Below are 126,851 nucleotides of genomic sequence, written 5' to 3'. Positions count from 1 at the left end.
GTGTGGCCTAAGACAATTATTCTTCCACTGTGGCCCAGGGAAGCCAAAAGGTTGGACACCCATGCTAGAGTAACCTTCACACATTTTTTGATGTCTTAAGAAATGGACACTTGAAAAATCCGGTTAGTTTACAAAAGTCCATTTGTCTGATTGTTCCTCATGAGGATAGATTCAGGATAAACATCTTGGTGGAAGACTACAGAGATGGCAGTTGTATGCCCCAATTCATTGTACAACATGAGGCACATAATGTCACCTTATTGCTGATGCAACGTTTGATCACTTGGTGTTTGTCAGACCTTTTCGCTGTAAAAATACCTTTTTTCCTAAACAAGTAATCTGGGAGATTAATATTTGCTTATTTGCTTGATGCTACCAGACAGATGTAAAATTGTTTCAAAATTACTACACCAAAATCACTGCTAACAGTAAAGTACACAATTTCTTTGTGATTCTTTTTTTTCTCAGAACATATTGAAGTAATTTAGATCTTATTGTATTCTGAATTTCATAAACCATGGGCTACTTTTTAACAATGAATGCAGTGAATCTCTGGGGCAAAAAATACAGTAGAGGTGGGGAGGATATATTAGTGGTCTGGAAGTTAGAAATACTGGAACTGTTTGAGACAGTGTAGTAAGATTCTGTCTACATCTGATGGCGTTTAACTTTTACCAAGCTCTCTAGCTACAAGAGGAGCAAATTATACCACTTGTAAATTATACCACACTTGCGGCAGTGTGGCTCATTTTCCAACTCCTTTATATTAGAACATAACATCTAGACATTCATGTTTTAGGAACAAACTCTTTCCCTTTCATAACATAGGCTGCATTAGGCTAAAACCTATAAAAGTTATGTTTTGTTCTATTTTAAAAATGGACACCTAAGGAAAGGTTAGCTTAGCACAGAGTCTGTGGAAACTCTCTGGCCCTCTTGTGGCAGCCTTCTCTTGTCTTCCTTTTGGTGCTAAGTAGGAAAAAGAGAAAAATAGTTTGCATTTATTTGGGTGTTTTGCAAGATGAAGCAGGAATAAGGTGGCCCTGGCTACGTGTTATCTGCTGCTTTTCATTTTGGGTACTGTGGGTGAGCAACAATAGAACTGTCTGTGTATGGCGATTCTGGTTAATTTTGAAAAAAGGTCGACACTGGTATTTTACTAGAATACTCCAAAAAGTTAATATATGGAGCACTCAAGAAGGACCTCCTATAAAAATTTTCACTTATCACTATTGTACTGTTAGTCGTTCACCGTATTTCAATAGTTTTTTGTTGTTGTTCCCCAGGCTGGAGGCAGTGGCATGATCATGGCTAACTGCAGCCTTGACCTCCAGGGCTCAAGCAGTCCTCCCACCTCAGCTTGTCAAGTAACTAGGACTACAAGCATGTTCCCACACACCTGATGATTATTATTATTCTATAGAGACAGGGTCTCACTGTGTTGCCCAGGCTGGTCTTAAACTTCTGGCCTCAAGTGATCCTCCCACGTCAGCCTCCCAAAGTGCTTGAATTACAGGTGTGAGCCACCATACCCAGCCAATTTTTATAATTTTTAAATTGATTCTGTGGCTAGGAGAACAAATCACCACATTTCTCTGTGGCAGTCTCCTATTTGTGCAGTGATATGACAACTACCAACTGTTTTATTCTTTATAGAATGTGACTGGCTATCAAGCAAATTTGCTTTTTTTCAGTAGTTGGGTCAGGGATCACAAGACAATTCAGGGTAGAATTTTTAAAACTTAAATCTGAGTTTGAGCCCTGGATGATTCTGAGGAAACAATGCCAAGGATAAGAACGTTTGGTATTAACATGTAGATTAGAGAAAGAGATCAACATATTTTAAAGCATGTTCTGCTGTTTTATCTTGCTTAACACATCTCAAGATATGTTAAGTCAAGGGTACATGTTTAAACTGGAGGTAATTTTTGGCAGTCAAGAGTACATGTTTAAACTGGAGGTAATTCAATGGTGGGTTATCAGTCCTTTCTTGAAAGAAGCATTTGCATATTTCTCTTACACATAAGGAACTCTGATATGATGTCCAGTTTGATAAAAATCAATCTGCTTAAGAGCCCATTATGCTGCTTTGTCACCGTAACGTTCCACCAAAGGAAATCTTGTATAATAGAGGACTTTGCACATCCTTGTTCACTTGGTAGTTGTTCCTTAAAGACACAATTACCTTGGTATAGTTCTATGCAATTATTATCTAAATAGCTGTTTATACAGTAGTACTTAATAAAATGTTTTCCAAATGTGTTTGTAGTATACTTTTTCTAAAAGGTATTTGCTGACAAAGAAATTGATCTTGTGTGTGAACTGAAAAGAATGGGCTGAAACCAGTTAGTCAACAGAGTGTCCCTGTAGGCCCAAAGAACTAACTGTACTTTAGGACTTTGATCATCAGCCTACTTGGCAGATTGGTAGCTGAGCAGAAAAGTTCTGAAGCATTTTGTGCATGTAAAATGTTTCCCCTTCCCCGAGTCAACAAAACATTTTGAGAATTACCAGCTAAGTAAAATCTTCCATTCAGATGGGATGAACAGAAATAGTGCTATGTATACTTTTTGGAGCCATTTTTGTTAGGTGTTAAGTTGTACACATGTTGACTGGCTCCACTGTAGTAAAGTTTTGGACATAATGCAGTTTTTTCCATACCTCCATCCCAAACGACCTCATCATCCCATACATTCTACTCTATATGTTAGTTGTGTGAATAAAGAACTTGTTCCATGTCAGACATGCCTTTAGATGGACTGTCTCTAGCGAATATCACTAGGTAGGTTAAATAGCAGAATAGTCAAACATGCTAAAAATGGCAATGCAGGAAATACTTGAAGAGAAATTTTTATATTGGGAATATAAAAATTTTCCAATTAAACATAATAAAGATGCTTAAGTTCCTTATATGGCAAAATTTTAGATCTTTTAACTAACGAAATTTTACCAGCTTTAATGAAATATACAGTGGAAGTTAATATCCATCTGTATTGCAATTATATACCTCTTGTCCAAAAAAGCAGCTTAAAGGTAACTTTCAAAGTTTTCCAACAATTAATAATTTATTGTATATTTCAAAACAGCTAAAAGAGCAGCTTTGGAATGTTCTTTTAGAAATTATTGTTTGAGGTGACGGATATTCCAGTTACTCTAATGTGATCATTTACATTGTATGCACATATCAATATTACATGCCCCATAAGTATGTACAGCTGTTGTGTATCAATTTAAAAAATTTCTAACAATACTTCCAAAGGGTCAATGAATCCCAATTTTGGACAACCAGGGTAGATTTGCTAACATGCACATAGTGAATGGTTATTTTTTTTGAGACTGAGTCTCTGTCGATCAGGCTGTACTGCAGTGGTGCGATCTCAGCTCACTGCAACCTCCGCTTCCCGGGTTTCAAGCGATTCTCCTGCCTCAGCCTGCAGAGTAGCTGGGATTACAGGTGGTGTGCGCCACCACACCCAGCTAATTTTTGTATTTTTAGTGGAAACAGGGTTTCACCATGTTGGCCAGGCTGGTCTCAAACTTCTGACCTCAAGTGATCCACCTGCCTCGGCCTCCCAACGTGCTGGGATTACAGTGTGAGCCACCACGCCCAGCAGTTTTTGGCATATATAACATATATGTTTATATATGTTTAGCAATTCCTCAATTCCATTTAAGACAATGTATTAAAATGACCTTAAAAGGAAAGACTTGGCCAGGAGCGGTGGCTCACACCTGTAATCCCAGCACTTTAGGAGGCTGAGGTGGGCGGATCACCTGAGGTCAGGAGTTCAAGACCAACCTGGCCAACATGGTGAAACCCCGTCTCTACAAAAAATACAAAAATTAACCGGGTGTGGTGGCGGGCACCTGTAATCCCAGCTACTTGGGAAGCGAGGAAGAATCGTTCGAACCTGGGAGGTGGAGATTGCAGTGAGCTGAGATCATGCCATCGCACTCCAATCTGGGCAGCAGAGTGAGACTGTCTCCAAAAAAAAAAAAAAAAAAAAGCAACTGTAGTCGAGTCTCATGATCCAGGAATTCTAATTGCAAAATTATTTTTATTGTTTTTGTGACAGGGTTTCACTCTGCCACCCAGGCTGGAGTGCAGTAGTGTGATCAAAGCTCACTGCAACCTCGACCTGGGCTCAAGCACAGATTTTGTACAACTGATTTTTCAGAGATAGTTGTGCTTTCAGCCAGGAAATGCTAATACTAAACTTAATCAGCTGGCTCAAGAGTATGTACTTTACCAGAAATGAAAAGTAAATTCAATAATTGGCTAGCTGTAAGAATTGGAGTAGTATTTTAATTTTTTTTTTTTTTTTTTTAAAAGATAGGGTCTCACTCTGTTGCCCAGGCTGTGCAGTGTTGTGATTATGGCTCACTGCAGTCTCAACCTCCTGGGCTCAAGCCATCTTTCTAACTCGGCCTCCTTAGTAGCTAGGGCCACAGGCACATGCCACCCTGCCCGGCCAATTAAAAAAACTTTTTTCTAGAGATGAGGTCTGTGTTGCCCAGGTTGGTCTTAAACTCCTGAGGCCAAGTGATCCTCCTACCTTGGGCTCTCAAAGTGCTGGGATTACAATTGTGGGCCACTGCACTTGGCCTATTTTAGTATCTTAAAACTGCTTTACATTTTCATATTGGCAAACCTAAAAATGTTTGCCATTGCAATTCATGTATATCTCATGTTTAAGAAGAAAAGTCAAAGGACAAGACCTTTAGGAGTTACTGGCTTTCCTCCATACTCTCCATAACTGTTTTGTTATTGCAGTTGCCAACTTAGGTTACTTTTGTTCCTAGAAGGCTGGGCTACACCAAAGCTTAGAAACACATTTCTTACAAGTGGAGTAGAAGCTAGTTTTAATTTCTCCTTCCTTTCAGTTCACTTAAGATAATACTTGGGGCCCGTTTAGGTCCCCATATCTCCAGCCCTCTAGGTAAAACAGGAGGGAAGCTGGACTACAATGTCAGGCACTTCAAATGCACCAAAGTTCTGAAAAGGGGAAGTCCTGACCCTAACTACCAGTTTCCCACTTTTCAATCAATGACATGTTGCTCTCTCACACATAATTCTGTGGGAGCCTTTAAACCATATCAATAAATTGAAAAAGTACATAGCATCAATCCAACCAAAAGATATTTGCATGGTAAATGTGATGCGCTGATATAGACTCTAAAATAACGCTAACATGTGGAGAAAAAAGGGCACAGAATAGTGTTGATAGTATTCCTTTTGTGTAATTTTAAAGGATATGTATGCTATTGTGCGCATAGAAACTCCTGAGAAGATACATAGGAAACTTAACAGTAATCACCCATTTTTTGCAGGTTAGTGTATAGCTTTTCTTTCTTATTATATAATTTCCTGACAATTTGTATTTTCTAACCCTTAGGTATATTGCATTCATTCATTTATTTTTATGTCAAGGATTATCAGGATGGTAAGATCCTGGACCATTTGTGTTTGCTTCTTTATACTTCTCAGGATAAAACAACCTAAATGTTACTTACCACTACCAGGAAGATTTATGTGACTACATTAAAACTTTATTCAACAAAATGCCATAAAGTAAAAAGAAAAGTCACAAGACAGACTAGAAGATATTTGCAACATATAAAACTGACAAATGATTGATGTCTAGAATAAAGAACTCCTAAAAATTATTCAGAGAAAGAGAAATAATTCAGTAGAAAGTTGGGCACAGGATATATAGGAACAGGTTCTTCACAGTAAAATAAAATGTCCATTAGAATGAAGGATTTAACGAGTGAGGAAAATGCAAACTAAAGTCATAATAAAACACCATTCCACACTCATGTAATTCACAACAATTCACATCTACTTTGAAGAGCAATTTGGCAATGTCTAGTAAGGCTAAATGTGTTTATTCTGTGATACACGTCTTAAGTAACTAATGCAGTGAGCCCAATACAGAAGAATGTTCTACTACAATGTTGTAATACAGAAACTGGCAGCAACTTCATGCCTTCAATTGGAGAACAGATAAATTACGGTAGTTCCCATAATTGAATACTGCTACATAGTACTAAGATTAATGAATGAGAGCTTCACATATAATATAGATTGAGTGAAAAAAGAAAAGCTGTAGAATGAGCCAGTATAAGGCTTAAAAACATACAAAACAGTACTAAAGAGTAGATGGTTTAGGTTATATACAGGGAAAGTACAACAACATATACAGGAATGATAAGCATTAAGTTTTGGATAATTGTTACCTCTGGAGGGGAGGAACGGCAATGTGATCTGGAAGTGGCAAAATGTTAAGATTTGACAAAAGTAGGTGCTGAGAACTTTGATATTCAGTATGTAATTCACTGTACTAGAAATAGTACAGCCACAACCAACACACACATACACCTATTTAAGCCCAGAATGCTGTTTCAATAATACACTTTAGTGCCCTGTGAGGGGCAGATGCCATACTAGGAATTTGGGGTACAGGTATGAACAAGGCACAGTACCTGCCTTCAAGATAGTATCACAGAAGCAGACGTGGGTCCTGATTAACTCTGTCACTGATGGCTAGGATCTGTTCTTTAATCAACAAGCCTGAGACCCTTCAAAGTTCAACGAATGTTTGAGGTTTCAGACACCCACCACTGCCCTGCTTCCTTTATCTTTCCTTTACAGAATGAAGATAATGGGCAAACCACGACAATGATTACAGCATAAAACAAAGAAGACAACTTCCACACAAACGCAGAAATTACTTTTATTATGTTAAAATATTCCTTAATGAGCTAACAATTATTTATGTGGAGGAGAGTCCGGAAAACAGGTTCATGACTGAATTATCCTTGTCCTTGATTATATTCATGAATTACAAATATCACACTATTCTCTGGAGTAGCTGTGAAGCTCTACGAGGCTGTGAGGTTAGAGGCGCTTCTCCCTGCCTGTTAAGCTGCTCCCATCGCATCACAACAGGATGGACATTATTTTTCTCTTTTGAATTAAATCTTTACAACAGTTCGAATGCTGTAAAAGGAAGCAACACACTAAGTTTTAAAAGACACCTTTAAGACCACTAAAATTGTTTTTCGACTCTCCATTGCCTCAAACTCTGTGTCATTATTACATTCTATGATACACAGTTAAAGAGAAAGCTTACCTCTTTCCAGAATGCATCAGTTCAAAGGCTTTGTTAATTTCATCAAAAGACAGATTGTGAGTCACAAATTCATCAACTTTTATCTTTTTGGACATATATTCAGACACCAACTTTGGGACACTTTCAACACTCTTCCATCCTAAAAGAAATCACACATTAATTTATTCAACAAATTCCTGCAATATGCTTGTTACTTAGTGGAGGACACAAACGCATTTAAAAGAATGAATTTTGCCGGGCGCGGTGGCTCAAGCCTGTAATCCCAGCACTTTGGGAGGCCGAGACGGGCGGATCACGAGGTCAGGAGATCGAGACCATCCTGGCTAACCCGGTGAAACCCCGTCTCTACTACAAAATACAAAAAACTAGCCGGGCGAGGTGGCGGGCGCCTGTAGTCCCAGCTACTCGGGAGGCTGAGGCAGGAGAATGGTGTAAACCCGGGAGGCGGAGCTTGCAGTGAGCTGAGATCCGGCCACTGCACTCCAGCCTGGGCGACAGAGCGAGACTCCGTCTCAAAAAAAAAAAAAAAATGAATTTTTTGATGAGCTAAAGGGTAATGAAAAATCCAAAATAGCATGGAAATGATTTGACAAACACCTTTCAGTTAAGAAGTAAATACTTGAAGATGGCCGAATAGGAACAGCTCCAGTCTACAGCTCCAAGCGTGAGTGACGCAGAAGACGGGTGATTTCTGCATTTCCAACAGAGGTACCGGGTTCATCTCACTGGGGCTTGTTGGACAGTGGGTGCAGCCCACGGAGTGTAAGCCAAAGCAGGGCAGGGCATCATTTCACCCGGGAAGCGCAAGTGTTGGGGAATTCCCTTTCCTAGCCAAAGGAAGCCGTGACAGACTGTACCTGGAAAATTGGGACACTCTCACCCTAATACTGCACTTTACCAACGGTCTTAGCAAACAGCACACCAGGAGATTATATCCCGCTCCTAGCTTGGAGGTTCCCATACCCACGGAGCCTCGCTCACTGCTAGCATAACAGTCTGAGATTGAGCTGCAAGGTGGCAACAAGGCTGGGTGAGGGGCGTCCACCATTGCTGAGGCTTCAGTAGGTAAACAAAGCGGCCCAGGAAGCTCAAACTGGATGGAGCCCACTGCAGCTCAAGGAGGCCTGCCTGCATCTGTAGACTCCACCTCTGGGGACAGGGCATAGCTGAACAAAAGGCAGTAGAAACTTCTACAGACTTAAAAGTCCCTGTCTGACAGCTTTGAAGAGAGTAGTAGTACTCACAGCACGGAGTTTGAGATCTGAGAACGGACAGACTGCCTCCTCAAGTGGGTCCCTGACCCCCAAGTAGCCTAACTGGGAGGCACCTCCCAGTAGGGCCTACTGGCACGTCATACAGCCAGATGCCCCTCTGAGACGAAGCTTCCAGAGGAAGGATCAGGCAGCAGCATTTCCCGTTCTGCATTATTTGCTGTTCTGCAGCCTCCACTGGTGATACCCAGGCAAACAGTGTCTGGAGTGGACCTCCAGCAAACTCCAACAGACCTGCAGCTGAGGGTCCTGACTCTTAGAAGGAAAACTAACAAAGGACATCCACACCAAAACCGTATCTGTACGTCACCATCATCAAAGACCAAAGGTAGATAAAACCACAAAGATGGGGAGAAACCAGAGCAGAAAAGCTGAAAATTCTAAAAATCAGAGTGCCTCTTCTCCTCCAAAAGAACGCAGCTCTTCGCCAGCAACAGAACAAAGCTGGACGGAGAATGACTTTGATGAGCTGAGAGAAGGCGGCTTCAGACGATCAGTAGTAACAAACTTCTCCAAGCTAAAGGAGGATGTTCGAACACACTGCCAAGAAGCTAAAAACCTTGAAAAAAGATTAGACGAATGGCTAACTAGAACAAACAGTGTAGAGAAGACCTCACCTGATGTAGCTGAAAACCATGGCACGAGAACTACATGACACATGCCCAAGCTTCAGTAGCCTATTCGATCAACTGGAAGAAAGGGTATCAGTGATTGAATATCAAATGAATGAAATGAAGTGAGAAGAGAAGTTTAGAGAAAAAAAGAGTAAAAATAAACGAACAAAGCCTCTAAGAAATATGGGACCATGTGAAAAGACCAAATCTATGTCTGATTAGTGTACCTGAAAGTGACGGGGAGAATGGAACCAAGTTGGAAAACACTCTGCAGGATATTATCCAGGAGAACTTCCCCAACCTAGCAAGGCAGGCCAACATTCAAATTCAGGAAATATGGAGAACGCCACAAAAATACTCCTTGAGAGGAGCAACTCCAAGACACATAATTGTCAGATTCACCAAAGTTGAAGGAAAAAATGCGAAGGGCAGCCAGAGAGAAAGGTTGGGTTACCCACAAAGGGAAGCCCATCAGACTAACAGTGGATCTCTCAGCAGAAACTCTAAAAGCCAGAAGAGAGTGGAGGCCAATATTCAACATTCTTAAAGAATTTTCAACCCAGAATTTCATATCCAGCCATAAGTGAAGGAGAAATAAAATCCTTTACAGACAAACAAACGCTGAGAGATTTTGTCACCACTAGGCCTGCCTTACAAGAGCTCCTGAAGGAAGCACTAAGCATGGAAAGGAACAACTGGTACCAGCCACTGCAAAAACACGCCAAATTGTAAAGACCATTGATGCTAGGAAGAAACTGCATCAATTAATGAGCAAAATAACCAGCTAACATCATAATGACAGGATCAAATTCACACATAACAATTTTAACCTTAAATGTAAATAGGCTAAATGCTCCAATTAAAAGACACAGACTTGCAAATTGAATAAAGAGTCAAGACCCATCAGTGTGCTATATTCAGGAGAACCATCTCATGTGCAGAGACACAAAAAGGCTCAAAATAAAGGGATGGAGGAAGATCTGCCAAGCAAATGGAAAGCCAAAAAAAGCAGGGGTTGCAATCCTAGTCTCTGATAAAACAGACTTTAAACCAGCAAAGATCAAAAGAGACAAAGAAGGCCATTACATAATGGTAAAAGGATCAATTCAACAAGAAGAGCTATCCTAAATATATATGCACCCAATAAGGAGCACACAGATTCATAAAGCAAGTCCTTAGAGACCTACAAAGAGACTTAGACTCCCACACAATAATAATAGAAGTCTTTAACACCCTACTGCCAACATTAGACAGATCCACAAGACAGAAAGTTAACAAGGATATCCAGGAATTGAACTCAGCTCTGCACCAAGTGGACCTAATAGTTATCTACAGAACTGTCCACCCAAAATCAACAGATTATACATTTTTCTCAGCATCACATCACACTTACTCCAAAATTGACCACATAGTTGGAAGTAGAGCACTCTTCAGCAAATGTAAAGGAACAGAAATTATAACAAACTCTCTCAGAACACAGTTCAATCAAACTAGAACTCAGGATTAAGAAACTCACTCAAAACCACCTAACTACATGGAAACTGAACAACCTGCTCCTGAATGACTACTGGGTACATAACGAAATGAAGGCAGAAATAAAGATGTTCTTTGAAACCAATGAGAACAAAGACACAACATACCAGAATCTCCGGGACACATTTAAAGCAGTGTGTAGAGGGAAATTTATAGCACTAAATGCCCACAAGAGAAAGCAGGAAAGATCTAAAATTGACACCCTAACATCACAATTAAAAGAACTAGAGAAGCAAGAGCAAACACATTCAAAAGCTAGCAGAAGGCAAGAAATAACTAAGATCAGAGCAGAACTGAAGGAGATAGAGAAGCAAAAATCCCTTCAAAAAAATCAATGAATCCAGAAGCTGGTTTTTTGAAAAGATCAACAAAATTGACAGACCACTAGGAAGACTAATAAAGAAGAAAAGAGAGAAGAATCAAATAGATGAATAAAAAATGATAAAGGGCATATCACCACCGACCCCACAGAAATACAAACTACCATGAGAGAATACTATAAACACCTCTACACAAATGAACTAGAAAATCTAGAAGAAATGGATAAATTCCTGGAATGCACCCTCTGAAGACTAAACGAGGAAGAAGGTGAATCCCTGAATACACCAATAACAGGTTCTGAAATTGAGGCAATAATTAATAGTCTACCAATCAACCAAAAAAAGTCCAGGGCCAGACGGATTCACAGTCGAATTATACCAGAGGTACAAAGAGGAGCCAGTACTATTCCTTCTGAAACTATTCCAATCAATAGAAAAAGAGGAAATCCTCCCTAACTCATTTTATGAGGCCAGCGTCATCCTGATACCAAAGCCTGGCAGAGACACAACAAAAAAAGAGAATTTTAGACCAATATCACTGATGAACATCAGTGCAAAAATCCTCAATAAAATACTGGCAAACTGAATCCAGCAGCACATCAAAAAGCTTATCCACCATGATCAAGTTGGCTTCATCCCTGGGACACAAGGCTGGTTCAACATATGCAAATCAATAAACGTAATCCATCATATAAACAGAACCAAAGACAAAAACCACATGATTATCTCAATAGATGCAGAAAAGGCCTTTGACAAAATTCAACCGCGCTTCATGCTAAAAACTCTCAATAAACTAGGTATTGATGGGATGTATCTCAAAATAATAAGAGCTATTTATGACAAACCCATAGCCAATCTCATACTGAATGGGCAAAAACTGGAAGCATTCCCTTTGAAAACTGGCACAAGGCAGGGATGCCCTCTCTCACCACTCCTATTCAACATAGTGTTGGAAGTTCTGGCCAGGGCAATCAGGCAGGAGAAAGAAATAAAGGGTATCCAGTTAGGAAAACAGGAAGTCGAATTGTCCCTGTTTGCAGATGACATCACTGTATATTTAGAATACCCCATAGTTTCAGCCCTAAATCTCCTTAAGCTGATAAGCAACTTCAGCAAAGTCTCAGGATACAAAATCAATGTGCAAATATCACAAGCATTCCTATACACCAGTAACAGACAAACAGAGAGCCAAATCATGAGTGAATTCCCATTCACAATTGCTACAAAGAGAATAAAATGCGTAGGAATACAACTTACAAGGGATGTGAAGGACCGCTTCAAGAACTACAAATCACTGCTCAACAAAACAAAAGAGGACACAAACAAATGGAAGAACATTCTATATTCATGGATTGGAAGACTCAATATGGTGAAAATGGCCATACTGCCCAAGGTAAGTTACAGATTCAATGCCATCCCCATCAAGCTACCAATGACTTTCTTCACAGAATTGGAAAAAAACTGAAGTTCATATGAAACCAAAAAACAGCCTGCACTGCCAAGAAAATCCTAAGCAAAAAGAACAAAGCTGGAGGCGTCACACTACCTGACTATACTACAAGGCGACAGTAACCAAAACAGCATGGTACTGGTACCAAAACAGATACATAGACCAATGGAACAGAATAGAGCCCTCGGAAATAACACCACACATCTACAACCATCTGATCTTTGACAAATCTGACAAAAACAATAAATGGGGAAAGGATTCCCTATTTAATAAATGGTGCTGGGAAAACTGGCTAGCCGCAAGTAGAAAGCTCAAACTGGATCCCTTCTTTACATGTTATACAAAAATTAATTCAAGAGGGATTAAAGACTTAAATGTTAGACCTAAAACTATAAAAACCCTAGAAGAAAACCTAGGCAATACCATTCAGGACATAGGCATGGGCAAGGACTTCATGACTGAAACACCAAAAGCAATGGCAACAAAAGCCAAAATTGACAAATGGGATCTAATTAAACTAAAGAGCTTCTGCACAGCAATAGAAACTACCATCAGAGTGAACAGGCAACCTACAGAATGGGAGAAAATTTTTACAATCTACCCATCTGACAAAGGACTAATATCCAGAATCTACAAAGAACTTAAACAAATTTACAGGAAAAAATCAAACAACCCCATCAAAAAGTGGGCAAAGGACATGAACAGACACTTGTCAAAAGAAGACATTTATGCAGCCAACAGATACACAAAAAAATGCTCATCATCACTGGTCATCAGATAAATGCAAATCCAAACCACAATGAGATACCATCTCACACCAGTTAGAATGTCAATTATTAAAAATTCAGGAAACAACAGGTGCTGGAGAGAATGTGGAGAAATAGGAACACTTTTACACTGTTGGTGGGACTGTAAACTAGTTCAACCATTGTGGAAGACAGTGTGGCGATTCCTCAAGGATCTAGAAGTAGAAATACCATTTGACCCAGCAATTCCATTACTGGGTATATACCCAAAGGATTATAAATCATGCTACTATGAAGACACATGCACATGTATGCTGATTGTGGCACTATTCACAATAGCAAAGACTTGGAACCAACCCAAATGTCCATTAATATTAGACTGGATTAAGAAAATGTGGCACATATACATCATGGAATACTATGCAGCCATACAAAAAGGTGAGCTCATGTCCTTTGTAGGGACATGGATGAAGCTGGAAACCATCATTCTGAGCAAACTATTGCCTAGGACAGAAAACTAAACACCACATGTTCTCACTCATAGGTGGGAATTGAACAATGAGAACACTTGGACACAGGGTGGGGAACATCACACAACGGGGCCTGTCATGGGGTGGGGGAGGTGGCAGGGATAATATTAGGGTATATACCTAATGTAAATGATGAGTTAATGGGTGCAGCACACCAACATGGCACATGTATACATATGTAACAAATGTGCACCTTGTGCACATGTACCCTGGAACTTAAAGTATAATTTAAAAAAACCAATAAAACTATGGATATAAAAATAGCTATGGATATAAAAAAAAAGAAGTAAATACTTTTGAGAATTTTCCTTTCTCTGTATTAAGATTTACTAAAACCTCATTAAAGTTTTGGCCTATTGAGACTTTTAAAACTGCCCACGACAGAACTCTGGAAGTCTCAACAACAAGCTTATTTAGGTCCACATCAGCAAAGATTTCTATAATCATGATATTCAAGGAAGGAAAAGAAACTCATATAATACAGGACTTTATTTCCTTGGTTTTAAATTTAACAATGAAATAGGGATAGCATCTCAGAACAGAAAACTATGAAACTAAAAAATGAAATAGAACTCTTAGCTAAATGGTAAGATTTTAAAGAAAATCAGGTGCTTCAATTTCTCACTGTATCTAAAGCAGCAATACAATCAACAAGAAGCCTTCTACCTTCTAAGGATGCTTTCAACCATATTTCAAACCTCTTTTGAGCCTTTTCCAAACCTCCTCCCTTATATTCTCCACTAATTATTCTTTCCCCACAAATTGTGGGGATTTTTTCTTAAACCTGGTAACTGAGATGACCACAGCCACTCCTGTTCTCTAGACAAAAACTTCTATTATCTTTGGATCATATTTTAGCAATGCAAGGGGCCTCAATGATACAGTGAATTACCCAACCAGCATGTGCCAGAATGAGGCTTCAGTTAGAGGTTACTACCAAGACCCCCTGGATCAGCCAGGCTTGGAATGCCCTTTCAAATACAGCCATGGACAAAGTGATGCCCCCAAATAGCATACACAGCTTACAAAGTTTCTTCTATGATACTCTGCTGTGGCATATATCTAGAGCTTTGAAGAGGAGGGCAAGTCAGATTGACATTTTCTAAGGCAAATTCTGTAGTTATAAAGAAGGAAGACTTTGGCCAAACCCCCCATTTTAGCATACTTTCCAAATCTTTTCTTCTGGCCTTCAAAAAAGCTGGCATAATATGAGGTAGAGGACCTTAAAAGACAACTCGTTAAACACAGATCATTCAAAACACACGCAATGTGATTTTTTTTCTTTAGGAGGATGAAGAAATATAAATATATATTTTTAAAACCCTTTAAAAACTTTAGACTCAATGCAAATAACAAAAGAGAAAATGCAGTAATCTCATCCATTGAATTACCTCCAAAGGCAGTGCCTTTCCATGTGCGACCTGTTACCAGCTGGAATGGACGAGTGGCAATTTCTTCACCTGAAGCAGCTACTCCAACCACCACGCTGACGCCCCAGCCCTTGTGACACGCCTCAAGTGCTGCTCTCTGCAGGCACAGATATGACCAAATCACAGAAGTCAGTGCATTTTCCTGAGAATAACTGCTTCCCAGAAACTTCTAGAGATGCCATTGTTTTTAAAGAAAATGGCAACAAAAGGCCAAACTTAACATTTAGTGAGCTCAATTTCATTGAACAATTTATATTTTCATTTACTTTTTTTGTTTTTTTTTGAGATAGTCTCCCTCTGGCACCCAGGCTGGAGTGCAGTGGCATGATCTCGGCTCATGGCAACCTCTGCCTCCCGGGTCCAAGCGATTCTCGTGCCTCAGCCTCCCTAGTAGCTGGGATTACAGGCATGCACCATTGACACCCAGCTAATTTTTGTATTTCTAGTAGAGATGGGGTTTCGTCATGTTGTCCTGGCTGGTCTCGAACTCCTGGCCTCAAGTGATCCACCCACCTTGGCCTCTCAAAGTGTTGGGATTACGGGCGTAAGCCACCATGCCCGGCCTGAACAATTTATTTTAACAAATTAACCTGGTTAAATATTAACATAAATTAAAATAAAGTGTTTATTTGCTTTCTATTTTAAAAAGTAAACTGTAGTTAAACTCTAAAGGATTTAATTTTAAAAAGCAGGCAGCAGAATTAATAGTAATACTTTTACTGAGTGTCTATGTACGTTTCAGTAGATATTGTTACTACAGGTTGATTATCTTTTATCTGAGATACTTGGGACCAGAGCGTTTTGAATTTTGGATTTTTTCGGATTTGGAATATTTGCATCGTATTTATTGGCTGAGCATTCCTAATCTGAAAAGCTCCAATGAGCATTTCCTTTGAGCATCATGTTGGTGCTCAAAGTTTCAGATTTTGGAGCATTTTGGATTTTTGGATTAGGGATAGATGTTCAACCTGTACCTGCATTTTATAGATGAGGAAACTGAGGTTGAGAGAAGCTGTTTGTTCAGGGTCACTGGGTTAGTAAGTGGATGTGTATTTGATTCCAAAGCCCATGCTCTGCACAACTGCTTTATTCTGTCTTTTCATTTCATGAGACATGCACTTAGCAGGCATTGAAAGGCAAAGAAACATCTCTTCTCATCCTTCCCTGAGCTGTTCTTGTATCATTTCCCACTGTAGTTCAAATAGATATTTTCCCCTTCTTTCACTAGAATAATTCTTATCAAGAAACTTTCCTTTGCCAAAACAATTTTTAATCTAAAACTGCATTTCAAAAAAAGCAGTTCCATAAATTAAAAAGGAATGAAGCTCATACTCACCATGACCTTCACATTACCAATACATTCAAAGGAATAGTCCACTCCTCCATCAGTCATCTCAATGAGCACTTCCTGGATGGGTTTACTAAAATCCTGAGGGTTAATACATTCAGTGGCTCCAAACTCTTTGGCCCTTGCAAATTTATCTTTATTGATGTCCACGCCAATGATCCGGGATGCACCAGCCACTTTACAGCCCATGATAACTGCCAATCCAACCCCTCCCAGGCCAAAGACCGCACAAACAGAGCCAGGCTCCACCTAGGAGTAAAGACAGTTTATAAAGTATGCATTCTACCAGAGTCAAGAGAATCGCTGGGTTTCATACAGATGGGCCAATTTCACTATTCTAGGACAGTTTCACTGAATTAAATTAGAAGGCAGAAGCAAAATCCCAAGTCAGTCTCTTACCTTGGCAGTGTTCACAGCAGCACCATAACCAGTTGAAATGCCACAACCTAGAAGGCAGACTTTATCCAAAGGTGCTAAAGGATCTATTTTAGCAACAGAGATATCAGCCACAACTGTGTATTCAGAAAATGTGCTGGTTCCCATGTAATGCAAAATTGTCTTTCCTTTGCAAGTAAATCTGCTGGTACCATCTGGCATTAATCCTTTCCCTTGAGTGACTCTAAAGAAAATAAAGAAAAAGGCAAGTTGGAATTAGGTTTCTAAAAACCCACAAGAAAAAGAAATCAGTTTTAAAAATAATGACAAGTAAATATTCAGAAAGTGTTGTAAACTAAAATTTTGAATGTATTATTAATTTAGCACCTTGCAGCAATGCCTGATAAACGAAATTTATAAGAGATTTATAATCTTATCCATCTTTTCCAATATTCACTAGCCTTCTAGATCATACTGTTAGAATATTGAACTCATTTTAAGAGGTACAACTTATGGATCAGTTGGAATTATTTTAAAATCCCATCATTAAAACGGTCGGCCGGGTGCAGTGGCTCACTCCTATAATCCCAGTACTTTGGGAAGTTCAGACAGGAGGACAACTTGAATCCAGGAGTTCGAGAGTAGCCTGGGCAACATAGCAACACCCTATCTCTACAAAAAATAAAATTAGCCAAGTGTAGTGGGGCATGTGCCTGCAGGAGGTTCACTTCAGTCCAGGAGTTTGAGGCTGCAGTGAGCCGTGACTGTGCCACTACATTCCAGCCTGGGTGACAGAATGAGACCCTGTCTCAAAAATAAAAAAAATGAAAAAACCTCTGTGAGCAAATATAACTTCTTAAAGGATAAAGCCAAAACCAGTACCTATGCAAGCAGAAATTACAAAACATTAACCAGATCAGCTGACAAAAACAGATGGCCAAACTGGCTAATTTATATCTTTCAGGAAGCATTTTTCTGAAATGTAACTAACAGTCCTCAATAATGCAAGTTAAATTACCTCTTCACTTTGTTTTGCCTGTGACTTGGTTATACCAATAGGAAAGAAAACCCAAAAAGCTTACAAAGGCCATTGATGCAATAAATGGTAACAAAAATTACTTTTGCTATTCTAAACAGAGTGATATAACATCTTGCTTAGGAGTACCCACCCTAACGTCAGAGTACTTGGGTTCAAATCCTGTGTCATCTGAGCAAGTTAATCTTTATGCCTTCATTTTCTCACTAGAAAATGCTGAGAAACATAGGTAACTTCCTTTACAGATTGCTATAAAAATCTAATGAGATGTTATATGAGGCTTCAGCATTGTATCTGGCACAGAATTGATGTTTAGTAATTATGTTATTTTAAATAAAATAAATACTAAAATTGCTTTTTTTTTTTTTGAGACAGCACAGGCTGGAATGCATAGCTCACCACAGCCTTGAACACTGAGGCAGGAGGATCGCCTGAGCTCAAGTGATCCTCCTGCATCTGAGTACCAAGTAGCTGGTACTACAGGGGCATAGAGACGGGGTCTTGCTATGTTGCCCAGGCTGAACACTATAATTTGATGTATACTCTTAGCTAAACTCTTTGGAACATACATATGAATAAATACACAGATGAGAAAATAGACTGCCTCTAGATTCAAGAGCAAATACATTTCCTTTGAGAAAAAAACAAATATGACCAGAAACAAAGAACAGGTGACAAAGCTCCATCAAAAAAATTTTTTTTTTGAGAAAGGTTTTTACTCTGTCATCCAGGTTGGAATGCAGTGGCACATCACTGCTCACTGGAACCTCAACCTCCAGGGCTCGTGATCCTCCCACTACAGCCACTGAGCAGCTGGGACCACAGGCACGTGCTACCAAGTTCGGCTAATTTTTAGAATTTTTTATAGAGAGGGGATTTCACCAAGGTGTGCACGTTGTTCTCTAACTGCTGGACTCAAGTGAACCACCTGCCTCAGCCTCCCAAAGGGTTGGGATTATGGGTGTGATCCACTGCACCCGACTAAAAATAACTATTATATCTTAATGAGAACAATTTAAGTTTGGTTAGCCCTCCTTCATGTGAGAAGTCATGGTATTCTAGAGGAGTTTCTTGAACAAAAGGTGATGTGGAATACATTTTATGCTTTGAAAGAATTTCTCAAAATGGTAACAAACACAAAGAACCCATCACCATTACTGTATTTCATGTGTTGCAAAATTTTTCAGACTGTGTTTAAAATTCCCTTTCAAAGTGATTAGTTTTTTTTTTTTTTTTTGGTTCTGGTTTTACCAAAGTAACAGGATTTGCTTTATAAAATAAATGCAATTTTGTTTTCCAAAAATATAAACTAATTTTGTCAATAACAAACAAATGGATCTCCCATACAATGCTGGTGCAAGTGTAAACTCGTACAAGTATACCAGAGAGCTATAGATGCATATCCTATGACTCAGCAATTATAATCTCAAGAAAATGCTCAAGAGAAAGCAATGCTTATATCCATCAAAAGACATGTATAAGTAAGAATGTTCCTAGCAGCATTAACTGTAACCACCCAAAACTGGAGTAACCTAAAAATGTCCATCAACACGAGAACAGAGCAATACTGGTATTTTGAATGCAATAAGACAGAGCAACAAAAAAGAACAACTGACGCATATGCAGCTTGATATATCTCACAGACATTATGAAAGAAAGAAACCTGACAAAACAGCATGCACTGCATGACTCTATTTATACAAAGGTCACAGTGAAAGGAATCAGGACCGTGGTAACCTAGGAGGGAGGTAGGTTCTGACTTGGAAGGGACATGAGGGGCCTTGTCAGGTGCTGGCAGGGTTCTCTATCTTGATCTGGGTGATGGTCAAACCAACAGGTGTTTACATACATAATTATTCATTGAGCTGTACACTTAAGATCTATACACCTTAAGTGCTTAATAATATGCATGCTCTACCTCAATTTAAAAGAAAATGGAACACACACAAGGGGATCTTAAATTTCCTCAAAGAGGTAGTTCTTTCAGTGTTGTTACCTACTACAATAAAAACAACTACCTTTTCTGTGTCAAGGAGTTAGGTTATCTCCTGCAGTCTTCCTAATAGCCTTAGTGGGTAAGTTTTATTACTCTCACTCACTGGACAGTAAAATGGTTCATAAAAATGATTTTGTTTAATCTCGCAAGCATGTTTTTCCTTACTACATAGTTTGGCAAATTTAGCCTACTGTTGTGAAGAGAATGGGTACCGAAAATTCTGTTTTATATCTTAATGGCTGGTGATACTGGACAAACCCCTTAGTTTCTCTCTCTTTTTTTCTGTAAGAAAAGTCAGTATATTTATGGTTTTATAAAAGTTACTATAATACAATGGTACATAGTATTGAATTCACAAAAATATGAACAAATTTTTATAGCAAGACACACTCACAATGAAAACACTGCTTCAAAGCAAGTTACATCCAGATGACAGTGTCTATACACACAAACATCCCTAAAATTTGATGGTTCTTTTCTTTGCAGCAGGAGGGAGGGAGAGAAAAGAAAAAAGATAGCAGATACCCTCAACTCTTCAAAAGCAGAGATTTGTTCAATGAAAAATAAAGGAGTTGAAAGAAAAATGAGCCAACAAATTTCCAGATTATGACAAACCATTCCAGGGCAGGGTTGGCGGTGGTGGTGGGGGGGCGGGGTGGCACGGTAGGGGATCCTGGGGAGAGGGAGGGCCCAGCTGCCTTTGTGAAGACCAGCCAAGGTTAACATGCGGCACCATAGCTGGCAAGGTGAGGCCAGGGTGAGGCATAAGGTGGAGTCACTCCCCTGGTCTCTTCACATCCCCACTACTTCTTTCTTTCATGGGGCAGAGAGGAAACAGAATGCAGACACCCCTTGGGGGCTGTACAAGTTACTTAAATCAGCCACCTCTATAAGCTACACATTTCCTCATGTGAAAAATAAATGTTTCTTCAGTTGCACAATTAGGCAGAAAACTACAAATGGTAGAGAAGGTTGCTGCTGTGCCCACGTACCCTCTCTGTGTCAAAACTTCTTAATTTCTGAGTCTTCTCTCATCTGTGAAAACGGGGATAGTAGTGAGGTTGCTATAAAGATGGAATGAAACCACTGATACACAATGCACTATATAAACTGCCACATAATTATTTATTCTTATCAATGTTAATATGACCTTGTGGAACAGGAATTAAAAGAAATTAAAGAATGTGTAAGCAAAAACTCAGTTATATGTAAGAAAACCCAATTTCCCCTGAGGCAGAGAAAGAACTGGAGTCCTTTAAAATCAACTGCCTGTTTTTCTATGGCTAGTGAGCCTTCTCTCTCCCTTTCCCAGGCACTGTGAAGACTCTGTTTCTCTAGCTGTGCAGCTGCAAGGTCACAGACAAATAATCTCAAGTCGTAAAGCATGTTGTTCCTTGAAAAGTAAGAAATGATGTAATGCATGTCTCAACTGAATAACTGTCTTTGTTTCTCGCTTCTGTAATATGCTCCCCCCTGCAGAGATCTCTCTCCGCCCCACGAAATGCTTAAAAGGTGTCTTGACTCTTTGTTTGGGGCTCAGTCCTTTGGATGTTCATCCAACTGGGTTGGCGCACCTAAATAATTAAATAATTCCTCCTCAACCCCTCAGTCTCTCTGATTCCTTAATTATCCCGTAGCACTTGTGTTTTAAGAAGAATATAAAAAGATACTAACCTTATCTTCTGGCAAAGGTTAGTTTTAGGATTTAGACAAAATTTGCATTCTCCACACTGTGGGATGTAAAGTGGGATGACAGTGTCACCTGGAAACAAATGCAAAGACATCCTGAACAGGTAGTATCTATTTCTAAATGAAAACATCAGCCTTTGCAAATTCCTGTCAACTGATGTGGCTTTGCAAAGTTAACAACTTCAAGTCTTAGAACTTTACCTAGGTAACATCATTCAGATACCGTCTGACCATGCAAAGAGTATGTTTCAATATTTTTATCTAAATGAAACTCTTTAAACAATAACTGAAGAACAATGAAGTTATACGCTTCAAAATCCTGCTTCATTGATGCATCTCTAAAAATTCTTCCAAAATTGGTTTTGGAAATGTACTTAAAAAGTTTCACACAAATGGTAGTCTGCAAAATCAGAGAGAAAAAAATATCCAAATATTTGTGCTTCCCAGATGAGGAATAAACTCTCTTGACAATCTACTTAGATGATACCTGTTAATATGTAGTGGGTAGTTTTATCAGAAAAACAATTTCCCCATAGGAATAAGCCAAAATCATCAAACAAGTGGTTCAAATATCTCCTTACCCGCCTTCAGTTTAGTAACCCCCTCGCCAACACTTTCCACAATTCCAGCACCTTCATGTCCCAAGATCACTGGAAAACAACCCTCAGGATCAGCTCCACTCAGGGTATAGGCATCGGTGTGGCAAACTGCAGTGGCAATGATCTATTAGGACATTAAAACAATGAATGTTTAAGTGTGTGTGCATGCAATTCAGAGGTACAGATACAAGAAAAGTCATTTTATTATAATACTGTATTTCACTGACTCTAAGACACATTTCTTTCATATTTTAACCTCTCTGAATTCAGCATGTGCTTACAATCCATGGCATCTTAACAATTAGAGTTGGCAGCAATTTTTTAGTGGTACTTAAAAGCAATGGTGCATTTGTATGCAATGAAATAGGGAACATCCAGTCCCCCTTTCAGTGCATGTTAGCAAGGAAGGTGAACAAGGTCATTTTATGGGCACCATGCCTTCAAGCATGGAGAGAAACATCACCTGTGTGCAAAACAGGTGGACTCCATCTCACTGCTAGTTTTCTCATGACAGCTGGGAAATATGATTTTTAAAGAGGTAATGACTACTTCAGAAATATGCCAGTCTGTTTGAGTCTGGGCCAAAATTCAGAACTTTGAGAGGAACCAACTCTCTTTTTACAAACCAGACACAAGTTCTATTTAAATGAGCCTGTTATCTCTCTCTTTCTGGCTATATTATATAATAATAATAATAACTTATTATTATTTTTATTATTATTTGAGACAGAGTCTCGCTCTGTCACCCAGGCTGGAGTGCAGTGGCATGATCTTGGCTCACCGCAACCTCCGCCTCCTGGGTTCAAGTGATTCTCCTGCCTCAGCCTCCTGAGTAGCTGGGATTGCAGGCACGTACCACCAGGCCCGGCTAATTTTTTGTATTTTTAGTAGAGATGGGGTTTCACCATGCTGGCCAGGCTGGTCTTGAACTCCTGACCTCGTGATCTGCCCACCTTGGCCTCCCAAAGTGCTGGCATTATAGGCGTGAGCCACCATGCCCGGCTGTAACTTATCTTTTAAAGCCACCAAAAGCACAGAAAGGCAAAATCTTGGAGTAGTTCTATTTATGTGTCTCTGCTCCTGGCTTATATATCCACTTACAAGGTAACAATCTTTGCTACCTGTCTGCAGTTTTGCAGGGAAGATGACTGTACTCATTGTGTCCATACTGCTCAATGAGCACAATGAATACCCACTGAGCTGTATGGGCCCTTAATATATCCAGGACAAACATCTCCTTCAGTGGCAAAATCACAATCAGCTTAATTTCTGAATTTGAAGAAAAAACACAATTATTAAAAGATTTCAAATTCCTGGGTATGGGTTGGAAAGGACCTTAAGATGTTATTTGGGCCAGTTGCCGTGGCTCACACCTGTAATCCCGGCACTTTGGGAGGCCGAGGTGTGTGGATCACTTGAGGTCAGGAGTTGGAGATCAGCCTGACCAACAGGGTGAAACTCCGTCTCTACTAACAATACAAAAATTAGCCAGGCGTGGTGGTGCATGTCTGTAATCTGAGCTACTAGGGAGGCTGAGGCAGGAGAATTGCTTGAACCTGGGAGGCAAGGGTTGCAGTGAGCCAAGATCGCACCACTGCCCTCCAGCCTGGGCAACAGAGTGAAACTCTGTCTCAAAAAAAAAAAAAAAAAAAAAAGAAAAAAGATGTTATTTGGTCCTGGTCTGCTCCACCTGGTATGTGGGATCTTTGGGGGCATGAGCCAGTATGTGTGATGTGTTTTCATAGTGAGATGGTGGGGGAAGTATATTCCAAGTCACAGCTCTTTTTTGCTATGACTCTTTTTCTAGAATGTAAATGATCACTACTCTAAAGCACTAATTTTATATCAAAACAAGTAGAGAGTAGTAGAATGCTAAATACATGAAGTTTTCTACATGCCAAGGTTTCAAAGATCTCTCCAACTGGCTGCTTTGTACAATATGCCTCTCTGCAGGGGTAACATCATCTCTCTGCCACCAGAGGTTGAGAAGCACCAGAATAATGAATTCCCTGAATCCTACCCTTGTCCGCCAGGGTGAGTGCATTTTAAAGCTCTCTAAGCAAGCTGACTTCACTTGCTTGTTGCTTTATTCAATCAGGAGCCTCTTCTCAAATCTTGTTTAGTCGCTGTAGCAAAACTGAAGACCATTTCTGTCAGAGGCATTTTAACCAGAGCGACACCATCTTGAATAGGCACTGGGGAAAATAAGGCTGAGACCTACTGGGCTGCATTCCCTGGATGCTAGGCATTCTTAATCACAGCATTCTTAATCACAGAATGAAATAGGAGGTTGGCACAAGATACATGTCAGAAAGACCCTGCTGATAAGACAGGCTGGGGTAGAGAAGCCGGCAAAAACCCATCAAAACCAAGACAGCAATGAAAGTGACCTCTGGTCATCCTCAAGGCTCATTATAGGCTAATTATAGTGCATCTGTATACCAAAAGGGAGTCTCACCAGTGCCATGAGTTTACAAATGCCACGGCAATGTCATGAAGTTACCCTATATGGTCTAAAAGGGGGAGGAATCCTTAGTTCTGGGAATTGCCCACCCCTTTCTTGGAAAACTCATGAATAACTCTTTGTTTAGCATATAATCAAGAAATAACTATAGGTATACTCGGTTGAACAGCCCATATTGCTGCTCGGTCTATGGAGTAGCTATTCTTTTATTTCTTTGCTTCTCTAATAAACTTGCTTTCACTTTATGAACTCACTCCAAATTCTTTCTTGCGTGAGGTATAAGAACCCACTCTGGGTGTCAGAATAAGGAACCCTTTCTGGTAACGTTTCTTCTTTTGTTTCTAACGTGTCAGCATATATTTAAAGTTATGTAATCAGCAGAAAAATGAGTATCCTACAGAGTTACCTTAAACCCAAACTGCAGAAGATAAATTGCAATAATCCAATGACCCATGGGGATAGCTGTTCAGCCCAAGATCAAAGCTAAAAAAGATGGAGAAGCATGCTGCAAAGGTGAGTGATTAAGAGAAGGATGTTATGATTGTAAGGCTGGATGACTTTTCAATATCTTTCCTTTGACACTGTCCTTTGGGATTTATCCTCTGCAGATCTCAGATCTACTCATTTATCCAGAGACCTCCTTGTGTCTTTTTTTTTTTTTTCCCCAGTGCCTTAAATATATCATTACCTTGATTCGAACTTCATGAGCCTTTGGGGGTGCCACCTCTATCTCCTCTATGGAGAGAGGCTTTCCAGCCTCCCAAGCAACTGCAGCCTTGCACTTGATAACCTGAAGTGGGAAAAAAGGGAGTAAGCTGTTTATCCCTCTAAACAAATAACTACTTAATAGCCAATTTAGATACAGATTAATGCTAACCTTAAAAAGTATATCACAGATTCACAAAGAAACATATGTTTCCAAGTGACATGTTTTTAGATTTCATACAAATAGTATACATCAAAAATGATTTAATTGAGATGATTACCTGGTCAGACAGAAAAGCATCTTTTGGTTAAAAAGTTGTACTCAAATATTTAATGGCCCTCTACAATGCATAAGCAAGAGCAGGTTAAGAACACAAGTTCCAAGAGAATCTGATTCAGCAGGTCTGGCATGGTGTCCGAGAAATCTGCATGCTTAACATGTGCCGGAAGAAATTCTTTTGATCAGGCTGTTCTGAATACCACTGGTTTGGTGCAAAATTGCAGGGTGGGAAGGAGGATTAGGAATGTAACAATGAGGAGCTATATCCCTTGTAACCGCACCGGCCAATACAGCAGCCACTTGCACTTAGAAAATGACCACAGGCCGGGCATGGTAGCTCACGCCTGTAATCTCAGCACTGTGGGAGGCTGAGGCAGGCAGATCATGAGGTCAGGAGTTCAAGACCAACCTGGCCAGCATGGTGAAACCTTGTCTCTACAAAAATACAAAAATTAGCTGGGCATGGTGGTGCACATCTGTGTGGTCCTAGCTACTCAGGAGGCTGAGGCAGGAGAACGGCTTGAACCTGGGAGGTGGAGACTGCAGTGAGCCAAGATTGTCCCACTGCACTCCAGCCTGGGCAACAGAGCGAGACATCATCTCAAACAAAACAAACAAACAAAAAAACAAACAAAAAAAGAAAACAGAGATATGCTATAAATATAGCTGGACTTTGAACACTTAGTTCAAAGAAAAGTAAAAATACTCATTAACAGTATTTTTAAAAATACTGCTTACATGTTGAAATGGTATTTTGATTATGTTAAGTAACATTATTTATGTTATAAATAAACTATTAAAACTTCACTTTTTCCTTTTTAATGTGGCTACTGAAAAATTTTAAATTACACAAGTGACTAATGTATCTATATCACACAGAGCTGCTTTAGAGATTATAGTCAGTATACCCTCCACAACCAGAGAACCACACGTAATGAGAAGGGTCCTGATTAGTTCACATTACACTTGAGAAATGCGTTGACAGACTAAAGGTTGTAAACCACTGGGTTTACAGGAGACAGATTTTAAAGTTAATAATTACAAAGAGTGTGATTTAAAGAGACAGGCACAAAGTAATACAGAAAGCAAAAAAAGTAGATTAAGAGCGTAACTTTGCTTGGTTTGGGAGAGCTTCACTTCTAACCCAGATACTGAAGGATGAGGAAAAAGTAATTATAAATGGTGATAAAACACCTATATATAGGGTGATTGTGAGGACTGAGTAAGAATGAATATGAAGTCCCTGGCCAGGCGTGGTGGCTGAAGTCGCCTGTAATCCCAGTACTTTGGGAGGCTGAGGTGGGTGGATCATGAGGTCAGGAGATCGAGACCATCCTGGCTAGGGGAAACCCAGTCTCTACTAACAATACAAAAAATTAGCCGGGCGAGGTGGCGGGTGCCTGTAGTCCCAGCTACTGGGGAGGCTGAGGCCTAGATTGCACCACTGCACTCCAGCCTGGGCGACAGAGCTCAAAAAAAAAAAAAAAAAAAAAAAGAATATGAATATGAAGTCCCTAACACAATTCTTGGAGCAGCACAGCTTTGCAAAGTAAGTTAGTAGTTATTGGCAGCAATAGAACAAACGGTTGAGGAAAAGGAGAGGTGAACTAGATAGAGATAAAAAGAATGGCCTCCGTAGGCCGGGCGCGGTGGCTCACACCTGTAATCCCAACACTTTGGGAGGCCGAGATGGGCGGATCACCTGAGGTGAGGAGTTTGAGACCAGCCTGGCCAACACGGCGAAACTCCCGTCTCTACTAAAAACACAAAACTTAGCCGGGCATGGTGGCGGGCGCCTGTAATCCCAGCTACTCGGGAAGCTAAGACAGGAGAATTGCTTGAACCCGGGAGGCGGAGGTTGCAGTGAGCCAAGATCGAGCCACTGCACTCCAGCCTGGACAACAAAGAGTGAAACTCCATCTGAACTGGAAAAAAAAAAAAAAAAAAAAAAAAAAAGAATGGCCTCTGTAAATTGGTGAGGCTGGAAATGATCGTTTTTTAAAAGTAAATTGCAGATATTAAATCTTATAGCACAAAGAATCAGACAATGCATTAGGATCTTTTTCACTTCAATGTGCCATAAATTTCAACTCCACAAGTCAGATTCAGAATACTAACAATTAAGTTATCCAACCTAAAAATCCAAAGAGACAAGAATACTAAATTTGATGGCCTGCTCCCCTTTAAAAAATGTCTTACAGGAGCCTAACTTTTCCTTTTTACTGACAATTCTAAGCAAAACAAAGTCCCACTCTAAATCCGCGGGAAATGGCACTACTTCAACATTTGAACTATAGTAACAATTACAATCTTTCACATTCTGTGAACAAAGACACTCAGCAATAAGGAAAAGCAACTACCAGTTTAAGTCTGAAAGACTGTTTAGAGTTTCTTTCAAACTCCAATATGTTAAGGCCATATGTCTTACTAGAAAATGTCCAAATTTGCAAAGCATTAAAATAATCAGCAACTTTAGACTATTTATGTTATTCGTAATTTCTGCCTTTCTTTACTGTCTAATGTGTATTTTATGAACTTGTCAGAGAGGAGCAGACCTGGGTCAGAATCCCAGTCCGCCATCACAACCGACCTCAAATCACAGTTTTTGATAAGACGTCCCCATCTCGCGGAAGTGTTTGTTATGTGAGGACTAGAGGGAAGATAAATCTCTTGGCGTTCAAGCGCTCGAAAACGTTTCTGAAAGGGACGTAGGGGTCTTTCCAAAATACACTCCTTGGAGGCACAATAATTAAGGCGTAGGCTCAATTATGAAACACAAGCAACCTAGGAGTTAGGAGCACGGGCTCTGGCTGCAGCTCTGCCAAGTATGCAAGCTGCAAGAATGACCCAGAGTGAGTTACTTAACTTCGTGTAAGAAGCAATGCGTGGCCGCTCCTAAGCCATTTCCACTGGGATACCGTCCTGACCAGCCCCTGCCCCCCACTCTCCGGCTCTCCCACCCCCACCCCGTTCCGGTTGTCCCAGAAGCAGCAAAGAAAGCTGCTTCCCAACTGAAGAGCCGAGACAAAGCTTCCTTCTCTTTCTGCCCTGCTGAGCCGCTCGCCGGGGCCCAGTTTCAGAACCAGGAGTCAGATCCCGTCCTGGGCCGAGCCTCGCGCGCCCCCGAGGACAGCAGCCTGGTCCCATGCCATGCAGTCCCTCCCTAGTACTCAGGGCCCTCCGCTCAGCCGGCGCTACCTGGTTCGCCATGTCCACGGGTTTTGGTCAGCACGGGGTGCGGATATTCCCACTGAGCTGCGCGGCTACGGCGGCGTGGGCGAGGCGAGCGCCTAGCGAGGGGGCGGAGCGTGGGGGCGGGCTTGCAATGGCGTCGACCGGAAGGGCGGTGGTCGAGCTGTGGTGTGTGCCCCTAGGTTGTAGGTTCCCGGGTGCACTCGCTGGCGAGGCTGCGCGGTGCCGGTTTCGTGGCTAAAATCCGACAGCCTTATTGCAGAATTCGTTTCTTTGTCCGGAAAGGGCTCCCCTGTGTAACTTTACACCAGTTATCGTAGATGAGGCTTGCAAATTACAGATATGGACGGTGAGGGAACGGGAATTTCACTGATAGCGCCTGAGAACCAGTAAGAGACCTGCAACAGCTTTGTGCTCCACTGGCAAATGCTTCCTCCTCTAATACGCATTATGTGTGCTTGCAGACACAAGGAGTAAGATAGAGCCCCTCAAGGGACTCGCCATAGGGAGAGGACACAGAGCTGTGGGAATAAAGGGGCCACAAAGAAAGACAGAGGCGTTTGCTGAAAACTTCCCATGCTCCCATTCCAGCAGTTCCTGAAGGGTAGGTAGGATTTTGGGGAGACAGCAGAACGTGGGCAGAGTTGGAAGGAGGAGATGAGGGGAACAAAACGTCTCCTGATCCTGGACAGTTTGATGTGTTAAGAGTGGGCCAGAGTGTAGAGAGAGAGAATGGAGTATTTTTGCCGGTTTACACTTTGTTTGTTTGAGACAGAGTCTCGCTCTGTCGCCCAGGCCGGAGTGCAGTGGTGCGATCTCGGGTCACTGCAACCTCCGCCTCCTAGGTTCAAGCGATTCTCGTGCCTCAGCCACCTGAGTAGCTGGGATCACAGGCAGACGCCACCACGCTGGCTCAATTTTGTATTTTTAGTAGAAATGGGGAGTGGGGTCCGGGGGGCGGGGGGTGGTCTCACCATGTTGGCCAGGCTGATCTCGAACTGCTAACCTCAAGTAATTCGCCCACCTCAGCCTCCCAAAGTGCTGGTATTACAGGCATGAGCCACTGCACCTGGCCTGCCGGTTTACTCTTAAACTCTGTTGTAAATGCTGGATTTTGTTAAAATAGCTCTATCAGACACACTGCTCTTCTCTGTCTGTTTTTCAGTCTTTTTCATGGCTTTTTTCCTGGGTACATATGGTAAGATTATGTCCAAAGTCTTTCCATCCCTTCACTCCACTCTCTCACTCACACTATGGCTTTTAACTTCTATTTATGGAAAGATGACTACCAGATTATTATCTCCAACCAGGATGGCGCCCCTAAACTCCAGACTTGGACTGGATTTCTGTCTGCATTAGGATATCTCACAATCGAATGCAACTCCTAAAACTCGTATTAATATTTTCTCCTTAAAGGGACTCTTCCCTCTGTGTGTTGACACTCTTCACGTACTTGCCCCAGCCAGAAACATGAGAGTCAACTTCTCCCTCTCCCTCAGTCCCTGCATTCAGTTTGTCACCAAACCCTAAATATCTATCTGGTCTTGTGCCCCTCTCTCCCCACTGCTGCTGCGTTAGTTCAGGCTTTCATAATTTCTTACAGGATTACTGAAAGATCCTCCCATCTGATTTCTTTGATGCCAGGCCCTTGAATCTGATACTTAAAAAGGAAAGCCCTGTTAGTGGCGTAACACTAATCAAAACGTAACATCAATCAATGCCATTTCCTAATTTCCTTCAATAATTTTTGAATGATGTAGGCTATAAACAAATACCATTCTTCTATTTAAAAATATTCAAGGGAGAACAAATGGATAAAATCCAAAGTCTTTAGGCCAGTCAGGCCCTGAATTACTTCATTCTGTATATGTCTCTATCCTTATTTCCTGCTCTTCTGCCAAATTTCACACCAACCTTTAAGGAACATTTGTAGTTCCTTAAAAGGACTATGCTTTTTCTTGATTCCAGGCCTTTGTGTATGCCAATACTTCCGCTTGGAATGCAGCAAGCAGTTTCTAGTGAGGAAAAAAAGAGTTTTGGCAGAGAGTTAGTTTTCTTTTCCCTATTGCAGATATACTGTCTATTTTCTGGAAAGAGACACTTGCATTTTTGTAGTACCTTGTTTAACAATAATAGACAAGACTTCAGGTTTCTGGTCTGACATGTAAATAATTTAGAAGTCATCACTCCATCCTAACAAGAACTAAAAAGCGAAACAAAATGAGAAATTAACAACTCTTCTTAGAACTGTAGGAGAAGTGGGGTCACAGGGAAAACAGCTTCCCCAAAATTAGAGACGCAGATGGGTGGATTCAAAGAATCACAACTTACCATAGAAATGCACCTTTGCAGGAAGCATTACTGGAGTAGGAAAGTCTGGGCTCTAATTAATGAATTGCCGGAGGCTCGTTATGGATTAGTTTGAGAGTTAAAGATTCTGGGGGGCTTTCACACTTTTGTGAGTTTTACCTCCATGAATTCTCAGAGAAGATCAGAGAAAAATCTCCAATTGCTTCCTGCATGAGGAGTGTAAAAGGAACTATTTTGAAAAATTCTAGAGCATTTTTTTCTTAACAAGACTTGCCATCAAAAGAAACTATTTTACTAGAGCCTAGTGTACTGGGATTTTTACATGTGGTTAACTGCCCTGGGGGAAAGGAAATACCCAACTCCAGCTCCCTCTAGACATTCTGTACCACCTAAGGGGGTGGCAAAACAAACTGAGAACTGAAGTTTACAGCCTAGGGACCCAGGCTTACTAAAAGAATGAGATAAAATGGTAGAACTATAGGACACTTCCCCTTCCTGTATATCTTACCACTACATTACTAAAGGGCTGTTTACTGCAATTCCTTTGACCCAGTATATTTTATCTGCCTTTCAATACAAAATTACAAGGCACATTAAAAGGCAACATAGTTTGAATGGACAGAAGCAGCAGCGGAACCAAACCCAGAGAATGACAGAGATGTTGGTATTATCAGACCATGAATTTAAAACAACTATGATTAATATTGTTTGAAATGCTCGTTCCCTGGTACCGTAAAGAAATAGTACTTGAACATAAATTTAATTTAGTAAGGCCATTTTTACTTCTGCAGGAAGGGTACACTTGCCAGCAGTTTTGCCCGAGAATACACCAAACAAAGGAGACAGGGTCATTTATAACCTGATGCGTCCACCCTACTGCTGTGTCCGGTTTCCATTGGCTGGAATGGGACCTCACATTCTGTATTTGTCGTGACTGACTAGCAACTTAGAACTTTTTAAAAGAGGCAAAGGTAGAGGAGAACAAAGGAAGGAGGAGGTAACTTGTGGAATGCTGAGAAAGGTAAAAACACTTTTAAATAAGGAAGAGGAACAGGCCATGACCAATCCTTGCTTGGACTAATATCAGCATGCCAGGGCAAATATTTAGGAGCACAGGTCTTTGAATAAATTTTGCTTCTAAGAGAAGTTACTCTTTATTCCTAATTAAATGGGGAGGAAAGTCTTTGAAGAGGAACCTCTACTTTAATTTTTACAGTATGCTAAGGGCTTTAATGGGAAAAGTAGACAACATGCAAGAACAATGGATAATGTAAGCAGAGAGATGGAAATTCTAAGAAAGAACTGAAAATAAATGACAGAAAAAATACTGTAACAATGTGACTAAGGAAAGAATCTTTGAGCTTGAGGGTATGTTAATAGAAACTGTTAAAACAAGAAAGCAAAGAGAAGAAACGAATAAATGGAACAGGATATCATATACCTGTATGGGAGTACCAGAAAGAGAAGAAAGCAAAAGGAGCAGAAGCAATATTCAAAGCAACTATGAGAATTTCCCCAAATTAATGTCAGGAAACAAACCACAGATCCAGAAAGCTTAAACACCAAACAAATGTTCCTTCCAAAACAGAAAGCACAAAGCCCACATGGGTTCACTGATGAATTCTTCCAAACATTTAAGCAAGAAATTATACCAATTTTCTACAATCTTTTTCAGAAGATGGAAGCAGAGAGAATACTTCCTAACTCATTTTATGAGGCCAGCGTTGCTGTAATACCAAAGCCACAGACATTACAAGAAAAGAAAACTACAGACCAATATCCCTTATGAACCTAGATACAAATATCCCCAACAAAGTATTAGCAAATTGAATCCAACAATGTTTAAGAATAATTACATGCCACAACCATGTGGAATTTATCCCAGGTATACAAGGCTGGTTCAACATTAGAAAAATAATGTAATCCATCACATCAATGGGCTAAAGAAGAAGAAAATCCCATAGCAATAGGTGGAGTAAAAAACATTTCACAGAATTCAACACCTATCCATGATGAAAACTTTCAGCAAATGAGTATTAGAAGGAAACTCTCTCAATGTGATAAAGAACATCTACAAGAAGCCTGCAGCTAACATCAAACTTAACGGTGAGAAACTAGAAGATTTCGTGCTAAGACTAGGAACAAGAAAAAGGTGTCCCGTCTCACCATTCCTTTTCAACATCTTGCTGAAAATCCTACCTAATAGAATAACACAAGGAGAGGAAATAAAATGTATATCGATTAGAAAGGAGGAAATAAAACAGTCTGCTTACAGATAACATTTATCTATTTACAAAATCTGAAAAAATTGACAGAAGTCTCCTGGAACTAATAAGTGATTATAGCAGGGTTGCAGGATACAAGTTTAATACACACATTTCAGTCATTTTCCTATATGCCAGCCATGAACAAGTGGAATCTGAAATTAAAAATCCAATACCATTTACATTAGCATCCCCAGAAATGAAATGCTTATGTAGAAATATAACAAAATGTGTACAAGATCTATGAGGTAAATTACAAAACTCTGATAAAAAAAATTAAATAAATGGAGAAATGTCTCATGTATGTGGATATTCTGCATCAACATTGTCAAATTGTCATTTATTCCCACTTGCTCTATAGATTTAACTAAATCCCAATAAAAAAAAAATCCCAGCAGATTATTTTGTGGATATTGAGAAACTGATTTCAAAGTTTATGTGGAGAAGCAAAAGACCCAGATTGGTCAACTGAATATTGAAAGAGGAGAATAAAGTTGGAGGACTGATACTACCTGACTTCAAGTCTTACTGTAAAGCTGCAGTGGTCAAGACAGTGTGTTATTAATGAAAGACAAAGGAACAGAAGAGAGAACTCACAAATAGACCCACATAAATATAGTTGGTTGATCTTGGACCAAGGGGCAGAGGTAATACAATGGAGAAAAGATAGTCTTTTCAATAAATGATGATGGGCCAATTGGACATTCACATGGAAAAAAACAGAATCTGGACACAGACATTATACCCTTCACAAAAATTAAGTCAAGATGGATCACAGACCTACGTGTAAATTATAAAACTATAAAATTCATAAAAGATAACATAGGAGAAAACCTAGATGATGACCTTGGGTATGGTGATGACTTTTAAATTACAACATGAAAGGCATGTATGAAAGAAATAATTGATAAGCGGGACTTTATTAAAATATTTTATGAAAGACAGTGTCATGAGAAAAGACAAGCCACAGACTGATAGAAAATATTCACAGAATATTTATTTGATGAAAGACTGTTGTCCAAAAAACACAAAGAACCCTTAAAATTCAACAATAATAAAACTAACAACCTGATTTAAAAATGGGCAAAAGACATGAACAGACTTCGAACCAAAGAAAATTTACAGATGGTAAATAAACATATGAAAAGGTGTTCATCATCATATGTCATTAGTCAATTGTAAATTAAAACAATGATGAGATGTTACTACATTAGAATGGCCAAAATTCCAAACACCGACACTAGCAAATACTAGTGAGGATGTGGAGCATGAGGAACTCTCATTCATTGCTGATAGGAATGCAGAAATGGTACAGCCACTTTTAAAGATAGTTTGGTACTTTCTTACAAAATTAACCATACTAATCAAATGATTTAGCAGTTGTGCTCCCTAGTATTTACCTAAATGAGCTGTGAACTTACTTCCACACAATAACGTGTACACTGTTGTTTATAGCAGCTTTATTCTTAATTGCCAAAACTTGGATGTCCTTTAGTAGGTGAGTGGATAAACTGTGGTACACTCAGACAATGACATATTACTAAGCACTATAAAGAAATAAGCTATCATGCCATGAAAAGACATAGAGGAATTTTACATGCGTATTGTTAAGTGAAAGAAGCCAATCTGAAAAGGCTATACATACTGTAAGATTCCAACTATATGACATTTTGGAAAGGCAAAACTAGGAAGACAGTAAAAAGGTCAGTGGTTTTCTTGGTTTTGAGGGGAGGGAGGGATGAATAGTTAGAGCACAGAAAATTTTTAGGACAGTGACACTATTTTGTATACTTAAAATGGTGGATACATGTTACTATGTATTTGTCAAAACCCATAGAATGTACAGCACCAAAAATGTTCAAAGAGCAGGAAGAGAATTACAGCTTGGTTTAGAAATGCTCTGCACAATATCCTGGTAGTTGGTAGTGGCAGACTTGGAAAAATCTTGCTGCGGTATAGAACTTCAAGTATTATATTTCTGTGAACCCTCTTGGACAGGAATGAAATCGCCTGAGGTAAAGATCTACATTGGCTTATGGGTAGTAATTAATGATTTGGTCAGATGATCAGGGACTTTGAAAGAATATGATTGTAAGATTGGTAACGAGGAAATCTGGAGTAGAAGTGTGATGGACCTTTCGTAATGGTCACTGAGTGAGGAAAATTATTTTCCATGTGCTTCTCACCAAAAGGTCTGATTTTGAAGGACATTGTCAATAATTAGGTGAACAAGATGATCCACCTTGGGGATGTTGTTCAGAAGGGTATCCAAGTGCTTGCTCCATGGGCTTGTAAATGTAGTGGCCATGGATATAAGCGTGGGCCCAACGTCATAGGTATTTTCTTACCAAGGTTATTCTGACTCTGACATTGCTGAATACCAGATTGAGAAGTAGCACCACCAACCCTGAGTCCCCAATATGGTATAGTAACTCAAGGGGACTAGACAGTTTCTATGGGACAGGTTGCTTACATTTGATCTCTTTCATCATGGAGGAGGCAGAAATTTGTTCTCACTGGGACCAACACTTACTCTGGATATAGAATTGTTTTCTGGCTCTGTCATGCTTCTACTTCTACCATCATCCATGAATTTATTAATATAAATTAAACATAGACTGAGACTCTGAGATTTAAAAAATTAAGGCATAAGCTTTAAATTATTCTGTTATACATGTAGGCGGAAAGGAAAATGCTAATGGTTTTCTTTTAACTTAGCAGAAAAACTAAAATACTGCTTAGAAATACAGAGATGTATTCTTACAACATTTTTCCCAGGTCAAAACCTTGTCAGTAAGACAATCAGAATTACAGATTCCTTTTGGAGGTTATTTTCACAGGACAAAGCAACACTTTGTAACACTTTGGAGTCTTATAAGACATTTTGGTTCAAATAACATTTATATTACAGAGAATGGATTTCTTTTTAGCAAGGAACAGAAGAGGTTCTAGTAACAATTATGAATATTCACACAGCTCCATATTGCTGAGGATAACAAGTGGATATTTTTTGGAACATTCTTAATTTAATATCTTATCAAATCAGATTTTTTGAAATACTTCATGATGCAGAATTATGTTTCTCTTTTCATAGCTGCAAGGAGAAGGGATATCTTTTTCTCAGATTTCTTTGGTTAATTATAAAGACTTTCATTTTTAAGGTCAGCTTCTGAAATTTTATTAGCTATATTATAAGCAGGCCTATAGAAGATAATTTTATTGGCAGAAATGGAGAAAGTGATAAAAAGTTATTTAATACCAAATCATAGGATGGTATTGTTTTTCTTCTATATTATTAAGTACCTTGTTTACCTATGATTTCTTTCAAAAAGACCTTGAAACTTCAGGGAAGATAAATGGTCTATCCTTGTTTTTTTGTTTGTTTGTTTTGGTTTTTTTTTGTTTTTTTTTGTTTTTTTGAGATGGAGTCTCGCTGTGTCGCCCACTCTGGAGTGCAGGGCCGCGATCTGGGTTCACTGCAAGCTCTGCCTCCCGGGTTCTCGCCATTCTTCTGCCTCCGCCTCACCAGTTCTCATCATTCTCCTGCCTCAGCCTCCCGAGCAGCTGGGACTACAAGCGCCTGCCACCATGCCCGGCTAATTTTTTTTGTAGTTTTAGTAGAAATGGGGTTTCACTGTGTTAACCAGGATGGTCTTGATCTCCTGACCTCGTGATCTGCCCCCCTCGGCCTCCCAAAGTGCTAGGGATTACAGGTGTGAGCCACCATGCCTGGCCTATCCTTGGGTTTAAAGTTATAGAATAATAGTGCCTAAGAGATATGAAAGAAAAAAATTAAAAAATAAAGTTTCTAGAAAAGAGCAGTCTGGTTTAGTAGCATTTTAGAGTGGATATATTTCGGAATTTTATAAAACTCAGTATTTGTCAACAATAGGAGATGGCTGGCAAGAGAATACATAGAGATGGCATTTACTGGCCTATATTTCCAAATAAGAATGTTATTCAGACTGTATATAGAACATTGAGTTTAAGTTATACTTAGAGCCATTTAATTAGGAATAAAGAGGACTTGGTGGTAGTGGGAAGAGTAGGGGAGAGGCATGCCAATAGTCTTTAGCTCTCTGGGTGACTGGACATACTCTGTGATACTCCAGAGAGCAGAATGAGGAAGGCAGAGCTTAGCTTTAGCCATAAGGAAGAAATTGGTCTGTGTGTATGTTAAGCCGAAGGACGGCTGACCTACCAGACATGTTTTAAAAAGTGATTCCCTTATTGAATTTGGAGTTGGAAACCATCCATGTTTCTTCACCCAACTTTTTACTTTGAAAAGTTTCAAGATTTCAAAATTTGAAAAATGGACAATAAACATCTCTATGTCCTTCACCTAAGTGTACCAATATTTTTTGCCACACTTACTTTCTCTCTCTCTCTCTCCCTCTCTCTCTCTCTCTTTCTCTCTCTCTCTCTCTCACACACACACACACTTTTTTTGATGAAATATTTGAAAGGAAGTTTCAAAACTCATGAAATTCACCCTTATCTTCTTCAGCAAGTATCCCCTAAGAACAAAGACACTTTCCTACTGTTCCCATTCATCCTTAAGACAATGTTCAGCTTGCAGGTGCTATGATTCTCATAAACCAGTAAGAAAAATAGTGCCTGTTTTCTCTGTAATACAGGATTCATTCAGTAAAGTTCTTGCCTGCTTCACAAGGTGCATTGCTGGAGGCCTCCTCTCTGCAAGCCTCTCAAAGAATATGAAAATAGTCCTGCCCTCAAGAAGCTCATCAGATGAAATAATACATATGAAAATACTTAAAATGTTAACTATGATATAAGTGAAAGATGCTATTATCATCTCTTTGCAAATTCTTTTTCTCAAAGAAAATAGGGTTTAGCAGATGGAAAAACAAAACAAAACAAAAAAGTACCACCAGAGGGCACTATAGTAGCATTTGTAGTAGCATTTGAAAAGCAGTGTTTGAAGGCATTGTGAATATATCTTAAAACTTCATTATTTTTTCTTCTCAGAGTAATATACTGTGATATTGCCTTCTAAAGTCAACTCTTGTGCACCCTATTAACTGGTGTTCTTAAATATTTGTAATAATTTCAGACCAAAAAATAAGTTTTTTTACATAGACCCATGTATCTTCTTATACTGAACAATATAATTTTTTTCCTGAAAATTTAATAATCTTTGACATACTGAAGGTCCATGGCTTATGTACCTTGGACAGATTTCCAATGTTTGGTCCAGAAGATCGGGTTAGGGGGAGCGGTAATTCTGATGAAATGTTTAGAACAAGGGAAGGTAGATCATCCATCAAACCTTTAAAATACCGCTTTTTGTTTTTTCCTTTGGAGGGGTCAAGTTCCATTCCAGTTTTGTTTCACTGGCTTGACTCCTTTGAAATATTTTAATTTGTGTTGCCCCTACTCTTTCAAAAAGCAATATTCTTTAAATGAAGAATGAATATGAGAATACTCAGGAGAAGTGGACAACTGTCAGTAGTTTACAGACTTTTAAAAATGCCTTTGAAGCGTAGTTCTTAATTGGAGGTTTTCTACATATTGCCAATGGCAACACTGATGTGTAATTTTTGTTTTCTCTGGAGTATCATATAGAGATTCAGCATTCATTCTTCAGTTTGAAAGAGATATATTTGAGCAACTTAGGCATTTGGGGTGCATTTTGAAAAATTGCACCCCAAATAGGCCAGGTGCAGTGGCTCATGCCTGTACTCCCAGCATTTTGGGAGGCTGAGGTGGGCAGATCACCTGAGACCAGGAGTTCGAGACCCACCTGGGCAACATGGCAAAAACCCATCTTTGCTAAAAATACCAAAATTCGCTGGGGGTGGTGGCACATGGCCTGTAATTCCAGCTACTTGGGAACCTGAGGCAGGAGAATCACTTGAGCCTGGGAGGTGGAGATTGCAGTGAGCAGAGATCGTGCCACTGCCCTCCAGCCTGGGTGATAGAGACTCTGTCTTAAACAATAACAACAACAAACAAAACAAAACAAAACAAAAATTATACTGTAAATTACTAGGAATTTCAACTGGGTGCATGGAGGAGAAAAAAACCCTCTGTTGCTGAAAGAATGATGGAAGTGAAGCCTTAAACTCCATACATCTCACTCTGGGATTTCTCAGTTTTATTTTTGCTTCCAAGTCAGGGTCTTGCTCTGTCGCCCAGGCTGGAGTGCAGTGGTGCAATCACAGCTCACAGCAGCCTCAATCTGGGCTCAAGTGATCCTCTTTCCACCTCAGCCTCCCAAATGGCTAGGACTACAAGCACATGCTGACATGCTCAGCTATTTTTTATTTTTACTTTTAATTTTAGTAGAGACAAAGTCTTGCTATGTTCCCCAGGCTGGTCTCAAACACCTGAGCTTATGCCATTGTCCTGCCTCAGCCTCCCAAAGTGCTGGGATTACAGATATAAGCCACCTTGCTCAGCCTCACTGATTTTATGAATAATTCTAACAGCTCTGCCAAGGATAATCAGAATTTTTTTTGAATTACAAAACTAGATATGAAAATTAGAAGACTCATAGAGACAGGGACATTTACTGCAGCAGTGATTGCTCAGAGAAAGAGAGAGGAAGGGAGGAGAGAGAGACTGAGACTACTGAATCACAATTTAGCATAAAAATTAGTGATCATAATATGGACAAGAGACAGGGAAATACTGGATAGAAGAGGGTGGTTCCCCAGCAAAAGCCCCACCCTGAAGCCTGGAGACCCTTGGCCCTAAGTGGGAACGGGCATTTCTATTTTTGTGCCCTGAAAGTTGCCTTTTGACCTGCTATGCCCCCCATTTGGTACCCATATAACCCTGAACTTTAGGCTCCAGAAGCAGACGAGCAGATGAGATGAGGAGACAAGCAGATGAATGGCAGAATGAAGTGGCAGAGAAAGAGAGAAGAGGAGGAACATCTGAACGCCAAGAGGAGTTAGACTGGGGGTGGTGGGAGAGGAGTTTAGCCTCTGGATGGCCAAACTCCAGGGGAAGATAATCTTCCCACTGCATCCCCACTTTCAGCTCCCTATCCATCCTGCTGAGAGCCACCTTTACCACTCATTAAAACCCTGCATTCATCCTTCAAGTCTGTGTGCAACCTAATTCTTCCTGGATGCTGGGCAAGAGCTTGGGATACAGAAAGCTCTCACACTGGCCCTCTGCCCTTGCAAAAAGACAGAGAGTCCATTGAGCTGGTTAACAGTTATGCTGTCTGTGGACGGCAATGCTAAAAGAGCCTTGTAACACTGGGGCTGCAGGCACCCACCCCTAGACACCACTGCGGGGCTGGAGCCCAAAGCACTTGCCCTGACTCCTGCACCTTACAGTCTGCATGCTCCCCTTCTTGTCAGGGGTTTGAGCAACGGTGACTGAACAGGCGAGTCACACCCGCGTTGCACATCCTTTGAGGGGGATCAGGAACTCTCCCATTTCAATAATTACTATTCTGTGTTGTTAAGATTATATTTGGGATTGTCTATTTAGAAAAAAAGGAAATATAGAAAATGTTTTGGAAATATTCCATTCAAAAGGGTGAATATAAAGTATTCAGACATGAGGATAGACTTTTGTTATCAAGCAACATATATTTATCGAGCATCTCTGATAGAGGGATGGATTCAAAGATTGTTCTGCCTTCAGGGAGTTTACAAACATGTACTTGAAAAACTAGCAATGGAAACGGTGTGTGATAGGATTTTGATGAAAACACTAAGCATCAAAGGAGATCAGGGAATGAGAACAGCTTTGTGGCTGCAAAGATCTGAAAAAGAGCTGGGTCTGAAATGGAATCTAGGAAGGATTCACTGAGGCAAAGGAAAGGGGGAAAGGGGTGAGGAGAGAGAAAAGAATTAATATAGGGAATTGTATGAGAAAGGCCAACAACGTGTGGAGTGCATTTTAGTCCCACAATGCCAACAAAGAAAGCATTTATAGATAAAGTGTCTGGCTTCCATTTTTAACGAGAGAGAATTTTAAATAAGCAAGAATATAAGTTTCTACTTTGAGGTATTAATTACTATCATTTCAGCAAAAGGTTTATCTTCTCTCAGAATTCAATACATGGTAAATCATTTTTAAAGAAAACTGAGGTTTCAGAAATTACTCCAAGGTGAAAGCTAGTCTTTATTACTCTGATCTAAATTATTATGTATCTTGTCTGTTTTTTTTTTTCTTCAACTTTTATTTTAAGTTCTGGTCCAAGGTGAAAGCTGGTCTTTATTACACTGATCTAAATTATTATCTATCTGATCCTTTTTTTTTTTTAAATTTATTTATTATTATTATGCTTTAACTTGTAGGGTACATGTGCATAACGTGCAGGTTTGTTACATATGTATACTTGTGCCATGTTGCTGTGCTGCACCCATCAACTCGTCATTTACATCAGGTATAACTCCCAATGCAATCCCTCCCCCCTCCCCCCTCCCCATGATAGGCCCCGGTGTGTGATGTTCCCCTTCCTGAGTCCAAGTGATCTCATTGTTCAGTTCCCACCTATGAGTGAGAACATGCGGTGTTTGGTTTTCTGTTCTTGTGATAGTTTGCTAAGAATGATGGTTTCCAGCTGCATCCATGTCCCTACAAAGGACACAAACTCATCCTTTTTTATGGCTGCATAGTATTCCATGGTGTATATGTGCCACATTTTCTTAATCCAATCTGTCACTGATGGACATTTGGGTTGATTCCAAGTCTTTGCTATTGTGAATAGTGCCGCAATAAACATACGTGTGCATGTGTCTTTATAGCAGCATGATTTATAATCCTTTGGGTATATACCCAGTAATGGGATGGCTGGGTCATATGGTACATCTAGTTCTAGATCCTTGAGGAATCGCCATACTGTTTTCCATAATGATTGAACTAGTTTACAATCCCACCAACAGTTTTTTTTCCTTCAACTTTTAAGTTCTGGGGTATGTGCGCAGGATGTGCAGGTTTGTTACATAGGTAAACGTGTGCCATGATGGTTTGCTGCATGGATCAACCCATCACTTAGGTATTAAGGCCAGCATCCATTAGCTATTCTTCCTGATGCTGTCCCTCCTGTCCCCTGGACAGGCCCCAGTGTGTGTTGTTCCCCATGATGTGTCCATGTATTCTCATAGTTCAGCTCCCACTTATAAGTGAGAACATGTGATGTTTGTTTTTCTGTTCCTGCGTTATTTGCTGAGGTTAATGGCTTCCAGCTCCATCCGTGTCCCTGCAAAGGACATGATCTCATTCCTTTTGATGGGTGCATAGTATCCCATAGTGTATATGTACCACATTTTCTTAATCCAGTCTATCACTGATGGGCATTTGAGTTCTATCTTGTCCTTTTAAACTGTTCATTGTAACATCTTGAGTATAATAATTTGAAACCTTCCATTTTGCTATTTTTATATAAATCTTTTCATCTGTTAAATCTTATAACTATGAATGTTTACTTACATTATTTTATAAGTACATCAATTTTTGTAACTTTTAATTGACTATTGAAAATAGCATTAATTAGTACCAATTACAGATCATTAAGCTCAACATTATATGTTGTAAAAATTATCAAAGATCACTGATCATTAGAGAAATGCAAATCCAAACCACAATGAGATACCATCTTATGCCATTCAGAATGGTGATTATTAAAAAGTGAAGGAACAACAGATGCTGGTGAGGTTGCAGAGAAAAACGAATGCTTTTACACTGTTGGTGGGAACGTAAATTAGTTCAACCATTGTGAAAGACAGGGTGGTGATTTCTCAAAGATCTAGAAGCAAAAATGCCATTTGACTCAGCAATCCCATTAAAAAGTATATCTCCAAAGGAATATAAAATATTCTGTTATAAAGCTACATGCACTTGTATATTCATTGCAGCACTATTCACAATAGCAAATCAAACCAAATGCCCATCAATGATAGACTGGATAAAGAAAATGTGGTACATATACACTATGGGATACTATGCAGCCATGAAAAGGAATGAGGTCATGTCCTTTGCAGGGACATGGATGGAACTGTAAGCCCTTATCCTCAGCAAACTAATGCAGGAACAGAAAAACAAATACTGTGTGTTCTCATTTATAAGTGGGAGCTGAACAATGAGAATACATGGACACATCATGGGAAACAACACACTGGGGCCTGTTGAGGGGGTTTGGGGGAGGGAGAGCATCAGGAAGAATAGCTAATGGATGCTGGGCTTCATACCTAAATGATGGGTTGATCTGTGCAGGAAACCACCATGGCACACATTTACCTATGTAACAAACCTGCACATCCTGCACACGTATCCCAGAACTTAAAAGCTGAAGGAAAAAAATTATCAAAGATGAAAGGGCAGTTATTTTATAGAGATAGAAACTTGAGAGAGTAGATACGCTTTTATTCTTTTTAAAATATTCACATAAATAGATTCTGATATTTCCTTACATGTGATTGCAGTTAATGATAGAGTGGGGCTAAGAGAAAAGAAATTAACAGATGTTAAAAAGAAAATTATTTAGCAACTTATTTTTAAAAAGTAGCTTGTGGCTTATTGGAACACAAATTATATAATAGTGTTTTATGTATGTATATGTGTGTATATATTAATATATATAGACATGATCACAATTACTATATATTTCATATATATATTTCATATATATAATGTGTGTATATATAGTGTATACATGTACACATATATGTGAAATATAGTGATTTTTTCAAGTAAAAATCTTTTTATTGTGGAAAATCTTTTTTTTATTTTTATTTTAAAATTTTTTATTTTAATTTTTGAGGGTATTAGATGTATATATTTATGGGGTACATGAGATATTGTGATACAGGCTGCAATGTGTAATAATCACATCATGTAATATGGGGTGTCCATCCCCTCAAGCATTTGTTTGTGTTACAAACAATCCATCATACTCTTTTAGTCATATTAAAATGTACAATTAAATTACTGTTGACTGTAGTCTCCCTGTTGTGCTATCAAATACCAGGTCTTATTCATTCTTTTAAAAAATTTCCAACTTTTATTAAGTTCCAGGGTACATGTGCAAGATGTGCAGGTTTGTTACACAGGTAAACATGTAGCATGGTGCTTTGCCACACAGATCATCTCATCACCCAGGTACGAAGCCCAGCATGCATTAGCTATTCTTCCTGATGCTGTCTCTCTGCTGACTCCCTGCCTTCAACAGGCCCCAGTGTGTGTTGTTCCCCTTCATGTGTCCATGTGTTCTCATCATTTAGCTCTCAGAAAGTTTTCAACATAGACAAAAGTGGAGAGAAAAGTATAATGAAACTCCATGTATTCATTACCCAATCTAAAAAAATTATAAACATAAAGCCAATCTAGTTTTATTTATTATCTCTTAATTCCCCACTTTCACCTTCCCAGAACTAATTTTAAACAATTTCTAAAGATCATATGATTCTGTTCATAAACACTAGTTGTTATTATTATTATTTAACATAGGGAATATTCATATATGTAACAGGTACAAAGGCTGTAATATTTAAAGCTCTTTTATGTTCCCGTATTAAATGTAAATATTTGTTTAAACTCATGGCTTTCCTTGGTTCATCAAATCAGGTAATAAATTAACCAGACAGGTTCACATTCAATCAGATAGCATTCCAAATTGCTCCTGGCATCTTCAAAAGATCAGGATTGTTCGGATGCTGTTAATAACAATAAAACATTAATAAGTATAATTTTCATGATAAATTTAACCAAAGCTCACAAATAAGTTTTGCCTTTTCATTTCAGGATCTGGTCTTCCTTTTTAGACATCCACTTTATTAAGCCTAATTTCTTTTATCCCATCATCCTCTTCCGTTCATAGTGTTAATAATATTTTATACATGTGCTAGTAAACTGGGGGGGAATTCAGGACCCTCACTCACCTTAGGCAGCGTCCTTGTTACTCAGTGGTGCTGTTGAGGAGAATTAGAATGTACCAAGGAGGGAGTCAGGTTTTAGTCTTGGAATAGTCACTGTTCTCAGATCTCCTATAGCTGAGGGCAAAGTTGAGCATCGAAGGAGGGAGTGGGCATCAAAGTTGGTGTGTTGGGATTCTACTTTTTGAGAACCCAGATGTTCTTATTCCTGGATAACTCCAACATGTAGACACCAAGCGGGGGATAAGCCTCAAGGACAGAGCAGTCCTTATCTCAGACATTACTGCTGGAGCTGTGGAACCCCTACTATCAGCAGCTTGCTATGCATAAATGTTTTCTTCACCCAGGACTGGAAGACACCCCTACCTGTGGAAGGAGAATCTCTGTGTCCTTTCCTCACTCTGGGGCAGGGTCACTGCACCTCAACGGGCTAATCGGTCATTGTATCCCCATCCCCTTCCTTCCGCTTCCTTGCTTCTTTGCAGCTGGGTGGTAGGAGGGCCTGCCTTCTCTTGTGCTTCCTATGCCCATACGGTGGACACACCTGATGAGGCCCAACTTCTGCCTTCCCTATTGCCACCTTTCCATCTGTGTGGGCAGTCTGACGGTATTCTCAGTGGGCTAGAGAAGGAGCAGGAAGCCTCACTCTGGCTGATTACCAGGGAAGCCTCCTTGGAGAATGTGGGAGACTTGCCCATAAAGCAATGCAGCATTTTCCACCTGGCTGCCACTTAGCATTCCTTATGGGTGTGTTCCATAATTGAGAATTCTGGGAGAAAAAGTTTGTGTTAGAGGATATGAGTACAAGGGTGTGAGGCTCAAACCCCACTCCAACCTCTAACTCCTAACTTGAGGAGTATTCCTTATGGGGATATTGAGATTGTATAAAATATTGCAGGGCTTATATACTAAGTTTACATGGTGTAGCTTAAAAAATAATGCTTGTATTTTCTTTTTATTGAACTTCCTTTTGATATGTTGTCACTGACACGTTTGCAAATTGGGGAGTTCATGTCAGTGGGGATATTTCCTCAGGTTTCTTCCCCAAGAAGTAGTCTGGGTCCTCACACCATGAAACTATCTTCTTCTTCTGCAACATTTATTCCCTGCTTCAAATCCCAGTTAATTTTACTTTAGCCTTTTCCTCCTCTCTTTTGTTGTGTCTTCTCTTTTCATTTCTTCTTTGTCCTGCATCTCCTCTATGTAACATTGTTCCTAATGTTTTTGACCTTTGTTTCTATTGATCAAGGCTGTGCTTGAATATTTTACCTAGAATCATTTATCCTAGTCTTACTAATCCCCCAAACCCTAAGAATCTTCCAGGTGGAGCATTTCTATACATCAGTTCCTGGAATCCCTGACGTGGGAGACTATATAACTATAATAGTGGATCAGAAGGTATCTTATAGGAACTCCATGGCAAAGCAAGGGAATGAGACAGTTGGGGCATCCTTTACATGTCTGATCCCTGCCACTCTCTGTTCACATAGCCATGGTTTTCACCCCATTCTGATTGTGAAGGGTCTTGGGTAGGCACTCTGTGTCAAACTGCAGAACACCACGGTGCCAAACTCAGGGGTACACTGTACTAGAGGGATCTAACATTATACTATGCAGAAACCTCTCTTTCTAGGGAGCAGCCCCAACTGAGTTAATGGTTTTTGAAATGGAAATTGTATGAATTTATACCACCATTCTATATTGTAACAGTGTACAGATGTGCATTATTGAAATGGAAGCCTTTTCCCTCTGAAATAGCCACTATTCAATCTTTTAAGCACATCTAATACCTGGGATGTGCAAAATGTCAGAAAAAACAAGTTGGTTAGTTCTTAACATAAAAAAAAAAAGAATCATTGTAAATGTTTTTTAAATCATTCAATCATCTATTAGTAATGTACCTTTTTCCTTGGTTCATTAGGTCGAATGCCTCACTGAGTTTGTCAAAAGGCAGGGTATGGGTCACCAATGCATCCAGATTGAATTTCTTATTCTTATAGTCAGTGACCAGCTTTGGGATAGAATCTACACTTTTCCAACCTGTAATGTGGACAAAATGCAAAATAAAGACATGCACTTGACACAAAGTAGTTTAATCAGCATTTGCTGAATGAATGAAATTATTAGGTCAGATTTGGTTTGTTTCAAATAGATTAAACTCCTTCCATCTTTAATTTTCTGCACTTATATCTACTTTAAAAATTTTCTTTATAAGAAAAATTTAAGATTTTTTCCGCTCTATATAACAAATTATCTCAATTAGGTCAATGTTTATTTTTTGTTCCTCCATGTTGGTTCATTCAAATGCAAATTAAATTTCAATTTGCAAATTATAATTACCTTTTTATATAAATTACTTATAAGTAATTAATAGTTTTTATGTAGTGTTTGGATATGCTCTAAGGATTCAATGTTTGAGTAAATTATTTTTATTTCCTTTCAATAATCTTCACTCTAAGAATTTCAGAACTACTAGGAAAAATATTTAAAGCTATGAAGAAAAAAAAAACTGACCCCCAAAGAATGTTCCATTTATAGTACGGCCGATTATTAGCTCCTCTGGAAAAATAGTCAATCCTTTGCTACCAGCAGCTACTCCAATGAAAGTACATGTTCCCCAGCCTGCGGTTGTACAGTCCAGGGCTGCTTTCTGTAAGATCGAACACAAAAGACTACTTGAGTCAGTGGAAAAGTAGAATATGAACTCCACTGTGGGAATGTACAATGCTTTAGAAAAAAATTAATGCAACTCTGCCTGTAAGATAATGGGATTCAAGCTAATGACATCATAGTATCATTGTAGATTGAGCCTTGAGGGCCAAGTGTTCCATTACAGATAGAATGTTCAGTACAGTCTGGGTGTAGGTGACTCATACCTGTAATCTTAGAACTTTGGGAGGCCAAGGTGGGTGGATCACTTGAGGCCAGGAACTCAAGACCAGCCTGGCCAACATGGCAAAACCCCGTCTCTACTAAAAATACAAAAATTAGCTGGGTGTGGTGTTGCCTGCCTGTAGTCCCGGCTACTTGGGAAGCTAAGGCTGGATAATTGCCTGAATTCGGGAGGAGGAGGTTGCAGTGAGCCGAGACTGCACCACTGCACTCCAGCCTGGGTGACAGAGTGAGACTCTGTCTCAAAAAAAAGAAAAAAAATTAGTAAAATGAAGATAAAGATGTCTAAAAAATCAGCATACATTTGTGTGTAAGTAAATAAGTTTTATATTTGCCTCTGATAAATGTTTAAAGTGTCAGAGTTTGGCACAAAGGTTGTGAAACTATAAACCCAGCCGAATCTATCTTTGTGTGACTTTTTTTTGACAAATAAGACTAGTTTAAAATTGTTAGGTCAATAACAGCAACTGAACCACCTAATTTATCAGCAAAATCCCTATGTGTTTAACTTTAAGTTTCTTACTTAGGTTTTCACCTAATGTTCAGATTTTAAAAATAGTTAACATGGTGGCTCATGCCTGTAATACCAGCACTTCGGGAGGCCAAGGCAGGTGGATCACTTCAGGTCAGGAGTTCAAGACCAGCCTGGCCAACATGGAGAAACCCTGTCTCTACTAAAAATACAAAAAAGTAGCCAGGCACGGTGGCGTGTGCCTGTAGTCCCAGCTACTCAGAAGTCTGAGGAAGGACAATTGCTTGAGCCCGGGAGGTGGAGGTTGCAGTGAGCCAAAATCGTGCCTGAACTCCACCGGGCGACAGAGTGAGACTCCATGTCAAAAAAAAAAGTTAACAAGGAAATAACCTTAAATAATGACTAATTCTGCATAATATCTCAGTTATCAAAAGTTATCTAGATACCTGTTAAAAATGAAAAAGTATATGTAAATGAAATAAATGCTTATAAGTGGACTTTGTGTAATATAAAATCTGAAAATTATTTTAAATTAAATAATAAATGCTGGATGTGTGAGTCATTTCCAGTTAAAAAATTGTGATATAGGAAAACATGTTTCTAAAATTGTGAGATGATTTCATCTATAAAATGCTTACATCTAACAGTTCAGGATTTCTTGCTTTCTAAGTTTTCATGAAAATTTAAGGTTATTAGGAATAAGAATTCTAATTCATATATAAATATATAATTGTATTCTCTTTTTTTTTGAGGCAGTCTCACTCTGTTGCCCAGGCTACAGTGCAGTGGCGTGATCATAGCTCACTGCAGCCTCAACTTCCTGCAGTTTCTCACCTCACCCTCCCAAGTAGCTGGTACTACAGGTGTGTGCCACTACACCTGATTAATTTTTGTATTTTTAGTAGAGATGGGTTTTTGCCATGTTGCCCAGACTGCTCTTGAACTCCTGGGCTCAAGCAATCTGCCCACCTCAGCCTCCCAAAGTGTTGGAATTATAGGCGTGAGCCACTGTGCCTGGCCTGTATTCTTATTAAAAAATAATTTTATATAATTTGGAGATTATTTTAAAGTTATTTATTAAAAAAGATGAAAAAAGTAAGTAGGGGAGAGAAATATACAGTTATAAATATAAAAATGTATTTTTAATAAAATAATTTAATAATATTTATTTTAATAAAATATGAATTATTCATATATTTCATATAAAATTTGATATAAAATTTCATATAAAAATTTCATATAAATAATTTCATATAAAAAAGAATCTTATGGTAAAATCTTGTCCTAAAATAAAATGACTGATTATTTAAAAAGAAAAAAATTAGGATAAGTCAAAAGTCCAGGCATATCATAGACCATCTGTGTAAGTCATAATAAGGTTCATGGAGAGGAATTTATAAAAAAATTTTGTATGGGATTAAATTTGCTATAATTAAAAGAGGATTATTTAGAATAGTCTTTCTAAGATTATTCCCCTATGTTAAAACAAAGTTTCTTTACAGTATTGATTTGCTCTTAATAAAATTAAAAGAAATTTAACTTTTAATTTTATAATTTGTTTCTTTTGAAAACTTCTCAAAATCATATGTCAGAAGTTCAACTTTTGCTATCTCCCTGCTTTCAGCTTTGTCTCCCCTTGGACTGATATAACTCTCTTCTTTAGCCTTTTCATCAGTTATTATTAGTTTTTTCCTCCAGTTCTAACTATTCTTACGGCCTGATACTAAAATGTTTTATCTTAAAGGTCTAGGAGTGAATGTTTTCCTCCAGTACAACTTGATTCTGTACTCTTGGCTTTTCTTGATATGTTTAAATTTTTCAATGTAATGAGAAAATTTCTCATGCAGCTACTAAGAATTATGTATTTTCCTGCTGTACTCATAATCCTGAACACACTTTTCCCGTGTCTGATTAAATTCAAGCACTTTTCCCATCAGGTTTATTGAAATGGGCCTCTTTCCCTTTCTGGTAACTGACTTAAGAAACAACATTATACATTTTATCAAAATAATTCCCATGTTGTCTATATTAGGTTTTTAATTGCTTTAAAAAACAGGGTTAAGGTTTTTACATCCATATATCTTTATGTATTGCCTTTAAAGTCTTTTGATGATATATTTGGCTCAATAACTATTGCTTTACAGTGACCTATGGTTCTGTTTTAATCAAATGTTTTGAGGCCTTTAACATTTTTGACAAACACTTGCAAAATTAAATTCTAAATTAAGTCTCTGACTTATTGCTGGGGCTTATCAAAGCTATAAAAAATTAATCACTGAAAAGTTATAAAATCTTTCTGTATCCAGTATCACTACCTTCAGCTCCTTAAAAGGGTCCTTAGCAGGTGTTAGTAAATAATCCTTGTGCTGGTAAGTTACAGGGTGTTGACCCTTGGTTTAGAGGGTTAGAGGTCATTGAAACCTAGAAACATAGCTTTTCCTAGTTATAGAAACTTTTGGTAGGAGAGTAGATAACTCATCTTTTGATGATTAAGTAAATCCTTCTCTTTCCAAGGATTTATTTGGATTTTCTAATGTAATTCTGTTCCATAACTGAAAATGACTTTCATGATATACTAAAGTCAGTTTAATGATAGAAGATGCTAACTTTTAGGTCAGTGGTTCTCAGCTTGAGAAATTAATTTTTAAAATGTTGTCAGTGGGCCCCCAGCACACAAGAATATCCTGGGTATGGCGCATTCATTGGTATTAAAAAAGCAACAAAACAACAATGAAAAACCCTTGAGGAAATTCTAACATATAGCTAGTGTTGAGAATCTCTGTACAAGAAAAATAAGGTGAATAGGCTAAATTTTAGTGTTTGTAAATAAATGAGCCATGGGAAGCGGGGTGATGGATGTGGCATGCTGCACACTGCAGGTACTAACATCAATTCAAAAGCAGGGCCTGAAGCCTTCAACACAGGTGAGCAGTGCCAGATATGGAGCCCTTGATGCATGCATTTTCAATAATAGCTAATGTTTATTGTGTGCTTAGTACCTGCCAGATACTGTTTTCAGCAGTTTGCATATATTATAATGAAACTGTTCAGAGAAGAATGACTGAGGAACAGCAGCCTGTGGCTGTCATCACAAGTCTTCCTGGGTCTCATTCTCTTCTGGGGAATACACCAGTTGTGTAAGAACCAAGGGGGAAGAACCAGCACAAAACTTGCTTCTGGGAAGTATAGAATTTTATGCTTTATATCTTGCCTAGAGGATGGCTTGGGAGCTAGGCTGAGTGAAGGTGTAAGTAAAAGGAATAACATCACAACTACTTCATGGCTCTCACTAATGAAATAAGAAAAATCCATAGGCAGATAATTCAGTTGATGAATTCTTTGGTCATTTCATTAAAAACAAAAACAAACAAACAAACAACACAAAACAAAACTCCCTAAATCTGCTTAGTGTCTTTGAGTAAATACACATTAGGTGATTATTTGCTGACTCTCTGGAGAATTAGGCTGGGCACTCCAGCAAGGTAACTTTTCAGTATATTGCCTGTAGTTGTAGTTGGTTCTTCATTCCACTTTTTGGAGTAGAATAGACAGGCCGGCTTCATAAGTGTGCAACCAGTGCAGTCACTGAGGGCACTGTAGCCTGTCCTGAGTCGGGAAGAAATCAGAATGATACAACATTGCAGTGTTCAGGAAAAAAAGGTGATTTAAATTTTGTGGTATGGTTTTTTTGAAATATAGAAAATTTCAAATGTGTAATTTGGACCTAATTTTGCAACCTATTTATTGAGATCTGATGGACAGAGCTGGGCTGTGTGCAGGTTGCTAGCCTCTCCCTGTTCTACTTTAATATGGGAGCGAATGTGTTGTAGCTATTAGGAAACACCAGTCACCCTCTCTTATTTCCTCCTCTAGATCTGCCTTCTGTTTATTTTTTTGTGGGGGGAGGGCTCACTTCTCATAAAACACAATTCTTTTAAAATGTTCATTTCTAAGTTTTCTCTTTATTTTTTGCTGCGTTTCATATAGAAGAATGAACAAATATTAGTAACATTAATATTAAGGACTAATAGAAATAGTTATTTACACATTAAACATTACTTACAATAGATTATTATATAATGTATAGTATCTAAGTGTTAACAAATAGTATTTATTATCTGTAAACATGTTAAATATATCAATACATGCACATATTGTTTATTAATTTTAAATATTATATACTGTTATAGAAAAGATATTCTACATTATTAACAAATATTAATATTAATGACATGTATATAATGTATAAGATAGCTAAGCCAAAGAGGTGTTTTTCCTATTTATTCATTGCAGTTAGTTAATTCATCCCTTTATATCTTTTGCTAAAGAATGCTGTCACTTAATGCACTTGTCATTTTATTTGATTTCATAGTCAAAAGGAACATTTCTCTAATTAATTAAAAATGAAGAAACCCCTAAAATTGTCTCCAAGGAATAGGAATTGGAATTATCATAGAAAACAAAATTAGAAAATATTGTCTCCAGACAAATAATATTGAGCTTTTTAAAGGGATCTCAAAAGAAAAATCAGCATCTACACATAATGCTGGCATGGCTTCTTATCACAAGAGAAGATTGAACTCACCAAGATAGTACTGGCATTTGGGGGGACACATGCATGGGCATTGAAAGAAATGGAGTATAGCTGAGGAAATGGGAAATGATTTGTGGCTTATACTTCTACTCCACTGTCATCCATTTGAAAGTACTAAGAAGGAATGGTTATAGTTGCCATAATAAACATAACCCACTTTCCCCTATTATTTAACAGCCAAAGAATAAATTGAAAACATAAACCAAGAAAAAAATATACATACCATGGTTTCAGATCCACCTGCACAGTCAAGAGCAAAATCCACACCTCCCTTGGTCAATTCAATGATAACCTCCTGGATGGGTTTATGTAGGTCTCTAGGATTGAGGCAATCAGTGGCTCCCAGGGCTTTAGCCTTTGCAAACTTCTCGCTGTTGATGTCAATACCTATGATTCTGGAAGCTCCTGCCGCTTTACAACCCATTACAGCAGAAAGACCCACACCTCCTAGGCCAAAGACAGCACAAGTCGAGCCAGGGGTGACCTGCAAGCAGAAAAATTGTAAAATAACTTTTAAAGTAGCTAGTCCCACTTTTTTCGTTTTAAGGGGCAGGAGGAAGTGGGGGCATGAACATATGAATTAAGGACAGCCTGCTATTAAACTCTATGATATAGCCAATGGAGGAAATCTGCCAATGTGAAAATGGATGCATTACTACCTAAATTTGGAGAATTATTTAATGTTCATTAAGATTATAAGAAACAAACCCAAGTAAAAATAATTCCCTTGTTTTACTTTTTCCCTTCAGTGTTAGAACAAAATTTGAAAACCCACACATTCTGAAGGGTTTATTGCTTTCCTTTTAAAATTGGATCACTAGTAATTTGACATCTATATTTCTAATAGGCCTCATTTGGTTGTATTAATATTACAGTGATTTACTTGATCACTCCAAATCACCAGTTTGGAATGAAGTCCAATTTGTTTTACATGGCATGAAAGGATTTTTATTGTCTGACCTCTGTCTACCTTCCAACTTCATCACCATGATATTCCCAGTACAAGAACTGCGAACAGATTGTTGCACTTCTCCTCATGCTGTAGTTGACGCTGTTCCCTCAGACTGATGTACTTTTCATCTTATTTTCTTTAATTAAAGTATAACCTATACTCCTAGGCCTGACTTCAAGGACATTCTCTCTATGAAACTTTTCTTGATTCTTTAATCAGAAATCAATGCTTATCATTTTGTTTTTCTTGTATCATATAATTTATAACCTACCTTGATTGTGTGTGTATGTGTGTTTCTTTAAAAGACTACATTTTATGAAGGCAGAAACTTTTTAAATTCCTGTTCTACTTTAATATGGGAGCTAATGTGTTGTAGCTCCCATTATGGAGCTACATGAAAGGGTCTTCTGTAGAGTCTTTAATAAATGTTTGTTTCATTGCATTAAATGGAAGTAATAGATAAGATGGTAAGAAAAGATGCTATAACTGGAATATGTTATTCTACAGACTAGTATAGTGATAGAAAAATACTACATAGAGAGATACTTAATATTTCCTAATGAGGATGCAAAGCTGTTAGTATTAAAACATAAACAAAAGGAAAAGAGAAAATCTGCTCAAGGTAAGTATTAATACATTCTAAATTGGAAACAAAATTACTGAGCAACAGGTAAACTGCAATATTTTCATTATTTATCTATATTAGGTATGCACACCTCTGGCTTTTGCTACTCAGGGGAAATAATATATATGTGTATATATATTGCAAATAGTAAGAATATTGTTCTTATGATGGCTTCTTTACTATAATGTTGTGGCATGTGTTCAGTATGTTTCTTAATATATTTCTCCAGAGTCTCAGTTAAAAAGAGCCTGTGAGTCTCTTAGGAAGTGGAAATGCATTTTTCCCATTGCAGCAGTGTAACTACTAGTTGGATTCTCAGGCTAACTCACGACAGTGTGTAAATAGAATATGCTGCATTACTTGTATTATGCAACTAGGCCCCTGTGTATAAAAGTGCATTTGCTCGCAGAACTTTGGTGGGGTCACTATAAATTGCCCCCACAATTTGCAAGTAGGTCTACACACAGTGGATGATTATCTGTCTGCAAGTACCACTGTTAGAGGATATTTCCACTCTTCCAAAGGTCTCTGTGTAATGTTGTTTAATTGGCAGATACAAGCACATCAAAAAGAAATAGGGGTTCTGGTGATGCTAGTATGTTCTCAATAATTATACAGAGAGGTTGCTTCACTTTTCTTCCCAGAAGTAAGTTAAATTTTATCAAAGCTCTTGCCTTTTGAATAGAATTACTGATACTTCACTTTCCTTAATTTCTTCCTATCAGATTCATTTCTCTCTGAGCATCCCATGAGGTGGCTTAGCAGCTAGAATCTCCTCCTTTACAGTGGGAAGAATAGCTCCTGGAAATTTAGGTCGACTTTGACTGGATTTAAAAGAAAGCTGTACAATTCCACTTCTGGATATATAACCAGAGGAAACGAGCTGTGCATACCCATGTTCAATGAAGCATTATTCACAATAGCCAATATGTAGAACCAATCCTTAAACAAAAGGAAGAGAGAAAATCTGCTCAGGGTAAGTATTAATACATTCTAAATTGGAAACAAAATTACTAAGCAACAGGTAAACTGCAATACTTTCCTTATTTATCTATAATATTAGGTATGCACACCCCTGGCTTTTGCTCCACAAATAGATGAATAGATAAGAAAAATGTGGTATGTGTATACACAATGGAGTACTACTTAGACTTTAAAAAAGGAGAAAATCCTGTCATAGTGAAAACATGGATGAACCTGGAGGATATTATGTTAGGTGAAATAAGCCAGGCACAGAAAGACAGATACTGCATGATCTCACTTGTATGTGGAATCTAAAAAAGACAAACTCATAGAAGGAGCGACTAGGCTGGTGGTTACCAGAGTCTGGGGGAATAAATGAGGAGTGGGATGATGTTGGTCAAAGGATACAAAGTTTCGGTTAGAGAGGAGGAATAATTTCTGGAATTTCATTGTACCCTATGGTGACTATAATTAATAATAATGTATTGTTTATCTGAAAATTGCTACGATAGTAGATTTTTAATGTTCTCACCACAAAAATATTAGTATATGAAGTGATAGGTACATTATTAGCTTGATTTAATTATTCTACAATGTATACATATATCAAAACATTACATTATACTTCATAAATATATAAAAAATTTTTTCAATTAAAAATAAGTAATTAAGAAAGAAAGCTGTAGCTGAATCTCTAGAGCTAATGGCCCTTAAAAGGACTAGCGTAGTAGAAGAGGATGGACTGCATGGAGCCCAGCAGAGGAAGACTTGAAGAGTGATACTTCTTCCCTGAATCTCTAGCACCATACAGCAGAAAACAGGCTTTGACTGCCATGTGCACATCTGCTGTCAGCTCCACCCAGCTACTAGTATCCTTCTCTGATTGTAGATTGGTTTCTAATACAATTTTTAAATTTGTGTATTAATGAGTAATTGTGCGGATGAATACATTTTTAAAGGGAGATAACATGCTGATAGCAAAGAGTAGCATTTTTGTCTATGTAGCAGATAAAATTCTCAATGAAGAGTCATACTTTGGTATCTTGGCTACTAGATCAACCTCTTACTGTGGTGAGGCTGACTTTGTTTCCTTGACACTGAACAACTCTAGGTAACCTGATAAAAAGGACTTTCTGGTTTACAAAGCCGAGGACCAGGCCTCACCAGGATGTTTTAAGGGTTTCACATGCACCTGGTTTTATTTGTTCATTCATTGAAAAATTATCAAGCTCCTATTATGTGCCAGGGACAATTCCAGCCTCCAGAGCTATCACAATGAATAACAGAGAGTTCTTGCCCTCAAGGAACAAATAGTACAATAGGACAGAAAAATACATGGGAGATTTCTCTATAGTGTGATAAGAATGAAGACAGAGGCTGGCGGTGGCTCACGTCTGTAATCCTAGCATTTTGGGAGGTAAAAGTGGGAGAACTGCTTGAGCCTAGGAGTTCAAGACCAGCGTGGGCAACATAGGGAGACCCTGTCTCTATAAAAAATTAAAAAAATAGCCAGGCATGGTAGTGCATGCCTGTAATCCCAGCTACTTGGAGGACTGAAGTGGGAAGTTCGCTTGAGCCCAGGAGGTCAAGGCTGCAGTGAATCATGATCATGCCACTGCATTCCAGCATGGGCAACAGAGTGAGACCCTGTCTCAAAAAAGAAAAAAAATTTGGGGTGAAAACTGGGAGGGACACCCAAAGCATACCTGAGAACCTGAAGTAGATCTCTGAGAGGAAGTGATAAGTGGAGTCAGCCTGAAGGAGGCAGGGTGGTCTTCTCTGCACTGTTGCTGGAAGCCAAGTGTGGAAAGCCCAGAGACCACAGTGACTGAAGCCTGGAGACTCAGAGTGGAGCCAAGGGAACAGTGCACAGCGGAAAGGGAGAAGTAGGAAGTCACTGTAGCCTACTGAGGAATTTGACCTCACCCTGAGGGAAAAATGAAATAATGCAGGAAAAATAAAATCTTCAGACTTGTTGTTTGAAAGACCACTCTGGCTGCATTTTGCAGTTTTGAGTCAGGAATAAAGGTTGATGTCAGGGAGGTTCAAATAAGGAGGTTATTTGAGATGTCCAACTGTGAGATCCGTCTTTGATATCTCTCTAGTTCTAGATCAGATGCTTTGTAAGAGTCTCTAAATTCTAACTTGGGATTCTAGGGACACATCTGGTCAACATCAGGGCTGCTACCAGAGACCCTCCTTTGAAGCTACAAAGGAACAGGATGAGAAGCAGAAATGAACTACTACTGATTGAAGGAGAGAAATCTGTAGCATCAGGGAGAAGACAGGGGTGGTTGTGTGAAGATGGAAGTGAGTTTCTGTCATTTTTATTGCCCTTTGATGGAGTCACCTGTCCTAGGATGAGCATTCATCCTTAGGAGACATATTTAAACAGGCTGTATTTGAATCAGGGATGATCTATAATCTAACATGTTAGTATAGTATAAGAACATATGCTGGGCGCCAATTATATGTAGGCTACTGGGCCAGATGTTTTACATATATGATGTGATTCAATTATCCCCATGAGTATTTTTAGTAGATATTATTCTAGAAGGGTTAAATAACTTGCCTAAAATCACAGAGGTAATAAATGACACAGCCAAAGTTTAGAGATAACAGGTTCATCTGTATCACACTGCCTCCCAGTAACTTCTGTTTTACACAAACTGGTGTTTAACCATTTACCTTGGCATTGTTGATTGCAGCCCCATAGCCAGTTGAAAACCCACATCCAAGCAGACAAACTCTCTCTAAATTTGCATCATCATCTATTTTGGCAAGATTAGTATCTGACACTACAGTGTACTGAGAGAATGTACTGGTTCCCAAGAAATGGTAAACTGGTTTTCCTTTGCAGGTAAACCTGCTGGTTTTGTCTTCCATTAGTTGTTGATCACTAGCAGGACTTTTAAGATTACTAGAAAATTAAAAAAGAGAGAGAGAGAGATACAAATAAAGAGGAGTTACAATAAATGGAAGACTGATCATTTTCCTACAAAATATATTGAGCATTATACATCTTTCATGACAATTTACACGACAGAAAAATTAGGGAAACAACAAGACTTTTCACAAAATATAGTTTGTTGAAAGCATTTTAAAGATAACAACAACAATTTTTTTAAAGTGACAGGGTCTCGTTTTGTCACTCAGGCTGGAGTGCAGGGAATAAACTTTTTTTTTTTTTTTTAGACGAAGTTTTGCTCTTGTTGCCCAGACTAGAGTGCAGTGGCACAATCTCAGCTCACTGCAACCTCCGCCTCCTGGGTTCAAGCAATTTTCCTGCCTCAGCCTTCCGAGTAGCTGGGATTATAGGTATGCATCACCATGCCCGGCTAATTTTGTATTTTTAGTAGAGACAGGGTTTCTCCATGTTGGTCAGGCTGTTCTCAAACTCCCGACCTCGGGTGATCCTCCAGCTTCGGCCTCCCAATGTGCTGGGATTACAGGCATAAGCCACCGCACCGGCCAGGGAACAAACTTTTTTTGAATGCTTTTGTGTACCAGAAATGCTTTTAAGGGCTTTACATGTATTAACTCTTAAAAATTTTTATTATGGAAAATTTGAACATGTTTAAAGTAGAAGGAATAGTATAATGAACCCTTATGTGTCTGTGTCCCAGCTCCAGTAACCATCAACTCATGGCCAATCAAGTTTCACCTATTATTCCTTCACAATACCTGCTCCCTCCCCTACACTGGAATATTTTGCAGCAAATCCCAGATATCACTATTTCATCTGTAAATACATTAACATGTGTCTCTAAAGGATTCTTTTAGGTCCACATATTTGTCGTCTCTTAATTATCTTAAATTATAGATCCCTTCTCTCTCTCTCTCTCCTTGCAATTTGTTTGTTGAAGAAATTGAATCATTTGTCTTGTAGAGTTTTCCTCACTCTGGATTTTGCTCATAACATTCCTGTAATATGGTTAAACATATTTCTGTATCCCTGTATCCCCTCATAAATTAGTATTTTTGATGTAAACACTTGATCTGATTCAGATTTTATATTTTTGTGGTAATACTTTATAGGTGGTATTGTATATTTTATTTGGAATATATAATTATCTCTCTTTTTATAACATTAGAAAGAATTTATTGGCATTGTCTAAATCCATTATTTCATTAAAACTTTGCAAAAAATATTAGTTCTTTGAATGTCTAGAACAAATCTATGAAGCAGGCATTATTTTGATCCTCATTTTTTAGATGAAAAAATTGAGGCACAGTAATAGATGTAAGAGTAGTACAGTTTTAGCTTCTTAAATAACTGCTTTCAACTAGTGTTAAGGAAGAAAGGATCCGTCTGTAGTCTCAGTAAAGCAAAAACAAGATGATTAAGATTGTGGACTCCGGAGCCATACTGCCTGGGTTAAAAACCTGGCTCTAAGACTTATAACTATGTTGCCCTGGGGTAAATCACTTTACTGTGCCTTATTGTTTCCCTCTCTCATCCCTGTAGAAGTATTTATTATTCTGAATTTGGCATTTATTATTTCAGTGATTTATTTATGCTTTTACTACATATACAAATAACCATTAGAAAGTATAGTATTGTTTTTGTATATGACACCTTACTAAATATTCCTTCAGCAATTTGCTTATTTCCCTTAACATTATGTGTGTGAGATTATTTTATGTTAATACATGCAGCTCAAGTTTAGCCATTTTCATTGTTGTGTAGTAGTCCATTGTGCTACTACGTAGCAATTTTAAAATTCATTCTCTTTCTGATGGACATTTGTGCTGTTTTAAATTGCTTACTATAATAAACAGTGTTGCAATGAACATTCCAGCACATGTTTCTTTGTGTGCACTTGCAATAGTATCTTGTACACACCTAGGATTAGAATTAGTACGTGGAAGGTTTGCACCTCTTCAAGGCCATTTAGGTAATGTCAATGTGCTTTCCAAAATATTCATTCAAATTTATACTAACAGTGTAGAGTGCTTACCTGATTTTTCCACAAAAATTTGTGAGTGGACTCAGACAAAACTTGCATTTTCTACATAGAGGTGCATAAAGTGGAATTACTTTGTCACCTAGAAAGAAAGGCCATATGTTGGATGGTGCCTAAGATGTTACTTATAGTTCCTACCAGATAAACCAGTGGAAAACACCTTTTCTTTATAGTACACATTTTATATTCAGTGGAAAGTATAGGTGGCTACAATATTTCATTACCTTACAAGACTGCAGATTCCCCCAAGTATTGCCTATATTGTATTTTTTAAAAAATTACTCTGCTAGGCAGTCAAGCAACAAATCTGTGTTGATATCATCAGACACAGAACTCTGGGACTTTGCTGTCATTGTGACTCTCTGCATCATGACTATTGTTTATTACATTTCCAAACACCATGTATGAAACATAACATCCTTATATAATAGGAGAGGTAAACAATTATAGGCTAGGTATAAACTTTATATCATTGCCATGTTTCACCTTTAGATTCACTTTCAAATTCCACATTTTTCCACTTTTTAATACATTCCAATTTAATCGTGACTTCTGTGCTTCAATGCCTGAGGTCTAATGATGATAATTCACATTTGTTCAACATTTAATACATGCCATGCATGCATTTAATACATACCACGCATGCATTTAATACATAACTATTTACATGTATTATTTCAGAACTTAATTCTCAGAACAACTCTTTTAGATGAGCCCTATTTTTATTCACACTATATAAAACAGAAATCTGAGCTGAATCACAGAAAAGTGGCATAACTGGTCAAGATTACATAGCCAGTAAGTGGCAGAGCTGGGGCTAAAGGGATGATATTGGCCAGACTCCTTCATTGACACAAAATGTTGGGAAGCAATTTGTTTGTACAGTCTTTTTTGGAATGGAAAGGTACTAATGTACCTCTAACTTTGGAGCATTCTCATTCAAAGAGAAAAGAGTGGCATGGTTCATCCAGCCTGCCAAATGAGGATTACATAGCCCATATTCCAGTATCTGGAGGATCTGTTGTAAAATGTGGAGTAAATAATTTCAGCTATTGGTGTGTGCTTCATTTAGGTATTATGTTTATTTTACAAACTTCCAAAAAGACACTTCGGCTAACACTGACATATGTATATTTCTCACTAAAGCTACCTCTAAGTCCTAATTCTTTACATAGTTTGCTGTTAATATTAAAATAGTTTGCATTTTTATATAGAAGTTGTTTTAACATGTCATTAACAAAACCTTTTATTTTACACCAGATGCAGTGGCTCACATGTGTAATCTCAGTGCTTTGGGAGGCTGAGGCAGGCAGATCGCATGAGGTTGGGAATTCAAGACCAGCCTTGCCAACATGGTGAAACCCTGTCTCTACTAAAAATACAAAAATTAGCCAGGTATGGTGGATCATGTCTGTAATCCCAGCTACTCTGGAGGCTGAGGCACAAAAATTATGTGAACTCGGGAGGTGGAGATTGCAGTAAGCCAAGATCGTGCCACAGTCCTCCAGCCTGGGCAACAGAGTAAGACTCTGTTAAAAAAAAAAAAATGTCTGGGCACAATGGCTCATGCCTGTAATCCCGGCACTTTGGGAGGCCAAGGTGGGTGGATCACCTGAGGTTAGGAGTTTGAGACCAGCCTGGCCAACATGGTGAAACCCTGTCTCTACTAAAAATAGAAAATTAGCCAGGTGTGGTGGCACATGCCTGTAATCCCAGCTGCTCGGGAGGCTGAGGCAGGAGAATCGCTTGAACCCAGGAGGTGGAGGTTGCAGTGAGCTGAGATTGCGCCACTGCACTCCAGCCTGGGTGACAGAGCAAGACTCCGTCGCAGAAAAGAAAAGGAAAAACAACACTTTTAATTTTAGATTTAGGGGTACATGTGCAGGTTTGCTATATAGGTAAACTCGTGTCATGGAAGTTTGGTGTACAGATAATTTTGTCACCCGGGTACTAAGCATAGTACCCGACAGTTATTTTTCTGAGCCTCTCCTGCCTCCATCCTTCATCCTTAAGTAGGTCCCAGTGTGCCTGTCATTGCCCCATTTGTGTCCATATGTTCTCATTATTTAGCTCCTACTTATAAGTGAGAACACTCAGTATTTGGTTCTCTGTTCCTGCAATAGTTTGCTAAGAATAATGACTGACAGCTTCCATATTCCTGCAAAGGACATGATCTTGTTCTTTTGTAAGGTGTCATTTGTTAAACATGGAAATTTCAGTTTAAGCTAACCTTGTAACTTTGCTTCATAGGACAGTTTCTCAGTGCTTTATGTAAATAAAATGACCACATTTCCCAGATTTTATTAGACAGTTCTGATTTCAAATATTCTGTCCCATTGCTAGACTGTGATAGATTGTGTGACTCAGTTTTACTTTGGAAAAGATGGTCCCCCTTTGTAAATAGAGATCAATTATAGCATGCCAAGCCAGGACTCTCTCAAGAATTATCTCTGAAATATTGTGACATTTCCATTTTATCTGAATAAAATAAAATACCTGGTTTGAAGTTGGTCACTCCTGGCCCAATACTTTCCACAATCCCTGCAGCCTCATGGCCAACGATCACTGGGAAAGCTAAGCCCTCAAATTTAGAATCGATAACAGTGGCATCAGTATGGCACAGGGAAGTAGCAATGATCTACAAGGCAATTACAGACTTGAATTGTATTTCTGCAACTATATTATTGAACTGGATGTTACATATAATATTAGGCCTGATCTCATTTTGAAACTTTATAAGACTTCTAGAACTCAATAAAAGAATCACCTTTTGAAAAAAAGAACCAATAAAAATGTACTAGGTTAAATTTGTTTTATAATGCATCTTTGTTTTCTACCTTTTGCTGTTGTCAGAAAATCAAAAAAGAGATAGGATTGGCAATTATTGCCTCCAGGAGAGGAAAAATGAAACGTAATAGGGCTTATATTATAGGGTTATTATATTATAGGCTTATTATAGGGTAAATTTACTGAAATAAAGTTAAGGTAATATACCTTTTACAGTTACGAGAACGATATCAAATTAAGGATTGTCTACATTAATTACCAATGCATATCTATATTCTTCTTCAAGGTTCTGTCAATGAGGATGTCCCATTCACTCTCATGTACAGACTCTTAATGTGGGGGTCCTCAGGGAAAATATAAGTCTGGTCAGCTTGGGAAAAATGAGGAAAGTCCAAACTTGCCATCGGTGATCTCACTCCATTCCACGTACTCTCTTCTCCCTGTGACCTACTCCTGTCTCTTCCTCTGGATACCCAGGACCCTTCGGCTGCCCAGAGCAGCATATCAGGTTTTTCTTCTTTGTTGTTTTGGATCAAATTCTCTATCTTCCTTTTAATAACACTTTCAAATAATTAGCAATTGGAAAACAAAAAGAAAACCTAACTAATTCAAATTCAAAGTGAATTCCTTTGTCTGATTCTTAGGGTAAATGATTAATGTTAAGACCAATTAAATTTTAAACCCATTATTCAAAAATTACTAAAATAATGGATAATTTATTCCTTTTTGGGATAATGCCTATTTTTGACTGAACCTAAAAATACAACTTGCCTGTACTAGAAACTCCAAGGCCTCTGAATCATAGCACATAGGATTGACTTGACAGAAGCCATGTCTCCACTTGGGGCCCTGTCTGCTCCCACCCAAGGAAAGTCTCCACTTACCTGAATGCGAACTTCATGAGCCTTGGGGGGAGCTACTTCAACCTCTTCAATGCAAAGGGGCTTGCCTGCTTCCCAGGCGATGGCTGCTTTGCATCTAATAACCTGAAAGAGAGAAAGAAAAGGAAGAAGGAGATAGAGATTTTGACAGGGTTGGGGGTGGGAGAGAGGATATCATGAGAAAAAATTAGAATATATTAATACTATAATTTCATGACAAAGACTTGAAGAGTTTGTGGCTGGATCTTACAGATATTATTTTAAAGACAAGGGATCTTAATGAAAAATAAGAAGTTAAATTCTACATTATAGTCATTACATTTTTTATTTCTTGAAAAATAATAACAGGTGTATTGAAGTTTACCTTAATATAATGCCTCAAGTTTTTCCCTCTATAACAGAGAGGATAGATTTATAGAGTTGGAAAAGGTAGATGGCCTATAAAAATCTATTGAGTGAACTGTTTGAAATCAGCTCTGAATTACCTGAGTCAGATAATTGCTGGAGAATAGATGTGTTTTACATCTTTGCAACTCGAAGTGTGGTCCTCAGACAAGCATTTATTCACATGACTTGGGAATTTGTTAGAGATGAAAGCCCTGCCTCAAATCCACTAACTCAAAATCTGCATTTGAGCAGTGTCCCCAGATAATTCATTAAAAGTCTGAGAAATGAGGCTTACATCATTATCAAATTTATCTGTAGGATATAAATTAAATAAAAATTTGGTCTAATTGTAAGAATTTGGGTAAAGATGAATGAACAGAATTTAAGTTATTGGGATTCTATAATCCCAATTCTTTTCTAGCCTCAAATTATATTTTTAATTTCAAATATAAGCAACATTGAAAGAAAGCAGAAAGAAACAAACCTATAATCTTCAGTTCTAACACTACTATGCTTACATTTGGTATACTTTTCCCAAAGTCTTTGACCACATGAATATCTATTTTTCAATAGTTAAGTAATTTTGAATTATGTTTTTGAATATTATTTATTTTGTTTCAAAGGAAATATATATTAATTATAGGAAGTTTCAAAGTGCCAAGGCATACCTGTTTTTAAAGACAAAAAATAAAATGAAATTCATCTGTAAGCTCATTACCCACTTTATGCTTTTGATGCAAATTCTTTGAATATCCCCAAATAAGATACATTGTCCATAGTATTTTGTAATCTGCTTTTTCTACTTATTAATATACTGTGAATGTTTTCCCATATTCTCCTGCAACGTTATTTGTAACTTATGCATATTCTATTTTAGGGTTACAGCCTAGTTACTTAAATCTCTCTTCTTTTGGCCATTTGAATAATATTAATATTAACTCAACACCCTTGTAATAAACATTTTGGCAATCCACAGTTAATTTCCCTGGAATAAATTCCTGGCATAGGGGCCACTCATATCCTTTTGATCAACTGTAAGTCACTGCTTCCTGAGTTCCTGAAGGAAGCTTCTTTTAGCCAAACATACAAAGACACAGAAAAGCACAAACTGAACAAAGATACAGCTTATTTGCTTACTTTGCCCTTGGTGCCCATTTTTCTTTGGGAAACTGTGTTGGGAGTTTCTTTCTGAGTTAAGAAGGCTTCCACTGCTCCCCAGAGAGTTCTGTGTCCTATAATGAGCCGTCTTTGCATAAATACCATTCATGTTGCATAATTCTCCAATCACTTTCTTTCCTTCTTTGTTGCTGTAATTCACAGCTCTGCCGGCCTCTTACCACGTCATTTGTACTATTGGACTTCAGCTGCAAAGCCCACTACTCTCAGTGAGCTCCAAGATTTTTAAAATTCTTTTTTCCTTAATTGAAAAATATAAAATAATAGAGAAAAGCCCATTAAACGTATAAAGAGGAATTACCAAATAATTATGAAGTAAAGGAAATTTCTACTCCTCAGAATTGCCCATTTAACTTACTTATTCTCCTCCTTCACAACTCTCATAATCATTTCTGCATATTTAGTGGTTTACTACCTATTTATGCTTCTCTATCCAATAGTTTAATCTGGTAAAGCCTTTTTATGAATGGAATCATAGTGTATGTATTGTTTCATGTCTTTTTTCTCCCCTCTACTCTAGTGAGAATCATTCACATTGCCTGTGACTGTAGCTTATTTTCATTACTCTAGAATATTCCACTGTATGAATTGAACATAATTTATTCATCCATTTCCCTTTTTGCTGTTTTTTTTCCTCTTTGCTTGTGATGAATTAGTGGTTACATACACATTCTTTTCATGTACATAGTTGCACATATGCTTGAGTTGCCTTAAAGAAAATTCAGAACTGATATTCAGCCAGTACCCACTATGAAGTCCATGCCAATTATCAAAATTTGGAAATATTTTTATTCAGCTTGGTAAAAAGTCACTATCCCAAGTCCCCAAGTTCCCCTTCAATTCTGTTGCAACCCTGGGGGCCCCTATTTAGTCACTGCTAAGGAGCTACTCTTTTTGTCCCGCCTGATGTGTGAGTCCATCAACCAGCCCTGATGGTTCTGGGTCTCTAGCTGTCCCCCCAAAACACAGTAGTCCCTGGAACCCCAGTAGAGAAATACCTAGTGTCCATCTGACCTCCTGGGGCTGTGGCCACCAGTACTGTGGGTCAGAACTCCCCTGGAGTCACATGTGTATTTCCATTTGTGAGAAATGGAGTTTCCTATCTGTACTGGTTGTTAAATATTTTTTGACTAGTAGTGGAATTAAAGTCTTCAACTTTAATAGGAAGGCCAAGGAATTGTACAGAATGGCTTCACCTACCATCAGCAGTGCATGAGGGTCCTTGTTGCACCACATCCTCACGCATGCTTGGAATTGGCAGACTTTAAAAACTTTCTTAATCTAGTGGTGCGTAAAGATATCTAATTGTGTTTTTTTAATTTGTATTGATCCAATTATTAATAAGGATAAGCACCAGTCCCGTACTGGAGTCAGCTCATACTGATTTTGTTGTGCTTATTCTATTAACTAGTGAGAGATGTTTAGAAATCATTATGATTACTCTGATTTGATCATTACACATTGTATGTGTGTACTGAGGTATCATAGGTACTTCACACAATATGTACAATTCTTTCTGTACATATTAAAATTAAAAATAAAAATGAATAAATAATAAAATTATTTAAAATAACTAAAAATAAAAAGAAACAAAAAATACATCATTATTATGAATTTGGTAATTTTTGATAGTGCTTTTTTTTATTTTACATATCTTGAAGCTTGATATTACGTGCATGTAAGTATTCTGTGTTCCGTGTGTTTTAGGAAATTTAACAACATATTTTTACTATCTTTCCCTGGCAGTGTGTTTTCATTATCTACATTATTTCTTTTAATAGTCCCCTAGTATTCCGCCATCTCTTAAATATTTCAGTTCTATTAAACTTTTTGAAAGCATAATTTATACTCTTTGTTTCTACTTTTTCACTAACTATGTTTCACTCAGCTCATTTGATTTCCATCTCTTTGTTCTATTGAAACTGTTTTCCCCAATGCAATGCCTTTTTTTCAGTTTACTCTGATTGGAGCATCTACTGTGGCCAACTAACCCCTTATATTTCCTTAAGGTGTGTCTCCTGGTTACTATCTTGCATTCCCACTCTTTCTATTTGGATATGGTCTTTTTCGTTTTTGAATCTCTGTAGCACTCGTGTTTGCATAACTCTTCAGGCTTACACATAAATAGGCAAATGAAGCAAAGTAAGTTTTGCTTATTTTGTCTCATGTTCTGTTACTTGTGTCTTTTCTGACAACCTGTTTCCTACCTGTAGCCTCCTTAACTGTGGAGATTGTATTTTATTTACATTTCGTATCCTGAAGAGTATACTTCAGAGCCCCCCAAAAATACTAGGTGATTACTAAATGCTGGTCAAATTGAATAATGACCTTGGAAACACAATCAGTACTAACCCTCTTTTCTGAATGCTTGGTATCTGTCTTTTTTTGGTCTTTGCTTCTGTGCTGCACTTTGATAAACTTTTTGAAGTTAAGGATGGTCTTTTCCTTTCTATAAATATCAAAGGACCTGCTGAGAATTGTTTTCAGAGGAGAAGGGAGAAGAGGTATCAGAATAGTAAATCCTGGGCATTTGAATGTGAGGGCTTCTTCTAAAGGTTAAAAAAAAATCATGGATTCTTCTTATGAGAATGGTTTTACCTTTTGTGACTTTTCATTTGTGGGCTTCTAGATGTTTTCAAAATTCCCAGTGTTATATATACCTTTAGAAATATAATTTCTCTCCCATTATATTAGAATAAATAATATTTTATAATATTCCATCATTCTCAACTTGAATACCCAAATAGCACATTTGAAGCCCAAGATGTTTCAAATTGAACTCATTGGGTTTCTGCACCAACCATTCCTTTTTTTTTTTTTGAGACAGAGTCTCGCTCTGTCACCCAGGCTGGAGTGCAGTGGCGTGATCTCAGCTCACTGCAAGCTCCACCTCCCAGGTTCACGCCATTCTCCTGCCTCAGCTTCCCGAGTAGCTGGGACTACAGGGGCCCGCCACCAAGCCTGGCTAATTTTTTTTTTTTTTTTTTTTTTTGTATTTTTAGTAGAGACAGGGTTTCACCGTGTGTTAGCCAGGACGGTCTTGAACTCCTGACCTCGTGATCTGCCCGCCTTGGCCTCCCAAAGTGCTGGGATTACAGGCGTGAGTCACTGCACCCGGCCTCCTTTCTCCTTATTTTTAAAATAATTGTTTATTTTCTACATCTAAGGACATCTCTCCTAGATTCTGAAACACTTTCCTTTTCATGTTAAAATCTCTGTAATCAGTTGCTTCTTACTATCAATGGCATGTCATAGTTTAATTGGAAGCATTTTTCTTTCACAATGGTTCATAAAATTATGGTGTACCTGACAATTGATGTCTTAGGCCTGATAAGGTAGAGTAGTTGTAAAAATGTATAGATTGCAATTCCTCAGCATTTCACCCATTTGTCTTTTTTTTGAGACAGAGTCTTGCTCTGTCTCTCAGGCTGGGGCGCAATGGTGCTATCTCGGCTTACTGCAACCTCCACTTCCAGGGTTCAAGCGATTCTCCTGCCTCAGCCTCCTAGTAGCTGGGATTACAGGTGTCCACCACCACGCCCAGCTAATTTTTGTATTTTTAGTAGAGATGGGGTTTCACCATGTTGGCCAGACAGGTCTCGAACTCTTGACCTCAGGTAATCTGCCCACCTCGGCCTCCCAAAGTGCTGGGATTACAGGCGAGTCACCATGCCTGGCCCATTTGTCTTTTTCTGCCTACACTTCTACATTATGGTTCATTTCCTCACTATTTCTTCCTGTTTTGAAACAATTGAGATAACATTTACTTAACATAAAATTTACCATTTTAACCATTTCAAGGTATACAACTTAATGTTTTCAAAATATATTCACAATGTTATGCAACTATCACCACTACTAGTTCTAGAACATTTCTTTTTTTTTCTTTTTTTTTTTTTGAGATGGAGTCTCGCTTTGTCACTGGGGCTGGAGTGCAGTGGTGTGATCTCGGCTCACTGCAGCCTCTGCCTCCTGCGTTCAAGTGATTCTCGTGCTTCAGTCTCCCGAGCAGCTGAGACTACAGGCACCCGCCACCACACCTGGGTAACTTCTGTATTTTTAGTAGAGACGGGGTTTCGTCATGTTGGGGTTTCGTCATGGCTGGCCTTGATCTCCTGACCTCAGGTGATCTACTCGCCTCGGCCTTCCAAAGTGCTGGGATTACAGGCATGAGCTACCACGCCTGGCCAGAACATTTCAGTCACCCAAAAGAGGCCACATATGTGCTAATTTCTCCTTCCATTTAGCTTCTGGCAACCACTAATCTATTTTCTGTTTCTATTGATTTGCCTATTCTGGACATTCCTTGAAAGGGAGTAATAATGCTGGAGAGTGCTGAAAATGCTGAAATGCTAAAAAGTGGTGGACATGTTAGGGCAGCAGGAGCCTAGGAGAGCCAGAGTAACAACATTTTCAAACAAGTTCTATCTTAAAACTAGCAAGGCATATTCCTTGCCAGTCATGACCTATGGTCCTAAGATGTTTACCACTAAGGAAGCGCTTGGTAATGCCTGCAAGGACAAACTCCTACAACAGAAAAGTCCAGATGTCACAGCACCCATAACAATATATGCTTTCAAGATAAAGTTATGCTTCGATGGACTTACACACTAAGATATCAAGGATAGTTTTCTTTAAATCAATAGAATAATACATTTAGTCATGCTGTCAGCCCACCTGCACATAGGCACAGCCAGTTTAATCTTTACGTAGGCAAGACCTTTTATAAGAAAAACTTAAAGACAGTACATTCCTCTGCTTGCATTTTGAGGATGCTCTACTGGGTCACAGAGTGGCTTTCAGTAAACTATCTCTTCTCACAGAACTCTGAGACTCACCTTGAATTCCTTCCTGTGTGAGATCCAAGAACCTTTTCTTGGGGTGTGGATCTTGAAAAGACCCCTTTCTAGCATCATCTTCTGGGGACACCATAAAGGGACCTTAAGATGAGAGGAAATTCAGTCTGCACAGCACTCATTGTCCCCTCTGGTTAGTTGGGTCCATCTTGGTGTCCTCTATTAGGTTTAGGCAAAGCCGATATTCAGGTTAGAGTCTGAGCCCATGAGGTTAGAGTCCCTGGGGTATAATAAAAATGGAAGTAGCCTTGCAAGATCTTTGCCACTATGTGCTTTGTATTAATCCACCTGGTCCCCTTTGCCAGGTGTGGAAAAGCTATAGTTCTCATGATTTTCCAGCTTGATGCCTTTGCTTTACTGCAGCTCTATGCTGGCCTTGTATGGCTGGCCCTGTATGGCTGGCCCAGAGGTTCACTACTTTTACTTTTCATGCTTGCCATCTGATTACCACATCTGAAGTTCTCTGTTTCTCTCTTTTCTTTCTTCCTGCTTTGAATCTGCTGTTATTAGGCTAGTGGTGCTGAGATAAAACTTATTGTTCAAAGTTACTTGGAGATTTTTTTTTCTTGTACAGTTCAACCAGTTCTGGCTAAAATGTAAACATTAGAAACTCATTTGAAACTGAAGAAAAAAAAAAGGTGAAAAAGCCCTTTTTAAAAAAACCAAACCCCTGCCAAAGACCTCTTTACCCAAAGTTTTGGTTTACATCTTTCCTTGGATTACTTGTTGGATGTCTGGGTGATTTCCAATTAAGAAAGTTTATGATATGGGAAAACAGGTTTCTAAAATTGTGGAATGATTTTATTTATAAAATGCTAACATCGGACAAATAGTTCAGGATTTCCTGCTTCCTAAGTTTCTGGATTCATGGATGAGTGGTGCCCTTTGTTGTCCCTTCTCTTCCCTTTCTTGTCCCTTTTCCTTTTTGCACTCTGCTTAGCCTTCTGAACCCAAGGAGACACAGAGATACCCATGTTCCTTTTATTCCCCAGGGATTGGGGGTTAGGGGTCCCTGGTTGTTGGATCCTTTGGGCCATGTCTGCTGAGGAGCCTGGAGTTATGGGATCCTCCAGGTTGGCTGCCACCCTGTTGGACAGGGTTTTTCAACCTTTAGGGGTCTAGGATTGCAATGTCTCCCTGACGGATAAAGTGTTTGAGGTACGAGAGATATTTGTCAGCACCTACTGCTTCTTGGTCCCCCTTGTCCCCTTTTTCTGTTGAATACTTGCTGTCTGTGCCTCACTAGTGATGGATGTCGACTTATGTTTGCATGCCTTGAAGTTAATAGCTATTGTTTTCTTTCTGGTCTTAATGATTTTTGTTCTTTGGGCTATTTAATTTGGCATCTCTCTGGATAGCATTGGAGAGGAGAGCCTCCTGGGATCTAGTCTTATTGAGAAAAATAATCATTTTGTCAAATTCAGAAGTTATCTAAAGGTCAACTCAAATTATGAACTTAAAAACGATTACTTATGAAACAAAGTGAAAAAGAACCAGTAAGTAGGAGAGAGAGAGAAACATAAAGTTATGAAGATGTATTTTTTGGTGTCAGGTTATTAAAAAAAGAGAATATTTTGCATGAAAAAGGATCTTGTATGGTAAATTTCTGTCCTAAAATAAAATGACTGATTAAGAAAAAGGGAAGTTTAGGACAAGTCAGAAAGTCCAAGCTTGTTGTAGGTGGTCTGTATAAGTTGTGATAAGCTTTGTGAAGGGGAATTTTTGAAAGGAATTTTGTATGTGATTAAGTTGGTTATAATTAAAAGGAAATAATTTATAATAGTCTTTCTAGGATTAGACCCCTGTGTTAAAACAAGATTTTCTTAAGGTGTTGATTTGCTCTTAATGAAATTGCAAGAAATTTTTACTTTTAATTTTATAATCTATTTCTTTAAAAAATCTCTCAATCATATCTCAGTTCAACTTTTCTGTGTCCTGCTGCTTTCAGCTTTTTCTCCCCTTGAGAAAGCCTGAGATAATAACTCTCTCCTTCAGCGTTTTTGTTAGCTCCTGTAACTTTTTTCTTCCAGTTCCAACTGTTGTTGTGGCCTAATGCTAAAATGTTTTATGTTGCAAGTTTAGAGAAGCAATGCTTTCCTCCAGTATAATTTTATTTTGTACTGTTGGCTTTTCTTGATATGTCTAAATTTTCAATGTAATCAGAAAACTCATGCTCTTTCCAAGAAGCATTTCCCCACTCTACTGATAACCTTGAACACACCTGTGTCTTTCTTAAATTCAAGCAGTTTTTTTTCCCATCAAGTTTGACTTCCAGACTATCTAAGTGGGCTTCTCACAAGGAGAAGCAGTCATATTGCAGAAGTTTTTTTCGATGTTTTGGTAACTGACTTAAGAAACAGGATATTCCTGTGTCTTTATTAGGTTTTCAACTGCTTTTTTAAAACTTGGATTTAAAAGGGCTAAAGTTTTTACATCCATATGGCTTTCTGTGTTCTCTTTAAAGTCTTTTAATTACTACTTTGGTTAAATGAGTAACTATTATTTTACAGTGACCTGTGCATCTGTTTTTATCAAATGTTTTAAGCCTTCATCATTTTTAACAAACATCTGTAAAATTAAACCCTAAATGAAGTCCGACTAATTGCTGGGGATTATTAAAGCTATAAAAATTAATCACACAAAGTTATAAAATCTTTTTACAGCTTCCCGTCATGTCATGGACTTCATTATCACCATCTCTAGCTCCCTTGTAAAAGGTTCTTATCAGGTACTATTAATCAATCCTGTGCTATTAAGTTACAGGGCTTTGACTCCTGAGTACACATATGTTATCTAAAGAAGGCCCTGACTCATGCAAGTATGTGACATCAAACTCAAGTTAACCAAAGCCTTGTCTCTGGACCTGGCAAAGGCAACCATCAGAGTAAACAGCTTTCATGAAACACAGGGACAGGCCTGTGTTAACAACCATTAAGATTTAGTTAATAATTTTGTCTTTACCTGAAATCATCCTTATGTTTTGTTTTACCTCCAGAACTTAAAACTATTAAATCCCACCAGGCCCAGAGACTATCACATGAGATTGTAAAGGCTGGTTTTGAGGAGTAAAATTAATTCAGACCCTCCAAATCAAGGATGGTACACAGATTCCTAAATAGCTGAACAAAATGCTATGATTTGTATAGCTAATTGCTAAAAGCCAAGATTGCAGTAGGTTGATGCATAGAATTTATAGATAAGTCAATTTTTGTAACCTTACTTTTTGGCTTTTGGTTTTTGGGATTTATTTTGCTTAAAAGAGGTTTTAAGGTTAATGAGTGTCTACCCACTTCCATTCCCATCTGGCCTAGTGCATTTAGTTGGCTATCAGTCTTTTGACTCTAAGTCCCCTAGCCATAGAGTTTCCACCAAGGGCCATGATGGATCTGGGACAGATAACACACCTTTGGGACATGATAACACACATGCAGCATCAATATGGGACAAAATAAAAGCTTGGGATACCTTGACAAAAAGGATGGAATATAAATGTAAAAAAATAAAATAAAATTCTAAGAACCCCAACAGAATGGACTCCTCTCTTGACAAAAAGAAATAATAATAATAATTTAAAAAACATTTAAAGTATAGTTTAGGCCATGAAGGGAAGCTGGGGGTCACATATGTCTCACTATACATCTCCCCCAGCCCTCTCCCGGAATTCAGGCACAACCAACCAGCATTAACATTAAAATTGTGATCATAAGATTGACAGAACAGACTCTTCCTTTTAAAATAGTGATCATAAGATTGACTGAACAGAGTCTTCCTTTTAAAATAGTGATCATAAGATTGACAGAACAGACTTTTTTAGGTTTTTATTTATTTTTAAAATTTGGATAGTTTTTGGGGAAGTGGTGGTTTTTGGTTCCATGGATAAGTTCTTTAGTGACAATTTCTGAGTTTTGGTGTACCCATCACCCAAGCAGTATAGAGTGTACCCATATGTAGTCTTTGATCCCTCAACCCCCTTTCACCCTTCCTCCCAAATCCCCAAAGTCTTTCTAATGCCTTTGAGTCCTCATAGCTTAGCTCCCACTTATCAGTGAGGACACACAATATTTGGTTTTCCATTCCTGAGTTACTTCATTTAGAATAATGGCCTCCAACTCCATCCAAGTTGTTGCAAGGGTCATTATTTCATTTTGTTTTATGGCTGAGTAGTATTCCATGGTGTATATGTGCTACATTTTCTTTACCCACTTGTTGGCTGATGGGCACTTAGGTTGGTTCCATATCTTTGCAATTGTGAATTGTGCTGCTATAAACATGTGTGTGCATATGTCTTTCTCACTACTGACTTTTTTCCCTTTGGGTACTGGGATTGCTGGATTGAATGGTAGTTCTACTTTTAGTTCTTTAAGGAATCTGTACACTGTTTTATATAGTGGTGGTAGTAGTTTATATTCCCGCCAACAGTGTAAAAGTGTTCCCTTTTCACCACATCCACACCAACATTTATTACTTTTTGATTTTTAAATTATGGCCATTCTTACAGGAGTAAGGTGGTATCTCATTGTGTTTTTAAAAATTTTTATTTATTATTATTATTGTTATTATTCTTATTCTTATTATTATTTTTGAGACGGAGTCTCACTCTGTCACCCAGGCTGGAGTGCTGTGGCGTGATCTCAGCTTACTGCAACCTCCACCTCCTGCGTTCAAGCGATTCTCCTGCCTCAGCCTCTCGAGTAGCTGGGACTACAGGTGTGTGCCACCACACTCAGCTGATTTTTGTATTTTTAGTAGAGATGGGATTTCAGCATGTTGGCCAGGCTGGTCTTGAACTCCTGACCTCAGGTGATCCACCTGCCGTGGCCTCCCAAACTGCTGGGATTACAGGTGTGAGCCACTGTGCCTGACCGGAAAACATTCTTTATGGCAATAAGATGTCAAATTATGAACAGGATCTAAGACCATGCCAGGTAAGGGTTAAGTCTCCATCCCAAGGTAAACAATGTTATACGTTACATGCACGTTCGTTCAATATACATGCATTAGGACCACGTCCATAGATATTCATAGCTGCCCTGTTCAATGAGGGGACTTAGTCTTATTACAAACTTGGAAAGAGGAAATTCCTCAAAGATTAATTACAACCCAAATGGAAGGGCCCCTATCAGGTTATTTTTAAGCACCCCCACTGCTGTTAAACTTCAGCTGAACGACTAGCTGTCTACACATGTCCAAAATTAAACCTGTTTCTTATGATTCCCTGCAGGCACCTGAGAAAATCACCACAACCCACACTTGTGAACCCCTAGAAGACCTAAAGCTGTGGTTTTACAAATAAACAGATAAGTAACATTCCTATTCTTTCCTATAGGTACTCAATCTTCTTAACAACTCCCATCCCACACAGGTTTGCATCCCCAACAGATACCTATGGCTATGTGGTCACCCATTCGATCAACCTATAAAAGACTTGTCTCTCATTTGAGATTGTGAAACCCATGGTTATCAGTGTATATGAAAATGTTTGGTTCAGGGGTCAATGTACAATATGACAAGCAAAGTCCTCTAATATACAGTTACATAACATCACTCACCTGAGAGCTAAGTGGTCAATTGGCCTTATATTGGCTGGAGTTGGAGCCCCAGAGGGAAAATTTGCTTATTATTAGGCAACTCTTCGAAACTTTACTTCTTCATTTCTAAACACTGTCTCATAAAATGGGGGATGCTTTAGATGAATTAAGATTAGCACTAGATTACTTATTGGTTGAAAAGTAGCACTAGATTACTTATTGGTTGAACAAGGAGGAGTGTGCACCAAAATCAATATAACCTGCTGCAGTTATATAAACACCTCAGCTCACATGGAAGAAGATATATAGAAAATACATGAATAAGCTGTGTGGTTGCATAAATATAACCAAGGCACCAATCCCAACTGTATCTGGTCAGCCATTAGAAGCACCCTCCTGAGTCTCACTTGGTTGTTGCCCTTCCTAGGGCCTTTGATAGTTATCTTATTATTAATCTTTGGCCCTTGGTTGTTTAAATTCTTGGTAAAGTTTGTGTGTTTTAGATTACAACAATTCCACATAAAGATGATACTGACACAAAGCTTCCAATCCATCCCATCTTCTGACCCGGGAAATAAAGACACCCCGCCTTTAGGCCTCAGAGATCAGGCATCTAGAGATTTTTACTCCTCCAATACTTGGCAGGGTCTATGTCCGTAGACTCATCAGGATACCATGTAAATGAGGACCTCCCTTGGTACCCCAGAGACCAACTGTAGACCCTTATGAGAAAATCCTGTCCCAAAAATGAACATCCACTGTCAGCAGGAAGAAGTTACAGAAGACCAGCCTTTGCCCTTCATCTCCCCTTACGATTAAGGGTCCTCTTGTAAGCAGAGTGGGGAATGTTAGGAAAGCAGGCGCCTAGGTGATCCAGAGTGTCACCATTTTAAAACAAACTCCCCCTGAAAACTAGCAAGGCATCTGTACACATCCGTTTAGCAAGTATATCCTTATGTAACTGGAAGAAAGAGTGTTATTTTAGAATATGCCTATAATTTGTAATAATTGGCCAAGGGAAAAAAAGCTCACATTGGTGTAGGAAAAGTGCCCTAATGGTCATGGCTAATAATGTGGGACAGTGGTTCTGGTCAGTGATTTGAGGGAAGGGATGTAGATAATATATTGTTGTAAGTAATAAAAACAAAAAAAAAATTGTTGTAAGTAATACAAATAAAATAATATTGTTGTAAGTAATAAAGTAGGAGAAATATTTGGTCTTTTGCTTTTGGGTTGGTGCAACAGTAGTACCATTACTCGGAGGAGAACATAGAGAAGGACAAGAATAGGCTTGAATAAGATGAGTGAGAAGAGAGAAATATTCCATAAGTGGAGACGGCCAGGGAACACCAGGGCAGCAGAATCTAACTCTGAATTTAATGCTGTTGTCTGTTCATATTGCACTACACTGTAATCTCCCTATCTTTCCTAAACCATTGGCAAAGTCTGCTATCCACGAGGGCCTTGGGTCGGTAGCGCTTTGGGAAATACCAGAAGAGGGAAAGTACGGCAAATGTGCAGTGTCACAGATGACAGGAGGAAAGCTGGCCAGTGGGATGGATGATTAAAAAAAAATTTCATTGGGAGTCGGAATTCAGACCATGTAAATGGTCTGAATTAAGAAAATTTCAAGAGATAAAAAATGTTTCTAGTGAGCCAAAGTGAAAGCTCTTCATGAAGATTTCTTTATAGAGGCTCTCTAGTGCTTGTCCTCATTTCCTGAAATCTCATGTGTATCTGACTCTCCTGGTGCCTGCCTCAAACATTCACTGTGGCAATTATATGAGCAGCCTGGAGAATCCTAGTCCCAGTGGTCTCACTCCCTGGATCTACTTTCTCTTAAAAATCATTCCCCTACGTTTCTGTCACTTGGTGGAAGCTTAGTAGATAGCTCCACATCTCCAGCCAGAACAGCACTAGAATTTCAGGACTAGGGCCATAGAGTCTGATATTAAATTCTATCTATCTATCTATCTATCTATCTATCTATCTATCTATCTATATCTATCTAATCTTCTACAGAACAATTTGTGGGATAGTAGCTTTGGGGTCCCAGATCTGGGATGGGCCTGGTCCTCCATACTAGTTCTCCTGGGTGATATTTCTGTTAGTTTGAATAGTAATCACACTTTTATTACTGTTTCATCCTTTTTTTCACTCTTAGACTGATTTTTTCATGTGTATAAACCATACACACACCTACATTTCAAGGATAAACATTAATCCTCGAAAAATATGTGGTCTAAAACTATATTGAGGAGAGAAAGAGAGGACACTTTAATTGCCACATGATTAACACGAGGTCACCACACAGCTTTCACAAATCTACAACTCATTCTATTTAGGCTGAGCCAAGTTCTCCTTTAGGTCAGCCAGAGCACAAATAATGGAGCAATTTGACTCTTCAATGACAGATCTCTGATTTCCAGAAAAGAGACTTTGAAGTACCCAATTCTAGTAAACATGCAATTAAATTTCCAGCTAAATGACCTTTGCTCCTGTAGTCTTCATCTTGGGGAAGGGAAAGAAGAAGGCTTATTCTGTTTAGTTTGATTTTTATAATAAGGTTTGTCTCTGTTATAATTCTTGTTCGATATTTAAAATGTTAGCTAAGAGAAAACTTCTGTTTGGTTTTATTTAGTGGGAAGAAACGAATCCTCACTGAGTGCTTATTTAGTTAACATCAGGCACGTTATACACATAGTCAATTTAATCCTGACCACAACCCTGTGAGGTGAGTATTATGTACCATATTAACAAACAAGACAACATGCTTACCCTGTTTGATCCTTTCAGTGTTTGTCAGGGAAGCAGAGGTTTGATTTGAAGTCCGTTTGATTACGAAGTCCATGTTTGCTGTCAAGTTGCTGATCTTGAAAGTTTTAGGCTGTTTGATGAAATTTGGGCTTTGTAGTCTCCGCTCTCTTGCTGTTATCTATAAATAGAACTTGGAGAAATTGTTCAGTTTTATGTTTGAGAGATTGTTTACATTTGAGATTTTGTACTTTTTATTGTTGTAAAGTTAATGTTACTCTATGGGATTACTACTCTAGGTCATAGTTAGAATGCAGGAAAAATATTTTTTCATCGTTGGATGAGTATCTGTAAGTCAACAATTCACACTAATATAATTATTTTAGTATTGAGATACCAGACAAATATAACTTTTCTGTGTTATTCAGATTTTATCTTTAACATTACCTCTTCAAGGTCGGCCTCCCTAAATCTCTCAGACTAGGTCAGGGACCCTCTGTTACAAGCCACCTATACTTTTCATTCATAGTACTTTAAACTTTTATTAATACTTTCAAAATTTGGTGGGCTCTCTTTTATCTCAGTTTCATCTTGTGATTTCTCTAGGATGAATATAGCATGCAAGACTGAAGTGCACTTGCAGAATAGCAGGGAAGCATTCACAGAATGGACCTGAGCTGCCCTGAGGCAGGGTCAGCATAATGGGTTATTCCTCAAGAAAATGAAGGTCAGAGACTGGAAGATAATGCAGAAAGAGACACTGAGTTGTCAAACATCGCATATGTTTTATTGAATATTCATGAAATACAAAATGAGTGATTATATGTCAAGCACCTTCACATTCTGCTAATGGTAGAAACAAAGCACAGTCATCAAATCAAATAATAAAAACCTAAAAGCCAGAGAACACAGCTCTAAAGACAATGAATGCCATATTTTCTAAAAGGCTGAGTATAAATATAAAAATATGTAAGTATTTTATACACACACATTGCTATTTTAGTATTTACAGTTTACCTTAGGACTATACTTTCAGAGTTCATTTCTATAGTTTGTTACAGCTTACCTCAATAACTAAAATCTGCTTTCCAATCTAAAATAAGTCTACCTTTTCATTCTGGCTTGGAACAGCCCATAATCTTGTTCTTAATCGATTTGTAATAATCTATTATTTGTGTGTTTATGTGTTTAATGTCGATTCCCCTTATGAGACTGTAAGCTCTGTGAAGGTAAGGACCCTGTCTGTTCTGTTCAAATCATGTACACAGTGCCTGCCTACCAATAATGCCTGAACTACGGTCATTTTATAGACTACTTGTTTACTGAATGTTGAGTGACTAGGGCCAGGAATGTCTGCACACTGAGCCAGCTTGAAATAATGACAGGATAAATTTGGCCTCTGTAGCATGAATGTAAATGTTGCTTAAAAACCTTTCTTGTTGGCCGGGCGCAGTGGCTCATGCCTGTAATCCCAGCACTTTGGGAGGCCGACACGGGCGGATCAGGAGATCAGGAGAATGAGACCATCCTGGCTAACACGGTGAAACCCTGTCTCTACTAAAAATACAAAACATTAGCCGGCCTGGTGGCGGGTGCCTGTAGTCCCAGCTAGTCGGAAGGCTGAGGCAGGAGAATGGCTTGAACCCGGGAGACAGAGCTTTCAGTGAGCCGAGATTGCACCACTGCACTCCAGCCTGGGCGACAGAGCGAGACTCTGTCTCCAACAACAACAACAATAACAACTACAACGACAAACAATAACCCCTTGTTAAAAATCCTTTCCTTTAATCTTAGATCTGCATCTAGTCATTGTACGTTTTACAGATCCATGGATGATTCTGGGTTTAGTTCTTTGTGAGACTGTCAGAAACTCCAGAGGCTGGGTCAGTGCATAAAGAGAGGCCATTGGAGAGAACGTCTGCTGGATTGCTGAAGACAATTGCTACTGAGAATAGATCGTAACTTAGGAAGAAACAATTCAGTACCAAAAGAATAATTGGAGCCCTTCTGGAAAAACCTAATAAGGTACCTCAAAACTTGTAGATGCTAGATAAAAATAGCATGAGCATGCTGTTGGAGAGTTTTAAAGGCCTAATTTTTTAGTTAATTGTTTTTTAATATTACATAAATAACATTTGTTATAGATGTAAGTTAGGGTGGTTTTAATCCATCTTTCCCCAGGTAAATAACTGTGTATAATTATCTTTTGATAATGGCCAGCACGTCTTTACATTCCTCAGGTTTTCTCTTCCAGATATATGTGCTATCTCTTGGTCTACAGATGGCATTCTATCTATCAGGATACCATGAAAAAAAAAATCTGGGATATTGGAAAGGGCACATTTTTTTTTGAGGTCATCAGGGTGCTCTATGCAAACCATGGTTGAATACTTGAAGATGTCGAGTAGCTGCTTGAAGATTTCCTGATAAAGAGCTACCCAGCACCATGTTCTGCCAGCAGTAATAGGTACTTGGATTTTCACTCTTCAGATTTAGCTCCTTCTTCTTTTGTCAAACTGCCTGGACAGAGATGCAATTGCTTCCTGGTCCTAGAGTCTCTCCACTGGCCTCAACTTTCTAATTGTTATCTCCCCAGAGATAATATGGGTTATAATCTTCCCAAAGATGTTAGATGTCTAGAATCATTTCCAGAATGCTCCCCAGACCATCATAAAAATAAAGCACCTGCTGATTCCCCCCAGGACTCAAGTCATGCCTGTTTATGTATCTTCCATTCAATTTGCAGCATATGTGTGGTTTAGGACAGTCTTTCTTGAGTGATCCATAGTGAAGGATGAATTTTTGTTTGTTTTATTTTCAGTGTATTGTGGACTGGTACTTTGTATAAAATATAGTTGGTTGTTAGAAATGTAAAATCGTAAATAAAAACAGACATACAAAATACAAACAACGTTTTTTATTAGTAGATTCAAAAGACAAAATTACTCTGCCAATGTGCTAGTTTCTTTTTTGACATTTAAAATTCAGATTAGACTTTATTTAAGCCAGGCGTGGTGGCTCATGCCTGTAATCCCAGCCCTTTGGGAGGCCGAGACGGGCAGATCACGAGGTCAGGAGATCGAGACCATCCTGGCTAACACGGTGAAACCCCGTCTCTACTAAAAATACAAAAAATTAGCTGGGCGTGGTGGTGGGCGCCTGTAGTCCCAGCTACTCGGGAGGCTGAGGCAGGAGAATGGTGTGAACCTGGGAGGCGGAGCTTGCAGTGAGCCGAGATCATGCCACTGCACTCCAGCCTGGGTGACAGAGCGAGACTCCGTCTCAAAACAAAACAAAAGAAAAAAACCCACAAAAAACCCCCAAAACTTTATTTAAATCAGAAACACAATTCTTAAAATTGCATTTAGAGTCAAGATCCCTTTTATAACCCTCTTGTTATAAAAATCAGAAGGAATATTTGTAAGTAAAGCAGATATCTCTCTAGGTTAATGAGACCAGATTTGACTTTGGATTTTTTACTTTAAACAGATTCTAGAAGATAGAGGAAAAAATATGTTATATACAGAAAACAGTATCTACCTGTGTATTCAGAGGCATAAATTTATTGATAGAAATGATTTCAGTACACGCTGGAATCTCAGAAGCAATTTTCAGAGCTTAGTTTTATTTTCTTGGATTTTAAGAATTTCTAAAATCCTTTTTCATCGTCAATTTTGGGAGCCAAATAATACTTTAAATGTTCCATATCCAGCAGTTTTATACTCTACAGCAAGGGGTGCATCTGCAGACATACTAAGTGTTACTGGGAAGAGAGAGTGGAGTGCCTGTTATAAAGAAATTTAAGTACCTTAGTGCAAAAGTTAGCTGAACTGGCCCATTCATCATTATGGCAACAGCCTCCTCTTCTTTATTGTGATTACTTGTTTGTGACAATGTTTCCATTTCCAAGTCCTCCATTTGCAGAAAATTTCACTCCATCTTTTGCACAGGAAATTATAACAGACTCTCTAATATGACTGAGATCTTGGCATATATGCACAAATTCACTAGAATGCATCTTTACTACACAGCTGTACTCTTGTTCTGAAATTTCAAGTTGCTCAGTATCTAAAATCATTAACTTCAATTCATAGTCTAAAAGTTCTCTTGATTTAGTGCTTCAAATTCTAACACCAAGAGGTCCATGGTACCTTCAGTCCTCCATGTAATGATGTCTTCACTGCCATTGTCATATTTTAGCATTTTGGACGTGTTGGTGAGGCTCATGGTTATGACTAGGTTGTGGTCACAGTGGTATGTGTTGAAGCCCTGGGCATGCAGGGTGAACTGCACCAAGGAAATGTGTGATACTTTCACGCTGTGTAGGTTCACCTGCTTGAACTATTGTCCCAGCAGGCCTATCTCTCACATTGAATAGGGCTGACTGTGCAACTAATAAGATGTTGTGGAGATGACAGTGTGTGACATCTGAGGCTAGGTCATAAAATACATTGTGACTTCTCACTGTTTCTGGAAGAAGTCAGCTTTCATATCACGAAGACACTCAAGCAGCACTTTGAAGAGGTCCAGGTGGTGAAACTGAAGACCTTCACAAACAGCCAGCACTAATTTGCCAACCAAATGATGGTCTTTGGAAAACAGATCCTCTGGCCTCAGGCAAGCCTTCAAAGACTACAGTCCCAGTCAGCCTTTTCACTGTAACCTCATGGTAAACCCTGCACTAGTACCGTCGAGCTGCTCCTGAATTCCTGACTCACAGAAACTGCAAGAGAATAAATGTGGTTGTTCTGGGACACTAGGTTTTGAGGTAATCTGCTACACAGCAATAGATGCAATAGATAACAAAGAGAAACCACTACATAAATCAATACATAACTTTCATCTGCGTGATAGGTGTTATGATAGCAGTAGAATACAAGGTGTGGTACAGGCAGAGCGGATCTGAAGTAGTAGCCTGTTGTCTTAGTCTGTTTTGTGCTGCTGTGAAGGAATTTCACAGACTGGGTAATTTATAAAGAACAGAAATTTATTCTCTCACAGTTCTAGTGGCTGGCAGGTCTAAAATCAAGGAATGGTCAGGTTAGGGCTCAGTCTCTCTGCTTTCAAGATGATGCCTTGAACACTGCAACCTCCAGCGAGGAGAAACATTGTGTCCCCACATGGCACAAGAGCCGGAGAGGAAAGGAGACAAATGAGAATTGGGCTCACACTTTTATAATAGCATTAATTAATTCGTGAAAGTGGAGCCCTCATGAGCTAAACACCTCCTTCTAGGTTCTGTCTTCCAACACTGTTGCTTTGGAGATTAGACTTTCAACAAGTTAGCTGAACTGGCTCATTCATCTGTATGGCAACAGCCCCTTCTTTATTGTCATTACTTGTTTGTAACAATGTTGCCACATCCAAGTTCTCCACTTGCAGAAAATTTTACTCCGTCTTTTGCACAGGAAATTATAATTTTGGGGACATATTCAAACTATAGCATCTACCAAATTAGTAACTCTACCAAGGCAATGCTACAATTCAAGTTTTCACATTTTCCCCAAGCCTGCTATAAATTATTACTTGTTGATTACAAAATAATCAGCAAAATACAAGTATTTATTCCTTTGTACATGGAAGCAACCAAACAGTTTTTTTTTTTTTGGTATGAAGGTCTACAAGTGATAATCTGTATTTATCTTCCTAGTTAAGTACGACTATAATCAGGGGCTCGACTCTTGAATTCATGTTTCTCTTTATTTTTTCAATGTTGAGAAAGTAACCAACAATATATGTGGCCAAATAAAAAGCTTTCACATATAACATTTCAAAAATTTTTAATTCATTGATCCTCTCCTTCCCTCACCTCCAGTAAATTTTTTAGTAAATTGGGATGCCTCCTCATTCACAGAATGGAGGACCTATGCTAGCATTTGGGTTACTTTGGTGTCAGTGTCAGCTCAGACTCTGCATCTGAGAGTTCTTTAAAGATATGGGTATTTCTGGCCAGGCGTGCTAGCACAGGCCTGTAATCCCAACACTTTGGGAGGCCAATTTGGGAGAATTGCTTAAGACTAGGGGTTCAAGACCAGCCTGGGCAAAATAGCAAGTTCCTGCCTCTACAGAAAAAAAAAAAAAAAATAGCCAGTCTTTGTAGCAAGTGCCTGTGGTCCCAGCTACTTGGGAAGCTGAGGTAGAAGGACTGCTTGAGCCTGGGAGTTTGAGGTTGCAGTGAACTATGAATGTGCCACTGCACTCTAGCCTGGGTGACAGAGTGAGACCCTATCTCAAAAATAAATAAATAAATAAATAAAAGTATTTCCCCTTTCCCCATATATAGTAATACTGGTTTATCAGTCTAGGGAAGGTCTGAGGGAATTGATAGTGTGTACAATTACTGTGTGTTGGGTTCTTTCTGCAGAGGACCTAGCTTTGCTTCCATTGATGGCTCTGGATTTGAGAACTGGCTTAGGTTTGGAAACTGGATAGAGAGATTATAATTTTCTATTGTGGCAGCTGACATCAACCTTTGACTCACCCATTATTGGTCTTCTTTTGGGTGTGGGTGAGGCAGTACCCTTATCCATCTTAGCTCTAGGCACACCATGATTTATTAACCATCACTACAGATCTCTGTATGTCACAGCCCGCTGGTTTCCATTCAACCTTTGTTATCTATTTGGATAATTACATCGATCTTGCTCTTGATGGCTAAGTGGTGCCTTCTGGCCTCTGCTGTTTCATAATCCTATCATCCCTGAATCCTAGGGGCTTCCCTACTATTACCCCTAGTGTACAAAGCATAGACACTGCCAAGCCTCTCAGTGAGGCCAGTGCCCTTCATCCCCAGCCCTTGCACCACTTTGCGTTTCTTATTGCTTTAGTAAAAGGAGAGTCCCCTTTTGATTCTCTTGAGAAACAGAGTCATCTTCTGGATTTTCAGGTCTTATATGACAAGTCCAGTTGAACATTCCCACCTCTCTGAGCCTCTTGACTCCTTCCTTAGCACTCTTCCAAAGCAGTTCTGGAATCTTCACCTGATTTGTTGTAGGCCATAATTTCCCGCCTCCGCCCCCCCCCCCCCCCCCAATTTTAAAGGAGCTATCCGAGTAGCACAGAACTGATTCCAGATGTCTTTCTTGGGGTACTACTTCTTCAGTTGCAGGAGATTGCCCTGATTTCAACAACCTCTCCTTTATATTCTGCTCCCCTGGCCGAGCATGCTCATGATTGATATCTAATAAGCTTTTTCTATTCCCACAGGTACATATGAGTTGGGTCCTATAGTGATTTTTTGGTGAACTGTTTCCCTAGTCAAGCTGAGATTTGATTGTTGACCATATTTATTGGCCTAGAAACCATTTGGGGACACGAGGACATACCTTGAGGGGGATAACATCATCTTTTATTTTAAAAAACATTTTTTTATTTTTAATTTTTTATGAGTGCATATTAGGTATACATATTTACGGGGTACCTGAGATATTTTGATACAGTCATACAATGTGTAATAGTCACCTCAAGGTAAATAGGGTATCTATCACCTCAGGCGTTTGTCATTTCTTTGTGTTAGGAACATTCAAATTCCACTCTTTTGGTTATTTAAAAATATACAATAAGTTATTGTTGACTCTCCTGTTGTAGTTTCAAATATTAGATCTTATTCATTTTATCTAATTATATTTTTGAGCCTATTAACCATCTTGACATCCTCTGCTACCCTTTCCCACTACCCTTTCTAGCCACTGGCAACCATCATTCTACCCTCTATTTCCATGAGTTCAACTGATTTGGTTTTTACCTGCCATGAATCAGTGAGAACATGTGAAATTTGTTTGTTTTGGTCCTGGCTTATTTCACTGAACGTAATGTCTTCCAGTTTCATCTATGTTGTGGCAAATGACAAGACTTAATTCTTTTTTATGGCTGAATAGTACTCCATTGTATATATAATCTCCATTTTCTTTATCCATTCATCTGTTGATAGACACTTAGGTTGATTCCAAACCTTGGCTATATTAAATAGTGCCATAGTAAAAATGACAGTGCAGATATCTCTGGACTATATTGACTTCTTCGCATTTGTGTATATACCTAGCAGTCGGATTGTTGGATCACATGGTAGTTCTGTTTTGAGTATTTTAAGGAAACTCCATACTGTTCTCTATAGTGACTGTACTAATTTACATTGCTACCAACAGTGAACAAGAGTTCCCCTTTCTCTACATCCTCAATAGAATTTGCTATTGTCTGTCCTTTGGATAAAAGCCAGGTCACTGAGGTGAGATGATATCTCATTGTACCTTTCATTTGCATTTTTCTGGTGATCAATATTGAGCACCTTTTTATATACCTGTTGGCAATCTTTATGTCTTATTTTAAGAAATGTATATTCAGACCTTTTGTTTATTTTATTATTTAATTTCTATTTTTTAAAAATATATTTTTATTTCAAGAGATTTTGGGGAACAAGTTGTTTTTGGTTACATGGATGAATTATATCAGTGAATTCATTTTTTTTAAATGACAGCAAATTTCTTAAGGGAGTACAGGAATAAAAGAATGGAAACATGGGCTGTTCAACTGAATATACTTTTAGTTATTTCTTGATTATATGCTAAACAAGGGGTAGATTATTCATAGACTTCCCAAAAAAAGTGGGAAATTCCTGAAACTTAGGGTTTCTCCCTTTTTTGACCATTTAGTGTAACTTCCTGATGTTGCCATGGCATTTGTAAACTGTCATGGCACTGGTGGGAGTGTCTTTTTAGCATAGTAATGTATTATAATTAGTGTATAATGTGCAGTGAGGACAACCAGAGATCACTTTCAACACCATCTTGGTTTTGGTGGGTTTTGGCCAGCTTCTCAAAACAGCCTGTTTTATCATCAAGGTCTTTGTGACCTGCATATTGTGTCAACCCTCCGTCTTATCCTGTGAGTAAAAACACCTAACCTCCTGGGAATGCAGCCCTGTAGATCTTGGCCTTATTTTACACAGTGCCTATTCAGGATGGAATCTCTCTGGGTTGAGAATGGCAATCGTCTGACCTATTTCCCCCCTCCCTTTTACAAGGGAACCCTTAATCCTAAGGGTTATTGAGGGACAAAGATCCATCTTCTGTAACTTCTTCTTTAGGCTCAATAGGGGCAATGATATTCTTGCCTAACTATTATGATCTCTTGTATTTGAGGTAGAGAGGAGCTCAGTCACAAGGCATCCATATGCTGAGGATCATTCATTACTCTGAATTCTGACAAAAGATGATATCTGGAAGATTAATAAGTGTTCAATTTAAGAAAACATTGAGTAAGCTTATCCTGCATTCCTACACAAAGAGTACAACAGCAATACATTCCACAACAGTACAGCAAAATAAGCAAAACTATCCCAAATAAACTAAACAAGAAGGCTTTCCATGAACTGAGCAACTGTTGAAACCAAGCTGACATGGGATTGCCAGCTAAATCCAATATGTGCCCAGAACTAGAATATTGATCCAGGTTTTTACATTACCCATCCCTCTTGTTTATTTTGAGCAGCAGCCAGAGATCACTGTTGGTTTATAGGAATAAGCAGAATCAGTCTAAAGTGCAGAGAAAAAACCTAAAAAACAACCGACGAGACTAGAATATATTATAATAACAGGTGTACCATAGTTTTTGAAACAAAACTTTTCCAGTTTTACTAAAGACAAACCATAATAGGACCAATTTGTTTGCAAAAATAAGGTTTAGTCTTATACTTTATACTTATAAAGTGCAGCAAGAAGAATTATTTGCCACATAGGGTTTTAAAATTAGCTTTGATGGAGCTTTGTTCCATAAAAGAAATATCAGATATGACTTTTTTATTTAAAGCAGAACCCAGCCATGGGTTTGTACTATCAAATTCCTATAATTTAAAGGTAAATTTCTCTCCCCTTCAGATCCCAAGATAACTTGGGGCTCCTGGGTCTGTCAGAAAGTGACATTCTCTACTTGCCACAGGTCAGGAACACTGTACAGGGATTGTGTAGACAAGGTATGAGGTTAGTTTTCCCAAGCGGCTTTTATTGGCTCTATAAGTCAAGTTTGATTCCTTATGAGTCTCCGAGTTCATTATAGCACTCTGTATGCCTTTGTGTATTCATAGCTTAGCTTCCACTTATAAGTGAGAACATATGCTATTTGGTATTTCATTCCCGAGTTACTTCACTTAGAATAATGAATGGCCTCCAGCTCCATCCAAGTTGCTGCAAAAATAAATTATTTTGTTCCTTTTTATGTCTGAGTAGTATTCCACAGTGTGGAATCGTGAATGATCTTTTATATTTCTGTGGTGTTGATTGTCATGTTTCCAGTTTCATTTCTAATCGAAATTATTTGAATCTTCTCTCTCTTTTTCTTCATTAATCTAGATAGTCAATAAATTTCATTTCTCTTTTCTTTTTCTTTTTATTGTTATTATTATTTTTTTTAAGGCAGAGTTTCGTTCTGTCTCCCAGACTGGAGTGCAGTGGCATGATCTTGACTCACTGCAACCTCCCCTTCCAGGGTTCAAGCAATTCTCCTGCCTCAGCCTCCTGAGTAGCTGGGATTACAGGTACTGATCACCACACCTGGCTAATTTTTGCTTTTTTAGTAGAGATAGAGTTTTGCAATGTTGGCCAGGCTGGTCTCAAACTCCTGACCTCAGGTGATCTGCCCATCTTGGCCTTTCAGAGTGCTGGGATTACAGGCGTGAGCCACCGTGCCCAGCCAATTATGTTTATCTTTTCAAAGAACTAGTTTTTTGTTTCATTTATCTTTAATATATATATTTTTTTGTTTCAGTTTCACTCAGTTCTGTGCTGATCTTTGTTATTTCTTTTCTTCTGCTAGCTTTAGGTTCAGTTTGTTTATATTTCTCTAGTTCCTTGAGGTGTGATGACAGGTTGTCAATTTGTGATCGTTTTGATGTAGGCATTTAGGGTGCTATAAATTTTCCTTTTAGCACTGCTTTTGCTGTATTTTAGAAGTTTTGAGAACTTGTGTCATTATTATCATTCATTTCAAAGAAGTTTTAAATTTTTATCTTAATTTCATTGTTAACTGAATATCATTCAGGGGTAGATTTTAAAATTTCCATGTATTTGTAAATTTTTGGGTGTTCCTTTTGTAGTTTCTTTCATTTTTTAAAATTTTATTATTATACTTTAAGTTCTAGGGTACATGTGCACAAGGTGCACGTTTGTTACATACGTATACATGTGCCATGTTGGTGTGCTGCACCCATTAACTCGTCATTTGCATTAGGTATATCTCCTAATGCTATCCCTCCCCCCTCCCCCCATCTCACGACTGTCCCTGGTGTGCGATGTTCCCCTTCCTGTGTCCAAGTGATCTCATTGTTCACTTCCCACCTATGAGTGAGAACATGTGGTGTTTGGTTTTCTGTCCTTGCAATAGTTTGCTGAGAATGATGGTTTCCAGCTGCATCCATGTCCCTACAAGGGACATGAACTCATCCTTTTTATGGCTGCATAGTATTCCATGGTGTATATGTGTCACATTTTCTTAATCCAGTCTATCATTGATGGACATTTGGGTTGGTTCCAAGTCTTTGCTGTTGTGAATAGTGCCACAATAAACATATGTGTGCATGTGTCTTTATAGCAGCATGATTTACAATCCTTTGGGTATATAATCAGTAGTGGGATGGCTGGGTCAAATGGTATCTCTAGTTCTAGAGCCTTGAGGAATCACCACACTGTCTTCCACAATGGTTGAACTAGTTTACAGTCCCACCAACAGTGTAAAAGTGTTCCTATTTCTCCAAATCCTCTCCAGCACCTGTTGTTTCCTGACCTTTTAATGATCACCATTCTAACTGGTGTGAGATGGTATCTCATTGTGGTTTTGATTTGCATTTCTCTGATGGCTAGTGATGATGAGCATTTTTTCATGTGTCTGTTGGCTGCATAAATGTCTTCTTTTGAGAAGTGTCTGTTCATATCCTTCACCCACTTTTTGATGGGGGTTTTTTTTTTCTTGTAAATTTGTTTAAGTTCTTTGTAGATTCTGGATATTACCCCTTTGTCAGATGAGTAGATTGCAAAAATTTTCTCCCATTCTGTAGGTTGCCTGTTCACTCTGATGGTAGTTTCTTTTGCTGTGCAGAAGCTCTTTAGTTTAATTAGATCCCATTTGTCAATTTTGGCTTTTGTTGCCATTGCTTTTGGTGTTTTAGACATGAAGTCCTTGCCCATGCCTATGTCCTGAATGGTATTACCTAGGTTTTCTTCTAGGGTTTTTATGGTTTTTAGGTCTAACATTTAAGTCTCTAATCCATCTTGAATTAATTTTTGTATAAGGAGTAAGGAAAGGATCCAGTTTCAGCTTTCTACTTATGGCTAGCCAATTTTCCCAGCACCATTTATTAAATAGGGAATCCTTTCCCCATTTCTTGTTTTTGTCAGGTTTGTCAAAGATCAGATGGCTGTAGATGTGTAGTATTATTTCTGAGGTCTCTGTTCTGCTCCATTGGTCCATATCTCTGTTTTGGTACCAGTGCCATGCTGTTTTGGTTATTGTAGCCTTGTAGTATAGGTTGAAGTCAGGTAGCGTGATGCCTCCAGCTTTGTTCTTTTGGCTTAGGATTATCATGGCAATGCAGGCTCTTTTTTGGTTCCATATGAACTTTAAAGTAGTTTTTTGCAATTTTGTGAAGAAGGTCATTGGTAGCTCAATGGGGATAGCATTGAATCTATAAATTATCTTGGACAGTATGGTCATTTTCACAATATTGAGTCTTCCTATCCATGAGCATTGAATGTTCTTCCATTTGTTTGTGTCCTCTTTTATTTCATTGAGCAGTGGTTTGTAGTTCTCCTTGAAGGGGTCCTTCACATCCCTTGTAAGTTGGATTCCTAGGTATTTTATTCTCTTTGAAGCAATTGTGAATGGGAATTCACTCATGATTTGGCTCTCTGTCTGCTATTAGTGTATAGGAATGCGTGTGATTTTTGCACATTGATTTTGTATCCTGAGACTTTGCTGAAGTTTCTTATCAGCTTAAGGAGATTTTGGGCTCAGATGATGGAGTTTTCTAAATATACAATGATGTCATCTGCAAACAGGGACAATTTGACTTCCTCTTTTCCTAATTGAATATGCTTTATTTCTTTCTCCTGCCTGATTGCCCTGGCCAGAACTTCCAACACTATGTTGAATAGGAATGGTAAGAGAGGGCATCCCTGTCTTGTGCCAGTTTTCAAAGGGAATGCTTCCAGTTTTTGCCCATTCAGTATGATATTGGCTGTGGGTTTGTCATAAATAGCTCTTATTATTTGTAGGTATGTCCCATCAATACCTAATTTATTGAGAGTTTTTATCATGAAGGGCTGTTGAATTTTGTTGAAGGCCTTTTATGCATCTATTGAGATAATTGTATGGTTTTTGTCTTTGGTTCTGTTTATATGATGGATTGTGTCTATTGATTTGCGTATGTTAAACCAGTCTTGCATCCCAGGGATGAAGCCCACTTGATCATGGTGGATAAGCTTTTTGATGTGCTGCTGGATTCGGTTTGCCAGTATTTTATTGAGGATTTTTGCATCAATGTTCATCAGGGACATTGGTCTAAAATTCTCTTTTTTGTTGTGTCTGTCAGGCTTCAGTATCAGGATGATGCTGGCTTCATAAAATGGGTTAGGGAGGATTCCCTCTTTTTCAAGTGATTGGAATAGTTTCAGATGGAATGGCACCAGCTCCTCCTTGTACCTCTGGTAAAATTCGGCTGTGAATCCGTCTGGTCCTGGACTTTTTTGGTTGGTAGGCCATTAATTATTGCCTCAATTTCAGAGCCTGTTATTGGTCTATTCAGAGATTCAACTTCTTCGTGGTTTAGTCTTGGAAGGGTGTATGTGTCCAAGAATTTATCCATTTCTTCTAGATTTTCTAGTTTATTTATGTAGAGGTGTTTATAGTATTCTCTGATAGTAGTTTGTATTTCTGCAGGATCGGTGGTGATATCCCGTTTGTCAGTTTTTATTGAGTCTATTTGATTCTTCTCTCTTTTCTTCTTTATTAGTCTTCCTAGTGGTCTATCAATTTTGTTGATCTTTTCAAAAAACCAGCTCTTGGATTCATTGATATTTTGGAGGATTTTTTGTGTCTCTATGTCCTTCAGTTCTGCTCTGATCTTAGTTATTTCTTGCCTTCTGCTAACTTTTGAATGTGTTTGCTCTTGATTCTCTAGTTCTTTTAATTGTGATGTTAGGGTGTCAATTTTAGATCGTTCCCGCTTTCTCTTGTGATCATTTAGTGCTCTAAATTTCCCTCTACACACTGCTTTAAATGTGTCCCAGAGATTCTGATATGTTGTGTCTTTGAGTTTTTGAGTGAGTTTCTTAATCCTGTGTTCTAGTTTGATTGCACTGTGGTCTGAGAGACAGTTTGTTATAATTCCTGTTCTTTCACATTTGCTGAGGAGTGCTTTACTTTCAACTATTTTGGAATAAATGTGATGTGGTGCTGAGAGGAATGCATATTCTGTTGATTTGGGGTGGAGAGTTCTGTAGAGGTCTATTAGGTCTGCTTGGTGCAGAGCTGAGTTCAATTCCTGGATATCCTTGTTAACTTTCTATCTCGTTGATCTGTCTAATGTTGACAGTAGTGTGTTAAAGTCTCCCATTAATATTGTGTGCGAGTCTGAGTCTCTTTGTAGTTCTCTAAGGGCTTGCTTTGTGAATCTGGGTGCTCCTGTATTGGGTGAATATATATTTAGGATAGTTAGCTCTTCCTGTTGAATTGATCCCTTTACCATTATGTAATGGCCTTCTTTGTCTCTTTTGATCTTTGATGGTTAGAAGTCTGTTTTATTAGATACTAGGATTGTAACCCCTGCTTTTTGTTTGTGTGTTTTCCATTTGCTTGGTAGATCTTCCTCCATCCCTCTATTTTGAGCCTACCTATGTCTCTGCACATGAGATGGGTCTCCTGAGTACAGCACACGGATGGGTCTTGATTCTTTATCCAGTTTGCAAGTCTGTGTCTTTTAATTGAAGCATTTAGCCCATTTACATTTAAGTTTAATATTATTTTGTGTGAATTTGATCCTGTCATTATGGTGTTAGCTGGTTATTTTGCTCGTTAGTTGATGTAGTTTCTTCCTAGCATCTGTGGTCTTTACAATTTGGCATGTTTTTACAATGGCTGGTACCAGTTTTTCCTTTTCATGTTTAGTGCTTCCTTCAGGAGCTCTTGTAAGGCAGGCCTGGTGGTGACAAAATCTCTCAGCATTTGTTTGTCTGTAAAGGATTTTATTTCTCCTTCACTTAGGAATCTTAGTTTTGCTGGATATGAAATTCTGGGTTGAAAATTCTTTTCTTCAAGAATGTTGAATATTGGTCCCCACTCTCTTCTGGCTTGTAGAGTTTCTGCTGAGAGATCTGCTGTTAGTCTGATGGGCTTCCCTCTGTGTGTAACCCAGCCTTTCTCTCTGGCTGCCCTTAACATTTTTTCCTTCGTTTCAACTTTGGTGAATCTGACGTTTATGTCTTGGAATTGCTCCTCTTGAGGAGTATCTTTGTGGTGTTCTCTGTATTTCCTGAATTTGAATGTTGGCCTGCCTTGCTATGTTGGGGAAGTTCTGTGGGAGAATATCCTGCAGAGTGTTTTCCAACTTGGTTCCATTCTCCCCATCACTTTCAGGTACACCAAGCAGACGTAGATTTGGTCTTTTCATATATTCACATATTTCTTGGAGGCTTTGTCCATTTGCTTTTACTCTTTTTTCTCTAAACTTGTCTTCTCATTTCATTTCATTCATTTGATCTTTAATCACTGACACCCTTTCTTCCAGTTGATCAAATCGGCTACTGAAGCTTGTGCATGCGTCACGTAGTTTTCGTGCCATGGTTTTCAGCTCCATCAAGTCATTTAAAGACTTCTCTACACTGATTATTCTAGTTAACCGTTCATCTAATCTTTTTTCAAGGTTTTTAGCTTCTTTGCAATGGCGTTGAATATCCCCCTTTAGCTCAAAGAACTTTGATCATCGGGGGCCTTCTTCTCTCAACTCATCAAAGTCATTCTCTGTCCAGCTTTGTTCCATTGCTGGTGAGGAAATGCTTTCCTTTGGAGGAGAAGTGGTGCTCTGATTTTTAGTATTTTCAGATTTTCTGCTCTGGTTTCTCCTCATCTTTGTGCTTTTGTCTACCTTTGGTCTTTCATTATGGTGACATACAGATGAGGTTTTGGTGTGGATGTCCTTTCTGTTTGTTAGTTTTCCTTCCAACAGTCAGGACCCTCAGCTGCAGGTCTTTTGGACTTGGCTGGAGGTCCACTCCAGACCCTGTTTTCCTTGGTATCACCAGTGGAGGCTTTAGAACAGCAAATATTGCAGAAAAGCAAATGTTGCTGCCTGATCATTCCTCTGGAAACTTCGTCTCAGAGGGGCACCTGGCTGAGTGACATGTCAGTCGGCCCCTACTGGGAGGTATCTCCCAGTTAGGCTACTCAGGGGCCAGGGACCTACTTGAGGAGGCAGTCTGTCCGTTCTCAGATCTCTAACTCCATGCTGGGAGAACCACTGCTCTCTTCAAAGCTGTCAGACAGGGACATTTAAGTCTGCAGAAATTTCTGCTGCCTTTTGTTCAGCCCTGCCCTGCCCCCAGAGGTGTAGTCTACAGAGGCAGGCAAGCCTCTTTGAGCTGCAGTGGACTCCACCCAGTTGGAGCTTCCTGGCTGCTTTATTTACCTACTCAAGCCTTAGCAATGGCAGGCACCCCTTTAGTTTATTTCAAGTTTTCTTCCACCATGCCTGGCTTCATTCTGTCAATCTGAGAAGATATTTGATATAATTTTGTTATTTTAATATTTATTGAGACTTGTTTTGTGGCCTATCATATGACCCATGTTGAAGAACATTCCATATGCTGATGAGAAGAATGTATATTCTGCAGTTCTTGGGTAGAATGCTCTGTAACTATCTGTTAGGTTCACTTCTTTTAGAGTGTAGTTTAAGTCTATTGTTTCTTTGTGGACTTTCTGTCTCAATGATCTGTCTAGTGCTGTCAGTGGGATATTGAAGTCCCCCATTATTATTGTGTTGATGTCTGTGTCATTTCTTAGGTCAATTAGTAATTGTTTTTTTTTTTTTTTGAATATGGGAACTCTAGTGTTGGTGCTAACAAATTTAGGATTGTAACGTCTTCTTGTTGGAATGATCTTTTTATCATTATATAATAATCCTTTTTGTCTTTTTTTGATTGTTGCTTTAAAGTCTGTTTCATCTGGTATAAGAATATGCTCCTCCTCACTTTTGGTTTTCATTTGTGTGGAATATCTTTTACCATCACTTTACTTTTAGTTTATATGAATCCTTATGTGTTAGGTGGGTTTCTTGAAGATGGCAGTTATTTAGTTCTTGATTTTTAAAATAAATTCTGCCAACTTACATTATTATTATTATTATTATTTTTGAGACAGAGTCTGGCTTTGTCACCCAGGCTGGAGTGCAGTGGGAAGTTCATGGCTCACTGCAACCTCTACCTTCTGAGGTCAAGCCATCCTCCCACCTTAGCCTCCTGAGTAACTGGGACTACAGGTATGTGTCACCATGTCAAGCTAATTTTTGTGTTTTTGGTAGAGACGGGGCTTCACATGTTTCCTAGGCTGGTCTTGAACTCCTGGGCTCAATCGGCCCACCTGCCTTGGCCTCCTAAAGTGCTAGGATTACAGGTGTGAGTCACCATGCCTGGCCTCACTCTACCAATCTGTTTCTTTTAAGTGGAGCATTTAGGCCATTTACATCTTTCAATATTAATATTGAGATGTGAAGTACTGTTCCATTCACCAGGTTAATTTTTACCTAGATACTTTGTTTTTTCATTGTGTTGTTTTATAGACCTTGTGAATTTTCAGGAGGTTTTATTTTGGTGCATATTGAGCTTTTGTTTCAAGATTTAGAACTTCTTTTAGCATTTCTTGTGGGGCTGGTCTGATAGTAACAAATTCCCTCAGTGTTTGTTTGTCTAAAAATGACTTTATTTTTTCTTGATTTATGAAGCAGTTTTGCTACGTACATAATTCTTAGCTGACAGTTACTCTGTTTAAGGAGGCTAAAACTAAGTCCCCAATCCCTCTGGCTTGTAAGGTTTTTGCTGACAAGTCTGCTTTTAGTCTGATAGGTTTTTCTTTATAGGTTACCTAATGCTTTTGTCTTACTGCTCATAGAATTCTTTCCTTCATATTGACTCTAGATAGCCTGATGACTATAGGCCTTGGTGATGGTGTTTTTGCAATGAATCTCCCAGGAGTTCTTTATAATTCTTGTATTTGGATATCGAATTCTCTAGCAAGGCCAGGGAGGTTTTCCTCAATTATTCCCTGAAATAAATTTTCCAAACTTTTTGCTTTCTCTTCTCTCTCAGGAACACAAATTATTTTTAGATTTGACCATTTTGCACAATCTTATGTTTCTACATGACTTTGCTCCTTTCTTTTTATTCTTTTTTCTCTATTTTTATGTGACTGTGTTAATTTGAATGCCTTGTCATTGAGCTCTGAAGTTCTTTCCTCTCCTTGTTCTAGTCTACTGTTGAAACTTTCCACTGCATTTGGTAATTCTATAAGTGTCTTTCATTTCCGGAAGTTCTAATTGACTTTTCTTTAATACATCTATCTCTTTAGAAAATTTTTTATTTATATCCTGAATTTAAAAAAAAGTTTCTTTATATTGGTTTTCACCTTTCTCTGGTATCTCCTTGAATAGCTTAATAATCAACCTTTTAAATTCTTTATGTTGCACTTCAAAGATTTAATCTTGGTTTGGATTCACTGATGAAGGGCTAGTGTAATGTTTTGGGGGTGTTATAGAACCCTGTTTTGTCATATTACCAGAATTACTTTTGTAGTTCCTTCTTATGTTGGTAGACTGTTTTTCATGATTATTCTTGAATTTACTTTTACTTTGACTATTTTTTAAAAATTTCTTTTTCCCCTCTTAAGGTTGTGACTTTAATGTTTATAGTTTACTGTAGCATAACTTGGCTCTTCATGTTCTCAGGGGTGAAGACTCTCTATGAGTTACTTAGTCACAGAGAGTCTTTGTATGATGAATTTCTCAGATGCTGGTTGTAGCAGCAACGTGCTCAGTTTGTGAGCAAGTTCACTGTCTCCTATAGTGTTGAAATGGCAGAGGTCTCTTGAAGCTTATCTAATTCCCCCATGTTGTATACTTCTTTATTTATTATTTTTTCCCACAGTATTGTATTTACTGGGTTGAATTGTTCAAGCTTTAGCCCAGTAGGGGAACTTTCCACAGGTAAAAACCAGCTGTGGCTAAAGCAGGGGGGTAAATGCAATACCTAATACCTAATGGTGGGCAGAGGTACCAGACTTGACAGATGTGACTGGGGGAGCACTCAGTGAAATACACTGAGGTCTTCTCAGAGAGAAGGACCAGAGCCATTTCACCTCCCCTGCCAGGCCCACAGGAAAGCTGTTCATCTCCCAGACACACTCTTGACCCAGTGTTCTGGCTATTCAAATCAGAGAGGTACCTCCTTTCGTCTGCAGGAATATTGATGTTCCAAGTGGAGAGAAATTGTGACTCTGCCTCCTGTGTAGCCTGCATTTGGAGGGTGCTCCTCCTGTGGGAATGCAGTCACCTTGAAGTGTTTCAGAGAAGTCTGTAGGTGCATCCATATCGAGCTCTTGTGGGAAAAGCCCCAGCTGTATCTACAGTGGCGGATAAGGGGAAAAAGAAATCTTCTCCAAGACTCTTCATGAGCACCAGGGCTGCCTGATTGTTGAGGTGGAGCTGCAGACTTTCCCTGCTGAGCCCAGTACCACCAACTGTGCCTCTGCTGAGAGACTTCCCACCAGCAGAAAGATTTGGGACTCAAGTCCTGCTGTCTGGTTTCTTTTGTCTCACACGATATTCCTTGATGTGGTAAACTTCTCCTTCCTCTAGGAGTAGAAGTCCCTGACAGTCAGACTACTGTGAATGCTGTTGCTCCAATGGGTCTAGCTGCCCATTCCAGGCTGGTCCTGGGGAATGTCTGCAAGAGGTCTAGAGATATGACCTGTCATCAAGTCTCCCAGCAGTGGGTACCAGTACTAGCTCTGATGGGGGTGCCAGGCGAGTGACATAGACTCTGTGAGATTCCTTGGTTATAGATAGCCTTAGTGTGTTGGCTTTCCTCAAATGCTGGTTGTAGTGGTAATGAAGAGTTCATGTGGACAGACTCAGGGCTTCCTGGTTAGCCAGAGTGCTGCAGGCAATGGTGATAGCTGAGGTCATGCACAAGTTTTATTCTTCCTGGGTGCAATGTTATTCTACCTTGAAATGCTGTAATGAACTGTGTTGGTTGGCCTCCAGCCAGGAGGTAGCACTTGCAAAAGAGCACCAGTTGCTGTAGTAGCAGTGGGATTTTTGCTTGTCTTATGTTACCAGGAGCAGTAGTCTGGTTTTTCATGTGATAGGTAGGGCCATAAAACTTCCAAAAGTTTCTATCCTTTGTTTTAAGCTACCAGAGCTAGTGAAGGGGGAAAGTCAGGTTGGGGCTGTGTCAGGCAGGCTTGTGCTTTTACTCTTCATGTGTGGAGTGGCCCCTCTGTGAGTTGTGGGGTGGTTCTCTGGCTACTGGGATAATGTTCCAGAGAGAAGTGTTACTGCTTCTGCTGCACAGAAGTGTTTGTGCAGGGAGTGGGGAATAACAGGTGCCAGTAAACCTCACCTAGCTCCCGAGCACTTGGTAAGCCACATCTCAGACCCGCAGTTTTCTACTAGCAGCAGCAAGCTAAGTTCCAGGCATCTATGCTCAGAACCCAAGACTTCCGCAGCCGTACACCTTCCCAATGGAGAGGGCAACCATGGCCTTGAGGCCTTGCCCCTCCCAGTCTTCCCAGAGAGCCAGCATGTCTAGCTCCTGCACTCATGGCTGCAGCACACTTCCCACTTTCCCCTTGGTTCTGTCCAAGGGTCTTCCCCACTTGAGGTTATGTTGTGAAATTCAGTTGAGAGCTTCTTTCAACCAGTGAGTACTGCCTGAGTAACTTGGCAGACTTCCATGAGGTCCCCTCTGAGGCAAAATAATGAATAGCTTCCCCCAGTTTGTCCTGGACACTGGGAATAAATGGAAGGATCTTTCTGCTGCCATTTCTACTTTTATATTTCTCACTGCCCCCTAAATGAGTTCCAGTGCTGAGTAGCATTAATGCCTTCCCTCTTGGCCTGGATTTCCAGTTTCCCCAGTGGGCGTGTATATCCTGGAGGCAGTCTCTCACTCTCTCACACTCTGGAGACTTACAGTTTTTCACCTGGTTCATGATGTGGGCTACAGCCTGCCACTTCTTTCAAATAATCTACAAATTTCAGTTTCCCTGTTAAGTTCCTGCATTGCTTCTTGGAAAACAGTTCGCAGCATGAACATCTGCACACTATCATGTCTTTCCAAGTGGGAGAGGCATGCTAACACTGCCTCCAATCTGCTATCTCAGAAAACAAAAATCTTTTGCCTATTTTAAAATTAGATTATTAGATTTTTTTTCTATTGAGATGTATGAGCTTCTTATATATTCTTGTTATTAATCCCTTGTCAGATGGAGAGTTTGCGAATATTTTCTCCCATTCTGTGGGCTGTCCTTCACTTTGTTGATTGTTTCCTTTGCTGTGCTCAAGTGTTTTAACTTGATGTGATCATTTCTGTCCATTTTGCTTTGGTTGCCTGTGCTTTTGAGGCACCACTTAAGAAATTTTCGCTTAGACCAATGTCCTGGAGAGTTTCCCCAAAGTTTTTCTTTTGGTAGTTTTGTAGTTTGAAGTCTTAGATTTAAGTCTTTAGTTGATTTTGATAGATTTTGATAGACACATGGTGAAGATAGAGATCTCAATTTATTCTGCTGCATATGCATATTGAGTATTTTTGTTGTTTTTTGAGACAGGGTATCACTCTGTCACCAAGGTTGGAGTGTGGTGGTAGGAACATGGCTCACTGCAACTTTGACCTTCTGGGTGCGAGTGATCTTTCCATCTCAGCTTCCTGAGTAGCTGGGACTATAGGCATGCACTACCATGCCCAGCTAATTAAAAAAAAATTTGTAGAGACAGGGTTCCACACTGTTTCCCAGACTAATCTCTAACTCCTGGGCTCAAGTGGTCCTCCCACCTCAGGCTTCCAAACATTTTTTTTTCTTTCCAACTTTAATTTTGGGTTCAAGGGGGTACATGTGCAGGTTTGTTACATGGGTAAATTGCATGTTGTGGGAGTTTGTTATACAGATACTATATTATATTATATATATTATATAGATAATTATGTCACCCAGGTAAGCAGCATAGTACTGATAGGTAGTTTTATTATTATTATTATACTTTAAGTTCTGGGATACATGTGCAGAATGTGCAGGTTTGTTACATAGGTATACATGTGCCATGGTGGTTTGCTGCACCTATCAACCAATCATCTAGGTTTTAAGCCCAGCATCCATTAGGTATTTGTCCTAATGCTCTCCCTCCCCTTGCCCCCAACCCTCCAACAGGCCCTAGTATGTTATGTTTCCCTCCCTGTGTCCATGTGTTCTCATTGTTCAACTCGCACTTATGAGTGAGAACATGCAGTGTTTGATTTTCTGTTCCTGTGTTAGTTTGCTGAGAATGCTGGTTTCCAGCATCATCCATGTTCCTGCAAAGGACATGAACTTATCCTTTTTTATGGCTGCATAGTATTCCATGGTGTGTATGTGCCAAATTTTCTTTATCCGGCCTATCATTGATGGGTGTTCGGGTTGGTTCCAAGTCTTTGCTATTGTAAACAGTGACGCAATAAACATACAGGTGCATGTGTCTTTATAGTAGAATGATTTATAATCCCGTGGGTATATACTCAGTAATGGGATTGCAGGGTCAAATGGTATTTCTCGTTCTAGATCCTTCAGGAATTGCTGCACTGTCTTCCACAATTGTTGAGCTAATTTACAGTCCCACCAACAGTGTAAAAGCGTTCCCATTTTTCCTCATCCTCTCCAGCATCTGTTGTTTCCTGACTTTTTAATGATTGCTGTTCTAACTGGCATGAGATGGTATCTCATTGTGGTTTTGATTTGCATTTCTCTAGTGGCCAGTGATGATGAGCATTTTTTCATGTGGCTGCATAAATGTCTTCTTTTGAGAAGTGTCTGTTCATATCCTTTGCACACTTTTTGAAAAGATGGTTTTTTTTTTTTTTTTGTAAATTTGTTTAAGTTCTTTGTAGATTCTGAATATTAGACCTTTGTCAGATGGATACATTGCAAAATTTTTCTCCCATTCTGTAGGTTGCCTGTTCACTCTGATGATAGTTTCTTTTGTTGTGCAGAAGCTCTTTAGTTTAATTAGATCCCATTTGTCAAATTTGGCTTTTGTTGCCATTGCTTTGGTGTTTTAGTCATGAAGTCTTTGCCCATGCCTATGTCCTGAATGGTATTGCCTAGGTTTTCTTCTAGGGTTTTTATGATTTTAGGTTTTACGTTTGAGTCATTAATCCATCTTGAATTAATTTTTGTATAAGGTGTAATGGGAGGGGTCCAATTTCAGTTTTCTGCATATGGCTAGGCAGTTTTCCAAGCACCATTTATTAAATAGGGAATCCTTTCCCCATTTCTTGTTTTGGTCAGATTTGTCAAAGATCAGATGGTTGTAGATGTGTGGTATTATTTTTGAGGCTCTATTCGGTTCCATTGGTCTATATATCCGTTTTGGTACCAGTACCAGGATGTTTTGGTTACTGTAGCCTTGTAGTGTAGTTTGAAGTCAGGTAGTGTGATGACTCCAGGTTTGTTCTTTTTGGTTAGCATTGTCTTGGCTATATGGGCTCTTTTTTGGTTCCTTATGAAATTCGAAGTAGTTTTCTCTAGTTCTGTGGAAAAAGTCAATGGTAGCTTGATGGGAATAGCATTGAATCTATATATTCTATATATTACCTTGGGCAATATGGCCAATTTCACAATATTGATTCTTCCTATTCATAAGCATGGAATTTTATTATTATTATTATTATACTTTAAGTTCTATGGTACATGTGCACAATGTGCAGGTTTGATACATACGTATACATGTGTCATGTTGGTTTGCTGCATGCATCAACTCGTCATTTACATTAGGTATTTCTTCTAATGCTATGCCTCCCCCAGCCCCCCACCCCCCGGCAGGCCCCGGTGTGTGATATTCCCTACCCTGTGTCCAAGTGTTCTCATTGTTCAGTTCCCACCTATGAGTGAGAACAGAGCATGGAATGATTTTCCAGTTGTTTGTATCCTCTCTTATTTCCTTGAGCAGTGGTTTGTAGTTCTCCTTGAAGAGGTCCTTCGCATCCCTTGCAAGTTGTATTCCTAAGTATTTTATTTTCTTTGTAGCAATTGTGAATGGGAGTTCACTCATGATTTGGCTCTCTGTTTGTCTATTATTAGTGTATAGGAATGCTTGTGATTTTTGCACATCAATTTTGTATCTTGAGACTTTGCTGAAGTTGCTTATCAGCTTAAGGAGTTTTTGGGCTGAGATGATGGGGTTTTCTAAATATACAGTTATGTCATCTGCAAACAGAGACAATTTGACTTCCTTTCTTCCTATTTTAATACCTTTTTTTTTTTCTCTTGCCTGATTGCCCTGGCCAGAACTTCCCATATTATGTTGAATAGGAGTGGTAAGAGAGGGCGTCCTTGTCTTGTGCCAATAGGTAGCTTTTAAAACCTCTCCCTTCTCCCTGTCTATACCCTCAAGCAGGTCCCGAGTCTATTGTTTTCTTCTTTGTGTCCATGTACTCAATATTTAACTCCCACTTATAAATGAGAACATACAGTATTTGGTTTCTGTTTGATGAGCATCTAGATTGATTCCATGTCTTTACTATTGTGAATAGTGCTGTGATGATCATACAACTGCATATGACATTGTGGTAGAATTTCTTTGGGTATATATCCAATAATGAGATTGCTGGGTCAAATAGTAGCTCTAAGTTCTTTGAGAAATCTCCAGACTGCTTTCCACAGTGGCTGAACTAATTTACATTGCCACCAGCAGTGTATAAGCATTCCCTTTTGTCTGCAAATCTCTCTAGCATATGTTATTTTTTGAATTTTTAATCATAGCCATTCTGACTGGTGTGAGTGGTATCTCATTGTAGTTTTGATTTACATTTCCCTAATGGTTAGTGCTACTGAGCATTTCTTCATATGCTTGTTGGCTGCATATATGTCTTCTTTTAAAATGTCTGTTCATGTCTTTTGTCCACTTTTCCATAGGGTTGTTTGTTTTTGCTTGTTGGTTTACATTCCTTATAAGATTACGATTTGGATCTGGATATTAGAGCTTTATCAGGATGAGCTTCATCAGATGCATAGTTTGCAAATATTTTCCCTCATTATGTGGGTTGTGTGTTTACTCTGTTGATAGTTTGTTTTGCTGTGTAGAAGCTCTTTAGTTTACATAGGTCCCATATGTCAATTTTTGTTTTTGTTGTAATTTTTTTTCTAGCCTCTTTGTCATGAAGTCTTTACCAGGGCCTTTGTCCAGAATGGCATTTCCTAGGTTTTCCTCAAGGACTTTTATAGTTTTAGGTTTTACAGTTGAGCCTTTAATTAATCTTGAGTTGTTTTTTGTATGTGATTTGAAGAAAGGATCCAGTTTAATATTTTGCTTTGCTAGTCAATTATCCTGGTACCATTAATTGAATAGGGAGTTCTTTCTCCATTGCTTATTTTTGTCAACTTTGTCAAACATCAAATGGCTGTAGGTGTGTAGATTTACCTCTGAGCTCTCTATTCTGTCTCATTGGTCTATGTGTCTGTTTTTGTATAAATGCCATACTGTTTTAGTTACTCTAGCTCTATAGTATAGTTTGGAGTTGGGTAGGGTGATGATTGCAGCTTTGTTCTTTTTGCTTGAGATTGCTGTGTTGGTTAATATTGGGGGTCAACTTGACTGACTTGAAGGATACCTAGATAGCCAGTAAAGTGTTTCTGAGTGTGTCTGTGAGGGTGTTTCCAACATTTGAGTCAGTGGACTGAGAGAGAAAGACCTACCCTCAATGTGGGTGGTCACCACCCAATTGGCTGCCACAGCAGCTAGAACAAAGCAGGTGGAAGAAGGTGGGATAAGCCTGCTTGTGGAGTCTTTTATCTTTCTCTGTGCTAGATGCTTCCTTCCATTCTTCCTGCCCTTGGACATCAGACTCCAGGTTCTACAGCCTTTGGACTCTTGGACTTACACCATTGGTTTTCCGGGGGCTCTCAGGCCTTCTGCCACAGACTGAAGGCTGCACTGTTGGCTTCCCTACTTTCAAAGCTTTTGGACTTGGGCTGAGATACTACTGGCTTCTTTCTTCCTCAGCTTGAAGATGGCCTATTGGGGGACTTCATCTTGTGATCGTGTGAGCCAATTATTCTTAATAAACTCTCTTTCATATATACATATATCCTATTAGTTTTGTCCCACTGGAAAACCCTAGTACAATTGCTTTGGCTATTCAGGCAACCCCCCCCCCCCCCCCCAGTTGTTTTTGGTTTCCAAATGGATTATAGAATGGTTTTTCTAATTCTGTGAAGAATGTCATTGGTGGTTTGATAGGCATAGCATTAAATCTGGAAATTACTTTGGGCAGTTTGGCCATTTTAACAATATTGATTCTTCCTATCCACAAGCATGGGATGTTTTTCCATTTGTTTGTCATCACTGATTTCTTTCAGCACTGTTTTGTAATTCTCATTGTAGAGATCTTTCACCTCCATGGTTAGCTGTATTCCTAGGTGTTTTATTTTTCTTGTGTGACTCTTGTGGATGGGATTGCATTCTTGTTTTGACACTCAACTTGCATAGTGTTGGTGTACAGAAATGCTATATGGTTTTGTATGTTGATTTTATATTCAGAAACTTGACTGAAGTTGTTTGTCAGATCTACAAATTTTTGGACAGAGACTATGTGGTGTTCTAGGTATAGTATATCATCTGCAAACAGAGATTGTTTGACTTCTCTTCTTGTTTGGATACCTTTTATTTCTTTCTCTTGCTGATTGCTATGGCTAGCATGTCCAGTACTATGTTGAGTAGCAGTGTTGAGTGTGGGCATTTTTGTCTGTTCTGGTTCTCAATAGAAGAGCTTCAGGCTTTTGCACACTCAGTGTGATGTTGGCTGTGGACTTTTTTTTTTTTTTGAGATGGAGTTTCACTCTTGTTGCCGAGGCTGGAGTGCAATGGTGTGATCTCAGTTCACCGCAAACCTCCACCTCCTGGGTTCAAGTGATTCTCCTGCCTCAGCCTCCTGAGTAGCTGGGATTACAGGCATGCGCCACCATGCCCGGCTAATTTTGTATTTTTAGTAGACACAGGGTTTCTCCATGTTGGTCAGGCAGGTCCCAAACTCCCAACCTGAAGTGATCTGCCCACCTCAGCCTCCCAAAGTGTTGGGATTACAGGAGGGAGCCATTACACCTGGACTGGCTGTGGATTTGTCATAGACAGTTTTTATAATTTTAAGGTATGTACCTTTGATGCCTACTTTGTTGAGGGTCTTTCACACAACAGGATTTTGACTTTGATCAAAAGCCTTTTCTGTATCTTTTGATGCCAAGACCAGCTCAATCAGGGAGACCCTAACCCGGCGGCACTAGAGGAATTAAAGACAACATAAAGAAATACAGAGGTGTGGAGCGGGAAATCAGGGGTCTCATAGCCTTCAGAGCTGAGAACCTCGAACAGAGATTTACCCGAGTATTTATTGACAACAAGCCACTGATAAGCATTGTTTCTGTAGATTATAGATTAACTAAAAGTATTCCTTACAGGAAACAAAGGGATGGGCTGAAATAAAGGAATGGACTCTGGTTAGTTATCTGCAGCAGGAGTATGTCCTTAAGGCACAGATCACTCGTGCTATTGTTTGTGGTTTAAGAATGCCTTTAAGTGGTTTTCTGACTTGGGTGAGCCAGGTGTTCCTTTCCCTCATTGTGGTAAACCCACAACCTTCCAGCATAGGCATCATAGCCATCACGAACATGTCATAGTGCTGTAGAGATTTTGTTCATGGCCAATTTTGGGGCCAGTTTATGGCCAGATTTTGGGGGGCCTGTTTCCAACATGTCCCCCTTATTTGATTTGCAAAGCAATAAAAGCAAAGGCAGCTTTGTCACGGTGAGCTACTGCTTGCAGGAGTCAGGATCCACATATGCGGACAATACAAAGACAAACAAGTCAGATTAAAAACACAATCATCATTGAAATCACAGAGCTTCCAAGTGTTTTTACCCATTTTAATGGGTTAGTAGCTGCTAATCTCTCTGTAGCTCACTCAAGCACTCCAGTTCCTGGCATTAAGGAAAGACATGCCTGGGATGCTTTAAATATTTGTTCTTTTAATTTTGCAATATATAAAGACAAGTTTGTAGTGTTTCCTTCTAGTTTTTTTTATTCTTTCCCAAATTTTGATCTTATTAAGAGCTATTAATAGTTTCCACAAATCTTTATGTTCAGTTCCTACAATGGGCCATATCATTTGAAGTTGAGGTGCCACTATACCACCATGGTTCCAGATAATAGGAACTCTTGCCATACCTCTTACCATTTCTACCATCTGACCGTTTTGTTCAGACTAGCTGAACATAGTGTGGCCGTGGCATGCAGACTGAGAGGTGCAATTCAAGCTAAACATCCCCTTAGGGGACCAATCAATAATAATTCCTAGGAATTGCTGTGCAGCACCTCTGCCTGTTTTGCAATGCAGTCTTCCTAAGCAAGTACATTCACTTTTTCTGGCCATGTTCAATTTTGTTTATGAATAAGTTTTTGAGAGTGGTATGCCTTAATTATAGGAGCAGATTTATTATGGTAAATACTGAGATCAGAAAGCATGTGTAACTGTGTCATAAAGTGATTACATCCAGGAATTATTGCCAGTCAAGATAGATAAATATGACCAATAAGTGTAACTGTTCTCTGTGTCAGCCCTTGTTGAAAGAATACGCATGGCAATGGTGATCATCACTATCAGCTACCATTAAATTACTCATTGTGACTGGTTGTCCCGCTTTCCTCAGGTTTGCTTCCGTCATCTGTGACAGCTTCTTGATCTGTCCCCAGGTGGGTGATGGGTGTTGCTTGTGACAGTTGGGGTCCTCCTCAGCATCAGTCTTGACATGGCTGCAATGGGGGGTCCTTGGGATCCTCCTGGAATCTCTTCCTTGGCATCTGGCTCATGATAAGGTTTCAGGTGTCTTGGTGGTATCCAAATTGGCTATTGATTTTGGCCTGGAGAAACACAAGCATAACCTCTACCCTAGGTTATCATTTTACCTGTTTCCCAACTTTTTGTTATCGGGTCTCTCCACAAAACCAGTTGTTCTGCTTCTGTCTTTGCAGATGGTTTCTGTAGATGCTGTTCAGCTGCTGATAATATCTGGTCTTTAGGCAGGCTCAAAAAATTTAAAGTTAATAATGCTAGATTCAATTGTATATGGGCTGTCCCAAAATCCCTGTTTTTCCCCCTTTTTTGTTTTTGTCATCAGTTGTTCATCTGTATGAAATTGTAACTGAGCATTTTCAATTAATTGTATGGAATGAACCGCGTATGAGGAATCAGAAATCACATTAATAGGCATATCAAAAGCAGTCAATACCTCAATTACAGCTACAGGCTCCACTTTTTGAGCTGAAGTATAGGGCATCTGGAAAACTTTACTTGTCGAGTCAGAATAAGAAGCTTTGCCATTACTAGACCCATCTGTAAAAACATTCTCAGCACCTTCAATTGGTTTAAATTTAATTATTTTAAGGAGAATCCAATTAGTTAATTTCAAAAATTGAAATGGTTTCATTTTTGGAAAATGATAATCGAGAATTGTTCAGTAACCAAGTCCTTTAAAGCCTCCAGTTTCTCTTTACTCAGTGCCATTGTTCTATCCAAATTGGCTTATCTGTTAACCATTTTAAAGGAATAGGTTCTGGAGGCTTAACAATGGCTGTCATCAAAAATGATATCCTAAACCTTGGCAAGAACTTTGTCTTTCTGCTTTAAGCGGTTCTTTCAAACCTTGCACATTTTTTCCTGGTCCCGTACCAAGGACATACCCCATTTTATGCGTCATATGTTGACTTTGAGCACTATATAATTGTTCAGGAATTAGAACTTGTGCTCCCCATTGTTGTAATAAATCTCTCCCCATAAATTTATAGGTACAGAAGTTATAATTGGTTGAATAGTCCCAGGTTGTCCAACAGGCCCTTCACAATGCAAAATATAACTACTTTTATATACTTCAGGGGCTTTACCAACTCCACCTATGTTAAATTGAAGGGTGAAATTGGCCACTTGGATGGCCAGTGCTGTAGAGAAATGATTGAAATGTCTGTTCCTTTATCTACCAAAACTTTAAATTTCTTTCCCTGAATAGTTATTTCACAGGTAGGATGTTCATTAGTAATTTGATTTACCTGATAAGCTGCTTTGCTTTGTTAATTTGTGCTTCCAAATCTTCCTGTTCACTTAATTTCACTTTTCCCCATTCCCACATACAGCACAATCAGAAGCTGTGCTATACGCTTTCTTGGCTCTGCTTTCCAGGGAACAGAAGTAGATATAACAATTTGAATTTCCCCATTGTAATCTGAATCAATGACTCCTGTTTGTACTTGTACCCCTTTTAAAATTAAACTAGACCTTCCTAAAAGTAATCCTATCGTCCCCACTGGCATGGGTCCACAGACTCCTGTTCAGACCTTTTGTGGGGGTTCCCCAGGCAGAAGGCTCACAGCTTTTGTGCAGCATAAATCTACTGTGGAACTACCAGCTGTGGTGGGGGACAGACATTGTATATGGGTGAGGGAATGGCCTGAGCTGGAAATGCACCAGTTTGGAACAGGGCCCAGGATGGGTCCCTCATGGCATTTCCTGAATTTAAAAGGAAAAGACTCAAATGTAGCTATAATATTTCCTGTTGATCAGGTCGGTGGTTCTAACAGTGAACTGCCAAGCCTCTAAATCACCCTGTCATCTAGCTTGCTGAATTCCTGCCTGAACAGAACTGAGAGCAGGCGCTCGAGGTGCTGCTTGAACAGTCACTGGGGCAACTACTTTTCACCCTTGTCCTCTGGAAAAGAAAGATCTGGTGGGTCAGACCACTGTTTTTCTTCAAAATAATAATAAGGGGTGCAGAAAGTTAGGGATGAACCTCTCCCTCCTTTGCCACTTTAGCTTTAGCTGGCAAACAAACCTGCTCTGTCACTTCTTCTGTTACTTCGTTATACTCTCCTTCCCCTTATTATTAGTGTGAAAAGGTTCTAAGGTGGAATGAACCAGAGCCCACACTTGTCCCTTTGTTACCCTGATGCTTCTGAGCTCCCCTTCTTACTCACCATGGGGATTGCTTTAAGAGTACTCTGGTGTCCTCCAGCTTAGTTCCATGTTCTCCAGCAGTCACTCTGGCGACCCTTTGACCTGGATTTGAGCCCCCACGTATAGGCGCCACTTGCCGAGATCATCTCAGTTGGGGAGACTGTAACCCAGCGGTGCTAGAGGAATTAAAGACACACACACAGAAATATAGAGGTGTGGAGTGGGAAATCAGGGATCTCACAACCTCCAGAGCTGACAGCCTCGAACAGATTTACCTACATATTTATTGACAGCAAGCCAATCATAAGCATTGTTTCTATAGATTATAGATTAACTGAAAGTATTCCTTATGGGAAACAAAGGGATGGGCTGAAATAAAGGGATGGGCTCTGGCTGGTTATCTACAGCAGGAGCATGTCCTTAAGGCACAGATCGCTCATGCTATTGTTTGTGGTTTAAGAACACCTTTAAGTGATTTTCTGCCCTGTGTGGGCCAGGTGTTCCTTGCCCTCATTCCGGTAAACCCACAACCTTCAGCGTGGGTGTCATGGCCATCACGAACATGTCACAGTGCTGCAGAGATGTTGTTCATGGCCAGTTTATGGCCAGATTTTGGGGGGGCCTGTTCCCAACACATTGATATCATCATATGGCTTTTGTTTTTAGTTCTGTTTATGTGATGAATCATATTTATTGATTTGAATATGTTGAACCAGATTTCATTTTTTTGGATAAAGCCTACATGATTGTGGTGGATTACATTTTTGATGTTCTGCTGGGTTTGGTTTGCCAGTATTTTGTTGATGACTTTTACATCTATGTTAATCAGTTGTTGGCCTGAACTTTTCTTTTATTGTTGTGCCTCTGCCAGGTTTTGGTATCAGAGTGATCCCAGCCTCATAGAATGAGTTAGGGAGGAATTCCTCCTCCTTAATTTTTTGGAATAGTTTCAGCAAGAAGGGTACCAGCTCTTCCTTATACATTTGGTAGCATTTGGCTGTGTATTTGTCTGGTCCAGGGCCTTTTCTAATTCTTTTAAATTACTGACTCAATATCAGAACTCATTATTGGTCTGTTCGGGGTTTAAATTTCTTCCTGATTCAATCTTTGGATGTTGTATCTTTCCAGGAATTCATCCATTTCTTGTAAGTTTTCTAGTGTGTGTCCATAGATGTGTTCATAATAGTCTCCGAGGGCTTTTTTGTGTTTCTATGGGGTCAGTGGTAATGTCCTCTTTGCTCTTTCTGATTATGTTTACTTATATCTTCTCTCTCTTTTTTCTTTATTAGTCTAGCTAGTGGTCTGTCAATATTTTTATGCTTTTGCTGCCACCCTAGAAAGGGGTTATAGTGCTGCAGCAGTCCACTTTCAGGTGACGCCTGCATATCCTGCAGAATCATCTGTGAACCAGGCCCTGGTCTTCTCTTTCTCTGTCAACTGATCATAGGGAACTCCCCTTGAAGCCTTCGGTGCAGGCTGGGGGAGAGAAGACAGTGTGGCAGGAGTGGAGGCCATGGGTATTTGAGCCACTTCCTCATGTAACTTACTTGTGCCTTCAGGACCTGCTCAAGCCCGATCACGTATATACCACTTCCATTTGATGATGGAATGCTGCTGTGCATGACCCACTTTATGGCTACATGGGTCAGAAAGCACCCAGTTCATGATAGGCAGTTCAGGTCACATGGTGACTTGATGACCCATATTTAAACATTCAGTTTCCACCAAAGCCCAGCAACAGGCCAAGAACTATCTCTCAAACTAATTCCTAATTCTCCCCTCCCTGTAGCCCTGGCGACCACCATTCTACTTTTGGTCTCTATGAATTTGACTACTCTAGGTACCTCATGTAAGTGGAACATATAGTATTTGTACTTTTGTGACTGGCTTATTTCACTTAGCTTAATGATATTAACATGTCACTTAGACATTATGCTAAGTGAAATAAGCCATCCATGCCATAGCATATGTCAGAATTTCACCCTATTTAAGGCTGAAAAATATTTTACCATATGTACACACCACATTTTGTTTATCCATCTGATATGGTTTGGGTCTGTGTCCCCACCCACATCTCATGTCGAATTGTAATCCCCAGTGTTGGAGAAGGGGCCTGGTGGGTGGTGATTGGATCATGGTGGTGGTCCTTTATGAATGATTTAACACCATATTCTTGGCGCTTCTCTCATGATAGTGAGTGAGTTATTGCAAGATCTCATTGTTTAAAAGTGTGCAGCACCTCCCTACCCCCTGCTCCTGCTCCCACCATGTGAGATGGCTTGCTCTCCCTTTGCCTTCTGCCGTGATTTTAAGTTTCCTGAACCTCCTTGGAAGCTCAACAGATGCCAGCATCGTGCTTCCTGTATAACCTGTATAGCCTGTGGAACTGTGAGCCAATTAAACCTCTTTTCTTTATAAATTACCGAGATGTTTCTTTATAGCAACTGAAGAATGGACCAATACACCATCTATCCATCAGTTAATATTTGGGCTGCTTCTACCTTTTGGCTATTGTGAACAATGTTGTTATAAACATGGGTGTAAGAGTGCATTTTAAAACTGGCTACCAAAGTAGACAACTAGAGTTTTATCCCATGGAAAACTCTCTGGCCTTGTTTATTTTGTAGAGACTTCTACCAGTCACTTGTGGAGGGCTGCTTGGTGGGGCATAAATTCCCCAGGTCTTCTGGACTGCTTTAACAGAAGTAGGCAGATCAATCTTCTATAGTTCTGGCAAAAGCCCTCAGACATGAGAGTGCCAACACCAGCAGCTGAAAGCCAATAGGGCACAGGGAAGTGGTAAGGTCCTAGGAATATGGATGAGGCACTGATGGCAGCAGCTACAAAAACCCATTGTGTAACTTGTACTCACAGCTATTGGCTTTAGATGCAAAATTTTTCTCCTTATTTGCACCTTCATAAACAGCTTCTCAATTGTGCCTTAATGCACAGCTTGTCAATTATTTTTCCTACTTCCAGTCTCTGTCATCTTCCTACTGTCCTCCACAGTGCTGCCAAAGGATTTTTTTTTTCTTTTTATGAGACAGGGTCTCACTTTTTTTGTCCAGGGTGGAGAGCAGTAGCATAATCCTGGCACACTGCAGCCTCCAACTCCTTGGCTCAAGATTCTCCTATCTCAGCCTCCCAAGTAGTTGGGACTAGAGGCATATACCACCATGTCTGACTAATTTATTTTTATTTTTTTTTTATATTTTTTAAAACTCTTTGTAGAGAATAGGTCTTGCTATGTTGCCCAGGCTGAAAAGTCATGTTTTTTTTCTGAAACACAGATTTGGGCATGCCAATCCTTTCCTTGAAAACCTTCTGTAACTATCCCTAGTCTATAGAATGAAATCCTTCCCCCTCTTCATTGTTTGGTCCAGCCACACCTCTCTCCCACCTTTCTCATATACACCATCACAGACCATACTCTTTCACCAACTTGAACTTTTCTCATGCTATTACATAGGTTTGCAATATTCTTTCTCTACTTGGTAAAACCTGATGCACCCTTCGAGGCTCAACTCAAGGTTTCCTTCTCTGTGAATTTTTCTCTAATCTCTTCTAGGTAGGACTAATTATTTTCCCTCTGTTTATTGGTTGATTGTTCCTCTGACATAATAGCTATTATATTGCATTTTGATTACTTTCATATATGTGTCCCTAGATGTCAAGCTGTATGAATCATTTTTGTGTCTTCAATACTATGTACATTACTAAATAAATGTTGGTTGAGTGAGTGATTAGTTAAGAGACTATTAAAGCTCATCAAAAAGGCAAAAAAAAAAAAAAAAAAAAACAACGGAGAATGAAGTTCATATTCTTGTCAGTCCTCCAATGATTGGTCACCTGGCTTATGAATGATGCTAGAGATAAATAAGTGGGAGAAATCAGATTCTTTTGAAATTATTGTGTAAGCAAATGTCAAATTTCACCACTAGAGAGAGAGAACCCTAGTGTAAACTTACAACATTTAATAGGAAACTGAGGGTGTGTATAGGATTTAAAACATTTTCAGAAGCTTGTGCCAACACCAATATAAAGGCTTCCTTGCGAATATGTAGGAGCTGATGGTTCTCACTTGAAAATTGTCAGGGCACATTAACTCTCAATGTCTGATAGTGCATATTCCTGGTGGTGCAATTATCGGCTTCTGCATGGACCTTGTGTGTTAGTATGAGGCATTTATATTGTATGGACACACATTATTTTATTATTGTTGGGTGATAGCCTAGAATGTAATTATTCTTGTTCTCAGGTAAAAATATGAAAAGCTTAAAGCTTCTCATTATGCACGCAAAAGCTGGAAAAAACTATAGTTCTCCCTGAAGGCTGGACTCTTATAGTGTGGATCTGGAGTTAGGTAAACATTGCTGAAGTCTGTAAACTGCCCCCATGTAGTGACTGTCTAGGGAAGTACAGTGACAGGGATTGGAAAGAAAGATTTTGCTTTGTGCTTAAAACAAGACATTTAATGTGGACAAAACAGTGGGACTCAGAGACAGTTCACAGAGTCTATTCACAGAGTTTACTGGGCCTGATAGGATTCAAATGTGGTCTTGAAACTGGCAACAACAGTGAATGGTTATATAGTGATGTAGATAGTCTCCAGTACTTGATAATATGTTTGATTGTATATTAACAGGAAGAAAAAAAAAGTTCCTGCATTTGTGATAAAATTAGGTGAATTTTGCAATGAGCTACAACATAACAAGGCATTCAAAGTTGCTTAAGGAACTGAGCTTTATTGGAGCAGAGTGTGGACGCTGTTTACAACAAAACATTTCTGGGAAAACTTGGATTTCCCAAGACCTGAAGACTCCTCCGAGTTCTCACTGTTGTTAGTAAGGTTAATTTGGGGGCAGAACAGGAGCATGCCTTAGCTGCTGTCAGGAAATAGAAGAGCAGAGCAGAGTTGGGCATGGAGGCTCCAGCTCAGACTTGGGAAGATGGAGAAGAGCCATCCCAAGTCCAGAGTGAATAGGTTTCATAGCACCCATCTCCTCTATTTGAAGGGAGCAGGCCCCTAAAGGGAAACACAGGATGCCCAACTCATGAGAATCAGACTCTCATGAGAGTCCTTTGATACCATGTGAAAACCATGACGGCAGAGAGAGACTGAGGGTGCAGCCCACCTTCCTGGCCAATGTTAAATCAGGAAACTATTTTGTTTAGAGCAAAACATGATATTCTGTTTTTTGGTCTCCCAAGGTCAGCCAAAGTTTGCTGACATGCAGAGGCCCCTCTGTGATCTAGTTGGAGCCCAGAGCTAGGGGAGTCCAGCTGGAGTAGAAGAGCCTGCAACTAGGAAGGGAACTGTTGTTTTGTGTATGGGGGTTCTTTTTGTATCAAGAGGCTTTTTTTGTATTGAGAGGAAAGGAAGGAAGTCATATCCCAAGAGGGCACTTAACCTTAGTCCTAATTCTAGGAGAACTAAGAAGGGCTGGGGCAGAAAGTCAAAGGGTCAGGGTAGAAGGATTGGATGCCACAAAGAATTACTGGGGCTCATTTTCCCCTTAGCCACTTCTTGGAGGAAGAACTCCATGGGACACATTAGTAAGAAAGTATACAATTATTCCTGTTTTATGTGAAGTTTGGAATAAAAAGCAGTTTTGCTGTTTAATATTACAACTGCTTTGTAGGAAGTGTGGATCCTGGTAAATGATGACTCCCCTCACCCCCTTTTTTTTCTGCTGGATCCCTAGGTGGCTTAGCTATGAAGATGGGTACTATGAGCTGCTGATAGTCAAATCATCCTGAGCAATTGAAGAATAATTTGAATTTCCTTTGGCAATCCACGAGAGGAGAAATTTTTGCCAAAGAGATGCGATAAGTGAGCATTTGAGACTGGGTTAACTTGATTCAGGTTAACCTGAATCTTCAATAGACTCATTAATGCGGAGTTTTGTTTCTTCGGAGTAAAATGGCAGAGTTTCATGTCTAGGCCTGTGAGAGAGACATAGTGTACAAGAATATAAAGGTCCACAGGTAGAGGAACTATGAAAATGGAAGCATGTTGCGTTGATCTTTTATGTCTGAAGGATGTGGAGTTGGGAGATTCAAGCCAACCTTAATCTAGCTCTGAAAAGGAGGCTGATCCTGGGTGACACTGGGTTACATAAGAACAATTTTGATGAAATGGTTAGGTCAGAAGCCAGATGTAGGTCCACTGAGGAGTGAATCAGAAGTCAGAATATAGAAACAGGATTGTGTGAATAATTCTTCTAAATCATGAAAATTACATCGAATGCCATTGAGTTGGTGAAATATCCTTCGGAGTCTGTACTTAAAGTATCAGGATACAGCGGATACTGAAAAAAAGAAGAAAGAAAAGGTTGGAACATTTCTAGAGCAATATTTGTGTTGTGGATTTCAAATTCTCACTTTGTAGACCAGTAAACTAGATTTTCTTCTCTTTAGTTTAGGTGAAAAATGAAAGATTAAATAAGCCATGGGAAGATTTTAAAAAAATGACATGAAACTTGAAGGGTAAAAAGTAGGCAAGCAAGTTTATAGTCATGTGGGGAATGCCAATTTCTGGGTTATGACTGGTTTCTGTTTTTTGGGCCCAAGATAGGATTCAGAATTTGGAATCCTATGAATAATTCCTCTCCTGCCCCAAAGTAGAACAACAAATACAACAATGGCCTATTTGTAAACTACATTCTTATGTTTTTAAACTTGACATACAATTTTACAAGCTGACTTCCATTAATATGTCATGAAAAAAAAAAAAGCCATATTGGAAATACAGTGCTAATGGCAAAGGTAACGGTAGGGGAACACTTAAATACTGTCAGGATTATGTATTTTATTAGTTACAAATAAAACAAAATGCAGAGGGGAAGGAGATGCTTTACAAATTCCTGAAAGCCTCTTCATTCATCTGTATATAACTTCTGCAGCAGGGACGACTTTTCTTCTACTCCCAGGCCCATACACCCTTTCTCTTGGTCTCAAACACACAGACATAAAATTTATGTGGGCAGTTTACCATTTTCCAGTTTTCATTAATTCAACTGCTTCATTGATTTTATCAAGACTCCGAGTATGAGTAATTAGTGGATCTAGATTCAACTTCTCTGCCATATAATCAGCAACCAGTTTAGGGATGTGCTCTCTGCTCTTCCAGCCTGAAAATACAGATTAGTGATGAATTTTATACATGAGGCTTCATTATGAAGGAAAGGCCATTTAAAGTAACTGCTGAAGATGCTGGCTTTGACTGAGAAAATCTAAGGCTGTCCCATTTACTTGCCTCAGTCATCAGGAGAATGCCTACCCCAACCACACACCTTATGTAGAGGGTTGGGTTCCTAAAGGAGATGGTACTACAGAGGATAATTAATTCAAAGCAGATAGACCGTGAACCTTGCCGTGAGGTGTTCCTGGTGTCATGTTGCAATCTGTGGAGAGCAGTGAATCCATATCTAATGTATAACAAAGGCCAAGGTCTTGCGAATCATGGAAAGAAGCAATTCAAATGTTAAATATAGCACATTTTTGTGTGTGTGTGCATGCCCTCATGTGTATGTTTTGATCTGCCGCTTCATAAAAGAATCAAATAGCTTAAAGGAAAAGAAGAACTCTCACTGTGGCAGTGGTCCCAATGAAAGCTCTTGGGAAAAGAATGTGTACAAAGCAATGCAAGAATAAAATGTGCTTTCTGGAAGTAAGAATTACACAAGCAAAGATGGAGTTAGCTAAGGTAAGATAAGTTTAGCATTGTATTTTCTCTATTCCCATGATTTTCAAGAAATGCATTAAATTTAGAAGTCTGCTAAGTGCCATGCTCAGTGAGTTACCACACAGAATTTGGCAGTCTGCTCATTGCTGGAAAGGGCGGGTGTGGTGTAATTGTGCAAAGTGTAATGTGGCGTAATCTGCTCAGTGTTCTATGCAGATTATTCTGTGATAGAATCTTGGCAGTTACTTGCTTTTCTTGGTTCCAGCTTGGGTTAGGCTCCCCAACTTATTCCCCAAACTATCACAAACTCTTCCAATAGATTTATTTTTAATTTAAGTTGGTTTCTGTTATATGTAACCAAGAATTCTAATTACTGCTCTACGTCATGACATGAAGGGCCAGTGTATATATCTATTTGTTTTTATATTTTGATTGGTGATCTGATAAAGCATTTTTACATCTATATCAACCCCCCACTTTTTTATTATTTCAACCAAATGACAGGAAGGAAAATTCTAGGATCACAGACGGGACTAGGCAGTGTTTCTCAACAAGGACACTCCTGGCATTTTGGGTGGGGAACATTCTTTATTTTGCACATGGTAGGAGGTTTAGCAGGACTGCCCAACACCCATTAAATGCTATTGTTGATTGAAAATCATTGAACCAGAGGACTATACTATTTGTGGAATAAAGTGATTTACATTAATGATCACTGTATGAGTGCTAGAGTGGCCAGTGAATCAGGTTCATTCACTGAGGGCTTTAAGAATATTGGTGATCTTATTTTTACAAGACTTAGCTGAGTATGTATATTTTGAATTAACATTATCATCTATAAATACAATAGAGAGAAATGGCAATGGGTGTATTCAATGATCTTAAATAGAGGAACCAAAATTACAGTTATGAGAAGATTAAATAAGCCATGGGAAGAGTTTTAAAAACTGACATGAAACTCGAAGGGTAAAAAGTAGGTAAGCAAGCTTATATTCATGTGGGGAATGACAATTTCTGGGTTATGGCTGTTACTGAAATTACAATTCCTCTATTTAATAGATTATATGTATAACTGAATTATTATTATTTTTTTCTTACTGGTCCTGCCATGTATCTACTCTTTATAAATGAGTTAGGCAAGGCTTCTAATATTCGTAATAACATGCTGCCATAGCTTACTTGGGGACTACAGATAGCTCCCTTGTGCAAGTAATTCAGGTACTCCTCTAATTCTCATCTCTTTTTGTCCAGGCATTCAGATTGCCCAGAGTTTCTGGATAAATACATTTCTTCATAAATTTCAGATTTCTTGCTTAAGAGCCCAGAATCTTAAGCAGATTTATTTAATTTAGTTTGTCTTCTACTTTTTCAATAAAATACTCTTCTAAAGTCTGTAAAAATGTTCCAGGACAGGTAAAAAACAAAACAAAACAAAACAAAACACAAACAGAAAATCAAAGGATTCTATGATAAGATATTTTTCCTCGGGGTAAAATCATTCTTACTTTTTTATCAATAGTATTTCTTTTAAATCATGAATCCATTGTGTTTAATATATTTGAGTTGGTAGCATGACAACTCATTTGTTTGGGATAAGATTTTACATGAGTTGAACAACGACAACTAATGGCTAAGTATATCCTCCAAAGAATCCCAGCTGGCAGGTGTATAATTTCGCTGAAGTATAGTTATAGATTACAATATTGCCTTCTTTTCAATTTAGAGTTTGCTTTAAACTTTGGACACTGGATTCTTAACCAATCAATTAAAAAACCTCTTTTCCATCTTTGCATGAGAAAAAGCTTTCCAAGAGGAACTAGATACACCCACTATCCATCCCTTTATATTGGGTATTCATATATTGAAAAAAATTTGTAATATAAAGCTGTTGTTTTATGTCCTTTCTTAAGCGTTTATGATATATTTTTCTATTTCCCACCTTCACCTCCTCAGGCATTTCCACCCTTTCCTGCTTCATCCATACCTCCAAAAACAGAACCCTTCAAAGAACGTCCTGAGAATAACTGGCCACTGATGTTGAGTTGACCACCGGCAGGCAACACCCCAACAACCACACAGACCCCATAGCTCTCATTGCAGGAGGCGAGGGCAGCTGCCTGTTATAAAGTGATGCAATACAGTACAGGGGTTAAAAAATGTATGTGAGGATTGAGCCTGCATCTTAATTTCAGCTTAACTCCTGAATGGTCTATGACTTTCTTTTCTGATTCTCCCTATTCTCATTTGAAATAACATTTATCTTGTAAGGATGCTATGAAACACATATAAGATCTTGTATGTTGCCTAGTATAGTACCTGGCATTTTAGGACTCAATAAATGGAAATAACAAAAATGAAAATAGTAAAAACATCCACAGTAGTGATAATAATAAAAATAATTTTTATAAAAATTATTACTGACGCAGGTGGCTGGTAAGAATTGACATTTTTCTTTTAGACAGCTAAGAAGACAGATATTTATATAATAAGATGCTACTAAAGTGAGAAACAGATACCGTTACATTCATTATGTTCAAAGGCTATTTCTCAGAGTAAGAGTGTGAGAAAGGTTTTGCTGTATCTTCTTACAATAAAGGAATTTATGTATGGTGAGTCATGAAAATATTTTTTATGCTGGGAAAAGAGCCCAAGTTGGAAGAGGCAGTTGTTGAGTTTCCATACAGCTGACTAGAAGACAGAGCCATACAACCCAATAATACACTATTTCTCCAAATCTCCAAAGAAAACAAGCCTCAGATTTTGAAGTAACTTCCCCTCAGTTTCTATTCTCTTATGTAAACCATGTTTAGCCAGAAAAACCACCACTTTTTTCCCCTTCAGTTTTGAAATGAACCCGTTTAATCATGACTAGTAAATATTTTTCTTGGAAACTTATATCAGATCTGACATGAAAGACTACCGAAAGTGAAAAGCACATTGATTTGTAAGGTCATTAATCAAATTTTAACCTTATCTTGCTTAAAACTTCTGGCTTTGAAATTATATGAAAGTTCTAGATTTAGTATCTGGGATAGTGAATAAATTTGTAGGAGTAGACAGAGGGCACCAGCTGAGATGTCATGGAACACAAAGAAAATTAACTAGAGCAAAGTGGAGGGAATTTAAGAAAGCTCATCCAACTATAATCTAAAATGATGACTGGTAAAAGTATTGGTAATTTTCACTCCAGAGGATTACATACCAGAGTGTCCAGATTTCCAATGGCCTCAAAGCAGAAGTCTATACCAGAATCTGTCATATCAAATAAAACTTCTTGAATGGGTTTCTTTAAGTCCAGAGGGTTGAGGCACTCAGTGGCACCCAATTCCTGTGCCTTCTTAAATTTCTCCTTGTTGACGTCCACTCCAATGATCCTGGCTGCTCCTGCCGCTTTACAACCCATGACAACAGACAAGCCAACTCCTCCCAGGCCAAACACAGCACAGGTAGAACCTGGAGTCACCTAAACACATACAGGCAGAAAACCCAGAAAACAAAAAGCAAAGAGAATGTACATCTTTACTCATTTGGGAAGGCTAAGTCTATATGCATGTATTTTTTAATGAGTCATAAGCAAACGATGTTTACATACATAATGTATTATAACTAGAAAGTTTGAATTTTTAAAAATATTTCTAGATATGGAATACTCTTGTCACAGGAACAAAAAACTACCTGAAAGCAGAGTTTCAAGTCATAGGAATTAGTCTGAGTAGTAGTTTAAATGAATTTTCATTGAATCTTAAGACTTATTTGACAGTGTATTTAATTCCAGATTTTTTTGAGTTCTTTAAAATTATCTCTATCTTCCTACAACCATTTTTTTCTCTCTCTCTCCCTCTCTCTCTTTCTTTTGGTATCTGTAAAATTTTCATTACTTATAGGGTCAATGTCTTGTGAAGGCAAAGGCTTTTTTTAAAAAAATTGAGTACTGTCCTACATAGGACTAATTAAAATTTTTTTTCTATTCTTTCTCTCTGTATAGTATTGGGACTGATGGACAAAATTCAACAGCATCTTTAAGAAGGGAGCTGGGAAGGTTTCAGTGATGTTTTAGAAATAAGAGTTCAATAGCAGCCCATTCAGCCAGAATGGGATCCCCTGGTCAATCTGTCTAACGTAGTAACAATTCCTTCATCACTTGGTTCCTTTGCTCTCCTTTTCTTTTTATTAGCATTTATTACTACCTAATATATCATGCAATATAATATTAACTTCATGAGTTTTGTTAGCTGCTGAATTCTCGCACCTGGGACAGTAAATGGCTCCAGAAATATTTGTCTAAGGAAAGAAAGGATAAATTGGAATATAAAAGGCCACAGAGTCATGTTGTAACTATGTTAGATTTAATTTTCAGGAATTCCTGATATTTCCACTTGTGAATGGCATCCAGACTTAATCTGTCATTTACTACTGACCGAGAGGGAATGGGAAAAATGTTGAAGAGGGTGTGGGAAGACTAGGTAGATAGCAGAGAATTCAAGGATGTTTGGAGTCAGGCTTGGGATTTTTCCTTTGATATGATAAGACATGACCAAGATGCATGAGGCCTTTCAACTCCATATCCCAATAATTCCATTCCAAATGGGTATAAATGCCCCTCACCTTAGCAGTATTGATTGCAGCACCAAACCCAGTGGAAAAGCCACAGCTAATTAGGCATACTTTATCCAGAGGAGCAACTGCATCAATCTTGGCAACTGAGATTTCCTTTATCACTGTGTATTCAGAGAAGGTGCTGGTATTACCAAAGTGATATATTGATTTTCCATTGCAGGTAAACCTGCTGGTACCATCAGACATCAGTTGGGGTTTTGACTGTCTTTTATGGACAAAAAAGAAAAAAAAATACACATACACACACACAAAGTTTATTTTGAGTTAGAAAGTTTAGATCTTCTCCAATGAAAGTGAATTAAGTTTTCAAAAAGAAAATATTAGTAAAAACTTACTTGACTTGTATACAAAAATTGCCCTCAGAATTCAAGCAAGAGGTACATTCTCCACACTGTGGCAGAAAGAGTGTGATAACTTTGTCACCTAAGAGCAAAATCATGTCTTATTAACATATCATTTTTTAAGGAAACAGATAGCTGTCTTTCAGGATTTTGAGAACAAGGCACCCAAGAAGAAATGACAGCTGAGAATTATTTCCACATTCAGTTGTTCTTGATACCACAAAGCAAATCAAATACTTACAAAAAGAGAGAATGTCTTCAGCATCTGGGCCCAGCCCTGGGCTCAGTGGCTGAATATTGAGGAACTGGCTCCAGATTTGCCTCCTTTGTGAGTTCTTCTTGGAGTATCAAATAGTTTTTTGTCATATATCCATTCAGTCAAGTCTTATCTCTTCTTACATTTTCAACACTAATTTCCTTTCTCAGGGATTGAATTTAAAATAGTATGGATACCACATACTCACAGAATAAGTTCTGGATTGGGGAGAAAAAAATTGCTTCTATGCTGTTCTCTGTGTTTGACATCAACCCTTTCTTCTTGACCTTAGAGATCAAAGGTAGGCAGACTTCTGTAGTAGTGGTCAAAGTATCAGGACATGATTAGAAGAGCTTGCCTGTGATGTATTTTACTGGCTGCCCCCATGGTCTAACACTGTAAACCAGATAAATTTGTTTTATACTTTTAGTTAAAAACCTTATTAAGATTTAGTTTCTTCTATTTTATTTATTTTTATTTTTTAAAAAGTAACACATACATATGGTAAAAATTTAAACTGCACAAAAGTAAAAATTATCACTCTATTCCCCAGTTCCCCATCTTAGAGACAGGTACTCTGACCAGTAACAATGATATTTTTCAGAGCTGAAAAATGCAAAGGTAAGCATACCATCTACCCTGGTTTGGGCCTAGCTTTTTTACTTAACACTCTATCATGGAGCTTTCTATTTTAGTACATATAGTGCTCCATCATTAATCAGTGCCATGAACACTGATAGATATTTAGGTTGTTCTTTGTTTCCCTCCGCCCCAACACTAAAACCAATAATGCAATGAGTATCTTGTTGTAGACAGAGTTCTAAAATGTCCTCCCAAAGATATCCTGCACAAATCCCTAGAAACTGTGACTATGTTGTGGTATCATGCCTGTGAGTATGTTACGCTATGTGGCAAGGGGTACTCTCTAGATGTAACTAAAGTTACTAATCAGTTGACATTAAGATAGGGAGATTATACTGAATTATCCAGGTGGACTCAAGGTAATCACATGAGCCATTGAAAGAAGAGCAGAGGAAGGCAGAAGAGGAAGTAAAAGTGACTTAACACCTGTGGAAGGATTTAGTGGGCCATGGCTACTTCAAGGCTGGAAGGTGCCACAGAAGAAGAAATGTGAGCAATTTCACGGAGCCGACCGCTGGTGAGGAAATAAGGACCTCAGTCCTACAGCCTCAGGGAATTGGATTCTGAAAACTACTTGAATGAACTTGGAAGTCGATTTTTCTCCAGAGGCTCCAGATAAGGACCCACTTGGCTACTACGATTTTGACCTTGAAATGTGAGCAGAAAACCCAGCCAAGCCCACTCAGATTTCTGATCTATGGAAACTAAGATAATACATTTGTGTTGCTTTAAAATGTTATATTTGTGGTGATTTTTTCCAGCAGCAATAGAAAATGAATATATGAACATATATCTAGAAATAAGTTTCTAGAACTGAAACTGTTGTGTCCAAGAATATCTACATTTAAATGATATTACATATTGCCACATTTAGAGTTGAGCAAATCTACAAATCCAGAAAATCTACGTTCCAAACAATAAGATATGAGGGAGCTGTCTGCCTATATTCTTGTCAACCCTACATATTATCAAACTTCTTAACCTTTGCCAATCTGCTAGATAAAAAGTGTTTCTTCATTGCATTTAAAAATTTTACTGTACATTGACAAATTATATATTTATGGAGTACAATGTGATATTATGTGTATATAGTATGGGATGATTAAATCAAGCTAATTAATATGTTAAACACTTGAAGATTTATATTTTGTGGTGATAACATTTGAGATGTATACTCTTAGCAATTTTGAAATATAGTATAATTCATTATTATTAACTGTAATCACCATGCTGTTCAATAGATCTCAAAAAACTTATTTTTCCAATCTAGCAGAAATTATATACCATTTGACCACATCTCTCCATTTTTCCCACCCCCCAGCCTTTTAAAATGTTATTTATTTTTAATATGTCTGAGGTTGGGCATATTTTAATGTATTTAAGAGCATTCATATATATACACACACACACACACGTATATATGTACATTTCTTTAAACTAGATATGTATTTTGTTTGCCCATTTTTCTACTCAGCTTTTAACAATTGCTTTTAAAGAAATTATTTCTATGTTAAGAAAATTGGTCCATTGTCCTACTGGGTTTTGACTTCTGGGGTTTTTTTAAACATGCAGAATCTATGTAATTTTTACATTGTCAAATTTATCTATATAAATATTTATTTTATATCTTCTGGGTATTTTTTTGTATTGATTAAAATTTTCTTCCCTCCTCCTAGATAATACAGTGTTCTCCCATGTTATTTTATAGTACTTCTATGGTTTTCCTTTTCACATTTAATTTTTAGATTCATGTATAATTTTTTTATATAAAGAATGAGATGGCAACCCAATTTACTTTTTTAGTCCAGATAACTATCTAGTTGTTTCAACACAATTTGTTGAATAATCTGTTTCCCCTCTTGAGTTTGAAAGACAAACCTCATGCTGCATTAACTTCTTATGTTTATTTGGATCCAATCTGGGACTGCTGCTTTATTTGGTTCCACTAATATGTTTGATTGTTTATCATAATGCCTCATTTAAATAATTGTTCAATAATTATTTAAATTATTCAACCTTTTTTCATAAATGTTTGTCTCATTTGTACTTTCAAGTCCAGTTTCAGTGCATTCTACTTCTTGTTTTCTTCTTATTTTCAAAATGTAAATGCAAAGAATACAATATATTTAGTATTTTATGTAACTTACAAGTAATTATCCCTCCTTTTCTAAGAAGTTGGCAACATTTCACCTTTTATTTCACTTGATCCTGACATACTTAAGGGGTGCTTATAATTTTCTTGATGTTGGTTCCAAGTTGTTGCTTTTTTCTATTACCAGGTGCTAATTCCTACCTGGTTTCACTGTGCTTACTCCTTCTCCAATACTCTCAACGATTCCAGCCCCTTCATGACCCAAGATGGTGGGATACAAGAGGTCCAAGTGTTTACTCCCCAATATTTTCATCTCTGTACCACACAGTCCGGTGGCCACAACCTGCATGGAAGGCAAAGAGTACTGCAGTTCCCGCTGTTTCAGATAATGGCGTTTTAGAGTTGTTGATTGTAAGGCTTTTTGCTAGTTTGATATTCTCCATTTATACACTGCATTCATTTCTTATCAGTTTTAATTCTAGGGAAGGGTCAATAATAATTTGTTAAAGCAATGAAATGTTTTTCATTAGCTGATTTCAGAATCAAGATTATGATTGAAAATTTACTGGGGAGGGTGGGTAGAATGGGGTCAGAAGAGAAGCTGTAAAATTACAGTGTGACTTGATGTCTGAGGTCTCAATTGGCTTCACTGAGCTTGTAGGTGGAAGTGTGGAGGAGAAAGACCAATTATAAAAATAAAGGAATTGAGCTGAGTGCAGTGGCTTATGCTTAAAATTCCAGCATCTTGGGAGACTGAGGGAGGAGAATCACTCGAGGGCAGGAGTTTGAGACCAGCCTGGGCAAAATAGTGAGACCCCCATCTCTACAATAAATAAATAAATTAGCCAGGCATGGTGGCATGCACCTGTAGTCCAAGCTGCTTGGGAGGCTGAACTGGGAAGATCACTTGAGCCCAGTAGTTCGAGGCTCCAGTGAGCTATGATTTTGTACCACTGCAC

At 38.7% G+C, this 126,851-nt stretch overlaps 3 protein-coding genes, 2 long non-coding RNA genes and 1 pseudogene across 5 annotated transcripts in view; 2 read left to right on the top strand and 4 right to left on the bottom strand.

Moving 5' to 3' along the window:
• Window positions 1-6,712: 6,712 nt before the first annotated feature.
• Window positions 6,713-28,848, bottom strand: ADH5 (alcohol dehydrogenase 5 (class III), chi polypeptide). The gene is made up of 9 exons (XM_003898994.4): window positions 28,721-28,848; window positions 25,226-25,327; window positions 22,056-22,197; window positions 21,460-21,547; window positions 16,778-16,997; window positions 16,367-16,627; window positions 14,992-15,127; window positions 7,137-7,275; window positions 6,713-7,003 (listed from the first exon to the last, which is right to left on the bottom strand). The coding sequence occupies exons 1-9, from the start codon at window positions 28,730-28,732 to the stop codon at window positions 6,979-6,981; spliced, it is 1,125 nt and encodes a 374-aa protein (XP_003899043.1). The 5' UTR covers window positions 28,733-28,848; the 3' UTR covers window positions 6,713-6,978.
• Window positions 28,849-28,879: 31 nt separating this feature from the next.
• On the top strand, window positions 28,880-81,942 carry LOC103884516. The gene is made up of 5 exons (XR_647133.4): window positions 28,880-29,318; window positions 75,923-78,963; window positions 79,590-79,952; window positions 80,808-81,008; window positions 81,238-81,942. It is a non-coding gene; the product is annotated as an uncharacterized LOC103884516 (long non-coding RNA).
• ADH4 (alcohol dehydrogenase 4 (class II), pi polypeptide) lies at window positions 44,582-65,913 on the bottom strand. The gene is made up of 9 exons (XM_003898995.4): window positions 65,807-65,913; window positions 64,286-64,387; window positions 63,111-63,252; window positions 60,609-60,696; window positions 58,336-58,567; window positions 53,331-53,591; window positions 47,664-47,799; window positions 47,051-47,189; window positions 44,582-44,930 (listed from the first exon to the last, which is right to left on the bottom strand). Exons 1-9 carry the CDS (start codon window positions 65,822-65,824, stop codon window positions 44,906-44,908), a joined length of 1,143 nt encoding a protein of 380 aa, XP_003899044.1. The 5' UTR covers window positions 65,825-65,913; the 3' UTR covers window positions 44,582-44,905.
• A 328-nt stretch (window positions 81,943-82,270) lies between the features above and the next one.
• Window positions 82,271-86,347, bottom strand: LOC101015350 (annotated as a pseudogene).
• A 25,969-nt stretch (window positions 86,348-112,316) lies between these two features.
• On the top strand, window positions 112,317-117,006 carry LOC110743300. Its single transcript, XR_002522127.2, has 2 exons — window positions 112,317-112,645; window positions 115,963-117,006. It is a non-coding gene; the product is annotated as an uncharacterized LOC110743300 (long non-coding RNA).
• The window catches only part of ADH6 (alcohol dehydrogenase 6 (class V)), a 16,496-nt gene continuing 4,620 nt past the window's right edge, over window positions 114,976-126,851 (bottom strand). Inside the window, exons 3-9 of the mRNA XM_003898996.5 lie at window positions 126,094-126,235; window positions 122,897-122,984; window positions 122,550-122,766; window positions 121,147-121,407; window positions 119,929-120,061; window positions 117,252-117,390; window positions 114,976-116,568 (exon numbers count right to left, since the gene is read on the bottom strand). Of these exons, the coding sequence (XP_003899045.1) occupies window positions 116,544-116,568; window positions 117,252-117,390; window positions 119,929-120,061; window positions 121,147-121,407; window positions 122,550-122,766; window positions 122,897-122,984; window positions 126,094-126,235 (1,005 nt within the window). The 3' untranslated portion in view covers window positions 114,976-116,543. The remainder of the gene's footprint in view (window positions 116,569-117,251; window positions 117,391-119,928; window positions 120,062-121,146; window positions 121,408-122,549; window positions 122,767-122,896; window positions 122,985-126,093; window positions 126,236-126,851) is intronic.

The sequence above is a fragment of the Papio anubis genome, chromosome 3 (assembly GCF_008728515.1).
Source record: "Papio anubis isolate 15944 chromosome 3, Panubis1.0, whole genome shotgun sequence".
In the NCBI taxonomy this organism is placed as follows: domain Eukaryota; kingdom Metazoa; phylum Chordata; class Mammalia; order Primates; family Cercopithecidae; genus Papio; species Papio anubis.
Note: the sequence above shows the minus strand (reverse complement) of the source record. Positions and strands in the feature narration are given on the sequence as shown.

What these genes read in the sequence shown, in the direction of transcription:
- ADH5 (XM_003898994.4), bottom strand. An exon ending in GGTTACTAAACTGAAGGCGG is followed by an intron (nt 21,548 to 22,055) that starts GTAAGGAGATAT and finishes ATTTGTTTCCAG; the next exon opens with GTGACACTGTCATCCCACTT. An exon ending in CTGATGCATTCTGGAAAGAG is followed by an intron (nt 7,004 to 7,136) that starts GTAAGCTTTCTC and finishes TTCCTTTTACAG; the next exon opens with CATTCGAACTGTTGTAAAGA.
- ADH4 (XM_003898995.4), bottom strand. An exon ending in CAGGTGGATCTGAAACCATG is followed by an intron (nt 47,800 to 53,330) that starts GTATGTATATTT and finishes TCGATCTTACAG; the next exon opens with AAAGCAGCCCTGGACTGTAC. An exon ending in CTAATGAACCAAGGAAAAAG is followed by an intron (nt 44,931 to 47,050) that starts GTACATTACTAA and finishes TGTTATTAACAG; the next exon opens with CATCCGAACAATCCTGATCT.